At 41.9% G+C, this 144,179-nt stretch overlaps 3 protein-coding genes across 10 annotated transcripts in view; 1 reads left to right on the top strand and 2 right to left on the bottom strand.

Annotated features, from left to right (window-relative positions):
* The first annotated feature begins 19,825 nt into the window (after positions 1-19,825).
* c18h3orf14 (chromosome 18 C3orf14 homolog) lies at positions 19,826-45,260 on the top strand. Of its 3 annotated transcripts, none has more exons than XM_033036635.1 (5): positions 19,826-20,091; positions 21,307-21,436; positions 22,549-22,672; positions 24,653-24,727; positions 45,127-45,260. In XM_033036635.1, exons 2-5 carry the CDS (start codon positions 21,387-21,389, stop codon positions 45,133-45,135), a joined length of 258 nt encoding a protein of 85 aa, XP_032892526.1. In that variant the 5' UTR covers positions 19,826-20,091; positions 21,307-21,386; the 3' UTR covers positions 45,136-45,260. The 3 variants fall into 3 exon arrangements, with proteins under 3 accessions (XP_032892526.1, XP_032892524.1, XP_032892525.1); XM_033036633.1 differs by lacking the exon at positions 45,127-45,260 and adding an exon at positions 24,873-25,230; XM_033036634.1 differs by lacking the exon at positions 45,127-45,260 and adding an exon at positions 24,873-25,230 and having other exon boundaries at positions 19,826-20,041.
* A 4,745-nt stretch (positions 45,261-50,005) lies between these two features.
* Positions 50,006-53,279, bottom strand: fezf2 (FEZ family zinc finger 2). The gene is made up of 4 exons (XM_033036636.1): positions 52,320-53,279; positions 52,036-52,170; positions 51,510-51,642; positions 50,006-50,738 (listed from the first exon to the last, which is right to left on the bottom strand). The coding sequence occupies exons 1-4, from the start codon at positions 53,127-53,129 to the stop codon at positions 50,482-50,484; spliced, it is 1,335 nt and encodes a 444-aa protein (XP_032892527.1). The 5' UTR covers positions 53,130-53,279; the 3' UTR covers positions 50,006-50,481.
* Positions 53,280-81,537: 28,258 nt separating this feature from the next.
* cadps (calcium dependent secretion activator) overlaps positions 81,538-144,179 on the bottom strand; it is a 277,179-nt gene continuing 214,537 nt past the window's right edge. For 4 of the 6 annotated variants that reach the window (XM_033036637.1, XM_033036638.1, XM_033036640.1 and 1 more), the window contains 11 exons: positions 143,161-143,317; positions 140,045-140,186; positions 135,066-135,200; positions 131,771-131,926; positions 131,052-131,199; positions 127,065-127,139; positions 126,353-126,436; positions 125,047-125,079; positions 117,832-117,939; positions 88,017-88,121; positions 81,538-82,860 (listed from right to left, as the gene is read on the bottom strand). In XM_033036637.1, the coding sequence (XP_032892528.1) occupies positions 82,681-82,860; positions 88,017-88,121; positions 117,832-117,939; positions 125,047-125,079; positions 126,353-126,436; positions 127,065-127,139; positions 131,052-131,199; positions 131,771-131,926; positions 135,066-135,200; positions 140,045-140,186; positions 143,161-143,317 (1,323 nt within the window). In that variant the 3' untranslated portion in view covers positions 81,538-82,680. The remainder of the gene's footprint in view (positions 82,861-88,016; positions 88,122-117,831; positions 117,940-125,046; positions 125,080-126,352; positions 126,437-127,064; positions 127,140-131,051; positions 131,200-131,770; positions 131,927-135,065; positions 135,201-140,044; positions 140,187-143,160; positions 143,318-144,179) is intronic. The other 2 variants (XM_033036642.1, XM_033036643.1) reach the window with 1 other exon arrangement.

A 144,179-nucleotide genomic window follows, 5' to 3' on the forward strand; every position in this document is an offset into this window, starting at 1 on the left:
CTGCTGATTGATTAGTAAGACCTCTTAAATTGTATGCTTGTCTCTGATGTTGTACTCGCCTTTAGAACTAGTGAACTTGCATCCAGCTATTCTGTGACTCTGGAACAGTAGTTGATTTCCTTACCAATTTTGAGAGTGATTTAGAAACATAGAAAAATAGGTGCAGGAGTAGGCTATTCGGCCCATCGAGCTTTCAATATGGTCATGGCTGATCATCTAAAATCAGTACCCCGTTCCCACTTTTTCCCCATATCCCTTAATTCCTTTAGCCCTATTGTTGTCCATTACATCACTGTATCTATGTAAGCTCAAGGAGCAGAATTAGGCCATTCAGCCCATCAAGTCTACTCCGCCATTCAATCATGGCTGATCTATCTCTCTCTCCTAAACCCATTCTGATGCCTTCTCCCCATAACCCCTGACACCCTACTAAACAATAATCTATCTATCTCTACCTTTAAAAGATCCAAAACAATATGAATGAATGAACTGCTATTGTTTGTTTTTAGTGTGTGTGTGTGTGTGTGTGTGTGTGTGTGTGTGTGTGTGTACTTACACACTGAACTATTTTTTCTCTCTCGTTTATTTTATTGTTTACAGTGTACTGTGTTTACATATTCTGTTGTGCTGCAGCAAGTAAGCATTTCATTGCTCTATCTGGGACATATGACAATAAAACACTCTTGACATATAGAACATAAGAATTAGAGAGAATTATACACTAAGAATGGCCAAATGAAGAATGAAGTCTCTTTCTAATCAGATGTGAGGATTCGATTGTGAAGCTATGCCAAATGCTATACTTATTTAGTGCTTGTGGTGAGATCTTGCAGCAGATAAGTAGTATCATTTTAAGTATGTAAAATAAAAAATTGTCACTTGAACAATTCATTTTTCAGGATTAGCAACAACAGGTTATTTTACATTCTTTTGGAATAAAATGGGTGTTATTGGGTCTAATGATGCATATCACATGCATTTGTGGGAAAGTGAATACGTTAAGTTAAATATAATCCGATATTTTGAATGATGTTTCTTTTGACATTGCATTTTCTAAATGTCATGTATTTGTTACCAGGACCGAGAGCACACTCAAGTAAAACGTGTGTGTTGAGGTTGTTGGTATCTAAGGTGTTTACTGAAACGCATCTAACAATACAGCCCACTGTCTCCACCTCTTCCATTCTTCTTCCCGCCCCCCCATCCCCTCATTGGTCTGAAGAAGGGTCTCGACTCGAAACACCACCCATTCTTTTGCTCCATAGATGCTGCCTCACCCGCTGAGTTTCTCCAGCATTTTTGTATCTACCTTTGATTGTTCCAGCATCTGCAGTTCCTTCGTAAAAATACTATAAATGCTTTTGAATAATTTCCAGCCTTTTCATTACTGTTCATGATTTTTTTCTGCTGGTTTCGTTTCTCATTAAAGAAAATGAAAATACTTATTTTAATGCCAGTTTATGTATAACAGCAGGATCCTTTTCAGTTTGAACAGCAAGGACTGGGTGATCAAAATGTCATGCATTACTTTGATGTGCATTAATTAAAACATGTGCCTTAAGGCTTTGTGAAAGTATGAAGAATGAGATTTCCTTTAATCATAATTTTGATGTATATTGGTTTATTGACACAAAACAACCAACAGCGTGATTTTTTATCCAAAAGTGCAATAATGCTATATTATGTTTCCCACAGGAACATCTCTATACAAAAGATAAAGAAGAATGCCAGTTGGTAGATACCAAACAGATCATTCTTAATCTTGGCTAACTACATCTATCGATTTGCACTAAGAAATCCATCCATAAAAGTGTACATATGTCCATATACAATTGCAGCAATACTTGCGATTACTGCAATTCGTTAGGACTTTCAACACCAATTTATGTGGTCAGCTTCAAACAGATATGTACTATGTTAAATCTAATAACCATTTTCAGTTGCCTTTAATTTTTATAATTGCTGTTCAATTCAGACTTCCCTAGAAGTCATCAACCAAATAAACCAATCGACTAGCTACTGATGTGTAAAAGCCAATCATTATTTGCTTCGATAAGAGAGCTAACACGCTTCCCCTTGAACGTTCAATATTATAGACTGGCAAAACTCCCAAGAATGCCCTAATGCACTAACTTTAGGTGATAATTCACACTCTGCATAAATTGGAAAGATTTACACATTTCTTATTCTACAGCATGTTTGTAACAATTAGTACTGGATTTCAGGTGACATTTTTAATTCTCCAGGCAGGTATAATGATACTTGGGTCAGGAAAGCATGCTATTGATGAGTAAGAATTTCCTCGTGAGGTTTGGTGGCTATATTGAACACAGCACCCTGGTTGTGCATAGATGTGAGGAGGTACTGCCACTCACCAGACTAATCAGGCAGTAGAATACTGACATATTGAAGCAGCACTTCTGATATCTCAATAAAAGTGGAGGTTCTCTGCATTGCAGCCCAGCTAACATTTAGAAGATGTGCCAATGGCACAATGCTCCATATTTCAGTATTGCAAATAATTCATTAATGTAAAGCCCCCAGAGGACGAAGGCTCCTAATTGGCTTCAGGGAAAAATGAAAAGCAGATAAATACTAAATAGGGTGGAGAGTAAAAACCTGATGCCAGTTATAAAAGCCGTTGGGTAAGTACAGGATGTCAAGTTTAAACAAGCAAGATGCTCATTAACATTACCTCTCAAGTGAAACTGGTGCAGCAACTAGGAGTGGTGCTTGAAGAAAGTATTGCCTCAGAATTGGATTAAATAGTGCTGATTGTTTTAACATGATGCAATTGAAAAAGGATTTAACCACACAAAAATTGATTGTGCAGCAATTTCCTAGTTGAATTATGGTAGATCAGCATATGTTGGACCATTGCTGGGAACTTGCACCATATTGTGCAAATTGAACTAGAATATTGTGCCTGTTCCTTCTCCCCCACCATAGGTCAACGGCCTCCTCCAATGCTCAGCACATAAAAGTGAGCAGTGCCAATGTTTGACTTGAATTTTGATAATGTGGTACAACAACCAAAGTATTCTTCATTCAACAACATCTACATCAATCCAGCACACCCTTTTGTGTGCACTGAAGACTATAGGCAGATTACTTTCTATGGTTACGTTGTAGAGGAGGAGGAGTGACAATTCAAACATTTTCAAATTAGATGGGGACATAGCTTTAGGATTTAAAGAGCAAAAAATGGATGGGTCAATGCACAGATGCCCGCAATGATTTTCAAGTAAACTTTTTCAAAGCCAAATGAAAAACTCAATGATAGAAACACAAGCTCTGAAATATTACTTTATGATTGTTTAACGATTTCTTTACAAAGAATAATCTGAAATCTTTAACTGGAGAAGATTCATCGTACTCTGGCCTAATCTTACATTTATCAATAGGATGGGAACAATTTATTTTAGAAAACCATTCTAAATACATACTTTACAAAATTAGCCATGTATTAACTGACGCTCAAAGTAATGAAGATGGCAATGTTGTGCTTCTCTGTAGGGTTCACTCAAGTATATTTCTTTACACAGATATCCTTCAAATTTACACAGTAATTCATAAAACTGATTGATTGATTAAGTGAAGTTATCATAATAGCAAAAATATTTCATTTACATGAAGTAGATATTAAATAAAAAGGTGAATTAAGGTCAGTAACAGCTCATTATGAGCAAACAAAAGAGTTATAATACTCTCTGGTTTAAAAAAAACTATTAAAACAACAAAAGTCAATCCCTGGATGATTCAGCTGCTTAGAGGAGAACCAGCTGTAACAACCTTAACAGGTTAAAACTTGCTCTGTGGAGTTAAAAGTTATGAAGGGGAAGGTCATCCACCATAAAGTTCCTCGTCAGATTCCAATGATTTTTGTTGGAAATGGTCTTTGTCAGCATGGGGCCAACTGGTCATAATCTTCACTGCAGTCGAATAGATTGCTCATGTTCACACTATGGAGAACTTATGTGCAAAAATGGCTAGATGAGTAAGATTTCAAAACAAGTGTAAAAAGCCACATGACCGGAGGATAAAAGGAAAGAAATAAAGAAAACAACTTACTAAAACCATTGGGGAGAATGGAGAAATATTATTTTTATTCTATGTATGAGTAAATCCCACAATTAATCAGATATTTTTGTTGTTGAAAAGTCAAAAGAAAGTATATACAGTATTACCAAATACTTGGAAAATGCAAATAAATGTAACTGAAGATAGACACAAAAAGCTGGAGTAACTCAGCGGGACAGGCAGCATCTTTGGAGAGATGGAATGGGTGACGTTTCAGGTGATGTTTCAACCCGAAACCTCACCCATTCCTTCTCTCCAGAGATGCTGCCTATCCCGCTGAGTTACTCCAGTTTTTTGTGTCTATCTTTGGTTTAAACCAGCATCTGCAGTTTCGACCTACACTTCCTACATTAAGGTTCTGCAGGGAGGAAATAAATTAATGGCAATAAAATCTATTTTTCACTGTCATTATTCAGAAGGAGTACGTTGGTTACGGCAGCAGAAGCCTCTGCTCATCTTTGAGTCAACCTCTTGCTACCAACTAAAACTACCTGACATATTTGGTATCATTATTTTGAAATGCTTATCTCCTATATTTATTGAGGCATCAGCCTGGCATCTGCTAGGTAAATCGCATGGTTGTACTATTTATGATTATCATTAAAATTAAATGGCTACATTAATCACTTTATTATATTTATTACTGATACGCTATTTTTCTGCTGTTTGATCATTAAAATTTAAAAGGACTGACATAAAAACAAAAAATACTAGAAACACTCAACAGGTCAAGCAGCATCTGTGGAAACAGAAACAGGTTAATGTTTCAGATTAAAGATGCTTTATCAAATCTGGAAAATTGGCAACCCTGAGCTTCCATTTGACTCACTTTAATTTGCAATTGCAATCCCATTTTACCTTAAATGTCAGCCATGCTCTGCACAGTTTCATGAAGTCCATCGTAAATTTGAGAAACAGCGCCTCTTCCATCTGGACATATCGAATTCAGGTATTCACTTTCAGTGTTAATAACAGAACTGACCATGGTTGTCCATCAACTCTGTCTCTCCTTATAGATGATCCACTGGCCATTTCCAAAATTCTGCTTTTGATTTCAGTTCTCTCAAACGCTTCTGACTTGGATTTTAACAAGTCCCTTTCATTTCCCCCGAAAACCAGGCTCATTAACCAACAAAATAACTGTCTTCCAAATAACGTATCTAGGTATGTTGCAAAGCCTACCTGAAGCGTCCTTGAAAATCTTCCGTTGCGGGTGTGCGCGATTTTGGCGCCGTTTAGAGGGGGCGGGTTTAAAACGCGATTTTCTCTAAGCTGTTCCAATCGAAAATGTTCAGCCTAGTTAATTATTAACGAAAAATCGCTGGAAGACCCCGTCGCAAAAGCTATTATTAGGTTTAAAGGCCTTGAATAATAGTTATAGTAGTTTAAAAATCAATCTTTAAACCCGCGACCGTCAGCAACCGCAGAGTCTCATAAAGCAAATAGCAGAAGTTAGGTTGTATATTTTTACATTAAAAAGGGCTTCTAAAGATCCCTTTATACAAAGTTTACTATTGCGAGTAGCTCAATTTGGGCCCATTATATCGCGCAGTATTTTTCTCGGCATTTGGGGCACAAATCTACCGCAATGTGAACGTTCTAAACCAGCGCGTTCCACAGGGACCCACTGGAAAGCTGATTTAAATGGGCATTTATTTACAGCAATTAAACACTAAATTCCTTCCATTTGGCCTATAAATTAATGTAAATGAGATTTAAAAATCATGTTTTATTGTGAATTATTTGTGAATATTATTTGGACATTTAGGCTATTTAAAAATGTTAATCATTTATTAAGAAATGGATAGATGTTTAGATCTAGTAATTGAAGTCTGAAATTAGCTACAATTAGGTAACTAACTAATTATATGCTTTAATTTCAGGTCATCCAAGTAAGATTATTTTATATTTGTTTCAGAATGCTTCAATCTATGATAACTGAAAATTTCATTCAGTTCTCTTAATTTTTAAGAAAGTTATGGGCTTTTGACTGTTCACGATCACAGCTTTTTTGTTATGTCCATAGAAAATCAATAGGGAACAAGATGCTCATTTCCCAGTATGAAAATGGCCATAACTTTTTAAATACTTGAGATATGAAAGTGAATTAGGTGTCAAATTAAACTTATTTTTATGCTTTATCTGATGGGATAAATTACAGACTTGATTTTTAAAATCTCAAAATTTTGTAACATTGCTAACGTATCTCCAAAGCAACCATGGCAACACTCTATCAGAGATACTCTCTTTTTATTTTATCCATCCCTTCCTCGTCCTTTCGCTTTCCCAGTTTTAATTCACCAAAATGTTACCTTTCACTTTCCACAGATGCTGCATGATCCACTGAGCATTTTCAGCATTTATGTTATCATTTCAGGTTTCTAAATCTGCAGATTTTTTAATTTTCAATTACTATGAACGAGTTTGCCACTGCTTTTGATAAACATAATTTTATATAATTAACAAAAAAAAACACTCTAGGGATCATGACTCACAGTTTCCATATATTTGAACTAAGGAAACAAAGTGCTGGAGTAACTCAGCAGGTCAGGCAGCTTTTCTGGATAGGGGACATTTCAGGTCATATCTCCAGGTATGTGATTATACATTAATTCAACAATGTCTTGAAACAGAATTTTAACTGATTTCCCAAAAGCCAATTTTCCTGAAACTACATCCACTGAACCCTGACTTTGTTGCCAATGCAAATAGACTATTCTTACTAACTCTTCCGTTTTACCTCCATTTACTGCTCACACCAAAACACAACATACATCCAAATACGACTATTACAACTCCCATTAACCATCAAATATTCTTTCATGAAGTGGGCTTGAAGGAATGTTTAAAAAGCGGAAAGTGGGACCGAGATTTAGAGGATATAAGGTACAGAATGTAATGGAGAGAATTCCAGAGCTTGTGAACTTAGCAACCAGAATCAAGGCAGCTGCTGATGGAATGGTGAAAATATGGAAGCATAATTGGAAGGCCGAAGAGGTCTCAGAGGATTGTGAAGCTGGATGTGGTTACAGAGATAGCATAGCACAAGACCAGGGTGGAAGTTGAATATATTAATGAGAATTTAAATATTGAGGCTTGCTGAACGGGGAACCAATGTTAATCAGCAAGGAAAGGCACAGGCTGAATAGAATCCGTTGCAATTTAGGATTAAGATTTTTGGATGAGCTCCTGTTTAATATGGAAAGCAGGGCAGGTGCATCATTGGAATAATCAAATATAGAACAGTCATACATGAGGGCTTTAATGGCTGATGAGCTGAAACGTGTATGGAGATGGGAAATGTTATAGAGGTGAATGAAGACAGACTTTGTAACAAAAAGAATATGGGGCTGGAAGTTTAGAGAGTCAAATAGGATGTCAAGCTTGCAAATAGTTTAGATAATCATTTTCTTGATGATTTCAGATTATGTGAATTTTTCATAGTCATCCCCACAAATTCATAAAGGTGTTGCTCTGAAAATATCATGTAAGAGTAATTTATATATAGCTAAAAAACAATGGAATCATGTTCCATGGAAGCATAAAACAAGCAAAATCAAAATGACAATGCACTTTCCTAATTCCTTTTTCCACATCATTCTTTTACTTCTGTGCCAAATGTTAAAACAATCCCTTCTAATTCATCTAATTGAGATGCATAATCAAAATATGTTAAACTGAGAAAATTTCACCAGCAGATAAATTTCCATTTAATCTATCACTAATTTAAATTTCATCACTTTTATTCCAAATTCTAACCCGCAGAATTAATTTTGCAGACAAGTCCTGGCAGTACAGGGTTATGTAAAATACTTGTTTTGTTAATTAAAAGGGGAAAAATTCCAATGAGTGGTAGAAATACAAAATTGTAGGTACTCGAGGAGTTCATGTGCATAAAAAACTGTTAAACAAATACTTTAAATTGTACACCACTGCAAGAAATTACAGAGTAATATGAGCAAATGAAACTTTCAATGAAGTGCGTCTTTTCTTGTCAATTTTTTTTAAGGAATATGTAACCTATTTAAATTAACGATGAGTGACAATATTAGCTGTTGACAAATTTGAAGAAATGTCCAGACCCGAAACATCACCCATTCTTTTTCTCCAGAGATGCTGTCTGATCCGCTGAGTTACTCCAGCACTTTTTGTCTATCCATAGTTGCTTTTGGTGGCCATGAGTTACTTTCAGAGAGAAAACAATATATTCCCACATCAACTAGTCAAGATTTGACAATATCTTTGCTACCTTACTCGGTTTAATCATTTTTTTCCTAAATAAACGTTTTTTGCTTTAGTCGATTAATAAGCAGAGTTTTAAACTGAAGGAACATGAGGGAACAATAACTTTTTCCACTTCAGCTTCCATATTTCAGTTTACAAACGTACCGAAAAAACCTTAGTTGCTGGAGTTTCTCCAGCATTTTAATCTATCTTAGTAACAAACCATGTTCCTGTACTGCCATCTGCTGGTCTGTCATTGACAATCAAAGAAATACAGAAAATACACACGTGCAAATGTCACACATTGACTGCTGCATTGTGAGGACAATTGCTGACATAGCTATTCAGATTAGGTAGACTGTGATAACCACACAAATATGACACTGGTGCTGCCAAATTGGAAAGCAAATTTCTAGTTCATGCCGTCCATTAACCTTGCAACAATGGACACAAAGCGAGCAGTAGGAAGGGTACCTCACCTACCCAACGTACCATTTAAAATCAACTGTGGATATTAGTTGTCTGTTGATTTCTACTGGTTGTTGGTATAACTTATCAAAAACTGAGTGGTTCTAATAGTGATTAAATCTGTTAGTCTACAGTAAGGCATGTTTGTATCTAATTCAAGGTTTCTATACATCTAGTTGCTCATAGATCCGTGGACATTTGTTTGCTTTTCCCCTTGTTAAAGAATAAGCAGAATGCATGAAGAACAAAGCAACATGCTAGACAAGGAAGGTGTGATGGGATTGATGCTCCCTCAGCATGAGGCCACATCCATCCATGATTTTAGATATAATTTAGATATAATAGATAGATAGATATAATTTAATTGCCACACAACCAAGGTCGGTGGAATTTGGGTTGCCAGCAGCGGTACAGTAATAAAGAACACAACCACAATAAAAGTTTTACACAAACATCCACCACAGCATTCATCACTGTGGTGGAAGGCACAGAGCTTGGCCAGTCCTCCTCCATTTTCCCCCGTGGTCGGGACCTCCACCCTCCACAGCCGTTGCTGCGGGCGTCCAGATGGTAAGGGACAAAGTCAAAGTCAAGGTGAGTCCAGGATCGGCTCTTCCCAATCAGGTAGCATTTCTCCGAGTTGAACCACAGTATCAAACAGCACCACCACAACTCAGTGTTGTACAAGGACTACTTTGGCAATCTTGGTTGGCACAGATGAGTTGGGCTAGAGACCCTATTTCCATGTGTAAGAACGAACTGTAGATGCTGGTTTACACTGAAGATAGACACAAAATGCTGGAGTAAATCGGCGGGTCAGGCAGCATCTCTGGAGAAAAAGAATAGGTGACTTTTTGGGTCGAGACCCATCATCAGACACCTGATGACACAGAGTCTGATGAAGGGTCTTGACTTGAAATGTGACCTATTTCTTTTCTCCAGAAATACTGCCTGACCCGCTGTGTTACTCCAGCATCCCCTATCAACCCTGTATCCATGCTGTGTGATTTTATGACTACTGCTCGACCCCAATTACTTTTGTGAATACAATGAGAAGGTAACATCGTCTTCTACAAAGATCAGTTCATTACTATCTAACTCCTCCTTCCCCAAGGTCTCCAAAGCAGCATTGGAAAACCATAGAGCCTTTGATCTCTGTTGTTGCAGAATATTTATACGTTAATGCACCATGTTTCAAGGTATAGAAATGCTTAATGCTGGAACATGGATCATGGATCAGTTGCCTCATGTTCAAAATGTACAAAACACCAATGTTTACAGCGGCTTTGTTAGTTTGTGATGGTAAAGGACAGTGGTGATTATTTATCACTAAAATATCACATGTCCCACGTTTAACTGTCATTGTAGAATTGGATTGGAGCAATATGCTGACCATGACCAGGTATGACAGAAATCTCAGCATATGTCACAGACCTTTAGTGCAAATTGACATATTCATAAAAAATGAACAATATCATGGCAATTTAAAGTAATATTTTGAGAGCAAAGGTAATGTAACTGAGATTTGGCCAGAGCCGTATTCCACACTGATGCCAAAGTTCATTCAGTGAAATAAAAAAAGTGTAGATGCTAGAAATCTCAAATGAAAACAGAAAGTGCTGGAGATACACAGCAGAACATGCCTCATTTGTGAGAAGAGAAAGAGTTAACCCTTTCATCTGAACGATTAACTGGTTCTGTTCCATAGATGCAGCTGAGTATTTTCTGTTTTTACTCATTCAATGAGCAATGAGGTCCCAGTTTAAGAATAAGGGATATGTCATTTAGGACTGAGATGCGGAAAATACCTTTTCACCCAAAGAGTTGTGAATCTGGGGAATTCTCTGCCACAGAAGGCAGTGGAGGCCAATTCACTGGATGTTTTCAAGAGAGTTAGATTTAGCTCTTAGGGCTAACGGAATCAAGGGATATGGGGAAAAAGCAGGAATGGGGCATTGATTTTGGATGATCAGCCATGACGGGTTCGAGGGGCAGAATGGCCTATTCCTGCACCTATTTTCTATGTTTCTATGTAACTGGGATTGTAGAAACTGGGATTGTAATGGCAGTACATCGGGAAGTAGGATTTCCAATCTCATGTACATTCCGGAAGTGGCGGCGCTGTGATACAGCTGCGGCTCGCCTGCAGTCTGTCTGTTTTTACTTTTTGTGTTGTTTTTTTTGTCTAGTTTAGTAATTTTTTTGGTTATTAGGTGGTGTTATGTGTGTGGGGGGGAGGGTGAAACAGAGCTTTCTGTCTCTCCCTTGGGGGGAATGCGACTTTTTTGTCATATCCCCCTTCTCTTCCCCCGTCTGCGCTGAGGCCTAATGGCGGAGCTGGCGGCCTCCAACCTGCGACCGACCTCGAGGGTCCGGAGGTAGAGCCAGCCAGGACTCACCAACGCGAGGCTGGCCGACTTCGAGCTGTGGCGACGTCCGGGTAGCGGCACGACTCGGCGCCCCGGTGAGGGCGGACGGCGCGGGGCTGAGACACTCTCGTGTGAACGGCACGGCTACCGGCTGGAAGGCGCTCCCGTGTGAGCAGCCCGGTGCGGGGCTGAGACGCTGCCGTGTGGGTGGCCTGGCTATCGGCTGGAAGGCGCTCCGGTGAGGGCGGACCGGCTCCCGGCTGGAAGGTGCTCCCGTGGGGGCAGCCCGGTGCGGGGCTGAGACGCTGCCTTGTGGGCGGCCCGGTGCGGGGCGGAGACGGTGCTCCGGCGGCTGAGGTGGCGGCGACCTGGATCCGGGGCTCGGCCGCGGGCCAGTGGAGGACAATGTCGGGAGCTCGCAGGTCACAGGCTGGTGCCTGTTTTCCGGAGCACCCGTTGCAACAGCTGCGGGCAGCTTCGACCACCCCCGGGCCGCGGAGCTTGAACCGCGGGACTGATACCATCGCCCGGTGGGGTATCGCCTCGGCGCAGAGGGAGAAGAGGAGGGAAGAGACAGTAACTCTAAGACTTTTGCCTCCATCACAGTGAGGAGGTGTTTGGTGAACTCACTGTGGTGGATGTTAATTTGTGTTTATTGTGTTTTGTTATTATTACATGTATGGCTGCAGGCAACAGCATTTCGTTCAGACCGAAAGGTCTGAATGACAAATAAAGGATTCAATTCAATTCAATTCAATACACAGACCTTCTCTGTGGATTGTCACCTTGTTGTGGTGGAGAAGCTTGTGTGGTCCTGAGATCCTGAGAGCGATGCCGTCTGGAGCTATGCTCCTGGTAGGGCCACCCATGGTGGTAAGGTCAAGGGGGAGGACTCTGACAAAGAGCAATACAACCAAGACCTCAACGGTGGAACAGGCGGAGGACGATGGCTGACCTTAGTGGAGCATCGCAACGGCTGGGAAGGCTGCAGCAGAAAAGGGTCTCCGGTCGTCTTGGACTCCATGCCACTGGATCCTGACCCAGATCTGTCAAGGACCGTGTGGTGGCTGTCTGTGCACCAGTCTCCCGACGTTAAACAAAGTCACGCACAGGCGTCCTCCAACCCTGGAGAGACCCATGGTCAACTATAACCGAAGAGGGCCTAAGAAGACACAGATAGTGGAGAAAAGGCGTTTGTTAACAATAGTGCATTAACATATTAATTAATACAGTTACAGACTGTTCAATAAGATGTCTGTACATCTTGCAAGTCTAGCCAGGTTGACAGAAAACAGCATCAAATTGAAAACATAGTCAGTCGAGGCTCAACAGATGTTCCAGTAAGTGACATACAAAGTGTAACTCAATTAACAAATACTTGGCTTTGTATAAAAAACTGTGGAATGTAACCAACTTATATGAGGTGAACTAGTGGAGACCACGCAGACAACATTGAAAGAATGCTTTTTGGATAGTCACTTCAAAGCCACACTTTGCAGCATCTCTGGAGAAAATGAATGGGTGACGTTTCAGATCTTCTTCTTCTTCACACTAGTTATTGATAAGGGAAACAAGAGATATAGACGGTGATGTAGAGAGATAAAGAACAAATGAATGAAAGATATGCAAAAAAATAACGATGATAAAGGAAAGGCCATTGTTAGCTGTTTGTTGGGTGAAAATAAGAAGCTGGTGTGACATGGGTGGGGAGGGATGGAGAGCGAGGGATTGCCGGGGTAACTTGAAGTTAGAGAAATCAATTTCATACCAATGGGCTGTGAACTGCCCAAGCGAAATATGAGATGCTGTCCCTCCAATTTGCATTTAGCCTCACTCTGATAATGGAGGAGACCTAGGACAGAGAGGTAAGTGTGGGAATGGGAAGGTGAATTAAAGTGTTTAGCAACCGGAAGATCAGGTAGGTCCAGGCAGACTGAATGAAGGTGTTCAGCGAAATGATCGCTTGAACAACAGATACAATCACCCAGTCTATGTTTGGTCTCGCTGATGTATAAGAGTCCACATTTTGAACAATCTGCCACAGTAGGTGAGGTTGGCGGAGGTGCAAGTAAACCTGAAAGGACTGTCAGGGTCCCTGGACAGAGGCGAGGAAGGAGGTATAGGGACAGGTGTGAGGTGATTGATGGTGGAGAGTTGATTTTACGATTAGAATCCTGGACCGTGTTTACATTGGGCAAAATAATATCAGGATTATCAGGAAGAAGAAAGGAAGCGGAGACAGTGGGATGTGGGAGAGCTGGGAATAGGAGGGGAAGGAGGGAGGAAGCAAGGACTACCTGAAATTGGAGAAGTCAATGTTCATACCGCCGGGGTGTAAACTGCCCAAGCGAAATATGAGGTGCTGCTCCTCCAATTTGTGGTGGGACTCACTCTGGCCATGGAAGAGGCCCAGGACAGAAAGGTCGGATACGGAATGGGATGGAGAGTTGAAGTGCTGAGCCACCGGGAGATCGGGTCGGTTAATGCGAATTGTGCGGAGGTGTTGTCCAACCCCTTAAGAATTTTTAATAGAAACTTACAAAATTCTTAAGGGGTTGGACAGGCTAGATGCAGGAAGATTATTCCCGATGTTGGGGAAGTCCAGAACTAGGGGTCACAGTTTAAGGATAAGAGGGAAGTCTTTTAGGACCGAGATGATAAAACCATTTTTTACACAGAGAGTGGTGAATTTGTGGAATTCTCTGCCACAGAAGGTAGTTGAGGCCAGTTCATTGGCTATATTTAAGAGGGAGTTAGATGTGGCCCTGGTGGCTAAAGGGATCAGGGGGTATGGAGAGAAGGCAGGGATGGGATACTGAGTTGGATGATCAGCCATGATCATATCGAATGGCGGTGCAGGCTCGAAGGGCCAAATGGCCTACTCCTGCACCTATTTTCTATGTTTCTATGTTGGGCGAAACAATCGCCAAGCCTGCACTTGGTCTCACCGAGGTAGAGCAGTTGACACCTGGAGCAATAGATGAGGTTGGAGGAGGTGCAGGTGAACCTTTGCCTCACCTGGAAAGACTGATTGGGTCTTTGGATGGAAGGGAAAGTTTCAGGAGAGGGGGTGGTTTGGGTGGGAAGGGACAAATTGACCAGGGAGTTACAGAGGGAGTGGTCTCTGCGGAAAGCTGAAAGGGGAGGAGATGGGAAGATGTGGCCAGTGGTGGGATCCCGTTGGAAGTGGCGAAAATGTCAGAGGATTATCTGTTGTATGTGACGGCTGGTAGGGTGGAAGGTGAGAACAAGGGGGACACTGTCCTTGTTAGGAGTGGGGGGCATGGGGAGTGAGAGCGGAGCTACGGGATATAGAAGAGACCCTGGTGAGAGAGGGGAACCCCCGTTTGTTAAAGAATGAGGACATCTCCGATGCCCTGGTTTGGAACACCTCATCCTGGGTGCAGATGCAGCACAGACAGAGGAATTGGGAGCAGGGCATACAGGAAGCAGGGTGGGAAGAAGTGCAGTCCAGATAGCCATGGGAGTCAGTGGGTTTATAATAGATGTCGGTCAGTAGTCCGTTACCTGCGATGGAGATGGTGAGGTCAAGAAACGGTAGGGATATGTCAGAAATTGTCCCGGTGAATTTGAGTGCTGGATGGAAGTTAGTGGTGAAATGGATGAAGGCAGTGAGTTCTGCATGGGTGCAGGAGGTAGCACCAATGCAGTTGTCAATGTAGCAGAGGTAGAGTTCGGGGATAGGGCCACGGTATGCCTCGAACAAGGATTGTTCAATGTACCCTACAAAGAGGCAGGCATAGCTGGGGCCAATGCGCGTGCCCATAGCTACGCCTTGGATTTGGAGGAAATGGGAGGAGTCAAAGGAAATGTTGTTGAGGGTCAGGACCAGCTCTGCTAGGTGGAGAAGAGTATCGGTAGACGGGGATTGGTTGGTTCTGCGGTCGATGAAGAAACGGAGTGCTTTAAGACTCTCCTGGTGGGGGTTGGAGGTGTAGAGTGACTGGACATCCATGGTGAAGATGAGCGAATGGGGGCCTGGAAAACAGAAGTCATGGAGGAGACAAAGAGCATGTGAGGTGTCTTGGACATAGGTAGGGAGGGATTTGACCAGAGGGGAATAAGATGGAGTCGAGGTATGTGGAAATGAGTTCGGTGGGACAAGGCAACGCAGAAACAATGAATGGGTCTGCCAGGATTTGTGGATTTCGGGGAGAATGTAAAATTGGACTGTGCGGGGCTGTGGAACACTGAGGTTGGAGGCTTGGGAGGGCAGGGCACCGGAAGTGATGAAGCCAGTGATAGTGTTTGCCAGTGGAGTGGGGGGGGGGGGGGGGGGGGGGGGGTGGTGTAGTGGCCTATTTCTGCTCCTTATTCACAGGTTGGTATGACAAGTGTGAGAAAGGGATGCAGACAACAAAAAAGCTTTGTTTCAAAAATCTCTATGTAGATTATCTAGCTACATGAATACGTTGTGTTCTTATCTTTGAGAAGAATTCTCTGCCACAAAATCAAATTCACTGGATGTATTCAAGAGAGTGTTAGATATAGCTCCTTGGGCCAACGAATCAAGGGATATGGGGAGAAAGCAGGAACGGGGTACTGATTTTGGATGATCAGCCATGATCATATTGAATGGCGGTGCTGGCTCGAAGGGCGGAATGATCCTGCACCTATTTTCTATGTTTCTATGTTTAAGATATCGCTATCCTGTTGGTGATGAAATCCACGTGGCATTCTCGTTTCATCGTTACATACTCGTAATATTGTAACATGCTCGTAACATTGTAACCATGTTACGAAGAAAGGGACCGACTCAAACAAGTGGCGGAAGGAATTTAACGATTCTATTGGTTACGTGTTCGGTCTTTCAAACTAGGCTCGTGAACACGACACAACACAATTAACTTCTGTGGAAAGACACAAAAAGCCAGGGTAAATCTGTCTTCTACGGTTTAAACCAGCATCTGCAGTTCCTTCCTACACAATAACTTCTGTGGACTCTGTATTTGGTTGCACGACGGACTGTGCTTTTTGCACTAGTATTATGGTTATTCATTTATTGTTTTTTTATAATTATATTTATCTGTGTGCATTGCTCGTTAAGAATTTCACTGTTTCGTTGTCGGTACATATGACAATTAAACGCACTTGACTCTGTACACGCAGTGCCCTACTGCCTTTGCAAACACATTGAAGCTGCCAAGCTAAAACGTTCCAAAGTAGAAAGTATACTGAATATGAAGAGAACACGTTACTGTATATGGAAAAAATCAGAGATGGCAAACTTACTCAGGTGGCAAAAGTCCTGCAAGTTTTCCAGGTTGAGCAACTTTAGCAGCGTACAGAGCGGAGACCGAATCACGGGGTGCAGACCCGCCCACATCAATGAAACCTCAGCTCCAGGCTAAATTCGAAGCCCCCACGGCACGTTTATTTCCATCAAATACCGAGAAACGTCGGGCAAAGTTTCCAGATTAGGTAAACGGAAGGAACTGCAGATGCTGGTGAATACACAAAAGAACACACAATACTGGAGTACCTCCGCGGGTCAGGCAGCATCTCTGGAGAACATGAATAGGTGATGATTCGAATCGGGACCCTGCTTCAGACTGGTCAGTTTCTGGAAGGGAGAATTATCAAATTCCACCATCTAATCTCAACCAGATTTGAAGTTTTAAGTAGAATCCAAAGTGCTGGAGTAACTCAGCGGATCGGTAAGCATCTCTGGCGGACGCCGATAGATCCCCAATCCTTTCCACGGCACCTCATATTTCGCTTGGGCAGCTTACACCCCAGTTCTCTAACTTCAAGAAACCATTGCCTTCCCTCTCTCTCCACTCCCAACCCATCTCTCTCCACTCCCAACCCATCTCTCTCCACTCCCAACCCATCTCTCTCCCTCCCTCCCTCCCGGTTCTCCGACCAGATATACTGCCAACGACCGTCCCGTTTTCACGTCTTCACACTTCCCTATTAACGGATTGGACAGGCTATATGCACGAAACATGTTCCCGATGTTTGGGGGGTCAGAACCAGGGGCCACAGTTTAAGAATGTGGGGTAGGCCATTTAGAACTGAGTTGAGGAAAAAACATTTTCACGCAGAGAGTTGTGAATCTGTGGAATTCTCTGCCTCAGAAGGCAGTGGAGGCCGATTCACTGGATGTTTTCAAGACAGAGTTAGATTTAGCTCTTACTTAGGGCTAACGGAATCAAGGGATATGGAGGGGGGGGGGACAGGAATGGGGTCCTGATTTTGGATTATCAGCCAGGAATTCTCTGCCTCAGAAGGCAGTGGAGGCCGATTCACTGTATGCATTCAAAAGAGAGTTAGATTGAGCTCTCAGGACTAGGGTACTGATTGTAGCAATGTTACAAAATTTTGAGATTTTAAAAATCAAGTCTGTAATTTATCCCATCAGATAAAGCATAAAAATAAGTTTAATTTGACACCTAATTCACTTTCATATCTCAAGTATTTAAAAAGTTATGGCCATTTTCATACTGGGAAATGAGCATCTTGTTCCCTATTGATTTTCTATGGACATAACAAAAAAGCTGTGATCGTGAACAGTCAAAAGCCCATAACTTTCTTAAAAATTAAGAGAACTGAATGAAATTTTCAGTTATCATAGATTGAAGCATTCTGAAACAAATATAAAATAATCTTACTTGGATGACCTGAAATTAAAGCATATAATTAGTTAGTTACCTAATTGTAGCTAATTTCAGACTTCAATTACTAGATCTAAACATCTATCCATTTCTTAATAAATGATTAACATTTTTAAATAGCCTAAATGTCCAAATAATATTCACAAATAATTCACAATAAAACATGATTTTTAAATCTCATTTACATTAATTTATAGGCCAAATGGAAGGAATTTAGTGTTTAATTGCTGTAAATAAATGCCCATTTAAATCAGCTTTCCAGTGGGTCCCTGTGGAACGCGCTGGTTTAGAACGTTCACATTGCGGTAGATTTGTGCCTCAAATGCCGAGAAAAATACTGCGCGATATAATGGGCCCAAATTGAGCTACTCGCAATATTAAACTTAGTATAAATGGATCTTTAGAAGCCCTTTTTAATGTAAAAATATACAACCTAACTTCTGCTATTTGCTTTATGAGACCCTGCGGTTGCTGGCGGTCGCGGGTTTAGAGATTGATTTTTAAACTACTATAACTAGGTATGTTGCAAAGCCTACCTGAAGCGTCGTTGAAGATCTGCTGCTGAGGGTGTGCGCGATTTTGGCGCCGTTTAGAGGGGGCGGGTTTAAAACGCGATTTTCTCTAAGCTGTTCCAATCGAAAATGTTCAGCCTAGTTAATTATTAACGAAAAATCGCTGGAAGACCCCGTGGCAAAAGCTATTATTAGGTTTAAAGGCCTTGAATAATAGTTATAGTAGTTTAAAAATCAATCTCTAAACCCGCGACCGCCAGCAACCGCAGGGTCTCATAAAGCAAATAGCAGAAGTTAGGTTGTATATTTTTACATTAAAAAGGGCTTCTAAAGATCCCTTTATACTAAGTTTAATATTGCGAGTAGCTCAATTTGGGCCCATTATATCGCGCAGTAATTTTCTGGGCATTTGGGGCACAAATCTACCGCAATGTGAACGTTCTAAACCAGCGCGTTCCACAGGGACCCACTGGAAAGCTGATTTAAATGGGCATTTATTTACAGCAATTAAACACTAAATTCCTTCCATTTGGCCTATAAATTAATGTAAATGAGATTTAAAAATCATGTTTTATTGTGAATTATTTGTGAATATTATTTGGACATTTAGGCTATTTAAAAATGTTAATCATTTATTAAGAAATGGATAGATGTTTAGATCTAGTAATTGAAGTCTGAAATTAGCTACAATTAGGTAACTAACTAATTATATGCTTTAATTTCAGGTCATCCAAGTAAGATTATTTTATATTTGTTTCAGAATGCTTCAATCTATGATAACTGAAAATTTCATTCAGTTCTCTTAATTTTTAAGAAAGTTATGGGCTTTTGACTGTTCACGATCACAGCTTTTTTGTTATGTCCATAGAAAATCAATAGGGAACAAGATGCTCATTTCCCAGTATGAAAATGGCCATAACTTTTTAAATACTTGAGATATGAAAGTGAATTAGGTGTCAAATTAAACTTATTTTTATGCTTTATCTGATGGGATAAATTACAGACTTGATTTTTAAAATCTCAAAATTTTGTAACATTGCTACTATAACTATTATTCAAGGCCTTTAAACCTAATAATAGCTTTTGCGACGGGGTCTTCCAGCGATTTTTCGTTAATAATTAACTAGGCTGAACATTTTCGATTGGAACAGCTTAGAGAAAATCGCGTTTTAAACCCGCCCCCTCTAAACGGCGCCAAAATCGCGCACACCCTCAGCAGCAGATCTTCAACGACGCTTCAGGTAGGCTTTGCAACATACCTACTGATTGTGGATGATCAGCCATGATCACATTGAATGACCTACTCCTGCACCTTCTATGTGTTTATGTATCTATCTACCTCGCACTCCCCTGACATCAGTCTGAAGAAGGGTCTCGGCCCATTCCTTCTCTCCACACAGACGCTCGCTGTAGGATCTTCGGTCTGACCCGCCGATAGACCATGTTGTGTCTCTCTCTTCAGTTTAAAGGCACCGCTCTTCTTACTCGCTCCCCGGTCCCCAGGGCGGTTGCCACGGCAACGGTTGCCCTTCCGGTCCCAGCGTTCCCCGCGGCGGGGCGCTGGTCTCCGTGGCAACGTGGCCTAGCGGCCTGCGCCTCCCCTCAGCCCGCCGCAAGACGGCAATAGAACCCCGCAGATAAACTCACCTCGTTGCCACCGATTGCCCCTTGTGGAGCGCGTACGAAACACGCGGAGGTGGAGAGTCCCGAGCCGAGGGTGGTGGGTCTATGGAACGAGCTGCCAGAGGAGGTAGAACTTGAGGCAGAAACTTTAACAGCACTTAAAGGACATTTGGATGGGTACGTGGATAGGAAAGGTTGAGAGATAGAGATATGGGCCAAATGTGTAGGCAAAAGGTGCACTAGTGTAGATGGCTCACCTTGGTCAGCATGGACAAATTGGGCCGAATGGCCTGTTTCTGTGCTGCATGGTTCAATGTTTTTTTAATGTAATGTTGCCCCTTGTCTGGACCTTGAGTCCGTAATAAAGTTTATAAATAAATAAATGAAACCTATCCATGTTCCCCCACAGACGCTGCCACTGCGAAATTTGTGTCTTTTTATTGTAAACCAGCTTCTGTAGCTCCTTCTGTCTCCATTTTTCTGGAGGTTTATTCATTAATTGATACAGCATAGATACAGACTTTTCAACTCACCGTGTCTTCGCCGACCATTGATCACCAGTTCACACTAGTTATTTCTATGTTATCCCACTCCCTAGACACAGCAATTTACAGGGGCCAATTAACTTGTAAACCCGCATGTATTTGGGATGTGGGAAGAAACTGGAGTACCTGGAGGAAACATACACGGTCGTAGGGAGGTACATAAAAATGCTGGAGAAACTCAGCGGGTGCAGCAGCATTTATGGAGCGAAGGAAATAGGCAACGTTTCAGGCCAAAACCCTTCTTCAGACTGATGGGGGGAGAATGTGCACACTCCACACACCAAAGGTCAGGATCGAACCTGGGGTCTTTGATGCAGTACAACAGTTGCTCTACCAGCTGCGCCACTGTTCTTAAGTTCTTGGCGCAGAATTAGGCAATTTGGCCCATCTATCCTGCCATTCAATCATAGCTAATCTATGTTTCCCTCTCAACCCCACTCTCCTACCTGCCTCCCATAACCCTGACACCCTTAAGGCCCTGTCCCACGATGCGAGTTTACCCAAGAGCTCTCCCGAGTTTTTAAAAAAAAATCAAATTTGTTGTAAGTACGTAGCGGGTACGTCAGAGCTCGGCGATGTCTCCTAGCGGCTTGTAATGCTAACGGCAGGTACTCTGGAAACGCGGAAACTCGTGAAGTTTTTTCAACAGTGAAAATTTTTCAAGAGTAAAAAAATTCTCGTGATGAAGTACCACAAGTTTGATTTTTTTTAAACTCGGGAGAGCTTTTGGGTAAACTCGCAACGTGGGAAAGGGGCTTTACTAATACATGACTACACTTTTCTGCCTCTGGTTTATTTTCGACCCATAAACTATGCCTTTGTGTTTTTATTTCCTTTACATCAATAGGTGTTCATTGACACTTGGTTGGCTCAGGCTGCGATCATTAAGGAGCTGGAACACCTGCACTACAGTGAAACCGAATAGAAATGTCTTACTTAGCATATGAAGTTGAACTGAGCAAACGTCATGAGAAAATGTAAGTGAATAAAAATGTAGACACAAGGAACTGCAATTGCAGGCATACAAAGAAAAGACACAAAGTGCTGCAGTACGTCAGCAGTTCAGCAGTATCTGTAAAGGATGTGGATAGGTGACATTTTGAGTCCACACATCACTTTCCAGACTTTGTCCCACCCCATACCTCTCTTCCAGCATTTTCCATCCCCATCAGTCTGAAGAAGGGTCCCAATTTGAATCGTCACCTATCCATGTTCTCCAGAGATGTGCTGGGTTACTCCAGCACTTTGTGTCCTTCTTTATTATGCCGTGTTGAACAATTGAGAACAAGACTTTAATTTTGGAATATGACCATGCTATATTTCCACTGTAGTATAAATATAATTTAGATCGCCATTCTCATAACAAAACTAAAACAGCAGTATCGACGTGAGTTTAGAGTTGCAACTGTACTGAATTGGTGAGTAAAACAACCCATAAAATTAAGCGTTCCCATTACAATTTTCTCTCAGATGCTCAGTTATGTGGCAAAAACTAGTCCTCTTGTCAGTTCCCACTAGGAGGTATCATTGAGCTGACTATCAGATTTGTGGGTGGAGTTTCAATCCTTCCTGGCCAAGAAGGATTCCTTAACACAATTCCTTAACAAAATCCTAAACTCAAAGCATTAACCTATTCTCTTGAGATATTTTGAACTAATATGTTGGGTACAATTGACCTCTGGCATTGACCTTTGTTCACAATAACGCTAGCTCTGAATGCAGAGATTGGCTTTGTTTTCTATCCTTTTACTTAAAGACGCACAATTAAAATACACTAACTTTCACTAACAGTGTTGGATTGCTAGTTGATCGCTAAGACAGGGTTGAATAAGACATAATTGAAAGGGACTTGCTTGAAAACCTTGCCTGAAACAGTTTGCCTAAGTTGTACATTTAGCCAAAGTTCTACTGGGCTTGTGGTGGCTGAGCTGGAGATTATTTTTCAAAACTGTGTGTAAATATTTAAATTGTATGGTGAAGTAGGGGCTGTTGGCTGAGAGCCTTTTTCTTTCCAATCTTTTTTATTTCTTGTAACATTTTATTTGACAAATGCATGAAATCGGTGTCATTTTGCATTTGTTCCCTCTAGATTAGGTCAAAGAACTGCATTGCTTCAGCAAATGGAAGAGCAGCTTGAAAGTCAGACAAAGAAGAAAAAATTGCGAGCAGTAAAGTTTGAGTCGGCAAATGAGAGAAATGCGTTACTTTTAAAAGTAAGTTCTATTTAGTTTAGTTTCGAATAGTTTAAAGATACAGTGCGGAAGCAGGCTCTTCGGCCCACCGAGTCTGCGCCGACCAGCGACCCCCGCATATTAACATTCTACACACACTAGGGACACATTTTACATTTACCCAGCCAATTTACCTACATATCTGTGTGTCTTTGGAGTGTGGGAGGAAACCGAAGATCTCGAGAAAACTCACGCGGTCACGGGGAGAACATACAAACTCCGTACAGACAGCACGCGTAGTCGGGATCGAACCCGGGTCTCCAGCCCTGTAAGGCAGCAACTCTAGCACTGCGCCATCGTGTTGCCCTAGGCTGAGATTTATTTTTGCCTATCATTAAAAATTGGTCTAAAATCAGATCTGCTTATTCTGTCATTTTTTGTTAATCAGACTGTAAATAAAAATATAAATTTTCAGAAAAACTATTGTAATGTGCATACTAATTAAATTGCTAGTCATTAGCTCTGACCACTGGTACAGTTCGGTTAGTATTTACTGATAGTTCTATCACATGTTCTGCATCTTTAGAATTTAATATATAACAACTTTTGCCATTACTTAGTTTTCCTTAAACTGTGGAAAGTATAGTAGAAATCTGTTTTCCTCTATGCCAGTAAATTAAAGTTAACTTCCTACATCTACTATATCAACACTATATCTCATTCCTACTTAGATTAAAATAATGCGATTCCTAATTGGAAGGAATTGGACATTTATAATATAATTGATATAATCAAATTAATTAAGAAAAAAACGGAGGTGTGACCCTCAAGTCATGACGAAACACAAAAAGAAAAACAAAGCTTTGTCCTCAGACCTGATCAAGTGTATCTTAGCATTCTGTGAGAATCTAGAGGAGAAGTTGTGGTTAAGCAATTTGGTCACCATTGACAAGTTTAGACCAGAGGGCCTGTTTCCATGCAATATTGCTCTATGACTTTTGTGATTGATGAATAAAGTTTAAGCTCATTACAAAAATAGCATAGGTTAGGAAAATTCATGTTTTATGCAAGGGTTTATTTATATAACCTATCGAAAAATATGCTGCAAAAGTAGAATACATTATAATTATAACCTTGGGAAAAAATCTTATTAAAGGAGTTTAAGTCAAATATTAAAATTGTCAAGTGGCCAAGTAGTTAGTTCTTGCACAGATACATAGATGCACTGGGTTGAGCAGTTGCTATACTGTTAATGTTTTTTTAATCCATAGCGTCCAGTCTGGAGAAGGGTCCAGACCCCAAACGTCACCCATCCATTTTCTCCAGGGATGCTGACTGACCCGCTGAGTTACTTCAGCATTTTGTCTCTATTTTTGTATAAACCAGCATCTGCAGTTCCTTTTAATTACATTAAGAATTTAAGTGTCTTGTTTCTGATTTTTGTTGTTGTGATTTATAATAAATAACTTGACCAGGTGCGGACCCATTGGGCCCAGTCCCCCAAGGCAATATTCCACCACAGACCCATAGCCCCCAACTGCTCAGGCGCAGCTGAGGGGGTCCCGTTGTGACGCCAGAGATCCCTGTTGTGATGCGAGTCACGGCAACTCCCCCCCAACTGCGCCTCGCCATCCCTCTTCCTATCCCTATCCTCCATCCCCCAGCACCCCTTTCCCCTTATCTTCACCCTCCCTTTTCTTTCCCCTCTCATCCACCGCTCCCCCACCCTCTCACCTCTCCCTCCCAATCCTTTCCCCTACCCTGTCCCTCCATAACTCCTCTCCCCTCCCTACCCCCATCCTCTCCCTCTATCCCCCTGCTCTCCCACTCCACGCCTCCCTCCTCTCCCAAATCAAATTGAAAACAAAAATCGGAGTGCTATCATGTACCGTTTTGGCGGGGTTTCGGGATCTCACGCACGCATACAAACAAGATGAGAGTTTTAGTAATATAATAATATAATAAAGATAGATCACATTTTTATTTACTGAATATTTTCTCCTTAAAATGTTTTATTTTGAGGATTTGGAAGCAGCCGAAGACAGCTTAAGAGTTGGACTACATACGCAACTACATCCAACTGTTATCGCCCTTGAGGTACATGCCCACTTACTGTTTATAATTTTATCAGCTTTTCCTTTTGTTTGTCCAGAATTTGTAATAGAGTCATACGGCCTGGCAAAATATAATTGACTCGAATAAGTTTGTTTTTTATTTGCAAACTTGTAACTCTTTAATGCAGACCAAATATTGGGCATCCATCGAAGAACAACTTCCTAAATGGGAACAGTTTTTACTGGGGCGAACAAGAAATCCGGTTGAAGAAAGGAGTTCAAGGCCCAAAAAAACGCAGAACCAGTTACTTCAAGACAATGATACTTATAAAAATACTAATTCACAGTCTCCAACATCAACGTTCAAGACGCCACCACGATGTCCTCGTTCAGGAAAACAAAAATGAATGAATGATCTTAAAAAATGATTGCTGATACAGAAATACTTTTTATCACAGATGCTACTGGTATCTCAATGGGTCAATTGATAATTGCTCATTTTCTAAGCTTCCCCCCAGTCTAGTTTCAGTAAAAACACTGAATCAAGCACTTGAAACAACTAAATTTTATTTTAACAAAAGCGCGTCACTGTTCAAGCCCTCTAGGCCTCGCTCAGACAGAGACACTCCAGAAGTTCACACAGTCCCAAGCGCTCTCCCAGAAGATCCACGCTGAACCTAGTGGTAGCGGACTTTTATATGTCCTAGGATCTCGAGGGGCCGAACCACATGGGGGTGGTCTCTTAACAACCCAATTAGAGATATCGATTAACCCCATACCTAACAGACATTCACCTAACCCAATAATACAACAGCTCAATACATTGTATTCAAACCAGCCTTCATAAGGAACTTAGAAATATTTATCCTGATCTGCAGGAAATCCAGACAAGGCTCAATACCTCATCCAATCAACACTCGGCAAAGTCAAACTCTGCAAAATTATTTACAATTATTTACAAGGTGTATGTCTGGTTTGCAGCCATCCAATCCATTCTATGCATTTTTCACCTAATTGACAGGGTTGGCAGATGTTCTTATTCTTTGCTTGCAAATTGTATCTAAGCTCTAGACACACTGGCACCTCTTCGCAGCTTGTCCCAGCTCTGCAGAGAGCAATTCCAAATTGACCAAATCTCCGAGCAGCCCTGAAGCTTTTACCCCATTTTGAAGTCCTAGCCTCTCCAAGTTAGCCAGGATTAACAAGATCATTTTCACTTTATTTGGGTGGTGCAGTGGTAGAGTTGCTGCCGTACTGTTCCAGAGACCCGGGTTCGATCCTGGCTACGGATGCTGTCTGTACAGTGTTTGTACGTTTTTCCCTGTGACCGCGTGGGTTTTCTCCACGTGCTCCGGTTTCCAAAAGTCTGTAGCCTCATTTTGCTCTGGTATTTTAATTCATTCACATGTTTAAACTGTAAGATTTTATTATTAATGTTTTATGTGTCATTCTTAATTGTTGCTGTATGTCGTGTTGTTACTTGTGAGTGGTGCACCAAGGCAAATTCCTTGTATGTGTACATACTTGGCCAATAAACTTATTGATTAATTCATCGGGTGATTGATGGCCACTCAAGAATGACAACATTTTAGCTTTGAAAAACTCCTTTGTTGCTTTAGCAGTATGTTTGGGATCATTTTCTTGCTGTACAATGAACCGCTAGCCAATGAGTTTTGAGGCATTTGTTTGAACTTGAGCAGATAGGATGTGGCTACACACTTCAGAATTTATTATGCTACTACCATCAGTAGTTGTATCATCAATAAAGATAAGTGAACCAGTACCTTCAGCAGCCATACATGCCCAAGCCATAACACCACCGTGTTTCACAGATAAGGTGGTATGCTTTGGATCTTGGGCAGTTCCTTCTCTCCTCCATACTTTACACTTGCCATCACCATATAACAACCATATAACAATTACAGCACGGAAACAGGCCATCTCGGCCCTACAAGTCCGCGCCGAACAATTTTTTTCCCTTAGTCCCACCTGCCTGCACTCATACCATAACCCTCCATTCCCTTCTCATCCATATGCCTATCCAATTTATTCTTAAATGATACCAACGAACCTGCCGCCACCACTTCCACTGGAAGCTCATTCCACACCGCTACCACTCTCTGAGTAAAGAAGTTCCCCCTCATGTTACCCCTAAACTTCTGTCCCTTAATTCTGAAGTCATGTCCTCTGGTTTGAATCTTCCCTATTCTCAAAGGGAAAAGCTTGATCACATCAACTCTGTCTATCCCTCTCATCATTTTAAAGACCTCTATCAAGTCCCCCCTTAACCTTCTGCGCTCCAGAGAATAAAGACCTAACTTATATCACTTTGATATAAATTAATCTCTGTCTCATCTGTCCACAAGACCTTTTTTTTCAGAACTGTGGTTGTTCCTTTAAGTACTTCTTGGCAAACTGTATAACCTATTTTTGCATCTTGGAGTGTAGCCTCTGTATTTCTGTTCATGAAGTCTTCTGCGGACAGTGGTCATTGACAAATCCACACCTGACTCCTGAAGAGTGTTTCTGATCTGTCGGACAGATGTTTGGGTTGTTTTCTTTATTATAGAGAGAATTCTTCTGCCATCAGCTGTGGAGGTCTTCCTTGGCCTGCAAGTCCCTTTGCGATTAGTAAGCTCACCAGTGCTCTCTTTCTTCTTAATGATGTTCCAAACAGTTGATTTTGGTAAGCCTAAGGTTTGGCTGATGTCTCTAATAGTTTTATTCTTGTTTCTCAGTCTCATAATGGCTTCTTTGACTTTCATTGGCACAACTTTGGGCCTCATGTTGTTAAACAGCAATAAAAGATTCCATAGGTGATGGAAAGACTGGAGGAAAGACGAGGTGCTGAGAGCTCGCTTGTAGCTGCATTAAGGAGGCATTTAAACACACCTGAGCAATTACAAACACCTGTGAAGCCATGTGTCCCAAACATTATGGTGCCATGAAATGGGGGACTATGCATAAACACAGCTGTAATTTCCACATGGTGAAACCAAAATGTATAAAAAATTCTTTGAAAATTAAAAAATATTTGAAAATTTATTAAATTCTGACAATGTGCACTTTAACCACATGTGACTTTTTTTCTATTACAAATCTCAAATTGTGGAGTACAGAGGCAAATAAATAAATGATGGATCTTTGTCCCAAACATTATGCAGGGCACTGTATATCGATTGTTAGTAAACTTCCTGCTGGTTTAAAAACTTTTTTTTTGTGTGGTTTCATATCATTCGTGAAGACGTTGAATAATGCAAAAGATAAAGTAAACCAAGTGCATCTACAGAGAAAGTACAGTTCTTTTAAAGTGCAAGGGCCACAACAAGGTAGATTGGAAGATTGAATTTGTCCCTAGCACAGAAGTGGTCCATTCAAGAATCTGATAACAGCAGGGAAAAATCTGTTCTTGAATCTGGTGATGCCTGCTTTGAAACTGGTATCTTGATGATAAATGTTTCTTTGTAGTTATTTCTAATTTTCAGAGTAGTAATGAGCTGGAGAATATGACACTAATTAAAGGGCTGTTTTGTCATAAGTCTACTTTCAACTATTTGAATAAAGTTGTGCCAGATTAAAATTTCAACAATTTTGTTTTGATGCCAAAGGTATGTGGGTGGAAGGGGGAGGTGGAATTTATATTTGGTCCCACTGGTTTGTAGAAGATTTTTTAAAGTTTGCAATTATACAAATGATTTGGATGGAAACCTGAAACATAACTTAATCTCAGAAAAACAGTTTCAAAGCAATTTGAACAGATTCCCAATTGTGCTGAAAACAGAAGCTGCACTCTTACATCTGAACCAAATACTGAAATAATGCCCAGGAAAAGTTACTTTGCAAGTTATTTTCTTTTGGTATGAATTTATTCAGGACCTGGTCACCAGTATCAGTATCAGTATCAGTATTTCTTTAATATCATTTCACTAAGTACTCGCATACACAGAGGAAACGAAAAGACGTTGCTCAATCGGTTTCCATTCAGTGTAAAAATAAAAACAAAAAGGATAATACATAGAGCTTTAAAAACAAATTAAAATTACCATTTTTAAAAAGAAAAGTAGGCCTAAAAATTAACAATATAATAAAAACAGTCATTCTGATCGACAGTGGCTTCACAGTGGCTTTACTTTGACAGGTGCCTAACTGTCAAAGTATGGGCGCGGTTGGATGTGTGGATGAGCGATATTTGGGGAGGGGACAAAGTCCGTTAATCAGTCTTATTGCCTGTGGGAAGAAGCTGAGGAGCATCCTGCTGGTTTTGCAGCTGATGCTCCTGTACCTCTTCCCAGATGGCAGAATGGAAAAGATGTGATGTGATGGGTGGTAGGGGTCCTGGATGATGGAGATGGCTCTACTGATGTTCCTCTTCTTGTATATCTCCAGCAGGAAAGGGAGTGGGGCACCGATAATCCTGCTGGCGGTCTTCACTATCCTGTTTAGTTGATATTGTTCGTAAGCCTTGCAGCTCCCGAACCAGGAAGTGATGCCGTAGGTTATTATGCTTTTAATTGTGCCCCTATAGAAGGTTCTTAGATGGGCAGTGGGGAGACCTGCTTTCCGTAGTCTCCGGAGAGGGTGGCGTCGCTGTTGGGCTCTTTTGACCACTGCTGTGGTGTTGGTCATAGAGGTCAGGTCATCCGACAGGTGGAGTCCTAGGAACTTCACACTGCTGACCCTCTCCACAGCAGCTCCATCAATATACAGCGGTGTATGGTGTTGTTTTCCCGCCCTCCTGAAGTCGACCACCATCTCCTTATTTTTTTCCACATTAAGAGTGAGGTTGTGGGATCTGCACCATCCTGTGAGCAGCTCCACCTCCATCCTGTACGCCGACTCATTATTGTCGCTGATGAGACCCACCACTGTTGTGTCATCAGCGAACTTGTTGATATAGTTGTTATTGAGTCCAGCAGTACAATCATGTGTAAGCAGACTAAAAAGCAGGGGGCTTAGGACACAGCCTTGGGGTGAGCCAGTGCTCACGGCGATGGTTTTTGATGTCCGACTGCCCACCCTGACTGTCTGCTGCCGTTGTGATAGAAAGTTAAGGACCCAGTTACAAGTGCCAGTATCCACCCCTAACAGCTTCAGCTTCTCCACCAGCTGCTGTGGGATGATTGTATTAAAAGCGGAGCTGAAGTCTATAAAGAGTATCCTGGCATAAGTATTTAGTCTATAAGTCTATAAAGAGGATCCTGGCACCAGTCAAAACCAACATTTATTACCGAAGATAGACACAAAACGCTGGAGTAACTCTGCGGGTCAGGCAGCATCTCTGGAAAGAAGGAACAGGTGACGTTTCGGGACGAGACGGGTCGAGATGCGTAAGCGTGAGACAAATCCAGTTTAGTGAAGACTTGCTCCGCTAGGTTCTGGGTACAGATCTTGCGGGGTTGGTAACGGATATTGTTCGTCATCAACGGCTTGGTTGATTGTGACTTTGTAGTCACCGCATAGTCGAACAGTTTTGTCGGCCTTGGGTACGGCCACAATTGCCTTTGCCCAGTTACTCTGGTCTGTCTTCACGAGTACTCCATTCCGCTCTAACTTGTCGAGTTCTTCCTACACTTGTTGCTTTGGTGCATATGGTATAGGTCTTGGTCGACAATAGACAGGTCTCACATTTTGCTGAAGTCGAATGTGTGCAGAATACCCTGTTATTCCCGTGTAACTGTCAGCAAAAATGTTTGCATGTTTGCTTATGACGCTTTCAAGACGTGATTTGGACACATCGACGCTGAAAATGTTCTTCCAGTCTAACTCTATTCTACTCAGCCAATCCTTTCCAAGGAGGGTTGGTTTATTTCTGTAGCTGGCCACTATAATGGGCAGTGTTACTAACTGACCATTATGCTGAACTTTACAGTCCACGTCTCCAAAACTTCGCCCGAGTAGTTTCTCAGCTTGACCTTACTCTCAAACAATGGTATCTGTAGGAACTTTGTTTTGTACAGGTCTCTGCTCATGATCGAACACTCTGCTGCCGTGTCAATACACATATCGATTAACTGTTCATTTATCATTAGTTTAGTTCGAAAGTCCCTACCTTGGCTGGTTGTAGGCTTATCGATGTTGGTTCCATAAATGGTGTACCAAGTTCCTTTCCATCTGGATTCATCTCCAAGTTATGAACTCCTTTCTGGTGTTGTTGCTTGTTTCCCGCAGATTGTTGGTTTCCTGTTTTAAGCTTGGCTTGACATGCTGAGGCGATATGGCCTTTCTTCTGGCAGTTATAGCACTTGGCCATTTTGAACTGAAAAAATTGGGATGAGTGATTACTAGAACCAGGATGTTTAGGCACTAAACAACTGAAATAGGCAGGCAAAAGGCATAATAAAATTACAAAAAAGGCACGAAAAAGGCATTTATTGACAAAAAAGGAATAAAAAGGCATTTGTTTCCACCACCGTACGGTTTAAATGATAATATAAAGGTCTATACTACATTAAATGACCAAAGTTGCCTGGTTGCACGTATTTACTAGAATTTTTTTTCCGAATTATCTGGTGTTAAACTATGCCGTCTGTCAGACAGAATATGCTTCAGTTGTGAAAAACTTCTTTCTACCTCAGCTGAGGTCACTGGTGCATACCCGAAACAAGCTACAGACTCTATATTCAAGTCGATATCTTGTGCATTACGACTTTCTTTGAGAAGTTTAGCTATGTTTTCTATTTCTTCAAGATCTTTGTTAGCTAAAATCACTCCCTCACATTTTCCTTGTATGTCTTCACCTGCATGGCCAGGAACTTTACAAATATCGTCAGTTACTTTGTTGAAAACCTGCAAGTTATTCACTAATGTTTCGCCACGTTTCTCATGGGAAACATAGAAACATAGAAAATAGGTGCAGGAGGAGGCCATTCGGCCCTTTCGAGTCAGCACTGCCATTCATTCTGATCATGGCTGATCGTCCCCAATCAATAACCTGTGCCTGCCTTCTCCCCATATCCCTTGATTCCACTAGCCCCTCTTTTGTCTTTTGCCTTTGTGTGCGCAAGGAGATTCATGAGTGTGCCGTACACTTCAGGACCGATCTCCGTGAGCAGAATCGCTTTCATGCGTTCGCAAATGGCTTTATTTGTTTCAGTCACCATCTCTCCTTCACCACTAATCTCCATTATGTTGTTTGCCATGAAAAACATGTTCACCCTCTCCATAGAGGAGCTGAACGGCTCTCTACTCTTGTCAAAAGTGCCAAGGTTTCCGATGTAGCCCGTGGACGCTGCCATCGTGTCGTTCTCTTTTTTTTTTAAAGTCCGTTCAAAAACCCTGATTTCCTGGTGTAACAATTCACCAAAAACTTAGCTGTACAAAGGCTATTCAACTTGAGGAATCTGACAAAAAAAAATCTTATACAATCCCAAGGACGGCATCTTGCCACGTAGACACAACATAGAGATAGCCTGACAAACTCTCGCCGATTTGTCCAGCTGCTGTTTTAAACTACAGTCCCCTGCATAGAAGGATCTGCGGCCTATCGTGCCCAGCTCGCAAACAACTGCGACACAACTCCGTATTTACTGTTTAAAATGTTAAACAATACTGTGTGTTGCAAAACACTCCTGCACTGTATTTAAAGGATGAGTTCACAAACTCTATCCCATCCTCGTGCCTATTTTGTTATATTCCGGACGGCAGAATGAATAACAACTTACACGCACGTTGCCTGGATCACGAGAGAGAGATTTATTACCCAACATTCCCTGCTTATATACAACACCAACTCATTAACATATACATGAATATGTATGAATAATTTACAACAATAAAACACTCTTGATTCTATGAACCTGACAATGCTGGACCCGCAATGCTCGGTCGTCTGTTTGACAACAATGCTGGGCCTGCAATGCTCGGACTTCTGTTTGACAACAAGCGCAGTTTGTTTTAAAACAGTTGGGCACAGTTTACACTGTTCAGGTATTAATAAATTACAGAATAAATGTACAGGTGCATCAATTTCAGTCTAGATGGTAGAGCTGCTGCCTCAGCACCAGAGACCCAGGTTCGATCCTGACTGGTGCTGTCTGTGTGGAGTTTGCATGTTCTCTTCTTGATGTGTGGATTTTCTCTCACATTCCAAAGACGTGCGGGTTTGTAGGTCAACTGGCCTCTTTAAATTGCCCCTCGTGTGTAGGGAGTGGATGTGAAAGTGGGTTAACATAGATAGTGGCATTGCCGCTTGGTGGGAAAAGACTGCACACAGCTTCTTTAGTTTTGACACTGTTGCTAAATGTGTGTTGGTAAATCAATCCCCAAGTTGTGCTTATCTCAGCACATTTTGATCTAATGAATTCAAGGGGAGTTAATGTGAACAGGTGAGTGTAGCTCGCAGTTGATATTCACACACCTGTTTTACAATTGTGATTAAAGCCTAATTAGTTCCTGATTATGCCTAATTACGGTAGGGGATCAAGGTGCACTAACGTGCAAAAATATTATATGTAGCATCCTTGGTTTTAAAAAATGGGTTAATATAGAAACAAGTTGAAGAACAGAAAGGTTGTTAAAGCATGAATTTCTTTTAAAAATGTTTAAAATGTTCTTTGAAATATTTTTTAAATGTCTCTTTTGATTGAAAAGGTGATTAATATTTCTGGAACTTAAACTGAATTAAAAATATTAAAACATTGTATTGTTTGATTGAGGAGGTTGATCAGTATTTCTGGAAATATAAAATTGAATTTTAAACTTTTAAAATATAAAAAACATATATTAAATTCTGGACCTGACATTCCACTTGAGTTCAGATTAGGACGAAACATCAAATACAAAAAAATCATAAAATTGACTGAGAGATGTGGTAAACAGCCTTTTGAGCGAGGTAGATTTTGCAAATCATTCCCCATGGTGCAGCAATTTGCAATTCACAGGATACGTGTGCTGATATTGCAATGGACAATTTTCATCTTAATAATGAAGAAAGTCATTGAACTGAGTTTTATTTTAGCATCAAATCCTCAACCAGTGTCTTTAAAAAGTTTTATCTGGTTTCAAATAGCAAAATTGATCCCCGCGTACCCAATCTTTAAATCAAATTTTATGTTTAAATAAAGACATCAATTATAAAATCTTTTCAGAAATGTTCTTGGTTATCAATAAAAAACTAATTTAAAGTGGAAGGTCATAATTAATTATATAAATAGTGGATGGTTAATCTCTCTGTTTCTTTATCATTTTAATGTATAGCAAAAAATTACAGACTCTTACAATACTGTATTTTCAGCATCTGCAGTTCCTTCGTACCTATACTGTATTTTATATTTCTGTTTATTTTACTCACTAGGGGTCACTATGGGACGACAAATGTCTGTTCATAATGACCCCCTGTCAATTAAAAGATTAATTTAATCTGATCTTCAAGGATTTAAAAATGTATCTTGGAACTGAGTGATTGTATCACTGTATTTACAGATTTATGCATTTGAATTGACTCATAATGATGAGAGCCATTGAACTGAGTGTTATTTTAGCTTTTCATTCTAGACCAGTATCTTTAAACAATTTTGTCTAGTAGCTTACAATAGCAGATAACAAAATTGAATTCCCTGTACCCATTTGAACACTTGTAAACCTCACTGGGGTAACGATAACAGTACATAAGCCTAGATTGGGTTTGGATAGAACTAATACTGTTAACATGTGAAGATGCAGTTAGGATAGAATGAATACTGTTTGAGAGATTATAGAACATTTCTGCTTCATACAAGCTAAAATTAATCACAATAGTGGATGCTGGAATATTATTTTGCTATGAATTGCACTAAATTAAAATAAAATTGACATGTGGTACCGAGGTCAATGGTGAAATTTAAAAAGCCCAGCTGATTGTGATGTTGTTCGTGAGTTTGTAGTTTGCTCCATGCAAGTAAACAAAAAATAATTGAAAACAGAACCAGAGTCGAAAAGACTTTAGGCTGCAAGACAGAGGGAATAGCCTACCTATTCGGTGGCATAGGTGAATCAACAAACTAAGATACAGTGAGAAAATATGTTTGGATGTGATTCCCAAATACATTACAGTATCTGAGGGAACAATCGTTGTCCAGTAAGAACATCAGTCGGTTTTGTGGATAATAGATACACAATCCATTTATAGAATGCACTCCAACTATCTCTGCACAACCCAGCCCCCCATTCACACGATGGCGTTAACAGAGGATAAAATGGCAGGCTTTTGCTGCATCATTCTGGAAATCGCTCTCTGTCAGAATGAGGTGCCTGGAGATGCTTTCCAACAGACAACAGAGATCAGATCACATTATCGACTGATTCACCAGGGTGCTACGGAAGTTGCATGAACCTCACAGCATAAACAGAATATATTCAGCAATGATAAATACGACAGTATATCCATTTTATCCAAACAGATCAGATCTACCATACATAGATACAATCGGTTCAAACTCAAGTACAATCGATAGAGAAAAGATACAGAGTGCTGAATATTGTTCTTGGCATTGTAGCGCTTCTGTTCCTTAGACAAAGTCCAATGTCTGTAATAGGGTAAAGGTAAATCGGACAGTGCCCTAGTTTATAGAAGCACCATTCAGCGGCCTGATAACATTAGGGGAAGAAGCTGTCCCTGAGTATGGTGGTGCACACTTTCAAGCTTCTGTACCTCCGCCGTGCGAGCAAGGAGAAGAAGGAATAACCGGGGAGGGACACATCTGAGGCAGCGTGAAGTGTAGATGGATCTGCTTAATAATGGTCAATCTGCTTTGTCTCTCCACACATGATATTGATGTCATCACCAGGAATGAGACATGCTGTACCAACTAAGGTCAGGTCAAGGTGGTACCCATTCCCATGGAAAGATAAATCAGAAGATAGTTTCCAGTTATCGAGAAAAGGCCAGTTTGGTGTCTCAGCAACTTCCCTATGGGTTGTGAATGCCTCGCATCCCTCCAACTCACTCCGATGTTGAATCCACATATAACGACGATCAGAGCATCTCTCTCAACCCTGCAAGGATGAAAACATAGAGGAATTCTACCCGAATGTTGAACAATCCTCGAAATCTTGTTGCTTCAGTTTAGTCTAGTTTAGTTTATGGTCACATGTACTGAGGTACAGTGAAAAGCTTTTGTTGTGTGCTAACCAGTCAGCGGAAAGACTATGCATGATTACAATTAAGCCATCTACATTGTACATGATAAAGGGAATAATTAGTGCAAGAAAAAGTCACGATTAAAGATACTCGAGTGTCTCCAGTGAGGTAGAGTGTAGCTCAGGACCTTTTTGGGGCTTCCGCAACGGCGACTTCACCCGCCTGAGTTGCGGGGTTGAAGAGTACCTGGAGCGGGGCCTTACATCGCCCGGCGCGGCTTGGAATGGCTGTGGGACTTTGCTAGCGCACGCCGGGGGCTCCAACAACAAGACCCGGAGCGCGGCCTTGCATCACCCGGCGCGGCGTAAATGGCCGCGGGACAATTACCATCGCCCACCGGGGGCTTTGACTCTGACATCGGGAGGGGAATGGGGAGTGCAGGGGAGAGATAAGTCTTTGCCTTCCATCACAGCGAGGAGGAGATGCGCTGTGATGGATGTTTGTATAAATTGTGTTGTGTCTTGGTTCTTTCTTGTGTGTATGACTGCAGAAACAACATTTCGTTTGAACCTCAATGGGGTTCAAATGACAAATAAATTGTATTGTATTGTATTGACCGCTCTCTAATTGTTGATAGTGTGGTTCAGATGCCTGATAAAGGACAGAGGAGAATTATACAGTGGTGGAGCCATGCTAAACCTGTATCAACCCTTGGTTGGACCACACTTGTAGAACTACACATTGCCCTGGCTGCCCAATTATTTGTTTTTTTAATTAGATATGGAGGTGCTGGAGATGGTGCAGAGAAGTTTTACTGTAAAACTATGATAATCCAATTCAGAAATCCTGAATGTCCAGTGTCTCTAGCTCATTCCTTGGTAACCCAAAGTGCAAAGTGGGATCTGTGACCAGAGCCAAGGTCACTGGTGCTGCTGGAAACAGGATCTAGACTTTGACTGGTGGTGGTACTGAGGCAAGGATTGACATCCAGAACACCAGGGGACAGAAACGTGGAAGGTTTGCCAGCATCTAGACTGCTTATCTATTACCAGTCTCCTAAGAGTTCCAGATTGTCAGAGGTTTACTACACAATATGATACTGGAACTGTAAGCGTATACGTATAATGAACAGACGGTGTCCATTTCTCTTGTGAAAAGAAAGGCAGAGTATGAAGGGTGTTTAATTATCATATGCACTGACAATAGAACAATGAAATTTTTATTTTTAGCAGCATAACTGGCATGTAAACACATTGCATATAGATATATAGTATAAACAAAATTCAATAAACCAATAATGCCAATACCAATGCAAAAAACCCAACGTCTTATAGAACCTTATAGAAACATATAAAATTATAAAAGGACTGGACAAGCTAGATGCAGGAAAAATGTTCCCAATGTTGGGCGAGTCCAGAACCAGGGGTCACAGTCTTAGAATAAAGGGAAGGCCATTTAAGACTGAGGTAAGAAAAAACTTTTTCACGCAGAGTGTTGTGAATTTATGGAATTCCCTGCCACAGAGGGCAGTGGAAGCCAAGTCACTGGATGGATTTAAGAGAGAGTTAGATAGAGCTCTAGGGGCTAGTGGAATCAAAGGATAGGGGGAGAAAGCATGCATTGGTTATTGATTGGGGACGATCAGCAATGATCACAATGAATGGCGGTGCTGGCTCAAAGGGCCGAATGGCCTCCTCCTGCACCTATTTTCTGTTTTCTATGTCTATAGTGCAACCAAAGACAAACCATCAAAGTTCATAGTTGAGTTTAGTATTGTGTAACTTTGATGGTTGTTGGGAAGAAGCTATTCTTGAACCTATAGAGGTTATTTAAAGGATGGAATGCTTTCATTGGTTAAACGCAGAAAGTTTCTGCTCCCGAGGAAGAGTATAACTGGAGGCCATCAATGCAAGAGAGCCACCAGAAACCTCTTTGCCAAAGAGTGTTTCAAAATGCGGAATACACGGCTGCATGAAATGGTTGAAGTCAATGATTAGTGAAGGCTTGTGAATGAGAATGAAATTGAGAATTATGCTGATAGGTGGAACTATGTTGATTTGGAGAAACTGAGAGGAATATAAATAGGGCGGCATGGTGGTGCAGCATTAGAGTTACAGTCTTACAGCGCCAGAGACCCAGGTATGATGCCCGACTACGGGTGCTGTCTGTACGGAGTTTGTACATTCTCCCTGTGACTACCTGGGTTTTTTCTCTGGGTGCTCCGGTTTCCTCCCGCACTCCAAAGACGTACAGTTTTGTAGGTTAATTGTAAAATTGTCCCGAGTGTGTAGGATAGTGTTAGTGTACAGGGTGATTTTTGGTCGGCATGGACTCAGTGGGCCGAAGGGCCTATTTCCCCGTAGTATCTCTAAAAAAAAGTAAAGGAATATAAATACAGATCGGTTTGGTCGATTTGCCTGTTTTCCTTGATAACGTTTTTCCATTGATGATGAAATTCAGAACAGGTGTATATAGTTTTACAGCAGTAAACACAGTGCTGGAGGAACTAAGGAGACCAGGCAGGATCTGTGGAGGGAAATGGACAGACAATGTCTCAAGTCAGGACCCTTCTTCAGACTGAAAACGAAAACCTGCTGAGATCCTGCTGCATTGATTTTTGTGCTAAAGATTCCATTGTGGGCCATCTCGTGCTTCCATTATAATTTTACACTCTCGGGCAAAATATTTAGGAGGTCAATGACTGACTGTTTTACAGTAGCTAGTGAAAAACTAAACGTGTCTACAAAATCTCATTGATTCTCGATCAATTGGACTTTTCACACTATAAATTTATAGAATTTAATTGAAAAAGTGTATCAAAGATATAACATTCAGAATCGTTTTCACAGGATGGAAATAACAAGGACTAGAGGGCAGAGCCTTAAGATGAGAGGGGCAAAGTCTAAAGGAGATTATGTGTGGCAATCTCTATACACAGAGTGGTGAGTGCTTGGAACCCACTGCCAGAGGATGGTGGTGCAGATACGATAGTGGCTGCTAAGAAGATTTGAGATGGACACAAGGATATGCAGAGAATGGAGAGATATGGGTCATGTGCAGGCAGATCAGTTTGTGGCATCTTGTCGGCACAGACTTTGTGGGCCGAAGGACCTGTTCCTCTGCTCTACTGTTCTATGTTCTAAACAACAACAACAAAAAAATCCTTTGGCTGAAGAATCCAGATTGCAGTGGACCAATTTTCCAGGATGAAATCAGGAAGCATTTTTTTGCAAAAGTGAAATTGATATGCAGGGAATGGGGAGGATATGAATAATGTGCGGTCAGTTATAGTATATCTCAGAATAGCATATCTTTCATCATGTTTGATACAGACATTGTGGGCCTGTGAAGTACATTTTTATGTTCTGCATGCTTTATGGATGTTGAGCTGGGATTTGGATCGGTCATGATCAAATTGAATGGCAGAACAGATTTGTTTTTGTTTTCTTCTTCTGTTCCTATGCAGATAGCATAGATTTATGTTTTTGTTTCCTTGTATTCCCCATTTCAATTTTTGATCTGAAATCAGGAAGACCATGCTCCCTTGAAACCAAGTTATTCATAGAGTCTCTGTTAAATTTGGTATTGAGTTGTCCACTTAACAGCTGTTAACTCACTTAGGCTGCAGTGATATAAGCACTTACATAACTGAAACCACTTAATATCAGTCAATGTGAAAGTAGCAGACTGATTTCACAGCTAAGTCTCAAAATGAGCTGGGAATTTGCCAAACAGTACAAAACATATTTCCCTGATTTGGGCCCTGCATCACACTACACATAATTCCAATAAAGTGCGAAATTAATTTAAAACAAAAAAACAAAGTGCGGAGGAACTCGGCAGGTGGGGCAGCGTATGTGGAGTGAATGGACAGGCCACGTTTTGGGTCTTGACCCTTCAGACTGATTGGGATATGATACTTTTTTTGCTCATGTACCGAGGCACAGTGAGATTTGTACACAGTTCAGTACAAGTATACTATACATAAGCACTGAGGTGAGGGGGCATGATTGGCAAGATGGGGGTGGAGTAAGTGACAAAGGCTAGAGGTGTAAAGGAGACAAAGGGATGTCCGATACGGAGACAGAGAGGGGTGAAAGGATTTTTCATAAAAAACAGTTTTAAATGCTGAAGCAAACTTAGAATAAACGGGGCATGGAAGAATTAATAAGAAACGTTTGTGAACTCTAACCAAAAAATCCACTCTATCTGCTTTTATAATACTTGTCTGGAAAAGGGAGCACTACAAATATGCAGTCACCGGTAGCAGGACTATAATCCATTGTCGACACGAACTCGGGGGGCTTCCGGAAAGAGGGTGTGCTGTCATCTACAAAGAATACATTTAAGTTGGAGCTGTGTTCCTCGGGATAATTTGAGAAAGCAATTCTATGGGCAATGAAAACTGGAAATATCTCCCCCTGAAGGCTTTTGGCAGTAGGTCAATAAAACATTGACGTATTCTTAAAGTAAAGATATTGAAGGATATGTATGGATGGCAGGTAGGCAGAGAGGAGAGGCGGAGCAGGCATGATTTCATTCAATGATGGACCAGAATCGAGGGACTGAATGTCCTATATTCCTGAAAAGGACACAAAGTGTTCGAATATTTCCGCGGGACAAGCGGAACACGGATAGGCGACGTTTCGGGTCGGGACCCTTCTCCAGACTTCTACATTCCTATATTGCTAATTTTGCCCTTAGGTTCGTGTCGTCTCATCCCAAATCCCCAAAAACGAAACATTTCGACGCCTCTCTGTTGTGAGAAATTGATTTTTTAGATCTACAATCCTCAGTAAATAATTACAAAGGAAATATATTTAGAGATAATGGACATTAAAACGATATTAGGTTATTGTCTGCAAATATATATGCAACTTTAAATATGTTTTCGTAAACATCTCGTCAATTTCCTGTAGAAGGGACATTTTCGGAACATTTTCATCTCAGTCCCATTAAATGATATTACAATCTGAAATTTTAGCTGTTGAACCGGTTGTTGTTATTTTCTTTAATCTGTAATGTCTGCGCAGTCGCTGCGTTGAAGTCGCACCCTTTCAGCCGAGGTACATTGTTCGGTGGTGCAACAGATCTGAAACCAGCCAATAAATCGCTGGAAATTGAAACTGCATCTCAAGAAGTTTGGTGACTGCTTGTATCAATTTGCTTGGCAAAATATTTAATGTTCTCTGGTGTCGAGATTCCCCGGGGTTTTGTACTTTCTAAAGAATGGTTGGGCAATTTATCCTTTATCTCTAGCATTTTTTTTTTTTAGGAATACATCCAAACGAATTGTCAGATGCTGAAACTCATTAACTTCCCCTTGGCTCTCTCAACGTGTCTGCCGAGAGCATTGTGCCAGCCACCAGCGCTTTCTCCTCTCTAATGCGACGCTTTTTTTTCCCCCTGCTCGTTCGGGGAAACAAATTACTTTCTAAAAGATCGCGAGGGATGTTTTGATGAGAATTTCATTTGTACCGAGTTGGAAGGCCCTGTAGATAACATTTGGTGCACTTAATTGGACTTTTCTTTTTCCTCTTTAAAATCTGAAGCTATTCTACTAATCCCTCATTTGTAATCAATTGTGTTGACTAAACAAAAGTATAGGTCGTTCTTTCTTCCTGTTCCAGACAATCCTTTGTTGAGTTTAAATGCCCTATTATTAAGTGATCCGGGTAGTATAGATGTACTCGATTGTTGACAGTTCATTATTGCCCTTTTGTCCATTTAATCATTCTCTCTGTGTTTTGCATGTGCATGCAATAATGAGCTCCGTTGTCAATTAACATGTTTCTAGGAGCAAAACTGGTTGCTCAGATGTTTTAACAAGAAGCGCAGAGAAAAGGGCAACGTGCTGTCTTGAGGTTGTTTACTTCCCAGCGTTTTCTCAATGCGCTAGATTACTGCCAGTCCTGCCACTGACCCGGGGCTTCCGCGCGGTCCTAGTGCGCCTCAATCTCCACCCAACAAAGAGCAATGAAAAACATGTGCAGGAAGGAACTGCAGATGCTGGTTTACACCGAATACAGGCACAGAATCGTAACATATCGTGAGCGTTTGAGGGCACTGGGCCTGTACTCGCTGGAGTTTAGAAGGATAAAGGGGAGGGGCGGGGGTGGGGGGGCTTGTACACTGTGGAGTTTAGAAGGATGAGAGGGTATCTCATTGAAACATATACGATTGTTAAGGGCTTGGACACGCTAGAGGCAGGAAACATGTTCCTGATGTTGGGGGAGACCAGAGCCAGGGGCCACAGTTTAGAATAAGGAGTAAGCCATTTAGAACGGAGACGAGGAAACACTTTTTCTCACAGAGAGTGGTGAGTCTGTGGAATTCTCTGCCTCAGAGGGTGGTGGAGGCGGGTTCTCTTGATGCTTTCAAGAGAGAGCAAGATAGGGCTCTTAAAAATAGCAGAGTCAGGGGATATGGGGAGAAGGCAGGAACGGGGTACTGATTGGGGATGATCAGACATGATCACATTGAATGGCGGTGCTGGCTCGAAGGGCCGAATGGCCTACTCCTGCACCTATTGTCTATTGTCTATCATTGAAACTTACCGAATACTGAAAGATCTGGATGGAGTGGATGTGCAGATGATGTTTCCACTAGTGGGAGAGTCCAGTTTCAGAGGGTGGTGAATCTGTGGAATTCGTTGCCATAGACGGCTGAGAAGTCAATATATATTTTTAATGCGGTGATTGACAGATTGGTAAGAGTGTCAGGGGTTATGGGGTGAAGGGAGGAGAATGGGGTTGAGAGGGAAAGACCTATCAACCGTGATTGAATGGCGGAGTAGACTAATTCTGCTCCTAGAACTTATGAATTTATAAAAATGCTGCAGTAACTCAGCGGTCAGGCAGCATCCCTGGAGGAAAGAGATAGGTGAACGTTTCGAATCCGGACCCTTCTTCAGACGAAAACATCTTAATTCAACAACCATCTCGAACTTAAAATATATTTTATCTTTTATCCCCAGCCTTTCAGTGCCCCAATCCGAAACGTCACCTATTTAGAGCCCCAACCCGAAACTTCTCCAGAGATGCTGCCCGACCCGTTGAGTTACTCCAGCACTTTGTGTCCTTTCCTTTTAGTAAACCCGCATCTGCGGTTCCTTGCTTATCTGTTTTAAAAGGTCTTTGGCTCCATTTTGATAATATTAACATACCTTTAGATCTGCACTCCTCGTAAAGGTATTTATTTACCTTTCTTGTACATCAGTGGAGCTGCACACTAAATCTCGTTGCACTTACGTGCAATGACAATAAAATATATATTATTATTATTATTATATTATGTTATTCCACTTTTTTTTTTTCTTTTTTTTTTTTTTAGTTATTCCACTTTTAAACATACTATCAATAAACTTGATATTGTCTCCGTTGTTATTGGGGTTTAGAAATGTGAATTTCGTTTGCTGAAAAAGATATTTCTGGTCTAATCTTGATGCAATTCAGCGGAAAGGAACGTTTCTGAATAATATTGACCTTGCCTATTTCAGTTTTGCAAAGAGACTCTAAATCCCCTTCTTTAGTGCACATTTTCGATTGTAACTCGGTGCGCTGTGAGTTTCATTATTTATCTGCATGCGTCTCCTTTTACAAAAGCCTCTGTGATCTGCCAAAATCAATTGGAGATCCATTGCTTTTCTTATTTTTTAGATAAATGGCTCTGTGGCAAAGGTTGACTTCCTATGTCGATATTGGTCGACCATTGTCACTTTCAATATAAAGTTTGTTTTAAAGCCGAAGAAGATAGAACTGGACTGGACAGTTGGACTTTTGCGTGATGCGGGTGGCAGCTCCAGAATATTGTCACATGAAAACAACAATCAGTGATCTTTAGTCGCTAACTCTGAACATGGAACCGGAAACATTATTTTTCAACGTGTCATTCCGTCACAAAAGACACCAATGCATTCCTGGAATGCTAAGAATTTACGTTTATGTTTGTCAGTAGATAATGAACGGGGTTGAGAGGGATAGATCAGCCATGATTAAATGGCGGAGTAGACTTGATGGCCCGAATGACCTAAATCTGCTCCTATAATTTAACATGTTTAAGAAGGAACTGCAGATGCTGGAAAATCGAAGGTAGACAAAAATGCTGGAGAAACTCAGCGGGTGAGGCAGCATCTATGGAGCGAAGGAAATAGGAAACGTTTCGTGCCGAAACGTTGCCTATTTCCTTCGCTCCATAGATGCTGCCTCACCCGCTGAGTTTCTCCAGCATTTTTGTCTACCTATAATTTAATAGTCTGAAGAAGGGTCTCGACCCAAAACGTCACCCATTCCTTCTCTCCAGAGATGGTGCCTGGCCCGCTGAGTTACTCCAGCATTTTATGTATACCTTCGATTTAAACCAGCATCTGCAGTTCTTCCCTACACCTATTATTTATGAATTTATAAAGATCATCTTATCGTCCTAATTTCTACTTCTATGCTTACTTAGTCCGGTCTTTTTATGATTCCGCATCAATGTTGTTGTATTTTAACAACAGAGACAGATTAAATAATCATATCGTGGTATTAAATCTTAGTCATGAAGACATCTTATCCTTGTTTAAGAAGGAACTGCAGATGCTGGAAAATCTAAGGTAGACAAAAGTGCTGGAGAAACTCAGCGGGTGCAGCAGCATCTATGGAGCGAAGGAAACAGGCAACGTTTCGGGCCGAAACCCTTCTTCAGACATATTAACTTGTTCATTGATCATGTGGGTTCACCATTTTAGTTTTACTTTTCATTTGCGAGGTGCTGATAATCTGTGGGAAATGGAATTAACACATGCGGTCTATCAGTGCACATTCTGCACTTTGACCGAGAAAAATAAAACGTGTGCAATACTTTAATGATATTAATAAGTTATTCTTGCAGATATTTCTACCTCAAAAATATGTATGGAGTTTTAACCCAACATTGCTTAAAATCCTCGGCCTCGGAAATTGTTTCCTCAAATATTTTTCCAATATCCCCCTCAATTCGCGGATAATATTCAACTGATATGGAAAAGCATTGATTTTGTTAATCCCAGAAGCTAGCAATTTACTCTTATCATTGTTGTAGGTTTTACCAGCAAGAAAGTTTCACAGCTAGGACATTTATCATCATAGATTGATATTTAGTAGATATAAAATATCCATGGCTTGGCGTTTCGATAATCGTATATAAATGTATAAATAGAATAAATTAAATAATACATAGTGTGTAGGAAGGAACTGCAGATGCTAGTTTACACCGAAGAAGGAATGGGTGACATTTCGGGTCGAGACCATTCTTCAGAATAAGAATTCCCATTCCTTCTCTCCAGAGATGCTGCCTGTCCCGCTGAGTTACTCCAGCATTTTGTGTCTAACTTCAAATTAAATAATACAATTGTTTCCTTCCTGCAGGATTACTAATAACATCCAGACAAACGGATCCAATTCTGATACAAATGAACTGAATAAGATATTAATGGAAAATCAAGCACGTCGTGCTTTGTCCACGACCACATATTCGGATGAATCTGTAATCAATGAAGGAAAACACATTTTAATCCTAAAGACTCCAAGTAAAATATGGATTTAATAAACTCCCACATGTTAATTCTTCGCTTTATGTCTCATTTGATGGAGATTCACAGCGGAACCGTCTGGATTATTTTCTGATGTTACCCTTTAGATTTTGCAAATTCAAATCTATATATTTAATTATAATATCCTTGCAACGTTTCAGCAACAGTAACTTACATTTGACAATTGAAACACGGAAATAGGCGTTTCGACCCAAATCTACCAAGATGCCCCATCCAAGCCAGTCCCATTTGCGCGTATTTGGCCGATACCTCCCTGAACCTTTCTTATATATGTACCTGTCTTGTAAGATTTTGTACCCCTCGGGTTACCATTAAATCTTGCCCCTCCCACTTTAAACCCGTGTCTTCCTGTTCTTAATACTCCCATCCTGGATAAAATATACTACATTCGTAAGGTGTGTATACACTTCTAAATCTATTCCCCTCATAATTTTGTTAACCTGTATAAGATCACCCAAGTCAATTGATACTTTTAAGACAGAGATAGATACATTCTTGATTAGTACGGGTTTCATGGGTTATGAGGAGACGGTAGGAGAATGGGCTTAGGAGGGAGAGATAGATCAGCCATGATTGAATGGTGGAGTAGAATAGATGGGCTGAATGGCCTAATTCTGTTCCTATCACTTATGACCATATGCCCTTATGACCCCCTGCGCTCCAAGAAATAAAGTCCCAACCTCTGCCTATTGCTCAGGCCCTTGAATCCTGGCAACATCCTCGTAAATGGTCTATATGCCCCGTCCAGCTTTGGTTGTGTGTAATGTTCCATTTTATCTGTTGAACATGGGAAACACTTATATAATCTTACGGGTATAGAAACGTGGTTATTACATCAATGGTCATGTACCCAGACATTAGGATTATTGGTCGGAAGAAGGGTCTCCACCCGAATCGTCACCTATTCCTTTTCTCCAGAGATGCTGCCTGACCCCACTGAGTTACTCCAGCTTTTTGTGTCTATCTTTGGATAATTGATCCAGGAATATAAATTGGGGGACTCAACGTTGAATAATTTAAAATAAATAATTTGAAATATAGTTTTAATGTTCATTAATATCACCTGGGGAAGGAAGTATGCTATTTTTGGTTACCTAGTCTGGCACTTTTACCATTCCTGAGTTAATGTGATTGTCTTCTAACTGTCCCCTAAAATGATATAACTCCTCGGTATAGTCCCCCCAGCTCAAGTGACCTTTAGGGATAAATGCTGGTCCCATACAACGATGCCTTCATTTAGATACACGTTGTACTCTTCAAGGAGGGCTCTCGGCGTTGAGTTAAACCAACAGCAAAACAAATAGAGATTTGACGAAATTTACATCGAATGTCTCTCAACTTGGCCAGGAGTTTTGAAAAATAAACTATTATTTGCCGTTCCCAAGAAGGAAATTGGTATGGAGATACAAGGAACTGCAGATGCTGGTTTACAAAAGAAGGACACACAGTGCTGGAGTAACTCAGCGGGTCTGGAGAACATGGATAGGTGACGTTACCGGGCGCAAGACTTCTTTAATGAGCAAATTGTGGGAATCTGCAAAATTATAAATCAGCATGACAATTTGATGAGAATGTCACCGCATTTATAAAACTATTAGACGTGGTTATTTATGAGTTATAGTTTACAAGTGCTAATTGAATGTACAATAATGTACAAAAGATTAGCTGGTGAGGATACCGTATTGTGCAAGTAATGGCTATTAGAATATACGCATGTACATCATGATTGTGCCTGCGTGCTTGGAATGTGGATGGTTGCAGCAATTTGCTTTTGACTTTTTTTGCAGGTTGTTGTCTTTGCAGGTTTCCTCTTGGCTTTAACACCCCAGGAAGCAAAAGTATCTCTCGGTTGCTAATTAAAACGTCGTGTGCCAATCAGTTGCATTTATGAATATGGTACAAGGATGTTTGCAGATAAATCTCGGCATGTTTATTCCTTGCATCCACCCTGGCCTGCTGTGACACGTTTCCCAGTCTACCACGAAATCACTTCCGAATATTAAGATATAAGCACACTTGGTTGAGGGCGATTTAAATTCCTTGAAGTTGGTTATCAGATGTTACATTACATTTAGATGAAAGGCTGCGTTTAATTGTATTAAAGGTGCGATGGGTGTCGTGTTTCTGAATACTAACTTCTGTACCCCTCAAAGAATCATACTCATTTGTGCATGATGCATCCATCGGTCACTTTCAAAAACCTTCGCCAAGCGTCCAATGTATTTGCAACACGGAGTGGGGTGGCATCACACAAGTACAAAGTTAGTTGAGCTCTGACTTTGGAATGTAAATCCCATGAAGTGTTGGCATTTTGTAGAAAGACTTAAAAATACGCACATACGAATAGGCACATGGTCCCTATTCTAGAGATATAACTTTCTTTAGAAATGGTGAAGAATATGAAATGTTCCTCATCATCCATTTGTTGTTGCTTAACAATAGTGAAATAATTTTTGCGGGTGAAAATTATGGGATAAGTGAATGTGGAGTGAAGCTGGAAAGAGCGAGTTGCAAATTGTGGAATGCATGCGGCCCTGCTTTTCCCTTATATCTCTTTATGGCTGTTGTTGTCAACACAGTAATGTTGAAATGCTATTCAACACGTGACAGAGTACGAAGCAAAAGTTAGAGACTATTTACAAATGCAATCGTACCTGTTATTGTTGGCATTCGCGTGGATTGTAGATTCAGATACACGGGGAATAAGTCGTTTCCAGACGTGATAATTGCCAGGATTGTATGAAGAGGTAGAAAGTGGTCAGAGTTTTTACACTTCGGTTATGTAATGAAATGAGCGTTGAAACAATTATTTCAACCTTAGTAATAATTGAGCATGAGAGGGTTTTACTTTGCACTATCAGTGATTCTAATGGTCGATGAAAGCATTGTGGTCACGAAGGATCCTCAAAAGGCAAAGGAGGATTTGCATTTTGTATAATAGCAAATAATTTATAATTGCAATTTCCAACATCACCGCGCAGTAAACTGTAATAGATTAGAGACTTTTGTGTCGAACAAGATTCTTTAATATAATTAGCAAACAGCTTATGTTTCGTTTTTAATTAAAAGAACACATTTCTCCCAAAAGCGAGTGGCGGTGCCGGCACAACCCAATTTACCAGCTTCCAAGATGAACCCACTCAATTAACGATAAAAAGGTGTACATGCAATTCTCTTCAAATTATTGGCCGTTTAATCAGTCCCTGGACAGTTTAACAGTTTAATGTTAACGGTTAATTTAAATTTCACTGAGAAACGCGGAGTGAGCAGCAGACTTGAGCTGAAATCAGAATTTTGTTGGTACACTGTAATAATATTGTTCGTACAGGCGTGGGGAGAATAAATTATCTCGTATTAAAGAGAGAGACATGGGAAATGAGTTTTTGAAAACCCTAAGTACTTTATTATCCACTGTTACAGCAAATTGGCTAATATGGAAATGTCTGCTCCAGGGAGAGCGGGAATGATTATTGTTAGCACAGCTCAAAGCTCACTGTTTCTGCTTGTGGTTTGATCAGTTTCTGTGGATTAAATCCTGGATCGCTCCATTTAGTTATATTCCTTTAAAAAAAATACAGTAAGTTGTTGTGAACAGCAGACCTAAGAGACAAGGTATAAAAACACATAAACCATGCAATGGTAGAGTATGGAAAACACCGTGTTGCATTAAAACTGTAGCAATATAAGATTATCCACCGCGCAAATGGGATAATTGATATAAGATTTGCAGATTTGTAGGAATCTAAATTCTCTCTCATGTTGAATTTTGCTTTATTTCTTGTAAGTGCACATGCCTCGAAAGGTTTCCGTGGTAGAGTTGTCCATTAACAATAAACTCCCTTCAACAATCGTCTCCCGTAGAGCGTATTATTACGCGTATCGTTTTGGCCTAGGAGGTCGCATAAGATGTTAATAGCGCCGCGCACATATTTCACGAGAACCGGTGCAATAGAACTTTGTGAAAAGCACAACATTTAGTTTGGGCGTTTCCATCTCCGCTGCCTAGATCCATAAAACAAGATCTATTCTGCCTCGCTAATTGCACTTTTCACGCACACATTTCCAAAGCTGTTCTTTGCGAGAGGTGTAGATATATATCTTCCTTGCGCCAGGTTCCACGTCCTACTTAAACGATCAAATATGTCTTTTCGAAACTCAAATGAATTTGGTTGACATTTGCAAATTAGGCTCTTATCTCCCTCTTTTAAAAAAAAAGTTAACTTTGCGAGATTCTCACACAATGAGGAGCATCTTGCGACATTTACTTGGACAGCATTGCGTCTGGAGAGAGATCAAATATTGGGAAGGAATACACTGACCAATCTTCACGTTAGAACCGTTGAATTCGACCATCTGCTATGCGTTGAAACGTGTTAACAGCTTCTGTTTCCCTGGCGCAAACACAGTTCCATGTCACTTTCACATCGCTAGCAAAAAGTAAGGAAGCAAAGTGTATCCCGATACTGTCGAATCGTGCTACATTTAGTGGAAACAGCAAGGATGCTTCTCCACGCCCACGTTTAGTGGGGAATCTTGACATTTAAGAATAAAGCTAAGATCACCATGAACATGTTGAATATTATTAAATTTAGTGAAATAGATGTTTGCATTGGATCAACATTTCGCCGATATCATATCCCTTCCTTCATTAGACAAACAGACCACCCTTACTTACAAAAGTCCGCAATTCAAATAAATGCATACTTGGAAACTTAACTTTTATTTTGCAAGTGGACACATTCATTTTTACAACATAATTTAAATTTACAGATATGCAAACGAAGCAACATTCTAACAAATACTTCGAGATTACATATTTACCAATCCACGGTATGTTTCAGATATAAAATGCTACAATACAGAAAAAAAATAATGTGATATGGGACATTTAATTAACATGTATATTTACACCACTATTCATTCTCAATATTATTGGGCCGGGACGTGTTGGCGACGTTCATATTTTTTTTTTGTGAAACAAATTCAAGCCGCTTAAACCTACAAATTCAGCAGGGAAATGGTATCTTATGAATTATCCACTGTTCCATAACCGGCATCTGAAGCAAAGAGCATTGCAGTGCATCGAATAATCTCAGATAGATGGTATTTCAAACTGCAATATACAGAAATGGTTGTCCGCGAAATCAGAATCCGAATCGAAGTCAAAAGACTAACTTATCCCCACTCTTGAGCGCTCGTTCACAGGCGCTATAGTTGAGTTGCCATCGTGTAATTTTCTTATATGCTTCTTCAAGTCAAAGTTCCTACAGAATCCCTTCCCACAAGTGCCGCATGTGAAGGGCTTTTTATCATTGTGGGTATGCATGTGAAATGTCAAATTATAGACCTGGTGGAACGCTTTGTTGCATATATTACATTTGAATTGCTTCTCTCCGCTGTGTGTCAGTTTGTGGTTCTTGTAGTTTCCTGGCGGGAAGGAAGGAATAGAAGTTAGTGAAAGTTAGCCCCTTCTCCGCCCCCACACACCATCCCCTCCCTCCCGCCCGCCGGGTCAGGAGTTCACAATTAAGTTGATTTCAGATGAGGGAATTTCTACGTTAAGACGAAGGGGGAAGCTTCATTAAGCAGTCTCGCGTTAGTGTGAGCGAATGGGAGTCAAAAAGTTGTCAAACTTTATCTCAATCAAATAAAGTCTGCAGAGAACTGTCAGATTAAGAGTTAGGTTGAGGTCAAGATTCTGACCCCCACTCCCACATCCAAATTACGGAGCTGTACATTTAGAAACTTAGTCCCCAAAATGACACGTCTGATTTGAAATAGGTTGGATTCAGAGTAAAACGGCCCCGTCTCGACAAACTGTGAATATAGATTCTTGAGGATAAATAAGATCGCGTCGGATGATTTAAAATTTGAATTTAGGGACGAGGGAATTTTATACCACGTCTCCAACCGGCCAACATTCTCCGTGTCCCACAGAGATATGGATTGTTGCATCGGTAGGATTGCTTATTAAACCTCATTTAATTATTGCTTTACGCTAAAGGGGGGGGGGGGGGGGGGGGGGGGGGGGTTAGCAACACGACCCGTGGGCGCTGTAGTTGGTTAGAAACAAGTCAGCATTTCTGTGAAAATTACACGGTTGTTTTTTGGAGGTATAAAGCCATCGAGGAATTAAATTCAAACGGACAATTAATGAAAATCGCGCAGGAATTAATTGAAATTAACTTGGAAAGGTACCTTTTTGGTGAAATCCTTTCCCACAGAATTCGCAAACAAAAGGTTTGTAACCGGCGTGGATCCGGATGTGTGTGTTGAGAGTGGAGCTCCGGTTAAATGCTTTACCGCATTGGTTACATTTGTGGGGCTTTTCCTGGGAACAAATCACAATAATCATTCGGCGACCGAGAGTCGGACAACTGGAGTTAGGTAGAAATAAACGAAAACTGGTGCCATTTCTCCCAGTGCAATGTAAAACCACACGGCGCTCGCGATTCTGAAGACGCATTCCCAATCTTGTCAAATAACTAAATCAAAGATTGTAACATCTTAAACACTTATCATTTAAAAATAAATTAAAATGAGACGACAGACGATGCTAGCTAGCTAGGGTCATGTAGGTTGTCTAAATATCCTTCATAGACTGATATTCACTTTCCACTGAAACTGCATACCAGGCAAGGCCAGCGGCCGACAAGACAAGCAAATAGTCGTTTGCTGTGTTAAAAAAAAGTGTCAGAAAACGAGAGGAGACGGGAGTACGTACCTGTGTGTGGATTATTTTATGTCTGCACAGGGTACTAGCTTGTCGAAACCCTTTCCCGCAGACTTTACACACAAATGGCCTTGCCCCAGTGTGGACGGGCATGTGGCGCGTCAGGTTATAATGTGCATTAAAAACCTGGGGGGAAAAAAACACAAAGACATTGTGAATGTAGTTTATTTTCCCAACCGCGTCGTGTTTGTCGATCGACCACATTATTCATGCTCACGGTAATCGATCAGCGATGACAGGCTGATTTGGAATAATGTTTCAATTCGCCACCGTACCTTTCCACAAACTTCGCAGGTGAAGTTTTTAGGTTTGCCGTCGCTCGTCGCGTTGCTCAGTTTCTGGTGGTGTTTAATGACATTCTTTTCCACTGGAAAGCTCCCGTTTTCCTTGATCACTTGGTCCAGCTGCCCCGGAATGCGTTCTTTGTGAGGGAATTGCGGGCTCGGGTATTTCTCCGCTGCCAGGCTGGCGAATTTCGCGTTCTCCAGCAGAAGTAGTTTCTGGTGAGCGGAAAGTGAGGCCGGCGGCTGAGTGCCGAGGATATGAGACGGGAAAATGTGGTGGCCGTGCAGTAACTCTGAAGGGTGGTACGTTGCGTCTAGGTAGTTGAAATAATAGAGGGAGCCGTTCGCAGGCATCGCCACCGTTTGGTTGATGACTTGGGGTTTGATCAGCCTGTTTGCAGCCATCACGGAAGGGCCTAAAGTTAGGTCAGTTTTGTAGCACATCCCACAGTTTGATTTACACATAGGCGCTGAAGCACAGAGTGAACCTCTCAGGTTAGACTTCCACACTTCCGAGTAATTCAGGAGAGCCTTCGCTTGCAAGTCATAAGGAAAGGGTTGGATGGGCAGCACGCAAGGCACAGGGGAGCACAATTTCCCAACCTTTTTGCCTTCGGCTTTCTCCAAGCTTTGCCTTTGTTCAGTAGAGCTCCTTGGTTCAGAGTTCTTGGCCATGATTCTCTCGATGGAAAAAGCCAATGCCTTCGGGGTGACTCCATCGCAGGTATTTGGGGAGCTCCCACTCCTGGGTGTTTGCCTGGGACAAGGCACAACGGTCTCCAAGTGACCATAACTCGCCATCCTAGGACTTGTGAGCAGCCGCTGACTACAGCCGCTCTGATCTTACCCTGCATTCCAGAAAAGCCAAGACACACATCAATTTAATAAGCACCTTGCGTTTGGCATGTCACCCATTTACATTCAAATCAACATCTCTCTGAACAATAGCACCAAGGGGCACCAGATTAATGCTCATTAAACTGCACAACCCCCCCCCCCCCCCCCCCCCCCCCCCCCCGCCCGAATTACCAGGACAGCGAAAATCTTTGCTGATAGATTTTAAACGCGACGCTCTAAGCACGGACTACCAGTTTGAGGCTGGAAATTTTCGATTGCTAACTTACTGAGGAGTGATGTGTCAGACATCAGCGTCAATTCCTTAACGGGTTCCACATGTATTAGCAAGAGCGGAGAAGATTATCCGTGGACTGCGTGTGGCTATCCCGTCACATTTTGATAGCACACATGTTCTTCAGTGAGATCACTGTCTGTTGTATTTAGCTGACATCACATGAAGTCACTTAGCAAGGTGACATCCAAATAGCATTAGCCCATTCCAATCTCCCACCAGCACCCACAATGCCGTGGGCGCGGAGGCTGTGGGGGTATGAAAAAAAAATGTTTTAATCTGCCTCAATCTATCGCCCAACCTGTCTGCTTTGCTTGAGGGATTGCGTTTTAAAATAGGCATTCGGTGTAATGCAGTCTCGGTATTAATTATTGAAATAACTTTAAAGAAAGGAAAAAAAAATCCCCCAATCCTTTTTGAACGACAAAATCATTTTGAACCCAGTCTTGCTAAATTCTTTTTGAATGACCAAATTCAGTCTCGTCGCTCGAAATCCGGGTAAGATTTTTAGAAAATACCGCACGGTGGGATAACAAAATATTTTTTTTCCTGATATGAATAACGAACAGGCAGCAAATTAGGCTCCCAAAACAATTGATACATGCATCCGGAATATCATCCCTAAATATTTCCAAATGTAAGTTAAAAATGATAAGGTCAATAGCAAAATCGTGGGTTAGTTTTGTACATCGGTGTATAAATGCCGCCTAGACTTTGAAAGGAAAACAGCGAGTTCCAGATTTTCAATCTTACACTGCATACAACTACAAAAAACAAAGTATTTTATCAGAGGTTATAAAGATGCATTTATTTTCCATTCAGTATTCATTGTGTGCATAGTTGGGGAAAAGTTCATATTCCACCTGTGGCAACGTGAGATTACAATTTTAGAAGCTCTCCGGGACCCGATTAAACGTTCTGCTCCTTCGCCTATTCAGAACAACCCATTTTGCAAAGAGATTCATACTGTTGTGCCCTTGTAAAGCGGCTCTTTTCAATTTTATCCACTAAAGCGCCGCGTGGAACCCGGTTTTGTGTTCTTTTTGTATGTTTAAGAAGAAGGGAAAAAACGCGTTACGATGCGGATTAAGAAGCGAAGAAAAAGCACCGCGCCCGACCAGAGTTAAAAAGCGAGCAATGAAAAGACTGGTTTTTAACAAGCCTTTTTTTTGTAGAAAGTTTCTGGAATTTACTTCCAAAGGCTCTGTGTTCCCTTTACAATGGCGAAGTGCCTGTTCATTTGGGACAGTTTTAATTCTTCTGTTTGCAGACGATTTCACCTGAGAAGCACAACAAGTTATTAACGCAGAAATAGCTGGGACGCCGCTGCAAAGGGGCTACAGAACCGGCAGTGATATTCAAAAGTGATGTTCAAAAGAAATCCACAAACCATCTCCAGACCCTCGCGCTTGTCATCAATCTTAACTGTTTTCATGTTTTTTTTTACACTTTGAAATCTGAATAACGCATTATATTCCTAAATCCCGCTGGTCGTGTGTGCTAATTTTTGATGCATTTTACTGGGTACATTCAGTTAGAGGTACAACGGGATACGACAGATATTGAGAGAGAGAGATATTTTTAATCCAGTTCATCATTGGATCATGTATCCCTGAAATAATTAAAGCAACATTTGAATCCCCAAGGAGCTGAATTATGAAAATAATCACTGAATTATTTGCGCTGCTTCCTGCAAAATATAGATTATATAGTTAGTAAACTCTGAAGGGATTTTTAAAAAAAAGTTATAATAGTGATGTACTGCCGGCTAACTTTTTTTGTAACGAAGAACCAAACCAATTGGACTGAATGGCCAGATCCAGGTGTAAGGGTGGATGACAAGAACGTTTCATTTAAATGTAATGAAACTGTGTGTAATTGCAGAGATGTTGCAGGAAGTCTCGAAGGGTTAATGTGCAACCAGCAACGCTGCCTGACCCCTTTCTCCTTCTGTTGCACTAATTTAAGGGGCGGGTTGTTTGTTCTGTATTAGAATAGTAAATTCCCGCGATGCATGAGACTGCTTCTTGCGAAGAAGATCAGTGGTAAGAGAATGGAAAAGGGACCGCGGGAATCTTCCCAACTAACTGCGGACAACGCTCTAGTCAAAACCACCACATTCTGGACTCTATACTTTTGAAATTCACCTATTTACGTCCCGCGAAAAAAATCCCGCGTCCTCATCTGATTTCCTACAGTTACTTAGATCTTGGTCTTTTAAACTTTACTTTGTGGAATCTACATTAAAAAAAAATTCAACGCAGTGCTGGTGAAATTGAACACAAAAATCTCCCTGCGATTTTCTTTTAGATGTAAAGATTCAAATTGTGAGGGAATGCAGGGATTATAGTTCTTCCACGAGAGACCTGAATCATTCTGGAAATATAGAAGGTTGTTAATTAACAAATGCAGTTATTATTTTTGTATCATACAACCGCTGTGGTAATTATCCTGACAATTGAGAGTTGGAATTAGGTGAATTAGCAAAGAATGAAGTTGCATTGAAGTGTAGGAAGGAACTGCAGATGCAGGTTTACACCGAAGATAGACACGAAATGCGAAGATAGACACGACATGCTTAAGTTGCATTCAAGTAGCGACTTCCATCATCTCAGCTTGGCCCGGAGCGCGTTACATGTAAGGAAGTGTGATCGATGTTTTCATGTAAACAATTGCTTCGCCATAAAAATTCTTATGCCGGGGGACTGGCATGGAGAAAAAAGTGGGATATTTTACCTTCACTTTAAATTCCTGGATTTCTGTCTCGTCAGAGAGATGGAAAAACTCAGCATCGCTTCAAGATACCAAATTAGGTTTACTAACTGTGAGTTCAACTGTGTGAGTCTTCTCACTCATACGATGCTCAGAAGCAAAACTTACACATATAAAGGTGTCGCACTGAAACCTGACTATGTGGATGCAACGATACATTCAAACACGTCTCCCAGTCTGAAGAAAGGTCTCGACCCGAATTCCTTGTCTCCAGTCTGCCCCGCTGAGTTACTCCAGCTTTTTGTGTCTATCTTTGGTTTCAACCAGCATCTGCGGTTCCTTCCTATACAATACTTCCAAGCAGATTGACATTTAGCAACAGGGCCAGGGCATATCTGGTAGGCTCCAAGACTTTAGAAGTCGCCATTAAAATTATCCTAGCCCACACCTGGAGCTCGGTTTCATTTCACACTCCTGAATAATGGTCGGATAATTAATCTCAGTTTTAGATTTGGGCCCCATGACTAATGGACTTTCAACTGAACACTCCACTTTAGCGTAGCCACTAATTAAGTAACTTCAATGCTCGCCATCACCGCAAACGCGATATAATAAGAGTCGTTTCCGCCCTTTACAAAGCTGTTTCCAGCGGATTATGTCAAAATTCAAGTTTCGGATAATCAGCTAAATTCTTACCACCTATTGTGTGAAATGTAAGGTAATAACATGCACAGAATGAAAACACGTTATTTTTTCTTTCTCTGCGTCCACAATTTTTGACTTTTAAGGAACAGTCGCTCATTATCCACTTCATTAACTTTGACTTTTTTTTACTACATACAAAATAATTCAAGTCGTGGTGACGAAAATGAGTTCAGAGAAACACTAGGAAACCCGCGACCTTTTCCTTCAAGACTTTCGCTGCGCTTTGTCAATATTTTCTGCCTTTGGGCTGGCTGTACATGTACATATATATAAGTGTGTGTGTGTGTGTTTACATATATATATATATATATATATATATATATATATGTGTGTGTGTGTGTGTGTTTACATATATATATATATATATATGTGTGTGTGTGTGTGTGTGTGTTACACACATACAGTGTATATATATATATATATATATATATATAAACCACATTTATATATGTCATATGTATATACACATGTCACACACACACACACAAATAAAGCAAAACTGATATGAAATCGATCTCCCGTGATACCAATCAGTAGAAAACAAAATAGTAATGTCACCGTTTGAAACATTTTGCAAGCTTCACCACTCTCGTGGTGCTGATTCTATATTTGTTTACACAGTTTTTAAATATGCATGTCGCCACTCGATATATGAAGGCGGCCTTTCGGGTCTGAAGTTGGATCCCGAGTTAAAACGTCGTCTGCCCATTCCCTCCATGGATGCGGCCTGACCCGCTGAGTTCCTCCAGCACTTTGTGTTTTACTCAAGATTCCAGCATCAGCAGTTTCTTGTGCAAATCCAACATTTCGTGCATTACTCGGTCTAAACTCCCTGTCTCAAATTCAATAATTTCATTATTGCGCCTCTTGTTCTACCTGTTACTGCATCTGCAAATAACACACATTTGTTTCCTTTCTCTGCTGCGTTTTGACTGTAGGTCGTTTTGCAGGAACTTTTGGAAGGGTTCTCTGATTTTCAAACTTGGTAGCACCAATGTTTGGTTTCGTTTCGTTTAGTTTAGAGATACAGCGCGAAGACAGACCCATCGGCCCACCGAGTCCGCACCAACCAGCGATCCCGTACACCAGCGCTATCCAAGGGACAATTTACAAGCTTTACCGAAGCCAATTATCTTACAAACCTATGGAGTGTGGGAGGAAACCGGAGCACCCGGGGAAAACCCACGCAGTCCCAGGGAGAACGTACAAACTCTGTGCAGACAGCACCCGTAGTCAGGATCGAACCCGGGTCTCTGGCGCTGTAAGGTTGCCCGTGTGAGTTTTCTACGCGCATTCTACCGCACAGTGGCGTGTTTGCTGAAGGCGGCTTGATCGATTCGGGGAGCAACAGGTTCCGACACCTTTGGCGTTCTGCAAACATGAGCCCTCTGTTACGTAGCTGCTGCTCGTATTATTATAGAAACATAGAAACATAGATTCAGGTGTGGAGCCATTCTGCCCTTCGAGCCACACCGACATTCAATATGATAATGGCTGATCATCTAAAATCAGTTCCCCGTTCCTGCTTTCCCCCCTTGATTCCGTTAGCCCTAAGAGCTAAATCTAACTCTCTCTTGAAAACATCCAGTGAATTGGCCTCCACTGCCTTCTGTGGCAGAAAATTCCACAGATTCACAACTCTCTGGGTGAAAAATAGAAACATAGAAACATAGAAAATAGGTGCAGGAGTAGGCCATTCGGCCCTTCGAGCCTGCACCGCCATTTAATATGATCATGGCTGATCATCCAACTCAGTATCCTGTACCTGCCTTCTCTCCATACCCCCTGATCCCTTTAGCCACAAGGGCCACACCTAACCCCCTCTTAAATATAGGCAATGAAATACTAATACTAATAATAACACGATCAAGGAACCTGCCCAATTGTTTGACCCTCATCCCCTCACTCAAAACACAATCCGAAATTAAACCTGAGCAAACTCACCGGCGACGGAGTAAAAAAAAGGATCGGATTATAAATAAATACTTTGCATCTTACACAGGCGGTTAAACTCTTCAATGTATCAATCCAGGTATATCTTCCTCATGCGCGCTTAGAGCTTAAAAGTCGCGTCCGACGCTGTATATTTTCAGCAGCGCATGTGTCAATTAGTGAAAGCGTTAAATTGTATTGTGATCAGAAACTAGAGCCATTTCAATGCCGGAAATAGGAGGAAAAAAAATCAGAGAATTAAAGTGTTAACATTGCGCGGGCGCCGAGAATCCTTCAGTAGCTAGATAATCACAAAATAAATCTGGTGTAACTCCAGCTTTTTGTGTCTATCTTCGGTTTAAACAAGCATCTGCAGTTCCTTCCTAAACTCTAAGGCATCTAGTCTGGGCGCTTGTTCGCATTCATTATTGATATTGTTTTGATGAAATAACAAGTCACTGCTTGGTTTCGGCCGTTCTACTGATAGATCTGTACTGATTAAACTGATGGTCAGGGATGGCGAACCACACTGCACGTTAAATATGTGTGTCAATAGTCAGCAGCGGTTAAAGGTATGAAATGTGTTACAGAAATATTAATGTATTTGGTGTGTCCCCCCCCCCCCCCCCCCCATTATAAAAAGTGGTGAGCTTTGCGAAAATCGAGGAGACAGTCTCCTATCTGTTGTGCCGTTTCGGTGCTGCCTGGGACGTACTGGGGTTGTGGGCAAAAGGGGCGACCAGTCTGGTGCCGGGCGGCCGCAGAGCGCTCTTCCCAATGGGATCTGTTGCAGAGGCTGCCGCGCCGCTTCCAGGACCACAGAGCTTCGCACCGAACGATGATCTGCGTTTCACAGCGAAGCTCTAACTAAGTAAGACACAAAAAGCTGGAGTAACTCAGCGGGACAGGCAGCATCTCTGGATAGAAGGAACAGGTGACGTTTCGGGTCGAGACCCTTCGTCCACGCAAGGCAGAGTATTGGTAAAACATATTTAAATATGGCCGGAATAGTGAGGAGAATCTTAGTGATTCCGAGACGCCTCCACCCACTAATTGTTTACAGAATTGTCACAAATCCTTCTTAAAAGAGAGTTATGCCTTTCCTTTTCTAATGTAGAGAACACGAAACACATTCTATTTTAGCGTCACATGGATCGTTTTAGAATTGAAGATGCACACATCTTGGACTGAAGACTTAGGATCGCTGTTCGGGTCTTCGTGTATAGTATGGAAGGTACCGGCTGACAATAACATATCTTTACAAAGGTGACCGCAACAATTGCAATGAAAGTTACTTTTCACTGTAGCTCGGTACACGCGTCAATAATACACTAAACCAAAGTAAAATATGTGCAGGAAGGAACTGCAGGTGCTGGTTTACACCGAAGATAGTCACAAAGTGCTGGAGTAATTCAGCGGGACCGGCAGCATCTCTGGAGAGAAGGAGTGGGTGACGTTTCGGGTCGAGACCTTCCTTCAGACTACCGTTTCCCAGACTTCCCACATTATAATAACCAATTATTTCCAAAAGTCCATTTTATTTCCAAATATTGTGGACAATGTTAACTTTAACCGGCGCTGGGAGAAGCAACTTGTTCAGCGCGCTGCCGGTCGGTCTGATGATGCACATTCTCCAACCCTGCATTTGGACAATTCTCAAAGGGAGCGAAGAACGAGGGCGAGAGAACACTCTAGGACGCCCACCCGCGACTTAAAGTAGCGCCAAGAAGCAGAGGGGGTTGGAGTAAAAAACGGGGGCGAGTGGTAAGATTCTCATTCTCCAATAATTCCAGTGTCGGTTTACAGGAAGGCAGCGAGCTCTTCCATAAACCCAAAGGTGTTTCATGCAAGTACACCAGCAAAGAGACTCTAAATCCACTAATGATGTTATTCTAGTCCCTGAAATCTGATCTGATGTAAAGTGTTGTCTAATTAAAGTGTTGGTACTGACAGGATAGAACACTGAAGGGCTGACGCGAAAACTTGATGATCTGAATTTCACAACAAAGCTATAAGTAACACGTGCTATCTATCGTGAGGTCAAATCTCAACAGAAGTTTACATCTTCTGATTCAATTATGAAAAATCATCTGGCATAATTAATATGTTGACCTAAAACTGTTACATTAACTTCGAGTTTCAGATTTTTTTTAAACTGCACATGGTTCGATATAATTCATGCAACTATAGTTTCAGCATTAAGTCTGAAAAAGGGTCTCGATCCGAATCGTCATTCATTCCTTCTCTCCAGAGATGTTGCCTGTCCCGCTGAGTTACTCCAGCATTTTGTGTCTAATCCAGTTATTAGACTGTTTCCCCAAATCTATAGTTAGTTGTGGTTTTCAAGTTAAGGACTGTAGAAGCTGCTTGCGTTTGAAATGGAACATAATGTTATTCTGTAGGCGAGTATGGGTACAAAAAAATATATTTTATGGTTGATTTTTCTCATGTAATATAGTGGTATGGCTTTGTCTCTGGAGTATGTGTATACAAAGTATTCATTGAACAGTTTATCGGCAGTGGGAGGAAGGCTGGGATTTTAGTGAAGATAGACACAAAGTGCTGGAGTAACTCAACAGGTCAGGCAGCATCTCCAAAGAAAAGGAATAGGTGGCATTTCTGGTCGAGACCCTTCTCCGGGATGGAGTGTAACTGGATGGTTTGAATCAACCACAGCTGATGATTTATTTCATCTCAAAGTATTAATTGTGGAGAGCATCATGATCTCATACAAATAACCTTGAGAATTCAAAGTAACTTTTCCAGCATATTGACCTTCATCAGTATATGATCGGTATTGAATATAGAAGTATAGTTGTGAGGTCATGTTGCAGTTATCTAAGACGTTGGCAAGGCCACATTTAGAGTATTGTGTTCAGTATGGGGCACCATGTTACAGTAAAGATGTTGTCAAGCTGGAAGGGGTACAGAGATGATTTCCCAGGATGTTGCCTGGATATGAGGGTCTGAGCTACAGGGAGAGGTTGAGCAGCCTAAGAATCTATTCCTTGGAGTGCAGGAGGATGAAGGGCGATCTTATAGAGGTGTACAAAATCATGAGAGGAATAGATCGGATAAACACACAGAGTCTCTTGCCCAGAGTTGGGCAATCAAGAACCACAGGACATAAAATTAATTCTTAATTCAGGTCCCAGATTTAATAGGAACCTGCGAGGTCACTTTTTTATACAAAGGGTGGTGGGTGTATGGAACAAGCTGCCAGAGGAGGTAGTTGAGGCAGGTACTATCGCAACATTTAAGAAGCATTTAGACAGGTACATGGATAGGATAGGTTTTGAGGGATATGGGCCAAACACAGGCAGGTGGGACATGCAGGTTGGACGTTGGTCGTTGTGGGCAAGTTGGGCTAAAGGGCCTGTATCCAATCTGCGTGACTCTATAACTATCTATGACTAATTTATTGCAAGTGAACAAAAAGTGAAACAGGTTAAAATATTCACCCAATATATGGACCAATTTCTTGTCAATCTGTATAAACAGTGATACTGTGCAAACAATATTTAAAAACAAACCCTTTTTTTAATGCTTTCCATTTAGAAATAGATACTATTGTTTCGAGGAGATGAACAAGCGCGTGGAACATACTGTTATGGGGGGGGGGGGGGGGCAGTGGAAAGAGATCGGATATTGGCATTTGAGAGGCTTTTAGTTGACACATGGATATGCAAGGATCTGAGGGATATGGAACATGTGCAGGCAGAGGAAATTAGTTTAACTTGGCATCATCATCAGCACGGACATTGTGGGCCGAAGGGCCTGTTCCTGTGCTGTACTGTTCTATGTGTAGGAAAGAACAAAGAACTATGTGTAGGCGAGAACAAGCGCAGGCTCGGCGATGTTTTCGCTGAACACCTCCGCTCAGTCCGCCTTAACCTACTTGATCTCCTGGTTGCTCAGCACTTTAACTCCCTCTCCCATTCCCAATCTGACCTTTCTGTCCTGGGCCTCCTCCATTGTCAGAATGAGGCCCAGCACAAATTGGAGGAACAGCACCTCATATTTCACTTGGGTAGTTTACACCCCAGCGGTATGAACATTGACTTCTCTAACTTCAAATAGCCCTTGCTTTCCCCCTCTCTCCATCCCCTCCCCCTTCCCAGTTCCCCCATCAGTCTTACTGTCTCCGACTACATTTTGTCTCTGTCCCGCCCACTCCCCTGACATCAGTCTGAAGAACGGTCTCGACCCAAAACGTTGCTCATTCCTTCTCTCCAGAGATGCTGCCTGTCCCGCTGAGTTACTCCAGCATTGTGCGTCTACCTGTACTGTTCTATGTTCTATTGACTGATTTGGAGTGATGCGGTAATTTATTAACACAAGGGCTGCTCAGTGGCGCAGCTGGTAGAGCCGCTACTTCAAAGTGACAGAGACCCAGATTTGATCCTGACCTCGGGTGCTGTCTGTGTGGAGTTTGCACATTTTCCCTATGGCTGCATGGATTTCCTGCAGATTCTCTAGTTTCCACCCACATCCCAAAGGCATGCAGGGTTGTAGGTTAATTGACCTCTGTAAAATTTCTCCCAGTGTCGGGAATGGATGCAAAAGTGATTGTTAACATAGAACCAGTGTGAATGGGTGATCAAAGTTGAGCAGGTATTCGATGGGCCAAAGGGCTGTTTTCTTCCTGTATCTCTAGAGCTCAACGTGAGAGTAATAATAATATGCAAAAAAATCTGGAATCATGTATTCAAAATTGTCATTTAATTTATAGCTAAATGGATATCAATATGTCATGTGTCAATTAGTATTGTCCTCTGCCTTAAAGGAAGTTAAGCTGATGGAATTCCCAAATACCCAGATAATGATAATAAGTAAATATTTTAACATGTGATTTAAATGGTTGCTGACCAGTGCTGGCAAATATATGTAAAGTGGGAAGACCTCTATTCAGGTCTGAGATGTGACTGGCAAATGACATACACAATGTACAGGAGTCCGGCTCTGACCATTGTCAGTGCGAGAGGGTCTAACTATTTAGCAGCAAAGTATTATGGACTTTAAATTTACTACCATCGCCATGAACCTGGAGCTGAACTGCATCAGCCAAATACTCATTAAAAGATCTGGGTATTTTATAGCATTTGACTCATGCTCAGCTTTTTGCCATCTGTGCAGGTACTGGTTTATACCAAAGGTAGACACCAAATGCTGGAGTAACTCAGCAGGTCAGGCAACATCTCTGGAGAAAAGGAATAGGTAACGTTTCGGGTCGTAATTCTTCTTCAGATGGTGTGCATCTACCTGATCTATTCCTCTCATGATTTTATACACCTCTATAAGATCACCCTTCATCCTCCTGCGCCTAGTCAATTTTCTGTCTGTGTGACTCTGTGACTGTCTAAAGTTGGCGATCTAGTCACGAGCACATTGCTGGGGTGGAAGATTGCAACCTTCACGTGGTCCGCCCTGTTTCGACGAATGCAGTCAACCTGGTGTGCACAATCAAATAAGATCAAATAGAACAAGTTGTCCTACAGCTTTAGGCTGTGCACGCCATATGCAAGAAGACGAAGAACACATTGCTGTTGAGAGAGATGGCAGTGCACAAAATGATCGTTCTACTCAAAACATTACAAACACAGCAAAAGTTCATTGCTGACTGTAAAACACTTTGGCAGGTTTTGCAAGGAGTGTGAATGGCAACTGCATCCTCTTCGTAAATGCAAACTTAAATTGCTAACATTTGCTGTCGATGTAAAGAACTGCAGATGCTGAAATTATGAGCTAAACACTCAATGGGTCAGGCAGCAATGGTGGAGGGAATGGACAGGCGACGTTTCAGGTTTGGACCCTTCTTTGAACTGATTGTCGTAGGGTGGAAGAGAGCTGGAAAAGAGACGTGGGGTGGGACAAGGCCTGGCAAGTGATAGGTGGGCACCTTCAGTCTGAGAAAATATCGACCCGAAATATCACCCATTCCTTCTCTCTAGAGATGCTGCCCGGCCCGCTGAGTTACTCCAGCTATTTGTGTCTATCTTTGGTTTAAACCAGCATCTGCAATTCCTTCCTACACAAGTGATAGGTGGATACAGGTTGCATTGCAGGGTGCATTGGCAGATGGGTAGAGTAAGGATAGAGAAAAGGATATCAGATAAGGAGTGAAATATAAAGCCTGAGGTGGGTGGGGGGATGGTGCAGGCGGTTTATACCATTGGGCTGTAAACTGCCCAATCTTAACAGATGCTACACTGACTAAGATGGACTGACTAACAGTTTATTTAAAGGTATCAGTTCATCGTGCAAAATACTGCAAAAGGCAGTTTTCACTCAACGACTACAATTAGTTCAGAGATACAGTATGGATGCAGGCCCTTCGGCAATTTAAAGAGGACAATTAACCCGTAAGGGTTGACTGGAGGAAACCCCATGAGGTCACAGGGGAGAAGGAAAAGGAGATGGTGTAAACTCCACGCAGACAGCACCCGAGGTCAGGATCGAACCCAGGACTCTGGCTCTAACGCTGCGCCACTCTGCCGCCCAATAAGGTCAGTGATCAGTTAGTGCAGCTTGTCTCTATTTAGGTATATTTTCTCTGCACTTCCCAGCCTGCAGCAGGGCCAGTTTAGTCTCCACCAAAGATCTTATAGCACAGCAGAAACGACGTAATGAGAGGCAAGGTTTGATGTGCATCTTTGGAATTGGATTCTGTGCGAAGGGGTGTGTGTGTGTGTTTATGTGTTCAATAACATCTGTAATTAAGGGGTGATTTGTGTAAATTGAATAATGAACACATTTGTTTTAATGCACTCGGGTAAAAAGTGTGTTGGAAGCTTGTTTTAATGGGACACATTTTGCTGTATGTATAAATTAATTGCTCACGATCAATTACCATTACAAGAGACACGCTACAGATGGCGTTTTGTTAAGTTTCTGTTTACAATAACATCGAACAGTTTCTTGAGGGGGCTCGTTGTTAACTGGTTGCTTTACTGAAAAAAAAGTCACCAGACAGTTACCAGTTTATATTTATATAACGGGAAGGGAAAGTCTAATGGGGATTGCACAACAGATTAGCGGGTTGCTGTAGATTTCTTCAAATCATTTGCCTCTACCAACACGTTTGACCCTGTTACCTTAATGCTGCAATATACATCTCGAATTACCGATGGCGAAACCACATGGATATAGGGTTGCGTACGAATAAAATGGATAAATATATATATTTGTAGGGAGGACAGTACATACACCACACCATTTAGTTAGCGGGAGAGAATATCGGTATGTATCAAGACTCACAATGGAGGATATTTAGGGGCGGTGATTTTCCTATCACAACCCAATCTTCAATAGGAACAAACCCCCCACAGACTATGGTCGAGTGAAAGAGATTTGCTGGATGAACCAGCTCAGATCGTGATAATTTAATCTTCTCTCCCATTAATCTGTCGTGAGACTTGCTCCTCAGGCACCGTCTCATTTGGGCAAGGGTGGTGTGGGAAATTAAAGATTTTGCATTTTCTACATCAGCCCCATGAAAAAAATAGTCTCCAGGATTATTGATTAAGAATAAAACACGTGATAAAGAGACCACAAAAATACACCAAATTAGTGAGTAACTCCTAAATAAGACAACATGTGATTGACATACCAGCAATAATTTAAATTCACAGTTTTGTCTTCAGAAAACCACGTATACATTTGCTATCTCTCACATATTCTTAAATCTATTCCACACAATGCACAATACTTACTTCCCATCCTGTGGCTTAAGTAAATAGCATTGGCTTATTGGAGCCCAATGGACACAATTTATCACATCGATACTTTAATACTACACTACATCAATACTTTAATATAGTGCATCATTGAACGATGCACTTTTGTGCAAGTTTTAATTATAAGATCAAAATATTCTAAGTTTTTAAGGACTTTGGATATAAAGATGTATCATCGCCCAACATCTATTGATCAAATTGCATTTTGTTCATTACTTGAAATCGCCAAATTCAATCAATAACATTGCAATTTAAATATATTATGTGTTCCATCACAGGTTGTTGTGAGTCATATTCCATTGTGTGTACAGTTTCCAATATCGGCACAATATTAATAAAGTTATATACATAAAATCGCAAAGAGTAATTTACCATATTCTTTTATCTATATATACATTTGATTTGGGTTTATTGTGACTCAGTTAATCTTTTGATCTATGCACTCTATATTTTAATCTTGGACTAACTTCTGTTCAAGATGTTTCTGCATTTGACCTCAAATGATTTTAATCAGACTAAGGAAATCCACCACCAGATTGTATTTCATCTTGAAATTCATTTTTGCAATCTCCAGTCAGAAATGTCCAATTTGCAGTATCTTTAATCCATAGATTTATTTTAATCCAAACTTATTAGTTTGACAGAATACATCTCTGGACAAGACAAGAAAAAGATTCTACAACATAAAAAGTTAAAGGTTAGTTGAATTTTCTAGAAGATATTACAATATTTGAGTGCTTTCATTTTCGATGATTATTCGCCGATATAAATCTGAAGTGTCTCTGCTGTCTTGCAATGAACCCAGGAAACAAAGAACTCTCTCAATAACATGCCTTTTTTTTTACAGTTGTTTATTTTTTGTGGAAGTTATTATGGGTTGAGAATTTGGAAGCCACATGCAGTCGAAAAGTGTACATTTTCAGTCAACGATAAAATTAATTGAGCAGAATAGTACGTTTGCGGAACTCAAAGGATCAGGCAGCATCTGTGGAGGAAATGGTCAGACAACATGTCGGCTCGGGACCTTTCTTCAGACTCCAATATTCCAGCATCTGCACTTCTTTGCATCAACCAAATAAATGGACCTCATAGGAATTATGGCCTCTGTCTCTTATTGTGTTTTCATATTTTCTATTTAGTTTTGTGAGCATGAAATCTAAGAAAAACTCTTTAGGTGATGTTTTGGGTCAGGACCTCTTTACAGAAGTCCCTTTGTTTCAAGAGAAAGGAACAGCTATGCATGACTGGGAATATACACTTCTTTTTAATTAATTTGGTTTATATAAATGTTTTGATGCTTTCATTTTTATTATTGATGTACCGGTAATTATATTTGATTATTTTGATTGTATTTTTAACTTTTCTCGATTCCCGAAGAGTAGTAGAATAAAGAACCGTAGGGCAGAGGTTTAAGGTAAGAGGGGAAAGATTTAATACGAACTCGAGGGGTAATTTCTTCACACAGGTGGGTATATTGAATGAGATGCCATGGGAGGTAGTTGAGGCAGGTACAGTATTTAAAAGGCACTTGGACAGGTACATGGATAGGAAAGGTTTAGAGGTGTATGGGCCAAACACGGGCAGGTGGGACTAGTGTAGGTGGGGCATCTTGGTCGGTATGAGCAAGATGGGCCGAAGGGCCTGTTTCCACATAGTATGACTCTTTTCCTCAATGAGTCTAGGACCAGAGACATTCGGAGTCAAAGATTTTAGCAGGTATGACAGATGCTAAGCATCTGGTTTAGTTTAGTTTAGAGATTCAGCATGGAAACATGCCCTTCAGGCCACCGAGTAGATGCTAACCTGTACACATTATCTATGCACTAGGGACAATTTACAGAAGCCAATGAACCTATAAACCTGCACGCCTTTGGAGTGTGGGAGGAAACCGGATCACCCGGAGAAAATCCGTGCGATAGGGAGAATGTACAAACTCTGGTCAGCTCCCATAGTCAGGATCGAACCGTGGTCTCTGGCACTGTAAGTCAGCAACTCTAGAGTTGTGCCATTCTGCTGCCCAAATCCGGAGGTTTAGTTCCAGTGAATTCCCAGTATCTAGGACAAGAAATTGAGAAAGTGTGGAGGTAGGTGTTCTTAAATTCTGACACATATCTTAAAAATATCTACAATAATTACATTTGGCACTTGTGGTTCTTGGAAGAGTTTTTCTGTTAATGCAAATTCTATTTATGTCAATGTGCCTCTCTGTGTTTTTCTCCTTGTCTCTCAGATGGCAATAATTATAATGGCTAAATACAGATGACAATCTGGTGATAAATAGTAGCTATGCTTGCTTATAAAATTAATTCATTCACTCTTAGTAAAGAAATCAAATGAGAAATAAAATTCTTCTGCCAATTATTCTCACTTTTAATTACTTTGCGCTCTGTTTCATTGCATCTCTCTACCCAGCTTACATTTATCAATAATTAGAATATTTCTAAGGATAAAATATTAATCTTGGTAATTAAAATTTGCTTATTTTTCTTTTTAAAGCAAGTCCATTTACACTATAGTTTCTTTAGTCATGCAGACTAAGCTGGAAAGGGCGCAGAGAAGACTTACGAGGATGTTGCCAGGACTTGAGTGCCTTAACTATAGGGAGAGGCTGGACAGGCTAGGACTTTACTCCTTAGAACACAGGAGGCTGAAGGGTAATCTTATAGAGATGTATAACATCATGAGGGGGATAGAGGGTGAATGCACGGAGTCTTTTACCCAGAGTAGAAGAATGAAGAGCCAGAGGACATAGGTTTAAGGTGACAATAGACAATAAACAATAGGTGCAAGAGTAGGCCATTCGGCCCTTTGAGCCAGCACCGTCATTCAATGTGATCGTGGCTGATCATCCACAATCAGTACCCCGTTCCTGCCTTCTCGCCATATCCCCTGACTCCGCTATCTTTAAGAGCCCTATCTAGCTCTCTCTTGAAAGTATCCAGAGAACCGGCCTCCACTGAGGCAGAGAATTCCAGACTCACAACTCTGTGTGAAAAAATGTTTCCTCGTCTCCGTTCTAAATGGTTTATCCCTTTTTCTTAAACTGTGAGAGTAGAAAGATTTAATAGCATTCTCAGGGGCAACTTTTTCACACAGAGGGTGGCGGGTATATGGAAAGAGCCGGCAGAGGAAGTCGTTGAGGTAGGTACTATAACAACATTTAAAAGATATTTGGACAGATATATGGAAGAGATTTAGAGGGATATGGGCCAAATATGGGCAGGTGGGACATCTTGCAAAGCGTCAAAGTGCCTGTTTCCATGCTGTATGACTCTATGACTCGATAGTTTTAAAATTATAAAATGCCATATGTGAAAATGCACACCTCCAGATTCAGGGACAGTTTCTTCCCAGCTGTTATCAGGCAACTAACTCATCCTACCACAACCAGAGAGCAGTCCTGAACTGCTATCTACCTCATTGGTGACCCTTAGACCTTGTTCGGTACAACCTCACCCTATTACTGCAATTTTTGGGCTACCAATGTTAGATTCTATCCATCTGTCCCGTTCCGCCTATCGGCTGATTGCTTTTACCACATTAATTGCCAGAAGATCTATTTTATTTAAATGGAAAGATTCCAATCCTCCGACCACACTCCATTGGTACTCTGAAACAATATCATGTTTAAATTTAGAAAAAAAAAATTAGGAGTGACATTGTTGAACCCTTGGTTAAATTTGATAGGACTCGGGGAAGATTTATTCAACATTTTCATACGACATAAACTGTCCCCTCTCCAACTGTTATAATAAAAACATTTACTGGTATACGGTGGAACGGACTTGACGACAAACAAGGACTTAAATTGTTGAAACTCTTTGCCAAATTTTTAAATATTGTTTATATCCATGTTTTGTTTAGGAATGTTGAGAAAAAGATGAGACTTGAGTTTTGGATAGTCAATTGGAAATGGTCACTTGATTAAAAAAATAATGTTTTTCCATTTTCTAATATTGATATGAAGAGAAGATTAGTTTAGCTTAGCATCATGTTCAGCATGGGCACTATGAGCCGAAGAGCTTGTGCTGTTCTATTTAGAAACAAACAACTGCAGGTGCTAGTTAAGAAAAAGGACACAAAGTGCTGGAGTAACTCAGTGGGTCAGGTAGCACCTCTGGAGAATGTGAATAGGTGACATTTTGGTTTGGGACCATTCTACAGTCTGAGAAAGAGTCCCCACCTATCTACTTTCTCCAGGGCTGCTGTCTGACCCACTGAATGACTCCAGCACTTTCTGTCTGTACTGTGGCAAATGTTCAATGGGAAAGTAGGTAACTGCACTTGCAGACAAGAAATACATTTTAGAATCTCATCTAACTGATGGAAAATGTACTTGAGCAGAGTAGAGGGACTTGGATGCCCAAGTATACAATTCACACAAAACTTGGGCATTTATTTTTTTTTAAATTCAAAAGGGCAGTGAATGTTGGTTTTAATCTCAGGGTTGCTTCAATACTGGAGGAGGAGATGACTTTTCACGACTTCAGAGAATTTAACAGATGACAAATCCACAGGTCCATGATTTTTGAGCAACTGATGGTCCGGCACCTCCGTTAATCTGGACAAAATTACGAGAGCCCGCTTGAAATCTCCCCCCCCCCCCCCCCATCGGAAGTCCCCCAGAAATGCTGGAGCCTACACAGCTTTCTCGGCCATATCCAGGCCGCGCCTGCCGCCACCTCAGCCGACCCACGTCCGTGGGCCACGACCATTGACTCCTCCGATCCTCACCTCTTCACCAGCCGCCAGCAGGTCGGGAGCCGTCAACTCACCCGGATCCCAGGCCCAGTTCCAGACCGAGAGTCTGAAGACGGGTCCCGACCCAAAACGTCACCTAGTCATGTTCTCCGGAGATGCTGTCTGCCCCGCTGAGTTACTGCAGCACTCTGTGTATACAATACTATTTTACTCGGCTACTGTGGGCAATCGACAATCCTCACCACATCTATGGTCTGTTATAACGAGGGTTTGCTGTGGCATGAATCTTTATGACTGACATATAAAACATTTTTATTAGGTAAGGGTATGAAGTGGATCAGTGGCAGGAAAACTGAGTTGCAATATGAATTGTATCTGATCAAACTAAATTAGGGAATTGCTTAAACAGATGATTAGCCTACACCTATTGTTAAGTTTTTCCGTTGCTATGCTTGGATCTCCAAGCAAAATGATTGTGAAATTCAGATTGGGTTTCTATTTGGCTGACGAAAGAGTATCTGCTTACGTGGCACTTAGTGAACAGAGAATTCAGGTGCAGGCTGCTGAGAATCCAGCCTTAGCCAAGATTCCACCATGCAGAGTCATAGATTAATACAGCATGGAAACAGGCCCTTCGGCTGAAGAATGGTCTCGACCCGAAATGTCACCCATTCTTTCTCTCCAGAGATGCTGCCTCACCCACTGAGTATCTCCAGCATTTTTGTCTACCTTCAATTTTTCCAGCATCTGTAGATCGGATCGGCAGACTAAAGGGCCTGTCCCACTGTATGAGGTAATTCAAGAGCTCTCCCGAGTTTAAAAAAAAATCAAGCTCGTGGTAGGTACGTAGAATGTCCCGTAGCGGCTCGTAATGCTAACGGCAGGTACTCGGGAAACGCGGAAACTCGTGAAGTTTTTTCAGCACTGTGAAAACTGTCCACGAGATCCCAGAGTACCTACGAACGGCTATTACCGTAATTCTCCAAGTTCGAATCAGGGGAAACCCGGGAGAACTCTTGAATTACCTCGTACAGTGGGACAGGCCCTGGAATGGTCTCGACCTGAAACGTCACCTATTCCTTTATAACTGTAACATGACTGTCCCAGTTGCACGTACCTACTGCCTTACCCGCCAGCCTTTGCAAGCTTGCCGCCTGGATATAAAACCCACAATGTCTATGGCAAAGACAGTGCCTTTGTACCTTGAGCTAACCCAGGCTGCAGTGTTTGAGCTTCAGCGAGGTATGGAGGCGAATGTTCTGGGTAAGTGGTTGTGAGACGCAAATGATAGGATCTGTGTCAGATGAAAACAGTTTTAGACGTTCTATGCAAGAAGCATGGCCTTTAATTGATTGATTGAAAGATGCAGCATGGAAACTGGCCCTTCGGCCCACCATGACCATGATGGCCATCATTCACCTGTGCTCACTAATCTGATGTTATCCCACTTTCCATCTTGTGAAGAAAGGCCTCAACCCGAAACGTCACCCATTCCTTCTCTCCAGAGATGCTGCCTGACCCGCTGAATACTCCAGCATTTTTGTGTCTACATTCAATTTAAACCAGCATCTGCAGTTCTTTCCTATTGTAATGTGATATTGTTTTGTGACGAATTCAGTGCATACAAAAACAAGCTGAGCTGGGCACAGGACCCCATGGACACATAGGGTGGAATATAATTAAATTAAGTTTATAGCCACGGCAGTTGTCATTTTAATTGCTGTGATGTACAAGATCGCAACCGGTAAAGATATCCAATTTATACTTTTTGTGTCTCAGTTCCTTCCTCTTAACTGGTGGTGAATCTGTGGAACTCATTGTTAGATAGCCGTGGAGGCCAAGTCAATGGAAGGTGGAGATTGACAAATTATTGATCAGTACGGGTGTCAGGGATTATGAAGAGGTGGCAGGAGAATGCAGTTGAGAGGGAACGATGGATCACCCATGATTGAATGGCGGGGTCGATTGGATGGGCCGATTGGCTTAATTCTGCTCCTATAACTTATATTTAGTTTAGTTTAGAGATACAGCGTAGAAACAGGCCCTTCAGCCCACCGAGCCCACACCAACCAGCGATCCCCGCACATTAACACTTTCCTACACACAGGGTCAATTTACACATACCAAGCCAATTAACTGACAAACCTGTACGTCTGTGGAGTGTGGGAGGAAACCGAACATCTCAGAGAAAACCCACGCAGGTCACGGGGAGAACGTACAAACTCCGTACAGACAGCACCCGTAGTCTGGATCGAACCCGGGCCTCCGGCGCTGCAAGTGCTGTAATGCAGCAACTCTACCGCAGCACCATGAACTCTACCGCAGCCCATGAACTGAAATATGTTCCTTTCTTTTGATTTGAGAAATTCTTACTTAAAGAAAATCCTGCACTCGGTATCTTCCCCTTTGCTCGAGTTATTGCACTTGAGTTTGGCTCGATTGTGTTTTTGTGTGGTATTATTGGATTGACAGGATTGCATGCAAAATAAAGCTTTTCAGTTTACCTCCAAACACGTGTCAGTAATAAACCTAAACCTTATTTATGGTTCTCAAAGCCTTGTGGTTTCTGGTATTGTGCACTTCTTAAAGTTGTACCCTTATTATGTTTAAGAGAAGCCCACAGGTCTCATATAACATCTCTCTCTAAATGGTGTGGTGTCACCAGATCACCAATTGCGTGGTTGTCCTGGTTGTGTGGAAGTCCAGGTTCTGAATTTAGTTAGACAATAACTTTTCACCTTTGTAATTAGGCTTTACATCTAGTTCAGTCTGTTGGGGAAAGGTATCTCATTATCTGTTGTTTCTATTAACGTAACATAAAATACATTTATGCACTCTGAGTCTCCGTTTCATATACATGCTATGGGGAAAAAACTTGCTTGAACAATGTTGTCTGTAATCTGAAAACCTAGCACCAACATCTGTTGCACAGAAATTAACAAAAAATATATGCTAAAAGGTACTGTGTACCCATACAAAGTGCATGAGTTACTACCAACAAGTTCCATAATTTACTGTGTAGGAAGGAACTGCTGGTTGCACCGAAGATAGACACAAAATGCTGGAGTAACTCAGAGGGACAGGCAGCATCTCTGAAGAGAAGGAATGGGTGGCATTTTAGGTCAGATGAAGGGTCTCGATCCGAACCGTCACCCATTCCTTCTCTCCAGAGATGCCGCCTGTCCTGCTGAGTTACTCCAGCACATTGTGTCTATCTTCCATAATTTACTGTCCAGGTAAAGTTGTCCTCCATAATTTCCTCCCAGATATGTTAGTCATCATATAGATACACACATGGATATGGATCATGTGCAGTCAGACAAAGATTTTACTTCGGAGTCACGTGAGTGATTCCGTGAAGAGCCCGCTCAGCACGCACGCGCGGCATTACGTTTCAGCAGGCAACAGCGGCAGGCGGGAGTCAGGTGCTCCCGCTACAAGCCTGAAAGAGGAAGCTTTAGGTAAGTACTTACCTTCCGTTTAACCAGCGACTCGCGTCTGTTTGTTGCTCCAGGTGGAGCAAAACAGCAGATGCAAGCGGCCCCCGTTGGACTCCAGGGAAGGAGCGTTCCGTTCGCGGAAGGGGGAGAGACGCCACCAGGACCGCACACGCTGCGGTCCACGGACAGGGAGCTGCGCCGGTGCCAGTCCAGATGCAAGCGGCCCCCCTTGGACTCTGGGGAAGGAGTGTTCCATTCGCGGAAGGGGGAGAGACGGCACAGGACCGCACACGCTGCGGTCCACAGACAGAGCTGCGCCGGTTTCCAGTCCAGAGGCACAGCGAGAGTCAGTCGCTCCCGCTACAGTTTAAGGAACAAAACTTTCCAAGAAACCTGTCCCCAGCTCGGCTCCAGCAGACAGGCGTCTCATCAGTGGGGTACAGAGGGCGGTAGGACCACCAACCCGGCGCTCCGCCATCCCCGACACCGAGCCGAGCCCAGTTCCGCTAGCGCCTGTGCAGCGGACTGGATGTCAAGACATCCGGCCGGTGGTATCCGATTCGTCGGACGGGGACGTCTCACCGCCCGCTTAGGGCAGAGACAGCCGCCTGAGCCGCATGGAGCGGCTCGTGGAGCATAAGCTCCATCGAGACTTGCAGGAGCAGTTTCGCAGAGGGAGTTCAGGCACTCCCTCCACAGTGCCTCGTGCACTGGCCATTGCTTTCTCCTCATCCGAGGACAGCTTTGGCGACCAGAGCTGGGCTGGTCAAGAAGAGGGGCACTGGCTGAACAACATCGGGAGTATGCTTTGAGGTACAGGAACAGGAAGAGCTGCTGGGTGTGGCCGCTACGTGGTTTCACCACGAGCAAGATGGCTTTCAGTCTTAACTGATGGCCAGCCTACTACCTGTCTTTTCCAAATAACCTCTCCAAGACAGGTAGCCATGAGGCGTTAGTTTCATCACGCCTCCCCTAAATTGCATTTACTCAAAGTGCCCGCCATTATTGGGGGATACATTGAGCAGCGCATTTAACCCAAATATCTCAAAATTGCATTTGATACCCTGACGTCGGCTATCCATGTCCACCTGCTCATTCCAGAAGGGCAGGGTAGTATGGCAAAACACCTGACCCTACTGTTCAACTTCTCAAGGGAAGTCACAAACCTGCCCTCAATCTATGAAATTAAAAGGACTATGAGAACGCCGACCTCACAACCACAGATCCTGCTACCTGGCACTTACCAAACCAGTCCTAAAAAACTGGATGAAGTGTTCAAACTATTCGGCACAAGAGGGCAGAATCTGGAATGAGCCCCACACTAAACCAGACAGCAGTACCTCTACGCATCCACCAGGGGCGTCTACCTCATGGTACTGGTGAAAGCTCGGGGCCTGCATGCCAATCCTGTAAGCCTTTTAGGCCAGGGCCCACAGCAGGCCCCATGGAAAATGCGCCACCCCCCCAACAAACATCGTCCCTACAAGAACAAGGAACCAGAAACCGAAGAAAACAACAATGAAGACAGATAAGTATGGTTCCTACCATCACATAAAGGTGAAGGGTTGTACTAACAAGGGGTGGGTGAATCACGCCTGGTTAGGAAGCTATCACTCTTGGTAGTTATATACCAAAAAATATATACAAGGTGAATAGAATTAATATCTTGCCACCAATTCAGCAAGCACCCCAAGGGGTCTACCCTCCCACGATGGTGAATGTCGCACCATCATTGATTAACCACTTGAGTATTTCACCAGGTATACCCACTTATGGGATTGTAACTTCTACCATGGATCCAAGGATACTTTATGGTAGACATCGACCTTGAAGATGCATACTATTCAGTACCTTCTCATATAAGTTTTGGATATACCACAATTACCTGGATGGGGTAACCATGATGAGCATTGCCATTTTCATTCACTGCACATCTCTCGTGGGTATGTGACAAATAAACTTGATTTGAGTATTGAATTGGCATTTAAGTCGAAGCTATTCCAGAATCAACCAGCCCTGACGCTTAAGAAACATTCCGTCATGGCATGTCTATATATTAACGACAGACTATCCTTGGATATAGCTTATTAGCTGCTTTAGCTACTAACTTATTTAGCGGGCTCTGTCATATATCCAGATATTTACGTCGACCATCCACAACATTGTCTATCTGGTATTCATTAAGACTATCAGTTATGGTAACATTTAACCACCAATCAACTACGTGGCAAAGTAATTGGGATAGTAGCAGCTCTACCAGCTACTGAACATTGTACCTTCCTATGAGCTGAGATACTAGTGTTCAAACTATCTCCATACCTGTAATATGGGGGCAAATGGACTAATCTGGAGTGTTATCATGGAATTTATCAGCATAGGAAGGATTATGGTTGTACACTTCCACCTGTTTTGAGTAACATCTTATGTGTCCTGATGAGTTACTAAGCTTGTAATACTTAGTGCCAATGCGAATTGACTTAAACGTGTTATATATTAAATTACTTACTTCTAGTGAAGCATTTGCTCAGTAATGCACCATTTTGCATGTTCGTTTATAAATTAACAACATCACAGTGGTGGCATATACCAAACCACTTGGGCGTAGAACATCGATATTAGGTGACAATTTATTAACAATTGGTAACCGTATGTCGTCAAACATGTTTGACCATCAGTAACTTACCTATCAGGTGAGCTAAATGCTGTAAACAAACATTTAAACCAAAAATATTTGCTGAAATTACTCAGCAATATGGACACCAGATATCGATTTCCTTATATTCAATTTAATCGCCACGTACTAACCTACGCCGCATGAAACCAATCTCAAGGCAGCGGCGATGGATACATTCCCGCGTATTGAGGGGTGGGGGGGAATCTAATCTCTATGTTCTCCCTTCCTTCTCCCTCTTCAATAGGTACTACGGCTTCATCAGTCGGGTACTACGCAAATTACAGTGGACTAAGTCCACAGGCATGGTTCCCAGTGGTCCTCGACATGGTCATTAAAAGAATTGCAGAATTGGGAAGACCACTGCTGTGCTTGGATCAGCAGCACTATCAACATGATGACAGCATTCCGTCGCATATCCTAGGGTACATACCTGAGGAACATCAAGAAATGGGACACTGTTCCAAAACAGGGACTACACATTCAACTACAACAATAAATTGTACTAGAGTTCCTGGCAGGTCTTCACCACAATGAAGGAAATGTTCTGTCAGCCTACTCAACTTGGGCACCACGACAACAGGGTAAAGGGTACCACTCACTGGTGATCAGATACAGGAGAGGTATATTCAATCCATTCCCCAGAAATAGGTACACCCAAATTGAGATGTCAGTGAAATCCTGACATACCTTAGGGGATGATCACCAGCCAGGTCACTCACCCTGGAACAGCCTACCCTGAAGATGGACATGCTGGTGGCCTTACCTCAACATAAAGAGCCAGTTCTCCCATCTACTGCGATTGGACAACATGGTTATAACACCAGATAGTGTCACATTTCCCATTCAAGGGCTGGCCAAACAGAACAGACCAGGAACATCAGGTCCAGTCATGAAATTCCGGGCATACCCACCTGAACCACGTTTTATGTGTCATGACCCACTTAGAGATCTACATCGACACAATAAGGAATACCGAGGGAGAGGAAAAAGCCTTATGGGTCAGCCACAAGAAACCTCATGGTCGGGTGACGAGCTAAACTATCTCTAGTGGCTCAAGCAGGTACTGGGAGTTGCTGGAGTAAATACCAACGTGTATAAATCTTATTCCACCAGGACAGCTTCCACGTCAGTAACTAAGAGGATGGACGAGCCTATGGACCACATCCTGGCTACAGCAGGGTGGTCTAGGGAGTATATGTTCCAAACTTTTATAACAAACCACTGACAGAACCTGTATCGTTTGCAGAAAAAGAATCTGCAAAATATATATAATTTAAGCCCGGAGGAGCATTTGGTCTTGTTGTTGTTAATAACACCATTATTGTTTTTACAAACAGATTCATGGTTGATTACGATAACATACTTCCTCCCTCGAATGACTTCGGCAACGAGTGAAGTATGAACTGTTACATGGTTTGAAATCACAGAGCTTTGAAGTCTTCACGGAATCACTCACGTGACTCCGAAGTAAAATAGTAAGATTAAACGAGAACTTACCAGTTTGAAGTTTGATCTGTATTTTATGAGGAGTTACGATGAGGGATTACGTGCCCTCCGCTCCCACCCTCAATAATATGGGTCAAACTGATAAACTGATGTCTCCTTGTCTTTACTATGTTTACTTCAATAACTGTGTCTATCTGTGATTCCACACCGCTGCTTTGAAGCATGCCACGCATGCGTGCTGAGCGGGCTCTTCACGTAATCCCTCATCGTAACTCCTCATAAAATACAGATCAAACTTCAAACTGGTAAGTTCTCGTTTAATCTTACAATTTTAGCAGCACAATCAGCACAAACATTGTGGGCTGAAGTGCCTGTTCCTGTGCTATACTATTTTGCGTTCAGTAATTTTATGATTTCCCACATCATCCTTGTCTATCTTGTCAAACGGTTTAACAGTCTTCTATGATCTTCGCGATCTCCAACAGATAAGTTCATGTTATCGGAGCAAAATGAGGCCATCAAGTCTACTCCACCATTCAATCATGGCTGATCTATTGTTCCTTGTCAACCCCATTCTTGTGCCTTCTCTCCATAACCCATGACACCCTTAAGAGCCTGCCCCACTTGGGCGTCATTTGCGCATAATTTATGCGACATCATTTACGCGTCACGACGCATGCGTCGTGCTGCGCATGTGATGCACGCATGGTGCGAATTACGCATGCATGGTGCGTGATGACGCACGGTCGGTGCGGTGCCCCAGGATTTTGGTATGTACAAAATCTTCGCGACCCTTTTGCGTGATGTGCAAATCTTCGCACGCCATTTGCGTGATGCGCAAATGATGCCCAAGTGGGACAGGCCCTTTACCAATTAAGAATCTGTCAAACTGCGCCTTAACATACCCATTGACGTGGCCTCCACAGCCATCTATGGCAATGAATTCCACAGATTCACCACCCACTGACTAAAGATCAACATTCTTTTCTATTTTATAGAGAATTCATTGCTTTTAATGGTTCATTCTGTTGGCGATCTCACATAGTGTAGACTCTGTGATGATATGGAAAGCATGTTAACTATAAAGGGCTACTCTTGGACGTAGCTAACTGATAGTTACTGTGTCACGGGATGCAAATATTGTGCTCAACAACTTCCCGCGAGGGAAAGTTTAACGTCTTGGATAATCATTAGAGATTATGTCGTCCATGAAAACATGGATATTTTAACATCCTAATTTTACGTTTTAATCTTTTGTTTTACTATTCACAACTGCAGAACTTTTCCACTTAGAAGCACATAAGCTATTTTTCATTCTAAAGATAGATACAAAATGCCGCAGTAACTCAGCGGGACAGGCAGCATCTCTGAAGCGAAAGGAATGGGTGACGTTTTGGGTCGAGACCCTTCTCTACACGCCCAAGACTTTGGTCATTCTTTGCTCCACAGTTCCCCTGCTCGTACCAAGATGAGGAAAAAATTGAAAATTAGTGGTTGTGTAATTATAACTAAATGTAAGGAACAACTTGATCGTGTGTGTACAACAGAAGTGTGACAAAATGTGTGTGCTTTTGTTCTGAATGGCACTTAACAGTGTGGTTGTAAGGATGAATTGGCATGGTAGATTCTTCACTTGATCACTTCGGTGAAGGGATCACAGGAACCTAGATACAGCCTAGGTCTTCACCACTTTTTTTCGGAGGTGTGTTTGTGCGCCATTTCTGCCCGCATTATGTTAGTAAGTGGCACAGAAAAATAATAATTCCAGTAACCTTCACTACATTGAAACCCCAAACAACTGCAGATTTTAACAAGTATACACCAACAATATTCTTTAATCTCACTTTAGTTATCACACATGTTGCAATTCATAGATGGTTCTATAGAGCATTGACAGCCTTGCCATCATCAGAATCTATAATGTTTATTACTAGCTGCAATAAACCAGTGTTGTCAGCGCATTAACCTTTGTCGACATTGCACATATTTGCAGGTAGTAATGTTCCAACACTGTGATACCGCTGGGTATACTGTGCATTGGCTTCCACTATGCAAAGTGTGCAGTCTATTGATGACTTCCCGTAATTTTGGGCTGTGTTAATATTGAGTGAAACAGAACAAGTGATTATCATGTTGGTATAGTGGGTCTTGGGTGCAAATACACTGCGACGCTCCAAAATAATGCCATTCACCGGCTTTAGGCAGTGTCCGCACAGACCTTTCACTTCTACCTGATGTTATTTCTAAAGTAAGAATTAGGAAGCTGCTTGTCATGGATCCTTTTACACATGATAGCAGTAAGCCGGTTTAATTCTCATGGAAATTAATTATTTCTCCTGCTTCCTGGTGTATTGAATTTAGTTTAGTTTCGAGATACAACATGGAGGGAGGCCCTTCGGTCCACCGAGTCCACTCCCTATGCACCAGGGGAAATTTACAGAAGGCCAATTAACCGCAAACCCGCACGTCTTTGGGACGTAGGAGGAAACGGGGGGGGGGGGAACCCACGCAGTCACGGGGAGAATGTGCAAACTCCGCATAGACAGCATCCGAGGTCAGGATCAAACCCGGGTCTCTCGTGCTGTGAGGCAGCAGCTCTACTGGCTGCTACTGTGTTGACCCTGACGGTTTCCAATGTTATCAAATTCAACTGCCCGATGATACCCACTTTTCGGATAGCAAATTTCATTCCGAAATTGTGCATTCGAGAAAAAAAAAAGAATGTGTTCGGACATTGTGATGGTACAGTATAGCATATTTATAACATGATTTAAAAAGCATGGGTGACTTACGTTTGTACAATTTACTAAGAATCCACAGTTTTCCATGGTACAGCTGTGGGCTTAAGGCCAAAGCAAGATGGTTTTTCCATCACCAGCTACTTCACACAGAGACCAAGAGCTTTGGGAGGAAGAAGTGATGCCTTTATCATGCAGCTACTTTTCCAAATGCATTATACAGCTTTATATTTACAAGAAACCAACTGTGAAACATAACGTGTCAAACTTTGTGGAAAATATCAGAGGTTACTCAAATGAATCATTTGAAAAGAAATGTTTTAAGTGGGGAGTGTATAAATTCCGCCATGGCTTAAAATAAAAAAGGCAGATGGATAAGTGGAGTATATTTTGGGCACGTTTCATTAGGATTATTTGAATATACATCACAGAATATGATCTTCCATTAAATAAAACTGAGTGCTTTTAATTTGGGCATAAATATACCACTTCCATAACATCCCACAAGAAACATATCTCAATTAATAAATATCAAAAGATATTTGTCGTAACGTTTTTTTCCGCATACATTGAAAGCATTCAAGGAAGAGGAAATTAAGAAGGAAATGCACGAGAATGAAAAGAGGAAATTAAACAAAAATGCAATTAGGGTTATTAATAAAACCTTTAGATTGCACAAATACAAGGGGCATTTTCTTTTTATTTTAAAAGCAGTTGGCAGCCAGTAAAGAAATATAAATAAATAAATAAAATTACCGTACTCACTCATCTTCACAACATCTTACCATCAAGATATATATATATACATTACATTGATGAAGCGCCAAATAGGTTCTGCATTTTAACAGGGACACATTTAGCAATATTCCTACATATCTCACGTAACGTTATCAAACAATGGTTACGCCATATTGCTCATGAACATATAGAAATTAATTTAGAAATCAATGGTTCAAATAAGTGCTAGTTTTTTTTTCACACAGCTAAACTTTCAACCTTGTTGATAAGGATATTTTCCCCCATATCCGTTATGAGTAGTTGAAATATAAGATCCTATTGTGGCTAAGTGGATAACAGAGTGGTACATGCATTTGTTACCAGGCCTTGTCAAAATTCAGCCTCTAAATCTAAACTGTGATCTAATCTTCATCCTCGTCTTCCTCATCGCTGTCCTTCATTGTAATTCCTTGAAGACCACCGCCTTCAGACACAGATGCCGTGGCTTCTTCCATAGTCAGCCTGTTCCGAACTGTTTCGTACGTCTTGCTGTTCAAGGTTGAATCAAGGACACCTTGCAGCCGGAAGTCTCGATACGCCTTCTACAAGTGTCCAAAAATATAGTCCAATTCAATTCAACTCAACTCGATGGATATGCAGTATTATAAATAGCACAATATAGTAACAGTCGCAAAACACTGCTTAAAAATGATTCAACATTAACTGTTTGGAAGGATTCCAAATATTTATCGAGAAGTGAGTACAGGAAAATTACAAAAGATTCTCGAATTAATGGGAAGGAAAGTTCGAGAAGGGATAAAAGAGTAAGGTCAGGGCCAATTGCGAGCGGTGCGAGAGGGGACGTGAATGTGGGGGTCAAAGTGTTGTATATAAATGCGCAAAGTATAAGAAATAAAGTGGACGAGCTTGAGGCTCAGTTAGAAATTGGCAAGTATGATGTTGTGGGAATTACAGACACATGGCTGCAAGAGGGCCAGGGCTGAAAACTGAATATCCAAGGGTATACCTCTCATCGAAAAGACAGACAGGTGGGCAGAGGGGCTGGGGTAGCTCTGTTGGTGAGGAATGAAATTCAGTCCCTTGCAAGGGGTGACATTGAAACAAGAGATGTGGAGTCAGTATGGATATAACTAAGGGATTGTAAGGGTAAAAAGATCATAATGGGACTTATCTACAGGCCCCCAAACAGTTGCCTGGACAAGTTGAATCAGGTGTTAAAATTAGCATGTAGCAAAAGTAATGGTGTGGTTGTTATGGGAGATTTTAACATGCAGATAGACTGGGAAAATCAGGTTGGTACTGGACCCCAAGAAAGGGACTTTGTAGAGTGCCTTTGTGATGGATTCTTAGAGCAGCTTGTATTGGAGCTGACCAGGGAGAAGGCAATTCTGGATTTAGTGTTATGTAATTAACCGGATTTGATAAAGGAACTTGAGGTTAATGAGCCATTAGGAGGTAGTGACCATAATATGATCAGGTTTAATCTACAATTGGAGAGGGAGAAGGGTAGATTGGAGGTGTCAGTGTTACAATTACATTGAATAAAGGGGACTATGGAGGCATGAGGGAGGAGCTGGCCAAAGTTGACTGGAAAGATACCCTAGCAGGGATGACAGTGGAACAACAATAGCAGGTATTTCTAAGAATAATACAGAAGGTGCAGGATCAGTTCATTCCCAGGAGGAAGAAGGATTCCAAGGGGAGTAAGAGGCGACCGTGGCTGGCAAGGGACATCAGGGACAGTATAAAAATAAAAGTACAACATAGTAAAGATGAGCAGGAAGCAAGAGGGTAGGGTAATGTTTAAAGAGCAACAGAAGATAACCAAAAAGACAATACGGGGAGAAATGATGAGGTACGAAGGTAAACTAGCAAAGAATATAAAGGAGGATAGTAAAAGCTTCTTTAGTATGTGAAGAGGAAAAAATTAGTTAAGACCAAAGTTGGAGCCTTGAAGAGTGAAAAAGGTGAATTTATTATGGGGAACAAGGAAATGGCGATGAGTTGAACAGGTATTTTGGATCCGTCTTCACTAAGGAGGACATAAACTATCTTCCTGATATAGTAGTGGCCAGAGGATCTGGGGTGACGGAGGAACTGAAGGAAATCACATTAGGCAGGAAATGGTGTTGGGTAGACTGATGGGACTGAACGCTGATAAATCCCCAGGGCTTGATGGTCTGCATCCCAGGGTACTTAAGGAAGTGGCTCTAGAAATCATGGACGCATTGGTGATAATTTTCCAATGTTCTATAGACTCAGGATCAGTTCCTGTGGATTGGAGGGTAGCTAATGTTATCCTACTTTTTAAGAAAGGCGAGAGAGAGAAAACAGGGAATTATGGGCCATTTAGCCTGACATCGGTGGTGGGGAAGATGCTGGAGTCAATTATAAAAGATGAAATAGCCGCACATTTGGATAGCAGTAACAGGATCGGTCCGAGTCAGCATTGACTTACGAAGGGGAAATCATGCTTGTCTAATCTTCTGGAATTTTTTGAGGATGTAACTAGGAAAATGGACAAGGGAGAGCTAGTGGATGTTGTGTACCTGGACTTTCAGAAAGCATTTGATAAGGTCCCACATAGGAGATTAGTGGGCAAAAGTAGGGCACATGGTATTGGGGGTAGAGTGCTGACATGGATAGAGAAGTGGTTGGCTGACAGGAAACAAAGGGTAGGGTTTAACGGGTCCCTTTCAGAATGGCAGGCAGTAACTAGTGGGGTACCACAAGGCTCGGTGCTGGGACCGCAGCTATTTACAATATACATCAATGATTTGGATGAAGGGATTCAAAGTAACATTAGCAAATTTGCAGATGACATAAAGCTGGGTGGCAGTGTGAACTGTGAGGAGGATGCTATGAGAATGCGGGGTGACTTGGACAGGTTGGGGGAGTGGGCAGATGCATGGCAGATGATGTTTAATGCGGATAAATGTGAGGTTATCCACTTTGGTATCAAAAACAGGAAGGCATATTACAATCTAAATGGCGTCAAGTTGGGAAAAGGGGAAGTACAACAGGATCTGGGGTCCTTGTCCATCAGTCTATGAAAGTAAGCATGCAGGTACAGCAGGCAGTGAAGAAAGCGAATGGCATGTTGGTCTTTACAACAAGAATCGAGTATGGGAGCAAAGAGGTCCTTCTGCAGTTGTACAGGGCCCTAGTGAGACCACACCTGGAGTATTGTGTGCAGTTTTGGTCCCCTAATTTGAGGAAGGATATTCTTGCTATTGAGGGAGTGCAGCATAGGTTTACAAGGTTAATTCCACGGATGGCGGGACTGTCATATGCTGAGAGAATGGAGCGGCTGGGCTTGTACACTCTGGAGTTTAGAAGGATGAGAGGGATTCTTATTGAAACATATAAGATTGGTAAGGGTTTGAACACGCTAGAGGCAGGAAACATGTTCCCGATGTTGGGGGAGTCCAGAACCAGGGGCCACAGTTTAAGAATAAAGGGTAAGCCATTTAGAACGGAGACGAGGAAATTCTTTTTCTCACAGAGAGTTGTGAGTCTGTGGAATTCTTTGTCTCGGAGGGCGGTGGAGGTTGGTTCTCTGGATACTTTCAAGAGAGAGCTAGATATGGCTCTTAAAGTCAGGGGATACGGGGAGAAGGCAGGAACGGGGTACTGATTGGGGATGATCAACCATGATCACATTGAATAGTGGTGCTGGCTCGAAGGGCCGAATGGCCTACTCCTGCACCTAGTGTCTATTGTCTATTGTCTAATTTTGGACACTTTACAGCAATTTTTTAAGGTAATGTCGCAGTTTAATATTTAAGTTAATACGCATCAGAAAAAAATGTTAAAAAGAAACAATTAATTTGCTTGCCGATATGTGCACGGTGATTCATATTTTTCACTGGGTGGAAAATATGTCAGTATCTTAACTGTAGATGTCTGGATTGTGACTAAAGTTAAGTATTAAGTACTGTCTCTGCTTCAATACAAATTGAATGCAAACTCAAGTGTTTGTGGGACCAGGGATGATAGAGGGAGTATCCCTGTTCCCAACGGTGGCACTTCCTTACAGCGCCAGAGGCCCGAGTTCGATCCTGATCATGGGTGCTGTCTGTACGGAGTTTGTACGTTCTGCGTGGTTTTTATTCCCCCAAGATCTTCGGTTTCCTTCCCAACTCCAAAGACGTACAGGTTTGTAGGTTAATTGGCTTGGTATAAATGTAAAATTGTCCCTAGTGTGTGTAGGGTAGTGTTAGTGTGCGGTGATTGTTGGTCGGTGTGGACTCGGTGGGCCAAAGGGCCTGTTTGGCTGTATCTCTATACTAAACAAGATATTTTATCAATTGTGCTTTCAGATAGGCACATGGATATGCACAGGGAGGGATATGGATCATGTACAGGCAGAGATTAGTTTGACGTGACATCATGTTGGCACGGACATTGTGGGCTGAAGGGCCTGTTCTTGTGCTCTGCTGTTCTATGTGTAGGAAGGAACTGTAGGTGCTGGTTTATACTGAAGATAGACACAAAATGCACGAGCAACTCTGTGGGACAGGCAGCATCTCTGGGGAAAAAGGATGGGCAATGTTTTGGGTTGGGACATCTTCTTCAGATTGAAAGTAGAAGTGGGGGAGGAGGTAAATAAAATGGAGGGGAGAACAGGCCAGAACAAGTCAGGGCGGGCAACTGATGGTCTCAGGTGACAGGAGTTCCATGTTCTACAAGAAACAGAAGCAGGCGTGAGTCTGCTCCACAACTGAATAAGATTGTGGCTGATTAATGTACACTTTACCACCTAATTCTCCATTGATTGCCTCGGTGTTCCAAATTCACCCATCTCAGCCATGAGTATAGTCAGAGGTAATGGGGAGAAGGCAGGAGAATGGGGTTGAGAGAGAAAGATAGATGATCGAATGGTGGAGTAGACTTGATGGGCTGAATGGCCTAATTCTGCTCATTTCATTTATGATCTTGTGAGCTCTCTGAGAGAGAGATAATCTACAGATTTATAATCACTGAACAAAAACGTTTCTCCACCACTTAGTTGTAAATATTTTAACTTCGTCTGGAGACTCAACCCCCCAAAAAGCCCCCGGAGGAATTTCATATGAAGGCATTTTTTTAAATGATCTTAATCTGTATCAAATTAATTTCTACACGTGTGAAGAAGGTGAAATATTATGTGGATATGAGAGAAATAGGAGGAGAGCAAAATCAAATGAAAAGAAGGTGGACATTTTTCACATTTGGAAAGTTAGAGATATAACACTTTTCACAACTTCATACACTCCCATGCACTTTTATTCAAATTAAGGACCACTTTGGTGCAGTTGTAGGATTATGGCAGCCAATTTGTGCACAAATAGATTTGCATATCATGGGAACAGGCCCTTTGGCACAACTTGTCTGTGTTGACCTAGATGTCTATCTTTGCTAGTTTCCCAGGTTATTGAAATGGTGGTTCTCTGATTGCAAAGATCAGATTCTTGCTACATTGACCAAAAGGACATTTTCCTACCAAGCTTGCTTCCAAGATGGCGCCCAACCCGGGTGACTATTTGCGCGCTAGCCACAGAAGCAGATCTACAGCCACACATTACAATCGCCCCACACTCTTAAATCTCCATTCCCTTATCATGTGTCTATACACTGTAAATGGCTCGATTGTAATTATGTATTGTCTTTCTGCTGACTGGATAGCACGCAACAAAAAGCTGTTCGCTGTACCTCGGTACACGTGGCAACACACTAAGCCGTGACTGAACTGTACCTTGACGAGCCGGATGAGGATTTTCAGCTGGTAGATGTGGAGTTGCAGGTCCATGCGATCTGTGAGCCAGGTGCAGACAACGTTCATGGAACTCGTGTACCATTGCTGGAAAAAAAGGCAACATTCTCCAGCATCAGAATTGAAGTGGGCGAGAGAGATAGCGTTGAGACAAATGTTCAGTGTTAGGATTGTGCGGTGGGCAGTGGCAAAGAGATGCCATCCAGACTTGGCATTATCACCCACCAATCCATCAAATGACAGAACTTGAGTTGTAACCGAGCTTTGGCACAGACCGCTGTATAATTTATGCATTATTGTTGCCCAAAGAGAGATTCAGCTGTTCCAAACACACAAACAATTCCAGTGCTACTTTGAAAGAACTTGTGTTAGTCTGTAACCTCATGACATCTCAGTTTTTCCACAATCATTAAGCACTTTTAGTATGCAATCATAGTTATAATATAGGACTATGAAAAAGCCATGAAAAAAAAAGTGTATGTATATATATATATTTTTTTCACACACACACACACACACACACACACACACACACACACACACACATATATATATATATATATACACACACACTCATACACATTTATATATACACACTCAAATATATATGTATTATACATGTGTATATATGTGTGCATGTATACGCACTTACATTCATAGTATGTGGGGGTATACACACACACACACACACACACACACACATATATATATACACACACACATAGATAAAAAATAAGTCGATATCAACAGTCCCCACAAACAACAATAATAAAATGATCAATGAATTCCACTTTAAAGTGATGTGGTTGATGTGGAGAGATAACTACAAGAATTACTCATTCAATTGTCCTGCCTCAGTTTAAACCAGTTATTTACCTGCAAATCTCAATGAAAATAGGGGAAAAAAATAATTCCTTCACAATCAGAGTGTGCATACAGAGATTGTAATCAACATTTGTATTCCACCTACTCCTTGATTTGGTTGCACGCTTTGCTGTCTTTTCATCTCTGGTTCCATTTTTTGTAGATCTTTGCCTCCCCGACCTTTCACCTCCCTTTCCACCTCTTTGCCCCCATCTAAGTCCATCTGCCAACCAACACCTTCTTACCTGGGTCCATCTACCACTTGCCACTTCTTGCCCTATCTTTTCCCCTCCAGTTCGCTTTGCTTTGTCTATCTCTCCTCAACTCCCTCAGTCTTGATGATGGGCCCTGTTCCCAAAATGTCGACTGTCCATTTCCACCCACATGTTATTCAATCTGCTGTGTTCCCCCAGCAGGTTCTTTGTTGCTTGGTATCCCACATTTCTGCAAGAAGGTCCTTTGCATTATTTTACTGCTTCTCTCTCATCACAGGTTAGGGGTGGCACGGTGGCGCAATGGTAGAGTTGCTGCCTTACGGCGCTAGAGACCCAGGTTCAATCCTGACGACGGATGCTGTCTGTACGGACTTTGTACATTCTCCCTGTGACCACGTGGGTTTTCTTCAGGTGCTCCGATTTCCTCCCACACTCCAGGGATGTACAGGTTTGTAGGTTAATTGGTTTGGGTGAAACTGTAAATGGTGTGTCAGATAGTGTTGGTGTACGGGGATCGCTAATTGGCACGGACTCGATGGGCCGAAGGGCCTGTTTCCATGCTCTGTCTCTAAACAAAAATAAACGCGAAGATTCTATGTTTAATGCCTGCTTTTGCGTGAAGACGAGCGATCTCGGCTGAGCAAGTGGTGGGAGTTTCGGCAGTGGGCCTCATTATCCTTTCCCTCTTCTTCTCCATCCAATGTTGCCGGAATCGGTGGAACCTCAACAATCAGAAACTATTTCAGTTGTCCATCTTCTAAGTTCAGCTACCACCACTATGCAGCTTGTGGGTTCAAAATGAGGAAAAGCACTCTGGTGCAGTTAGAAGCAGCACAACAGGTCAACTAAAATAGAGGTTTTGGAAATCAAAATGATCTAATGCAGTGATTTGTTTTTTGCAGTGATCTGCTTACATTTCTTCCCCCCTGGTTGTTGCTCATATTTACTTCTCTTTCAATTTATAGACAGGTAATTGACATTCACCCAGTGCTTAAAAACACGACTGATATCTGAAACAAACACTTCTCAATTTTATAAAACCACGATTTCACCATGTACAATATTATTGAGTCACAGCCAGAGGAACGATTAATGCAGTCAACTGGTTTCGGGTTAGGAAAAATTCAAAATCAAGCTTGCCATTCTTTTGAATAAAATAACCATTTTTTTCTGCAATAGTGAAGCTCATAATGTAATTTGCCTTGAGTTAGCAAAGAAATCTACAACATTAACTGGTCCTCAAACAAAGCCAGACAATTGATCGGGAATATTTTCGCAGTTCCCTTATCGCCGTTGAAATGGACTGAAGGTGCCAAAATTGGGCTCTCAAAGTTCAACAAGCCCACATTGCGGTTTACTTTCTATTAATGTTCATTCATTCCTGAATCATTCTGTTCTTGAAGCTTTGTAACATTAGGCAAATATCAAATATCCTTGAATCCTCTGTCAACCGTATGATTTGAAGTGCCGTATTTTACTAGATTTATCAGAAGTTTAGGAAAATGTAGTCACAGCATTATAAATGTAAACAAGACAGTTGACATCCAGAACTCTCAAATGCAAAATTAGGATTGAAAGCCTGTTCTGGGACTTCTTCCCAAAGTCGGGTCAGGTGTGTTTTGGACTGACCACCCGTCTCTTCATCTTGTGGCAACAGTCCCATCCTACTCTGACCTAGTACTCATGTGCTGTCTGGCAATTATCTATGTCTGTATAGAAGTAGACACTTAAGAAGTAGACACTTATTTCCAGTGGTTCCTTGGAGAAAGTATAGCAGAAACAAGGAGTGGGACAAGGAAGGGTGAGGGAAGTGGCAGGGGAATGTTGACAGGTGGGGTAGAGGGATCCTAAACTCTAAGGGGTGAAAAGAATTGAAGAATACAATGACGTAGAGAAATAGACACAAAACGCTGGAGTAACTCAGTGGGACAGGCAGCTACACCATGGTGTGGAGAAATGAACTGGGATGATAGTTTTTAAGAGAGAGTTAGATTTAGCTCTTAGGTATAACGGAATCAAGGGATATGGGGAGAAAGCAGGAATTTGGTTGATCAGCCATGATCATATTGAATGACGGTGCTGGCTCGAAGGGCCGACCGAATAGCCTACTCCTGCACCTATTTTCAATGTTTCTATGATAGGAGGCTCTTGTGGCATATAAATGCCAGCATTGAACAGACATGGCAGAATTCAAAAGACATGGCAGAATTCTGACATTTGGCCCATCAAGTCTGCTCTGCCTTTCAATCGTGGCTGATCTATTTTTCCCTCTCAACCCCATTCTCCTGCCTTTTTTCCGTAACCTTTGACTAATCAAAAACTAATCAAAAACCTATCACTATCCGCTTAAAAAATATCCATTGATTTGCTCTCCATAGCCATCTGTGGCAATCAATTGCACAGATTCACCATCCTCTGGCTAAAGAAATTCCTCCTCGTCTCCATTCTAAAGTTATGACCTTTTATTCTGAGGCTGTGCACTCTGGTCCTAGACTCACCCACTTCTGGAAAAATCCTCTTCACATCCACTCCATCCAGGCCTTTCATTGTTTTTAGGTTTTACTACTGTTCATGTTCATGCTGTACATGCCACTCATTTATCATGTGCCAGAGACTACACGCTACAAAATCCAAAGCAGAGAATCCATTCCATCAAATTGTGTTAAAGATACTGCAACTCCCACTCCTGCACCAATCCACCATCTATTCTCGTCAAACTGCCATTAATTGCACCTTTGATAAGGAAAGCGTGTTTACTCAGTGTAAGGAAACAATACAGAAACCCACAGTGGGGAAACAGGAAATACTCCTGGCAATCTTAGCAGCACCAACCAAGGCACTTGCATCACATGACTGAATTAGCTGGCATAGCGTTCCCTGTTAAAAGGGAAATGAAATAATATAACAACATTCCACATTATAGACACCTGCACTGACCCTGACTAACCTATCCAATTTGATTTCACAGGCAGGTTGAGTTCTGGGCTGGACTGCTATGACTTTGTGTCAAAGTTGAATTAGGGACTTCATGTTAAGCTTCTCATACACAGTTTAGGTTAAAAACACTGTACGTGGTACAGAAGTGTGAAGACGCACACCTCCAGATTCAAGGGCAGTTTCTTCCCAGCTGTTATCAGGCAACTGAACCATCCTATCGCCAACTAGAGAGCAGTCCTGATCTACCCACCTACCTCATTGGAGACCTTTGGACTATCTTTAATCCGACTTTATTTCATCTTGCACTAAATGTTATTTCCTTTATCCTGTGTCTCTACGCTGTGAACAGCATGAATGTAATCATGTCAAGTCACTCTGCTGGCTGGATAGCACGCAACAAAAATGTTTTTCAGTATACCATGGTTCACCTGACAATAAATGAAACTAAACTAACTAAACAAACCCAAACTATGAAAATGGTTGGGACGAACACAGTAGGAAACAATCCACGGTGACTTTAATCACCTATCAGACAATGTGGTCAAGTGATTTTTTATTGTGAAAGACTGGTTTGTGATTACCTGAAACTGTGAAGAAACTATTAGCAGCTCAAAAAAATAATCAACTGGTTTCTGTAAAGTTGTCCCATAAAGGATGCGTCTGACCAATGCAATGAAGAATGGAGTTATTGAATTAAAAGTTAATTTATATTGAAATATTTTCCTTGCACTACCATTCTAATATGCAATAAAACAAAACTAACAAGTATCCTATATATATATATATACTTTTATTTTACATATTCAGAGATCAAAATGAGGTAGATGATAGCTCAGAACCTATGATGTTTTATATAAACCAGTTTTCACTCTTTACTGAAGACTATATGTATATATATGTATATATACATATGTATATATATATGTGTATATGTGTGTGTGTGTGTATATATATATGTGTGTGTGTGTGTGTATATATATATAGTCTTCAGTAAAGAGTGAAAACTGGTTTATATAAAACATCATAGGTTCTGATATATATATACACAGATACACATATATATATATACATATGTATATATATATGTGTAATATGTGTGTGTGTGTGTATATACTGTATATATATATATAGTCTTCAGTAAAGAGTGAAAACTGGTTTATCTAAAACATCATAGGTTCTGAGCTATCATCTACCTCATTTTGATCTCTGAATATGTAAAATAAAAGTCGATTTGAATAAATCTGCAAGCAGCATACTGATTATGGCATTCGTTTGTGAAAATGAGGAGAAGGAAGCACTGGGTTCCTGTGTTCTCAGGGAACTGGTGTTATTACACTTACACAGCAACATCTGCAACCTTGTTCTGCAGCCAGACTTGAAAGGCTGCCTGACCTCCTGATTCAGCCGTGCCTGCTCTCTGCCATCAACCTTGAGTTCACACTCATATTTTACATGTTACAGGAAGCCGCAACTCACTCCAGGGGTGCTGCAAACATAATGCATCGAGCCAGATGCAGCGGCACAGCTTAATGCACCTGAAGGAGTTCTGCTTCTTATTCACAACGTACGATGCCGGTGACTCTAGGTCACCGCGGCTTTTTTTTACACAGTCTCAAAGAAGGGGACTAAATAGCGAGAATTGTACCCGAGCTGAATTCTTAGAGGGGAAGTGGAGGGATTACAAGCAACCTGTGACTCTGCCTCTTTCTGCCTTTTGCAAGTGATTGTGTGTGTGTGTGCATGCTACAGAACAGATTGGGGCTGGTATAAAGGCTTGGGACTGTACTAGAGCACCCCGCTGGGCCCCAGCTGTGCTTGCAATTAGCAGGAGGCATGAAATGATTGTTATTGTGGTGGCTGACAGCAATGTGAAGTGACAAGTTTTGTGGAGGGGGGGGGGGGGAGTTGCTCCAGTGTGGAGGTACTGCTTTTTTTTTTTGCAAAACTATTTAAAAAGTGAGGGTAAAGAAATGCGGTCTCGTCAATGGTATCCTGTGTTGGTTGATCACATGGATTTATCACTGTGAGGGCTATATATGGCTCACTTTTTGTCCTCCCCTCTCTGTCTCTCTCTCGGAGGGTTTTCATGAGTTGAGGCTTTTCATTGCACTATTCAGCAGCAAACCTGGCCGTTTGCCTCAAATTAGCAAGAGGCCTGTAGTTAACGGATGGAGATTAGGCTTAGAAAATGACACAGCAGGTGCCTGTGGAGAAGATTTCGGGGGTTGAGAAGTCTTTAAATCTGACTACATCACATTATATACTTCCGACAAAAGAACATAGTAATCCTACCTGCTTGCTTTAACCACTGTTGTTTGTCTATTATTACATGCTTTTTTGCTCATCAGAGGAAAACTATTGGCAATACTGCTCAATTACCATAGAAACCCACACCAGTGACCCTTGGTTTCAGAACTTTCTTATCCAGCTGAAGGCAATCCGAGCAGTTCAAATCTACTTAAAACTGTGATAAATAATGCACCAGCAAAGGCCAGGGCCGGTTTAATTTTTTCTCACTCAGCCCAGAGATTTGCATTGGATAGCTGAATGGGGCATCTTGAGATAATCTCCAGAACCAAGGTGTCGGAGAAATGGTGAAGGATTCAAACCCCCTGTAATTGCCTCATTGACAAAGTGCAAGCAGCTTTACAGCAGAATAAGGGGGTTACAAATAAAAAAATTGTTCGAAAGACAGCATTCTAAATTGGGAACCGTTTGATGGCTGGCTCAGGCTGAAGCAGGCTGCTTCGTCTGCGATATCAAAGCGAGCGATTTTTGCTGAAGTATTTCAACAAGGCAGCATTGTATACACAATCCCAAGCCCTAAATAAATAAAGCACACCATGCATCCATCTACTGGGGTTATTTGCCACGTATGTGCGAAGTTTAAAAAAAGGACGGTGCAAAGGGGACTGAAGAATGGTCTGGACCCGAAACGTCACCCGTTCCAGCATTTTGTGTCTACCTTCGTGCAAAAGGGAGCACGCAACAAAAGCTTTTCACTGTACCTCGCTACACGTGACAATAAACTAAACTGAACTGAACTGACTCGTTCAGAAGTGCAGTTTTGCGTTACCAGACGGATGAGAAGGGCAAAATGTGCTCGATATGAATTGGGGCCTTTTGGGAATTCTCAGTGATTAATTTAATTGTTACAGTGACTCAAACGTGAAGATGTTTCTTTTGAAAGACTTTTTTTTGTGGGTTTAAAAACTGCTTTTTTTCTCTGCATTTGCTCGTGGTAGTTTTTGTGAAAATGCTGCTATTTTCAGTGTTTTCACACACAGCGATGCAGTGCCAATCAGGCTCTCTGAAGTGCCATTGTGAAAGGTGATTTACTGCACACGAGGCAAATGCATTTTTAAAATAGTTTCTGCAGGAACTCAATGTGCAAATATAAAGTGGGTAGGGAGGAGAGGGAGAGAGGGGGGTAGAGGGAGAGAGGGGGAGAGGGGGAGATAGGAAGAGGGGGAGAGAGGAAGAGGGGCGAGAGGGAGGGAGGGGAAGAGGGAGGGGGGCGGAGAGGGAGGGAGGGGGGGAGAGGGAGGGAGGGGGAAGAGGGAGGGAGGGGGAGAGAGAGGAAGGGAGGGTGGGGAGGGGGGGGGGGCGAGAGGGAGGGGAGGAGGGGAGAGGGAGGGGGAGAGAGAGAGGGGGAGAGGAAGGGGAGGGCAATCTCTCTTATTTCATCTGCATCAAATACACAATTTTTAAAATTGCCAGCTAGTACTCTAAACATATTAACTACTTGATCATTTCTCAATTACATTTTAAATGTAAAATACTTTCTCCACTGATTTCAGCTGAGTGCCAGTGTTGTCTCCAAAGTCACATTTTGTATCATTATTCCATTGCAATATTCCTTACAAGGCACAAACACAACCAAAACAACAGGCTTAAAACACACTGGATTGTTAACTGGGCTCTCTGATGGAACAACCCAAAGCCAGGTTCCCGTAGTAACATTTGAAATCAAACTCGATAAAACTCAAATTGCCTCTCCTAAAAATAATCGGGAGGTGTGCATATTCCGCACAAATTTAAAAAAATGTGATCATTGCATGAGGTCTGACATTATTCACCTACATCATCCTAATGTTTCCCCCTTTTGCAACTTAACATATTTATAATTGGAAATATTTTTCCGGCTGTATACTTGGTTAAATATCAGAAATAAATCCTAGCAAACAAATAGTCTAAACATTATTAGTATTGTTGAAGCAATGCAATGTAAGGAGGCGTTTAAAACTAGTAGCAAGAAAACACACAAAAATGTATATAGTTTTGTATTAAGGTTTAAGACAGAAGTAAAACTTTCCCCCAAAAACTTGTCTGAGGGGCAGAACTTCAATGAAGCATGTGTAGTGTCAGTCTCCACAGCAAATGAAATTAAATAAGGGGACCAAGCACTCAAGATTCACACTGTGCATCTTAATAGAAAAAACCTCCTAAGTTGAATAGCTTGCCTTTTGGGACCAATTTGTCTCTTTTCACTCTTTATTTCTCCCTTTATACTGACAGATGCACAAAGGCGGAACCGCACTGCGCAGCTCATCTACATGCACCAGGAGCAGCTGTCACTTTTGTCGAGCAAGTTAATCAAACAAATGCCACCATATCCTGCTTTGTACGAGGGGAAAAAAAACCTCCACACACACACACACACTATGGGGATACACACTGTACGCACAGAGCAGTCCATTGCCGAGCGGAGCCCTTGTTTCTTAAAATAAATCGCTGTCAGATGAATCTTTTCTTCTTTCCAGCAGGTATTATGAAACAAACACATTCAATATGATAGTTGAATTTTAAAGACTGTGTCTCCTTGGACTCATTTCCCTGCGCCAGACTGTTTGGTGATGAAGATAGCCATGCTTACTGACATTAGCTGATTTCTTTGAGAAAGAAACAATGAAACTCATTGTGCACGCTCTTCAACCTACTCCAATTCAAAATTGAGGTTTGTCGGCTACCTGGCAAAAGATTTGCTAATTAAATGGGAACTTAATTCTGCACAAAGCTAAATCCTTTATTAAATAGGTGTATCACAACAGAATGCGCTTGGATAGAGTGTCGCGGACACATTTTGAAAGCTCTCACCCTATTTATATTATTGGATCTGGATCAATTTTCATTTGAGAACATAAAAAAATAACAGGAGTTAGTCATATGCTTCCTTTAGCCCACTTTGTTCTTCAGTAAGATTATGGTGATCCCACACCTCGAGTTCTTTAGAGACGTGAGGAACTGCAGATGCTGGTTTATTTAAAAAAACACACACACAAAATGCTGGACTAACTCAGCGGGTCAGGCAGCATCTCTGGAGAACATGGATAGGTGACGTTCCGGGTTGGAACTTGAGTTCTCCTCCTGTCACAATCTCATGTTGCTTAATTTTCTCTGTAACCTAAAACCTATCAAACTCTCTCTCGATTATACTCAATGGCTGGGATCTGTAGTTGTATGAAGACCTCCAAAGGGAAGACACAAGGAACTGCAGATGCAGGAAGTTGAGAAAATTGCAAAGTACTGGAGGAACTCAGCAGGTCAGGCAGCGCCTGGGGTGGGAATGGATAGGTGACATTTCGGGTCAGGAACCTTCTTCAGACTCAAATACCTGACCCAAAATATTGCCTTCCATTCCCTCCGCAGAAGCCTGATCCACTGGTGCATCTCGGACTTTGTGTTCCCTTCCAAATAAATAAAGGTCCACCTTATCTCGGTCCTAAATAGCTGGCATGTTCTCCCTCATCCTCATCCTGCAATCCCCCAGTTGATGAAGTGACTTGCAAGCATCAACCCACCTTTTACAATGAGTTTGTGGGACCACAAGGTCAGTGTAAGTAACAGACAGCATTGTTGGGCCAACCATCACCTCACTGATCCAGTGATGTTGCCAGGGCAACAGGTCCTTTGAAGCCAAGATAAGACTATATTTTTTAACTTTGGCATGGTGGTGCAGCTGTAGAGTTGCTGCCTTACAGTGCCAGAGACCCTGACATCGGTGGTGGGGAAGATGCTGGAGTCAATTATAAAAGATGAAATAGTGGCACAGTTGGATAGCAGCAACAGGATCGGTCCGAGTCAGCATGGGTTTACGAAGGGGATATCATGTGTGATTAATCATCTGGAATTTTTTGAGGATGTAACCAGGAAAATGGACAAGGGAGAGAGAACCAGTAGATGTAGTGTACCTGGACTTTCAGAAAGCATTTGATAAGGTCCCACATAGGAGATTAGTGGGCAAAATTCGAGCACGTGGTATTGGGGGTAGGGTGCTGACATGGATAGAAATTGGTTGGCAGACAGGAAACAAAGAGTGGGGATTAACGGGTCCCTTTCAGAATGGCAGACAGTGACTCGTGGGGTACCGCAAGGCTCGGTGCTGGGTGCTGTCATATGTATAGAATTGTATACTCTGGAATTTACAATATACATTAATGATTTAGATGAGGGGATTAAAAGTAACATTAGTAAATTTGCAGATGACACAAAGCTGGGTGGCAGTGTGAACTGTGAAGAGGATGCTATGAGGATGCAGGGTGCCTTGGACAGGTTGGGTGAGTTGGCAGATGCAGTTTAATGTTGATAAATGTGAGGTTATCCACTTTGGTGGCAAAAACAGGAAGGTAGATTATTATCTAAATGGCGTCGTTGGGAAAAGGGGAAGTACAACGGGATCTGGGGGTCCTTGTTCATCAGTCAATGAAAGCAAGCATGCAGGTACAGCAGGCAGTGAAGAAAACGAATGGAATTTTGGCCTTCATAACAAGAGGAGTTGAGTATAAGAGCAAATAAGTCCTTCTGCAGTTGCACAGGGCCCTAGTGAGACCAGACCTGGAGTATTGTCTGCAGTTTTGGTCCCCTAATTTGAGGAAGGATGTTCTTGCTATTGAGGGAGTACATCGTAGGTTCACAAGGTTAGTTCCCGGGATGGCGGGACTGTCATATGTTGATAGAATGGAGCGGCTGCGCTTGTGTACTCTGGAATTAAAAAGGATGAGAGGATATCTTATTGCAACATATAAGATTATTAAGGGTTTGGACATGCTAGAAGCAGGAAACATGTTCCCTATGTTGGGGGAGTCCAGAACTAGGGGCCACAGTTTAAGAATAAGGAGTAAGCCATTTAGAACAGAGATGAGGAAAAACTTTTTCACACAGGGAGTTATGAGTCTGTGGAATTCTCTGCCTCAGAGGGTGGTGGAGGCCGGTTCTCTGGATGCTTTCAAGAGAGAGCTAGACAGAGCTCTTAAAGATCGCGGAGTCAAGGGATATGGGGAAAAGGCAGGAACGGGGTACTGATTGGGGATGATCAGCCATGATCACATTGAATGGTGGTGCTGGCTCGAGGGGCCGAATGGCCTACTCCTGCACCTATTGTCTATCGTCCCCATGACCACGTGGGTTTTCTCCGAGATCTTCGGTTTCCTCCCACACTCCAATGACGCACAGGTTGTAGGTTAATGGCTTGGTATAAATGTAAATTGTCCCTAGTGTGTGTAGGATAGTGTTGGTGTGCGGGGATGGCTGGTCGGCATGGACTCTGTGGGCCGAAGGGCCTGTTTCTGTGCTGTAAGGCTAAACTAAACTTGATATGAAAGCTCCAAGATGGCGCTGGAAAGATGGTGACTCTTGGTGTACTACCTCAGAAGAAACCTACTTGTGTTTTAACACTACAGCCATTGCTCTCTTTCACTTATGTACGGTTGTGCTTATGGTCAACCTTACGGTTGGGCAGAGTAATAATTTTACTGGATTGTATGTAAAAAAAAACAAAAGTATTTCGCTGTGTCCAAGTACATGTGACAATAAACTAGTACTAAAAAAATGTCCATGTGCATTAAGCCCCTGTCCCACTGTACGAGGTAATTCACGAGTTCTCCCGAGTTTTCCCCTGATTCGAACTCGGAGAATGTCCGTAGCGGGTCCGTAGGAGTTCGTAGATGTCTCGTAGCGGCTCGTACGAGTAAAAAGTAACAATTTTTTTCATCACGAGTATTTTTTTACTCGTGGACATTTTTTTACATGGATGAAAAAATGGCACGAGTTCACTGGATGTCCTGAGTACCTACCGTGAGCATTACGAGCCGCTACGAGACATCCACAAACTCCAACGGACCCGCTACGGACATTCTCCGAGTTAGAATCAGGGGAAAACTCGGGAGAACTTGTGAATTACCTCGTACAGTGGGACAGGGGCTTTAACAGTCTGGAAAATTGATAAAATGTTCGTTTTGGCCAAGAAGTGATACCTTATAGTGTGGCATTTTAAGAAATGTCACACTACTGCTTGCAATTGTGTAAAAGAAGCTTATCAGCAATCAATTTGTTGTGCATATTGGAAGGGATTTAATTTTTGTTTTAGATTAGTTTTTAAGTTTTAGAGAAACAGAATGGAAACTGGCCCTTCGGCCCATCGCGTCCACGCTGACCATCAATCGATTACCCGTTCGCACTAGTTTTATGTTATCCCACGTTCTCATCCATTCCCTACACATCAAGCACAATTTTACAGAGGCCAATTAACCTGCAAACGCGCATGAAGTTGGGATGTGGGAGGAAGCAGGAGCACCCGGAGTTTAGAAGGATGATGGGGGTTCTTGTAGAAACATATAACATTATAAAAGGACTGGACAAGCTAGATGCAGAAAAAATGTTCCCAATGTTGGGCGAGTCCAGAACCAGGGGCCACAGTCTTAGAATAAAGGGGAGGTCATTTAAGACTGAGGTGAGAAAATACTTTTTCACCCAGAGAGTTGTGAATTTGTGGAATTCCCTGCCACAGAGGGCAGTGGAGGCCAAATCACTGGATGGATTTAAGAGAGAGTTAGATAGAGCTCTAGGGGCTAGTGGAATCAAGGGATATGGGGAGAAGGCAGGCACGGGTTATTGATAGGGGACGATCAGCCATGATCGCAATGAATGGCGGTGCTGGCTCGAAGAGCCATTGGCCTCCTCCTGCACCTATTTTTTATGTTTCTACGTAACGTGAAGAACTTGCAAAGTCTAAATTGGCCTCTGTAAAAATTATCCCTAATTTTAAAGTGGAATAACATAGTACTAATGCCAATGGATGATCGATGGTCGGGGTGGACTCGGTGGCCCAAAGGTGTAGTAAAGGCCAGACTGAAGGGTATTCTGAAGAGGAGTCTCAATCGAAACTTTGTTTATTCCTTTTCTCCACTCCAGAGATGCTGCCCTGACCAGATGAGTTACTCCAGTATTTTGTGTCTATCTTCGGTGGACCAAAGGGCCTGTTTCCTTGCTATACCTCTAAAATAAACTCCACAGCGCCTGATGTTAGGATCGAACCGGGGTCTCTGGCGCTCTGAGGCAACGGCTGTATCACTGTGCCACCCAGTTGACATTCTTGATGGTTCAATTTCCAGCCTTACATGGAAAAAAAAGCCTTTCCTACTGAAACGCCCATGAACTGAGAACGAGCAGGGTTCATGAAATCATAAGTGCTAGGAGCAGAATTGGACCATTCGGTCCATCAGTTACTCTGCCATTCAATCATGGCTGATCTAACTCGCCCTCCGAACCCCATTCTCCTGCCTTCTCCCCATAACCCCTGACACCCGTATTAATCAGGAATCTATCTATCTCTGCCTTAAAGGGAGGAGAATAAAACCTATTCCTTGGCGCAGTGGCATTCAACTCCACACCATTTACAACATTTGCTGCTTACAAGAGCTCCGCTCATTCAAGAGAGCCTTTAGTGACTTGGCAGAGGGAACAAGCGGTGAATCACAGATCACTGGCACAGGGTCAGAGTCAAGCTGAAGTAGGCTGGCTGCTGGTGAGAGTAGAATATTTTATCTTCACACAATCTTATCGCAAGGCACAGCCACAGAAGGTTTCAAGGACAAAGATATTCTTGATATTTCTGATTTACAACTCAGAGGGGCATGGAATTTTTTCTGGGTTTCACCAGTAATATTGGGTGTCAGTATCCTTCACTTTGCAAGAACAAATCTTACAATTTGACTGCACAATTTATACATGCCTGACTCCATGAGGAACCTGCCTGTCGTAACAGTGGAAAATGAGCATTCAAATGCTGTGTGCTTTTTTCCCACAGTGACTACACCAGAGTGTTTTTGTACCTCTTCTATTAATAAAAACTGCATGAAGGCAACGTGCGTAGTGGGAATGATATTTTAAGAAATGCCACACGACACACTCAATTGTGTCTGCTTTCTCAGTTGGAACCTGCTTCCAGTGTTCATGTTAATGTATGCTGCTGAATGCTCAAATTAGGTGTCTGTTGTTGACTTGATAGAAATATACCAGCCAATTTTATAAATCCACAATCCTGGCAGGAATTTTATTCCAACCTAGGGTATATACACTGGGAAATTGATGGATGGAGACCTATGAGGATGTTTGTCACTAACAGGTAAAATATTGTAGATCAAGGGACTGCAGATGCAACGGGTACAAACTGGAAATTTATAGATAGAGATTTGGGAAGGATATTTGTTCCTGCTATCAAGCAACTGAACCATCCTCTCACCAACTAGAGAGCATCCCTGACCTCCCATCTACCTCATTGGAGATCTTCAAACTATTTTTAATCGGACCTTATCTTGCGCTAAATATGAATCCCTTTATCCTGTATCTGTACACTGTGGATGAATTGATTATAACCAAGTCTAGTCTTTTTGCTGACTGGATAGCATGCAACAAAAAGCTTTGCACTGTATCTCGGTACTCATGATAATAATAAACTAAACTGCGAACAGGTGAAATATTGTAGGCACAAGGAACTGCAGACGCTGATTTACAAAAGAAAAATATACAATGTGCCAGAGGAAGGCAGTGGGTCAGGCAGCATCTGTGGAGGGAATGGACAGGTGTCCTCCTGCGGTTTGCATATTGCTCAGGATTCCAGCATCTGCAGGTCTTTCTCTCTCTTCTTGGCACAGTTAGTGGGTCAGCCAGCATCTGTGGCAATGAGAGGTGCCATACTTCCAGGTGTTTAAGAAGTGAATCATCCCTGTTCACTTCCAATCAAGGGTGTGCAGGGACTCCTGATGCGCTGGAGTTGTGCATTGGGGCCCTTTGATGGGACTTATTGTAGTGGGAGGGGGAGAAAGCTGGAAAAGGGAGGTTGGCTTGGACAGAGACAAGTGATAGGTGGATAAAGGTGGGGATGGAGGGTTGATCAGCAGGTGGGCAAATATTCCTAGTACTTATAATTGGCTTTCATCTTCAACATTGAGTTTAGCAATTTCAGATAATTACACAATTTCACAGATGTAAATGATCAGTGAAGCTTTTTAGTGTTACACTTCATTAAACCCGTGCTGCTAATGTAGGCAAACTCAAGACTCTTAAGCTGCCTCTGTATCTACATGATCTACATTAAACACAGGTACCACTGTGCAAGTCTGTAGGTTCCCCCATCAATGTGGTCAGTGTGTTGCAATTTGGGCGTTGTATGTGTGGAGTTTGCACGTTATTTCTATAACCACGTGGGTTTCCTCCAGGTGCTCCGGTTTCCTTCCACGTCCCAATGGAAAAAGAACACTGGGTTTTGTAGGTTGATCATCCTCCGTAAGTCGCCCCTTGTGTGTAGGGAAAGGATGCACGTGGGATAATATAGAACAGGGGCGCTCGATGAGTTCCCCCAGCACTTTGTTTTTTGCTCAAGATTCCAGCATCTGCAGTCTGTTGTGTCTCTGCTAAAAGTTTGACGTCTGCATGCAAAATTGTTGGTTCAGACTTTGCTGAGATTTGCCATTTGCTTCCATGCGTACCTGCCAGCTTCTCTCAACACAAGTCCTGGCAAGTTTCCGGACTCCTACATGAGTGCCGAACCCTGAACGAACTGGCTGATATTTTCCAGGATTTGCATTGCAGAATCTGCCAGGTTAGAAGTGGGCTGAGATCCATGAGCCCATTCATTTAAATGGGAATTGTAGGGCTGGGGGAGTGGAGAAGAAGGTAAGATGCTTATACTCCGAGTTCCTAGTTTCGCAAGTGTTTTTAGTTTATATATTTTCTAATTTTTTATCAATGTTAACTTATTTTCAATAAGTTTGGAAGCATTTTTTTTTAAATGGACAGATGGTAAAGAATACTGTGAGGCTTTATTATCTGTCCAGTGTTTTCTGCGGAGTCGTGAGGCAGGGCTGGTTCTGGACAATATATCCCCTCGCACTGCCATCTGATTACATTGTCTTAGCTCCAGTGGACATAGAGAGCTACTTCCATCACCCCGAGTTTAGTTTAGGGATACATTGCGTAAACAGGCCCTTCAGGTCACCGGGTCCACGACAACCAGCACACTAACACTATCCTGCACACACCAGGGACCATTTACAATTAAACCAAGCCAATTTTTGGAGTTTGTGTGGAAACCGGAGCATCCGGTGAAAATCCACTCAGGACACGGGGAGATTGTGCAAACTCCATACAGAAAGCACCTGTAGACGGGATCGAACCCGGGCACCCGGCGGTGTAATGGGTCCGCCCCACTTAGGCGATTTTTCAGGTGACTGCCGTCGACTGTCAAAACGCCGGCAGTCGCTAGAAAATCTGGCGACTGGAATGGCGCTGTCAGAGTGGAACACACACACACATCGCTTCCTTCACCAGCTCGTTATGCAGGCGGGGGACGGGGCAAGCGGGGGGAGCGCTGTCTGAGTGAAATTCGCACGGTGCAAAGCCAATGTGATACAGACACGCACCACGATGAACGCTGAAATTAAGATGATGAAAGCACAGTGTACGGGATGGGTCACTTAAGTCCTTTAAAAGGGGGGGGTGGGGTGGAAGAGGGGGGTTGAAGGAGTGGTGACAACTTTTAAGAAGCCAGAGATACACGGCTGTGAAGCTCGGCGGACATTAACATTACCGGTCGGTTATCCTTGGTTCTGAAAACTACTGCTTACGTTATTTTCCCCAATGAACCAATGAAATTCACCGGTCTGCACCGGCGACAACCTACGAGAACCTTTGACAACCTTCGACCTCCTGCAGATCCACTACCACTACACCTACGGCACGTGAATTCGCGCTACTGTCCAAGGCTAAGTTTTCAACATGCTGAAAAATTTGCGGCGACCATAATGAGGCCGCGACTAGTCCCCAGAATGCGGGAACTCCTCACGACCATGAAGGCGACTCCCCGGCAACCACCCGTGAACATGTGTCACCCACATAGTCTCCTGCAGTCACCTAAAAAGTCACCTAAGTGGGACAGGCCCGTAAGGCAGCAACTCTACCGCTGCTCCACTGTGCCAACCCTACCTACTCCTACCTTCAGAAGCCTGAAATCTATGACCACCAGGTTCAGGAATAGCTTCTTCCCACCAACCATCAGGCTCTTGGACACTACTGTACTAACCTCGACTATGAACTTTTAAGGGCTGCCTTTAAGTTTAGTATAATGCCATGTGTACTGAGGAACAGTGAAAAGCTTTCTAGTGTGCTATCCAGTTGGCGGAAAGACTATACATAATTACAATCAGGCCATGATAGTGTACAAATACATGCTAAAGGGAATAATATTCAGTGCAAGGTAAAGTCTGTTTAAAGATAGTCAGAGGGTCTCCAGGGTCCGAGTTATGCAGCATGGAAATAGGTCCGAGTTATAGAGTTACACAGCATGGAAATAAGCCCAACCTGCTCATGCTGACCAAGATGCCCCATCTACACTCGTCCCACCTACATGCTTTTGGCCCATATCCCTCCAATATTTTCCCATATTCCATGTATTTTGGTTGAACTGATGCCTTTTGAGTCTTTTTGCACTAGTATTGGGGTTATTAATTGATTGAATTTATTTAATTTATTACATATTATCTGTATGTTTTGTGTTTACACACCAGTTATACCGCTGCATGTAAGAATTTCATTGTTCTGCAGTTGGTACCTATGATGCTTTAACATTCTTGATTCCCTTGGCCTTTCCATTCGCACGATCAAGTATAGGGCAGCACAGAGGTGGAGCCGCTGCCTCAACAGCGCTAAAGACAGCGGTTCGATCCTGACCTCTGGTGCTGAATGTGTGGAGTTTGCACGTTCTCCCTGTGACTGTGTGTGTGTGTGTGTGTGTGTGTGTGTGTGTGTGTGTGTGTGTGTGTGTGTGTGTGTGTGTGCGTGTGTGTGTGTGTGTGTGTGTGTGTGATGCTTTCCAAATCTCAAAGACATGCTGGATTGTCGGTTAATTGTCCTCTATAAAGTTGTCCCTAGTATGTAGCGAGTGCATGCAAAAGTGGGATAATGTAGAATGGGATGGTCGACTCGGAAAGCCATATGATCTTTGTTAAAGAAATATGATTTATTAATAAAGGATCACAGGATTTAACACTGCTGGAATACAGATATTTGAACTAAGTTCTATTGAGTTAGATTCTTGAAGCAAGGGGAAAGTTAAAGTTTAGTTATAAAAGAAAAACTCCCTCTGAGTTCCCTTTGCAATGGAGGTGAAGGAAGAAAGACATATGGGGTGAAATCATACAGGGTGTGCCACGTGTTGTGTTAATTGTTGGTGATGAATACAAATTTATCCTCTTTGAATGTGAAAGCCAGGATATATTTTAGAATCTTGGTGCGGAGCTAAAGTTGGAGAGTTATGTCCTGTGAGAGATAATACCCACCGCTCCACACCATATTTCCCATCTAAAAATAGAATAGAAGGAATGGAGTGAAGAAAAGGATTGTTGAACAGAAAGGATGAGTAGGGGACCGAGAAGGCAAAGAGGAGTGAAACGGATAGGGAACGGCAGGCCGGCACGTTGGCGCGGCTGGTGGAGCTGTTGCCACACCGTGCCAGAGACCCGGGTTTGATCCTGAACTTGGGTGCTGCCTGTGTGGAGTTTGCATTTTTCTCCCGGTGACCGCGTGGGTTTCCTCTGGGTGCACTGGTTTCAAGTTCAAGTTCAAGTTTGCGTTTATTGTCACTTAACCAACTTTGGTACCGTGAAATTTGAGTTGCCATATTAAGTGAAAAATCGTTCCTACTTGCGTTTCTCGGAAGGTTTAAAAAAAAAATCGCAGGACAATTTAATCGCTGGAATAAAATAAAATAGCAACTTCTAACGTCGTCAACGGGACGGATCTCACGTAGGGGTCAAAACATAAGGTAAGTCGTATATTTTACATATAAACTTGCTTCTTAGGATGACTTTAATCAAAATTTCCTTGGCGAAAATGTGATTATGGCCCCATATGAACTGGCAGTGTTTTTCCTGCCGATATGGGGTTCAAATTCACTGCAACCGCAACGTTCCAATCAATCGCGTTCCACAAAAACCCACTCGCAAGATGATTTAATCGGCCATTAATTTACGGGAATTAAACATTAAATTCCTTCCATTTGGCCTATAAATTCATGACAATGAGATTTAGAAATCATGTTATATTGTGAATTCTTGTGTGAATGTTATTTGGACACTTAGGCTATTTAAAAATGTTAATCTTTTCTTAAGAAATGGATAGATGTTTAGGTCTAGTAATTGAATTTTGTAATTAGCTACAATTAGGTAACTAACTAATTATATGCCTTAATTTCAGGTTATCCAAGTAAGATTGTTTCATATTTGTTTCAGAATGCTTCATCCTATAATAACTGAACATTTATTTCAGTTCTCTTAATTTTTAAGAAAGTTATGGGCTTTTGACTGTCTTCAATCACAGCTTTTGTGTTAAGTCAATGGAAAAGCAATAGGGAACAAGATGCTAATTTCCGAGTGTGAAAATTTTGTAACATTGCTACCGAATGGCCTACTCCTGCACCTATTGTCTATTGTCTATAACGCTGACAAGGAATTTAACAACTCAAAGTTATTTAATGTCATTAAAATTGGCAGAATTAAAAATAGAAACATTTGTTGAAACAGATTCGGAAAGACGTGGAAGTTTTGGAGAGGGTGCAAAAGAGATTTACCAGAATGCTGCCGGGATTAGAGGGTATTACTACAAGGAGAGGTCAGACAAAGTTGGATTGTTTTATCTGGAGCGTCGGAGGCTGAGGGGAGATCTGAAAGAAGTCTTAAAAGGTACGAGAGGCATAGATAAGGATAAAAGGTCATAACCTTTTTCTCAGGGAGGAAGTGTCAAAGACTAGAGGCTGTAGTTTTAATGTGGGTGGGGAAAATTCTAAAGGAGATGTGTGGGGCAAGTTATTTTTTACACAGAGTGGGTGGGTTTGTAGTACGGGCTGCCAGGGGAGGGAAATATGATAGGGGTATTTAAGAGGCTTTTAGATATGGACACAGATATGCGGAGAACAGAGGGATGTGGATCACACACAGGCAGAGATGATTAGTTTAACTTGGCATCATAATTGGTGTGGATATTATGGGCTGAAGGGCCTGTTCTGTGAAATGAGGAATCATGAGTCGTTATCAATTTGGTTTTCAATTAAAAAAAAATTCTAAAAGAATCTCTGGACTTGACAATGACGTATATCATTATCAAACAGTCTGCCGATATTTATCGAGAGGCTTTACACCTAAATGTGGTCCATGGGTGTTGATGTTGATGGTTTCAAGGTTAAATTGTCTTAAGAAGTATGAAAATAATAGAGATAGATACAAAATGCTGGCGTAACTCAGCGGAACAGGTAGCATCTCTGGATGGAAGGAATGGGTGACGATTCGGGTCGAGGCCAGTCTTCAGACTGAGGGTCAGGGGAGTGGGTGACACGGAGTTATGGAAGGGTAAGGTGTGAAAATGAGAGATCAAAGGGGATGCGGATCAGGGAAAAGGTAGAATAGATCATTGTTAGCTGGGGGAAGGTGACAACGAGGTATATAAAGATAACATTTACAAGCTACTATAAAAAAATTCAAAGCAATGACTTAATTCATATGCATTAGCGGTCAATGGAGGTAAAATTGTATTTCTGTCGTGTATGCATATTGATATTATTTCAGTTGTTGACACTTTGGCAATGAGCCTAATCACCCTGTGATTAAATACTTACTAAACCAATGGGACCTACAATATCTAGTAACGGTTAAGGTCAAGGCATATGCAGGGACAAAATCAATGGCCATCTAATCCCCCAAAGGCAGATTAAGTGCATAATTGACCTATCTAATCCGTGTATCATCTCCAGTCAAATTTGAGAATCTGTCTGTTGCAAACTGGCACCTTGCCTGCAAGAAAACTATCTTGCAGATCATAGCAGCGAATCTGATGAAAGCTAAAGAGATGGCTTTTGATCTGTAATCAAGGAGGCTGCTAGATTTAAGCAGATGAGGTTCAGTTTAGCCCAGCTGTTTAGATCCTTATCTCTACACAGGCTGTTCTAGTGACTACATGAGGCAAAAATAAATTAATTTTTGTATTACCTCGATAGCCTTAAAATCTTTCTAATATGATCTGACCCGTTTCAGATTACTGTTTTGTAGAGCCTTACCACAATATATTCCAATATTCCCTTTTGCTTCTTTATGAAATGAAAATCCATTGTCTGCCTAAGATGTGTCATTTAACGGAGCATTGTTTTGTGTGATTTCCCAAATCAAGAATGTTTCTTTTAATCTAAATATGGAACAAAAGAAAATGATACATTCAACATCGGTATCCCTGGTTGATGACTTACTGTTAAAATAAACTGAGCACAATTTAGATTGAAGAAAATATAGAGTTTGTGCCCATTCACAGTATTTGTGCCAGTGTAACATTTCTCTTTGGTGTCTATGGTGTTAATGAAATTTATTGGAATCTTGCAAAATAGGACCTTGTGGCCCATCTAGTCATTCGTAAAAATGGACACAAAGTGTTGCAGTAACTCAGCGGGTCAGGCAGCATCTCGGAGTCTGACAAGAGTTCCGACCTGAAACGTCACCAGAAACATGCGACTAGAAACAAGGGCGGCACGGTGGCGCAGCGGTAGAGTTGCTGTCTTACAGCGCCAGAGACCCGGGTTCGATCCTGACCTCGGCTGCTGTCTGCACGGAGTTTGTATGTTTGTACGTTCTTCCCGTGAACCTGTGTGGGTTTTCTTCGGGAGCTCCGGTTTCTTCCCACACTCGAAAGACGTACTGCTTTACAGGCTGATTGGCTTGGTAAAATTGTAACTCGTTCCTAGTGTGTGTAAGATTTTGTTAGTGTGCAGGGATAGCTGGTCAGCGTGGACTCAGTGGGCCGAAGGGCCTGTTTCCACGCTGTATCTCTAAACTAAACTAAATCACCTATCCTTTTTTACCAGAGATGCTGCCTGACCAGCTGAGTTACTCCATCACTTTGTGTCTCCCTTCATATCCATGTACCTACCCATACGTCTCTTAAATGACACCATCGTATCTGAATTCTGCCATTTAACCTATCTATCTAACTTCAGACCAGAGATTTAGATGTCAACATTTCCATTTTGTGGGAGATAAAAGAAAATGTCACTCACCCTGGTGGGAAAGAATTAGTTGCCTCTTCCGTGTGAAGTACCGTGAACTTTCCAATATGAGGTGCTGAAGTTGCAGCATCAGTAGATGATGATCTGGCGACTGGTAGTTGTGGGCAAAGAACTATTCTCTTTCCTTGATCGGTTCCAATCCTCAAATGTTATGTTTTGCCAGGCGAAGTGGAGAGTGATTTGGTGGAGTTGGATTCTTTTAACCAAATCAATTGGAGATTTACGTTAAAGAATCGACACAGGGCTGTGTGACCAGATCCATTAAAAGAGACAGGGCATTCCAGATGGACAATTTTTAATGTGGTTCAGTTTAGTTTTGGTTTGGAGACACAGCATGGAACAGGCCCTTCGGCCCGAAGAGTTCATCGATCACCTATTCACACTAGTTCTATGTTATCCCACTTTGCCCCTCCTCACCTTAAGGCTATGCCCCCTAGGCTTCAACATTTCCACCCTGGGGAAAAGGTTCTCACTCTCAACCCTATCTATGCCTCTGATAATTTTTTTATATGTTGTCAGGCCTTCCCTCAGCTTCCGACACTATAGAATCAATCCAAGTTTGTGCAAACTCTCCTTACAGCTAATGCCCTCTAATCCAGGCAACATTCTGGTAAACCTCTTCTGCGCCCACTCCAAAGCCTCCACATCCTTGCTGACTCAGGCAAACATTGAAGCCTGCTGCACACACCACAAACATTCTCCAGCAAAGACCACAGTTTAGGGCCTGTCTGCTACGTACAAAATCTCAGGGAATAATGGGGAGGGGGGGAATTGAACTTGTGGATATAATGTAAATATTCTAGGCAATGACATGTTGATACAGTAGAAGGCATGCAAAGATACCAAATTATGTTTGTAAATTTATGAATAAAGCGTTTTTGGATGGAAGAATCCGTCAAGGGGCGGCATGGTGGCACAGTGGTAGAGTTGCTGCCGTACAGTGCCAGTGACCCAGGTTCAATCCTGACTACGGGAGCTGTCTGTACGGAGTTTTTTCATTCTCCCTGTGACTGTGTGGGTTTTCTCCGGGTGTTCCGGTTTCCTCCCACACTCCAAAGACCTACAGGTTTGTAGATTAATTGGCTTCGGTAAAAATAGTAAATTGTCCCTCGTGTGCAGGATAATGTTAAGCCCCTGTCCCACTTAGGAGACCTAAACAGCAACCTCTGGTGACCTTGCCCGCCACCCAAAAAAAAATCAAGGTCGAGGTGACCTTCAACCTCCTACCACCTCCCACGCATATGTTGAAAACCTTCCTCGACTATGAAGAAAACCGGCTTCGATTAGACCTGCGACTAAAAAATTATCGATTTTTAAAACGGCAACCTATTTTTTGTCGAGGCCGGTTTTAATCATGATGAAAAAATAGCAGCAACCTAGATGAAGCCTCGACCACGCGGAAACCACTTTCGACCATTAGGGAGAGTGACCAAAACCGCCGGCGACCTCATGAAAACCTTGGGTGGCGTGCAAGGTCACCAGAGGTTGCTGTTTAGGTCTCCTAAGTGGGACAGGGGCTTTAGTGTGCGGGGTGATGAATGGTTTGCGAGGGCCATAGGGTCTGTTTCTACACTATATCTCTAAAGTCCAAATGTCTAAGTGTTCTGCAAATTGGACAAATACATTTTATGGAATATTGACGTACAAACTTTGGAAGACATTATTTGACATTGCTTCCTACATATTGATCCTTTCTGATGCCTCTGTATATATATGTGACAATAACATAAAGTGCATCACAAATCATTTCCAGCTAAATTACTGCAATGTGTTTCTAATGTTACCAGTTACTTGTTATGTAATGTGAACATATAGAACACAGAAAGTCCCAGATACAGGCCAAGAACAAACCTTTCGGCCCACAATGTCTGTGCCGAACATGATGCCAAGATAAACTAATCACCTCCGCCTGCATGAGATCCATATCCTTCCCTTCCCTGCATATCCACTTGCCTATCTAAAAGCCTCTTAAATGCCACTATTGTACCTGACTCCACCTCCATCCCTGGCAGCGCGTTCCAGGCACTTATTGCCATTGGTGTGAATAAATATTTCCTGCACATCTCCTTTAAACTTTGCCCCTCTCACCTTAAAGCCATAAATTCTTTCCACACAAACAAAACTTGTGAAAGGGCATGATAATAATAATTACATTGTCAGATCTCGAAGGGTTAATGGCCTGGTCAATATTGCTGCATTAATGGAAAAGTTAATGCACTTAGTTCAGTTTCTATAGCTAAAATTTCAGACAATTGAATTTTGCCACAAATTGTAAAGAAACACTAAGATTTTCGAAGGAAATAAATCCGTATCATTTTGTACTTCTCATGCAATTCAAACCAAACACAAGTACAACGCAAATCACATTCAGGACACAATCCTCTATAACTGGAAAAGAAACTAGTATATGGAGAGTTTTAAATGGAACTCTACGTACAAATCTGATCCTATAACAATTATTTAACAAAGTTGTCATACTTACGGACATCACGGGTGTAATTATGCCACATGTCTCTTCCCACTTACATTATTTTTCAGCCAACAAACTGCACACTAAACTGAACTACCGTCAAACACAATAATAAGTTGTATTTTACAGCTTTTCGTTTCAAACCTGTTGCATAATGGAAGCTCTTTCAAAGTGTAATCTAAGATAAACGCTTTAGGTTTGTCGCAAGGTTAAGTAATTCTGCAAGAAGGAAGTGGCAAATTCTAGGAACAGCTTTAAAATAAAATGATTGATGCAAATATTTGTAATGAGTTCACTGCTTGTGCTTAAATATTAGAGGTTCTTGGGTTCTGTGCTCATCAGTGGACCTCATGCCGCCATAAGGTTTAAATAACAGAATTGTTACTTGTGGGCGGAGCACCAAGGGAAATTCCTTGTATGTGAATACTGGGCCAATAAATTTACTTACTTACTTACTTACGTCAGTATCCAATGAAATTATTTTGGTATCTGTTTCTTGCTACAAGCTCTTGATGGAAGCAGTATTATGCTCCTTGGCTTGAAGAGATTTTATCAGAGCTTCTTCTCAATTCCGATCCAAAGTACGTTCTAATCCGCAGACTGGTGTTGGATTAGGAAGCTATCTGCTTAAGTATTCAAATGCTCACATTAACAGTGTCAAATCAGATGGGATACAAAATTGACAGCTAACCCAAACCAGCATGTTTACCACTTGTGAGAAAAGGTTAAATTATCTTGCTGTATTTGCATGCCTGAAAATTCCTACATGCCTTGCAATTCAACCTTGAACTCTGGACATTCACTCAAATGATTCTTCCAAAACGCTGGATGGACTTACATCTCCAATTTCAGATCGCGTTACCCCAAACAGGTTATACAACGTAAATTAAAGATGTAGGCTGTCGATTGATTCAGTCAAACTCCGATTAATATTCTATATGTTCGTATAAAATACTGCTTCAAATGAATGTATATGTACACATAATCTGTGGTGCACTTCAACAATATGTTCAATACTATCTGCTGCTTTCCAAAACAGTAAAAGAACTGTCCTATTTCTAAAGCAAATTGAAATCAATAAGTGGTTTCTACCACTCTAAATACAATGTCATAAAGAAATTGAGATGCGATAATATTCCAAAATTGACTTAGTCGCCTAATTTCCTTCTCAAAGGAGATTAAAATAAAGAACATGGAAAGTAATATTAGAATCCACATAATCTCCTGAAAGTACGGATATCTGAACAGCCCGATGCAGCAAAATTATATCCAATAACGTAACACTGTATACTTGGGAATTGTTTCTGCTCATGTGCATTTATATAAAAAGTCGTGGCATGATTAAATGAATTTATGAATTCCAAATTAAAATTTAAGTTCTCAAAGGATTTACCCCAACCATTTTTAAGTAGTTGACAATTTAAAACATGGAGTATTAATAAAGTAAATAACTAAGGTAAACTCTGAAAGTGGCAGGGAATGGAGAACAGTAATAACAATGAAGGAAAAAGAACTGGGAATCTGTAATAACTTAACGATTCCAGAACTCGGTCACAGTTCCTACCTGGTTGGTTTTTAATGAGCAGTGTAACTAGAGGTAGTTCGGTATCATTCTGACTGATAATTCTTACTAACATTCAATGTACTAACTTCATCAGTGACATTCACAAATGAAGTGATTCTCGTAACTGTTACTGTATGATATGTGGGCGGAGCACCAAGGCAAATTCCTTGTATGTGAATACTTGGCCAATAAACTTACTTACTTACTTACTTATATTGCGGTAAGGAACTCTATGTAGGTCACTGTTCCCAAACCACTATTACCTTCGTTAAACTTGCTTCAAGATGACAGAATGTGTCAGGATTCACATTGGTACTTTGTCCAATTTATTTCAATTGTAGGTATAGTTTTAGCATAATTTCACTCAACTTGGAATATAAGCAAGGACAATTTAATCATAACCTGAAACCAGTTGATGTTTGTTAAACACTTGAGCTATGTGCAGGAAACAGTATTCTGGCAATACGATGGAAACTGGAAAAAAAAGTTATTATCAGTTGCTACTTAACACAAATTTATATTTAAAAATAATATACTATTATTTTGCTTGCATATATCCATATTGAACTGCAAGAAAAGAATAAAGCTTCCTTCAGCTTTGCTCCCAATTGGAAAGATTTACGATTGATATTTTCAATTGGTCAGATACCATCTTCAAAGAGAAATATTTTGAAGAAATTTTTTATTTTGTTAATAAACCTTCATTTGATTTTCATGCAATGAAGGTTTGTATCTTCATTAAAATGTATGCAAGCAAATAGAGTGCATCAAAATGTTGCACACAAATAATTTATTTGGACATTTATAACAGTTCGACAGTAATCCAAAACACAATAGATGACTGGGGACAACAATTAGTGCTACCCTCTTAAAAACGATGATCTAGATTTGCCACCATTCAGCATTATTTGCTGGTTGTAGACCAAAATACTTAATTTATTTTGGTGGCACATCAACCGAGATACAATGGGTAGCAATTGTCCTGATTGCCCTTGGATTAAGGTATTCTGAAGTCTAAGCCAAGCGTATGGGAATGTGGTGAAAATCTCTCATTGAGATTCCTGAACTTGGTTGGAGACTATGGAGGCACAAGGAATTGCAATGCTGGAATCTGGTGCAAAAAAACCCCATAAACTGCTGGAAGAATTCAACAGCTCCAGCAGCATCTGTGGAAGCAAAGGGATGGTTGATATTTTGTGTCGAGGCAACAGTCCTGTGTTCTTCCAACAGTTTATTACTTTGCTCAATTGCAGTGTAAGCATTTATCTCTCAAAGGAACTCAAAAAATGCTGTTCCATTATCCCTGTCTTTGAGTTTTACCTGTTCTCCTACACATCATCGCCTCTCAGCAGGGAGGATGGTAAAGTGATTAGGATCAGCCCTGCCCCGCAGAAGCTAAACCTTTTTCACACTGAGACGCTGTGCCAATGGTGGAATTAATGGATAAGTATGTGACTGAGGACCGCCCAGCTGGCTGGCAACTGGTAAATGGTAAGGACTCAACGGGGTGCGGGGAATGGACAGAACAAAGTTAAAAAATGTTTTTTTAAAGATGCAATCAGGAAGTTTATTGCAACACAATTGAGGAAAACGACATACCATCGAGACATTAGACAGAATCAGCCAACGTAACAATTGACTCATCAATGAATTCTTTGGCCATCAGTTTCGCTTGTCAACCAAAACTGGCAACTTCCACACTCCAAAGGTCATAGAATACGAGTCATTTGGTTGGTTTGATCTTGTCTTCAATGTCTACCAAATGGATGATCTTTCCCCCATTTCTTACAACCTTTTCAGTCCCCTGTTAGACATCCATGCATAGAGCATTGAGTGTTCCTGGCGCGCTTTATGCATGTATGAAACTATCTAGTCGATGCGGGCCATGATAGTAGATGCACACAGAAAGATTATTCGACTGAAAATCGTGCCACTTGATACAATGTGACAAAACACTGGATACGAGAGATAAGTTTCATTTCAATTTATCAGAAACTGGATGAAAGGGGAAAGATGGAAAGTGATCAGAGAAGAACAAAGGATAGGAAGGAAGGAGTTTTGTCAACCGAAACAAGACATCTGACAGAGTCTTATGAAAGCATATGAGCAAGATTAACAGAATGACACACTACCAGAATACAGAGCCCTCAATTAAATATCTTTTTTTTTACAAAACAATGCCACTTGCACGAGAAACTGAAATAAATTAAAACATTTTAGCTTACAACTTTAAAAATACAACACAATACTTTGGTGGAAAGTCCACTTGTCAAAAAGATTTCCTTTAAATCTACACTTGGCTAAAATCTCACCAAATACATCAAAAACGAATAGAAAAGGGTTATAAAAATAAATTAAAATCTATTGTAAACATTGCAAATACAAAATAAAAGAAAGCTTTGCTGTACCAAGCAGTACAATGGACAAAACATCTAAACATCCCACAACTATTCTAACTCAACACCAGAATGCAGTGAATTTCACGAATACATCTGTCAGTGCTGTTGCAAGTATGACAGAGCAAACACAGTTTACAAATTCCCAATGTTAAAAAAAAAAAGAAGATATTTTTGACATTTACTGCATGGAAGTGTCTATCGTGAGAGTTCATGGCAAACAAGAAGTTTCCATTCTAGGGATCCATTACGGTATTCTACATGTTTTCTACAAAAAGTGTATATTTCCTTGTGGGTACCTAATAGTTTCAGAGACAATATAAGTAGCAACTATTTTTTTTAGATCCTGTGTGGAGTGTGAAGAATACTGTTCAAAACCTCTTGCAAAAGGTGCTCTGAAAGGGGTGGCACGTTGGCGCAGCGGTGGAGTTGCTGCCTTACAGCGCCAGAAACCTGGGTTCGCTCCTGACTACGGACGCTGTCTGCACATTCTCCCTGTGATCACGTGGGTTTTGTCAGGGTGCTGCGATTCCCTCTCACACTCCAAAGACGTACAGGTTTGTAGATCAATTGGCTTTGGTATATTAAAAAATATATAAATTACCCCCTGGTGTGTAGGATGGATAGTGCTAGTGCGTGGGTGATCGCTGGTCGGCGTGGACTCGGTGGGCCGAAGGGCCTGTTTCTCTAAAATCTAAATGTCTATAAACTTGAGCTAACAAAACCCGTTTGTGAGAAAGCACTGTGACGGGAGTCACATGCAGACAGACCGGGAGTTGATGCAACATATATAGTAGATTACAGTACAGAGTCAGAACAGAGAGCGGCAGAGAGGTGCCTGAATCAGAGGAACAGAAAAGATCTGAACAGCCATTGAATTTCTCTCAAAATGTGACTTATCCCTCTTTCTTTCGTATTGTCACATTTTGGGTGGTCTCCTCCCTGACCAGCAAGGAGGAGAAGGCATTTACTTACATCAAATAATCTTTCTATATACATCTCCTCATTGACCTTGTCACGCAGGATATCCTGACTCTGGCGCATAAAGGTCACGTAAGCATCTGCCAAATCCATCCCAGGTTTCTGAAAAGAAAACAAGAGATATAAAGTCGCATGAGATGACACGCATTTGTTTAAAAAAATCGCAAAACTCTTCCCACATCAGCTAAACAGGCCACAGTTTTAACAAAATGCAAATGAGGATTGGCATGTTGCAAAAGCAAAGGCTTTTAACACTATAATTACTTAATTTGACACAAGATTGCATCCAGCTAATTGACCTCAAAGAAATTAGAATCTATAATTATTTCTCAATCACAAAAAAAAATATTTTGATGTTCTAGCTAATTTCTTCTGTATATGAATATATATATATCTATCATGTCTGTTTCTCTTTGTTTTTGTACCTTTTTAATATAAAGTGAGCATTTTTGTAAATGGCATTTTCCCCAATTAACCAAATGGTCTAAATAAGTCCTTATCCACATTCTCTGAGATTCTGGTTTACATAGAACCATAGAAAATAGGTGCAGGAGTAGGCCATTCGGCCCTTCCAGCCAGCACCGCCATTCAATATGATCATGGGCGATCATCCAGAATCAGTACCCTGTTCCTGCTTTCTCCCCATATCCCTTGATTCCATTAGCCCCAAGAGCTATATCTAACTCTCTCTTGAATACATCCAGTGAATTGGCTCCACTGCCTACTGTGGCAGAGAATTCCACAGATTCACAACTCTCCGGCTGAAAAAGTTTTTCCTCATCTCAGTCCTAAATGGCGTACCCCTTATTCTTAAACTATGACCCCTCGGTTCTGGACTCCCCCAACATGGGGACCATTTTTCCTGCATCTAGCTTGTCCAATCGATTGAATTTTATATGTTTCTATAAGATCCCCTCTAATCCTAAATTCCAGTGAATATAAGCCCAGTCGATTCATTACTGCAATAACTTCTCTGGAACACTAGAGGTTGCGGGGATTAGTGTAGATGGGGCATCTTGGTCAGCATAGGCAAGTTGGGCCAAAGGGCAGTTTCCATGTTGTATAACTTTGCTATTTAATCAAATGCTATTTAAGAGATACCACATGAAGCTGTTGCTTGACTAGTCAATGGGTCAGGTCTCCTGAGCAACACACAAAGTGCTGGAGGAACTCAGCCGGTCAGGCAGCATCTGTGGAGGGAACGGCTACGCAACGTTGCGGGTCGGCCTCCTAATTCTGCCTCTCTTCTCTAAATATGACTGAGTCCATCTTTACAAAATTTACTCTGCTGGGTATGTCTTTGTCACGTGTAGATCTGATTTCTAGGTCTGTCAGGTTATTTGTCTAATTCAATTATTTGGCATGGCAATTTGGTACAATAATATGCCTTGCTACGTTGGGATGGATTACTCCCATATAAGGGTTATATACTGGTGTCGTATAAATGTGAGAACAGATAATGACCTACAAGATTTTAGTGAACCAGAGAAATGTATATAACCAACGGGTAGACTCATAATTAAAATTTCCAATGCTATCTTTCTATTATAGAAAAAAGTAATTAACCAAATTTAAATTCCCAGTTGCCATGGTGATATTTGGCAGGTGTCTGGATTCCAGTCTACTGATAGAATATTTTGGTGACAAGGTGGCCTTGGCAGTAGAGTTACTGCCTAACAGTGCCAGAGACCCCGGTTCAATCCTGACTACGGATGCTGTCTGCATGGAGTTTATACATTGTCCGACTATTATACATGACTTGCGTGGGGTTTTTTCCAGCACTACAAAGACGTACAGGTTTTGGAGGTTAATTGGCTTGGTCTAAGTGTAAACTGTCCCTAGTGTTTGTATAGGATAGTGTTAATGTGCGGGGATAGCTGGTTGGTGTCGACTCGGTGGGCCGAAAGGCCTGTTTCCGCACAGTGTCTCTAAAACTAAAAACTTTCTTGGTGAACATATTATTGCCCAGTTGTCATCTTTCATTTTATACCAGACAGCTATATTCACAAAGTAAAACAGCTTGGCCTTTATTATTAAGCATTTGCTGCCTGAAATCTCACAAGCGGCTATTTGAATGGTTCTGATTGTTTCTATGGTGAACTACTTCCAGAGGATAATCTGTCTGTTCAGGGATGAGATTCTACAGGAGATTGCTCCTCAGGGCTGCGCCTCTATCCACACGAAAGCTGAGAACCAAGTGTTTCACGATTCGGGACAAGTGACGGGATTTTTACACTAAAGACACTGATTGAAAGGAAGATAATAACTCCCGAGATATTCTGAGCTGGAGAAGGTTTCTAATAATATTTGCCGTGCTGTAGGAAGTGTAGCATCTTCAGGAAGAGGTGTCTGAACAGCTCTCTCAATTTATTTGCAAGATCACAACACGTTTACGCAGGTGCCAATTATCCTGGCCTTTCCCTGCAGGTAGCGTCCCATTTTCCGAGATAGAAGTCCGATAACAGTCAGAGAAAATGAAACATAATCAAATTACTTTGTTCACGAAGATAGACACAAAATGCTGGAGTAACTCAGCGGGACAGGCAGCATCTCTGGAGAGAAGGAATGGGTGACGCTTCGGGTCGAGACCCTTCTGTGTTTTCACACCCTACCCTTCCGTATCTCTATGCCCCCCCATCTCCCCTGAGTCTGAAGAAGGGTCTCGACCCAAATCGTCATCCATTCCTTCTCTCTCCAGAGATGCTGCCTGTCCCGCTGAGTTACTCCAGCATTTTGTGTCTATCTTCAGTGCAAACCAGATCTGCAGTTCCTTCCGACACACTTTGTTCACGATGCCTGATAAACTCTGAGGTGGGGAGATTGGGGCCGAAGGGCTTGTGTTTGTCTGGGCTTTAGGGGCTTGGTGAGATGTCAGTGAGCTAAGGAAATAAAATCAAAGGAGGGAGAGAGATAGATCAGCCATGATTGAATGGCAGAGTAGACATGATGGGCCGAATGTCCTTATTCTACTCCTATCACTTATGACCTTATGAGTTCCTGCCTTACAGCGTCAGAGACCCAGGTTCGATCCTGACCTCGGGTGCTGTCTGTACGGAGTTTGCATGTTCTTCCTGTGACTGCGAGGGTTTCCGCTGGGTGCTCCAGTTTCCCTAGCGCGTACCACAGAACTAATGTACCGGTGAGTGTGGTTGGGGCGGTCTTGGTGGGCCGAAGGGCGTATTTCCACACTATGTCTCTAAACTAAAACTAAAGGCCAGACAGCACTTGTGTGAAACACAGAACCATGCAGCTGAAATGTTCACTCTTTCCACAGCAGTCAGTGAAGCAGCAATCACTGAAGCATTAGAAGTGGTTTATTAGTTGTGTGGATCATGCTAGCTTCTGAATGACTCTGATTAGGGTCACATTTTGGGTAATGGAAACTTTGGACTTACCAATGGAAGGCCATTGGGCAGGGCAGATAAAAGATCCGATCTGAGTGATATTTCATTAACAATTAAATTGTTAGCAAACAAGGGCAGCACAGTGGCGCAGCTGTTAGAGCCGCTGCCTCATCGAGTTTTCCCGAAACCCCGGGTTTGATCCTGACGTTGGGTGTTGTCCGTGTGGAGTTTGCACGTTCGCCCTGTGACCGCGTGGGTTTCCGCCCACATCCCAAAGACGTGCGGGTTTGTAGGATAATTGGCCTCTGCAAAATTGCCCCTAGTGTTGAGGGAGCGTGGAATAACATAGAACTAGTGTGGACGGGCGATCGATGGTCGGCGTGGGCACGGTGGGCTGAAGGGCCTGGTTTTGCATGCTGTGTCTCTAAACTAAGCAGTCAAAACAGGTTAAAACAAGCTAAAAAAGGGACTTAAATCTTCAAGAAGTGCAGATTCCACAATGCAGTATTTTTATGGTTAGTGGTTGTCGGTGAATGCTAATTATCAGTTTGCCAATATTTGACACACCTGATATTGAGTTGGGTTGAATAATAACATCTACAGTAACCCAATTAAAATGAAAGGGCTGCTGTAAGCATGTGAGGGGTGGAGGAGGTGGGGAGGGGGGGGTGGAATCTGAGCCCATGCACATTATATGGTGTACAACCCACACCTCATTACACAGAGCGAATAGAGCTCGGCTCCAAAGGTTAATAGGATTCTTTGTATTTATAATTCACTTTTATTTGGTATGACTGAAATCGAAACATTAATTGTCGTTTGCTTCTGACAATAAACAGTTCAGGCCGCACACCTTTATCGAGAAGAGAAAATCAGCTCTCACCTTTTTTCCCCCTTATGCAGAAAATGTCACCTTCGACGCCACCAGTACTTTACATTAAAACAAAGTAATCATCTAAGCTCATCATTAGGCTGCGCTACAAGACTGTTTCAAGGTACTGATATTAGCATGCCTTCTGTTTACATCTGAAGAATACACTGGTATGGCTTTGCTGTGAATTGGATTTTCTAATAAGAGAGATCTAAGACCACAGGGTACCCATTCTTCAGAATATTTGATTGTCAGTCACCAGAAATTGTGGTTTGTTAACGCTACAGTTTTGTTTGCAGGGTGCTAATGAGTGGCCTTTAGCGAGGAGACACAAAAAGTCTGCCGATGTTGGGATGTAAAAGAGTAAAGAAACTGCTGGAGGAATTCAAAGATAGACACAACGTGACAATAGACAATAGGCGCAGGAATACTCCATTTGGCCCTTTGAGCCAGCACAACCATTCAAGTGATCATGGCTGATCTGCCTGACCCGCTGGAGTAACTCAGCGGGTCAGGCAGCATCTCGGGAGAAAAAGGATGGGTAACGTTTCGAGTCAAGACCATTCTTCAGACTGATACTTAATCAGTTGAAAAGTTTAATAAATCTTCAATTTTGTTCTCAGATGGTTTCATCATAAAGGATAATAAAGGTTTAATGGGATAAAGAGAGAAAGGAAGGGTGACGTTTCAGGTCAGGACCCTTCTTCAGGGAGATGCTGACTGACCCGCTGTGAAACTCCAGCATTTTGTGTTTATTCTTGCAGCAATTACTGTGCCATCACACCCTGTACAGATACTCAAACAAAAATAAAGACACAATTCCAGAGGCTGCAGATCGGTCCCGATCCGAAATGTCACCATCCTTGTTCTCCAGAGATGCAGCCTGACCTGCTGAGTTGCTCCAGTACTTTGTATCTATCTTTGGTATAAACCAGCGATGCGGTTCTTTGTTTCCACATGCTGGTGGAATATTGGACTATCCATGATCAGACTTTGCTGGTTTTACCTTGTGCTAAATGTTATTCCCATATCATGTATCTATGCATTGTAAAGGCTCTATTATAAATCATGTATTGTCTTTCTGCTGACAAAGGCTTTTCACTATAACTTGGTACACGTGACAATGAACTAGACTGAACTGAATGGAGTCAGATCGGGGGGGAGAGGGATGTGCTGTAAGACTCTAGGACTTTAAATCAATCAGCAATAAATGCAAACAGTGCATGAAGCCATGTAGTTCTAGTGATACATGCTCCGCATCAGTATGGGGGACCAGGACTACTTGTGTCACCAATTGTACACAAACTAGGATTAAATTGGCACCTAATACATTTGATACAGGCGAGATGTAAAATGCTGGAGTAACTCCAGCGCGGGTGTGGCACGTTGGCACAGCGGTAGAGTTGCTGCCCTACAGCGCCAGAGATCCGGGTTCGATCTTGAATACGGATGCTGTCTGTACAGAGATCGTACCTTCGCCCTGTGACCTGCGTGGTTTTCTCCGGGATCTCCGGTTTTCCTCCCACACTCCAAATGCTTGCTGGTTTGTAGGTTAATTGTCTTGGTATTTTTCTAGTGTAAGTGTGCGGGGATCGCTTGTCGGCGCACTCGGTGGGCTGAAGGGCCTGTTTCCGCGCTGTATCTCTGCACAGAATTAAACTAAACTAAACTCAGCTGGTCCGGCAATATCCCTGGAGAACTTGGATAGGTGACATTTCGAGTCGAGACCCTTCTTCAAACCGATATTTAATCAGTTGAAAAGTTCAACAAACCTTCCATTTTTTTCTCAAAATACTTTCACCACAAAGGATAGGGAAGGTTTAATGGGATATGGGCCAAATGAGGCCAGTTGGAACTAAAGCAGATGAGGCATCCTGGTTAGCATGGAATATTTAGGCCGAAGAGCCTATGACTCTTTGACTGCAGCAAAATTGAAGGCAAAATTGCACCATTGACTGCTCCAATGAATCAAGTAGAAAACGTACAGGATTTTACCACTGGGTAATAATCACATGGCCTTTTAGAATACTTTTTTAAGGAATGATGAGTGAACTTGAATGAGGATTGTCCTAGTCACCCACTGTTACTTTGCCAGAGGAGCTAATTAAATCCTAGAGCAAGCGGCTGGCATTTCCTTCCCTTTTCCCAGGGGCATTGAAGCAATTTCTAACACTCATCGTACATGATAGAACTATAAATACACTGCAGCAAAAATGGTAACAGTTACTTGGGAATAATCAGAAGGATTCAATACTCGACCAAATTAGGTCAGTAAGAAACTTCAGTTTGATTCTCATTAGCTAACAGGAGATTACTGTAGTTGAAAAAACATTGGGTACTCTAGTCCTAAAAGCTAGCAAATATAAACTGCTATTGGCAATAAATGAATAATATTCTGTACTCAGAATCTTTTCCTTTGCTCTACCTATTATACTTGGGTTTGGCTTGAATGAATTTATGTATAGTATCTGATTTGATTGGAATACATTCAAAACAAAGCTTTTCGATGTACATCGATACACAACTTCATGTTCTATGAGCAGAATTAAGTTCCATTCGGCCCATCAAGTCTACTCCGCCATTCATTCGTGGCTGATCTATCTTTCCCTCTCAACTCCATTCTCCTGCCTTCTCTCCATAACCCCTGACACCCTTATGCCCCTGTCCCACTTAGGAAACCTGAACGGAAACCTCTGGAGACTTTGCGCCCCACCCAAGATTTTTGTGTGCGGTTCCCGGAGGTTTTTGTCAGTCTCCCTACCTGCTTCCACTGCCTGCAACCTCCGGCAACCACCTGCAACCTCCGGGAACCGCACTGCTGACTTTCATATATTAATGGCCTCCTGTTTTGGACTCCCTCACAAGCGGAAACATCTTTACTTTCTGAGTTCAACCATTTTAATCTAAATTTATTTCATCTTATTTCGGAAATGTAACCTGCATGCCAACAGAAAAGTTGATACAGACGTTGATAGTTGATAGAGGTACACTTACAGGCACGTCCACATACTTGGAGGCTGCTTTCACCTTCAAAACAAAAGAAAGAAGGAGATGTCAAGTAGAATCCTTGACGTAAATCCACAGATCGCATTAACGTACGTATATTTACAATGTGCAAAAGAAGCACAATGCCTTGAACTGTGCCTCATAAGGCAGGTATATCTCCACTTTTTTCCCCTTTTTCCCCCCTTTTTTTTCTTCTCCTCTCTTACATCTTTATTCACTTTGGCTACACTACTTTGGGGTCCTATCTTTGCACCTCTCACCCTTTCTCCCTCTTGTTCTTTCTCTTTTCTTTTCCCTTATTGGCAAATCAGAAAACAATTTATTTATTTATTTATCTATTTATTTATTTATTTAATTCTTTATTTCGAGCAGAATAAAAGAATGTTAAAATTGAAGCTGTACAATAACTGTATAATTTTATATGCCTATTGTTTTATTCTTGTACAATTGCTTCTAATAAAAAATTAACAATAAACAAAAACTGCGCCTCATAAAATGACTATGACTGTGCCTCATAAAATGAGTAGAACCTCAGATCAATAAATTGATTGATTGATGTGTTTATACTTTATTATCACATGTGACGTGTCACAGTGAGATGCTTTGTTTTGCACACCATACACAAGGTCGCCACGTATAGGGCACCGACACAGTGACTAAGTTACAAAGTGTTCAATAACCCCAGGTTTTGGTCTTGCGAGATAGTTACACATTAGGAATGAAGAAAACTCCGATGCAAATGTCACAAATGTTTTTCCTCATCTCAGTCCTAAATGGCCAACCCTTATTCCTCTGGTGGTGGACTCCCCCAACATCGGGAACATTTTTCCTGCATGTTAACAAGCTGTAATGATGCTATTACAGAATTGACACAAACAAGCTGTAACGATGAGCTGTTTTCACATATGGAAGATTGATGCAAGATGCTGGAGTAACTCAGCGAGTCAGGCAGCATCTCTGTAGAAAAATGATGGATGACGTTTCAGAATGAAGAAGAGTTCCGACCCAAAACATCACCTCTTCCTTTTCTCCAGAGATGCTGCCTGACCCACTGAGTAACTCCAGCATTTTGTGTCTACTTTGGGTTTAAACCAGCATCTGCTGTTCCTGCCTACACATCTTCACATATGGACCTGTGTCAACAGGTGTTGACCAGAGTTCCCAAGTAAGCAACATGCCATGTATAGCAAATTTGAATGAAAACAGAGAATATCTTTACGTTATATTTCCGAATGGACAGAGCGCCAACGTTCATCTTCAAACACGTAAAACAAAATAAAGACGTTTCTCTTACAGTGAATGACAGAAAGGATGAGAAGAGAGTCCCTTCATCGTATCTGGATAGTTTGGACAGCACTCCTTCCAAAATAGTAACAAACTAATGGGAGAAAATGATTAAAGTCAAATGACGTCACATGCACTTAAAACTTTAACGGTTCTTTCTGATCTGAAAATAGATGACTGTTAGCACAAAAAGGCACAAGCTGAAAAATTTAAACTTTAACCCATCCCTTATTTTATTCCAGAACTCTTCATTCGAATGACTGAACTGAAAGGACCCGTCTTGTGCTTTATATAGTCCAGTCTACTGCGATTTTTGCTGCTTATTGAACCACAAATGTTCATATAAATATACATGACCAGTATGATGTACTCAGTTAAGTTAGTGAATTTTCTCTCCATCAATTCAATGGAATTCAAAAGACAAATAGGTCTCCCAACAATGTGATTTTTTAAAATATATGGAAGTCTCCAAAAAGTTCATTAGTACATTTATATCAGTAAAGCATTTGACATACGTTTAATAATTCAACAAATGATTCAATAATTTGTACAATAATAATATGAATTAATAATTTGACATACATTTAATAATGCTAATGCCAACAGATTATTTAAATAATCACACCCTTTAAAAACCACAGATGAAACCATCCTTGTCAAAAGGGTGTTCTTCAATAAGAGGTCAGATTTCTAAACCATGGGCATTACATCCTTCACTGTACCTTTGCAACCAAGAGTGTGATAATTTCTTTGACAGTTTCTTCAATCAACTCATCAATTTTAGAATGGTATTGCCGCTGAAAAAGAAACAGAGGAGTGCATGGGCAAAATGCGATATTAAACAAACTGATGCAGACAGGGCCTGAACAAGTCTTCACCAGATTCAGGGATAGTATCTTCCCAAATGTTATCAGGCAACTGAACCATCCTACCGTAACCAGAGAGCAGTGCTGAACTACTATCTACCTCTTTGGTGACCCTCGGACTATCGTTGATCGGACTTTGCTGGCTTTACCTTGCACTAAACGTTATTCCCTCATCATGTACATGTACACTGTAAATGGCTCGATTATAATCACATATTGTCTTTCTGCTAACTGGATAGCACGTAGCAAAAGCTTTTCACTGTACCTCGGTACACGTGACAATAAACTAAACTGTATGTACAAAGACATGCACAATTTGAAGGAAGGCTGCACAGTGGCGCAGCGGTAGAGTTGCCACCTTACTGCGTCAGAGACCCGGGTTTGATCCTGACTACGGGTGCTGTCTGTACGGCGTTTGCACGTTCTCCCTGTAGCCGCTTGGGCTTTCGTCGGATGCTCCGGTTTCCTCCCACACTCCAAAGATGTATTGGTTTGTCGGTTAATTGGCTTTGGTAACATTGTAAATTGTCCCTAGTGGCTAGGATAGTGCTAGTGTATGGGGTGATCGTTGGTCGGTGAGGACTCGATGGGCTGAATGGCCTGTCTCCGCACTGTATCTCTCAAGTCTAAAGTCCCGACCTGAAATGTTATATATCCATGTATTCCAGAGATGTTGCAGGACCCGTTGAGTTATTCCAGAGCATTATGTCGTGTGTTGTACATGTGGGCCTTGTGTCTAAAAAATGTGCTCCTTTATCTAGTTCTGTCCGAAATCATTTGTTTCGTATTCCAATATTTTGGTGGTGGTGGTGGGGGGAGGGGGCATCATATACGATAAAACATAAGAGGAATTTGTGTGTATTGTTGATGAATGTTGCTCTTAGAATGTAGAACATAGAATATTCATGACCTTTGACCCACAATGTCTGTCATCCTTTTGTCTCCTTTTCACCTCTACCTTATGTCATATATTTGTGGGCGGCACGTTGGCGTAGTGTAGAGTTGCTGCCTTACAGAGCTTACAGCGCCAGAGACCAGGGTTTGATCCTGGCTACAGGTACTTGTCTGTATGGAGTTTGTACGTTTTCCCCGTGACCTGCATGGGTTTCCTCCCACACTCCAAAGACGTGCAGGTTTGTAGGTTAATTGGTTTGGTATCAATGTAAAAATCGTCCCCAGTGTGTGTAGGATAGTGTTAATGTGCGGGGATCGCTGGTCGGTGCAGACCCGGCGGGCCACAAGGCCTGTTTCTGTGCTGTATCTCGAAACTAAACCTACTCTGCTGATCCGACCACATTTACCTCTCTTTTCCAGCTTTCTCCTCCTTACTCCACCAGCCTGAAGATGGGTCCCAGGACAGGGTTGCATTTATGAGACAAGGCCGGCATTAAACCATGCCCTGTTTGTCTAAATGTGTATGGCCATTACCACACAGAAGTAGAACGGCATAGCGAGATTGTACAGAGAAACAGGTCTCAGATGTGCAGTGTTGTTTAACAAGAGCACAACCTGAACATGCAGTAGCTAATGAGTTCAGATGAGAGATGCAACTGACAGAATCATTAAAGTACAGGCACATACAGTATGTCACGGAGAATATGATCTGAAAACAATTGAGATGTTGCTAATCTTCTGAAGAGATCTACTGTAAGTTAAACTCAGTGGAACATAGAACAATACAATTGGAATCATTCAGTGGTGGGGAAATTTGTTAGCATGCAGAAAACATCCACAAAGTCAATAGACAATAGACAATAGATGCAGGAGCAGGAGTAGGCCATTTGGCCCTTCGAGCCAGCACCGCCATTCAATGTGATCATGGCTGATCATCCCCAATCAGTACCCCGTTCCTGCCTTCTCCCCATATCCCCATGACTCCGCTATCTTTAAGAGCCCTATCTAGCTCTCTCTTGAAAGCATCCAAAGAACCTGCCTCCACCGCCCTCTGAGGCAGAGAATTCCACAGACTCACCACTCTCTATGAGAGAAAGTGTTTCCTCGTCTCCGTTCTAAATGGCTTACTCCTTATTCTTAAACTGTGGCCCCTGGTTCTGGACTCCCTAAACATCAGGACCATGTTTCCTGCCTCTAGTGTGTCCAAGCCCTTAACAATCTTATATGTCAATGCATAAACTTAATACATAATTGATTCTAACAACAGTGTATGGAGAGTATATAGAAAATAGAAAATACTGGTTTTAAGGAAGAGAATTAAATGACAAGATGCCTACATATATATGTATTATAAATAATTATTCTGAATGTGCACTGACTCAACATACAATGTAACTACACTATGCACCAGACTAAATTTAACTAGGATTAGAAATTTCAGTTGTACCATTAGGAATAACAAGATTTTAAAGATATCAGAGTCAGGGGATATGGGGAGAAGGCAGGAATGGGGTACTGATTGGAGACGATCAGCCATGATCACATTGAATGGTGGTGCTAGCTCAAAGGGCCGAATGGCCTACTCCTACTCCTATTATCTATTGTCTATTAATAAGAAACTTCTCAGAAAAACTAACAGGCAGAACAACTAAACAAATGTGTAATTTAAGAAATGACGGGAGGACAACTATAAATCGTGGTGTAGCTGGTAAAGTGCCTAACGGTGCCAGAGAGCCCAGTTTGATCCTGACCTTGGGTGCTGTCTGTGTGAAGTTTGCATGTTCTCCCGGTGACCGTCAGGTGCTCTGGTTTCCTCCCACATCCCAAAGACGCCCGAGTTTGCTGGTTAATTGTCCACTAAAATTGCCCCCTAGTGAGTAGTGAGCGGGTGGGATAACATAGAACTCGTGTGAGTGGGTGATCGGTGGTCAGCGTGGATTCAGTGGGCTGAAGGTTTTGTAGGTTAATACAGGAAGGATGTGGAGGCTTTTGAAAGGGTACGGGGGATGTTTACTAGAATGATGCCTGGATTAGCGGATATTCACCACAGGGAGAGGTTGGACAGACTTGGATTGTTTTCTCTGGAGGGTCAGAGGCTGAGGGGAGGCCTGATAGAAGTATATAAAATTAGGAGAGGCATAGACAGGGTAGTCAGAACCTTTTCCCCAGGGTGCAAATGTCAAAGACCAGTGGGCAGAGCTTTAAAGTGAGGGGGGTAACATTTAAAGGGGATGTACGGAGCAAGCATTTTATTACCCAGAAGATGGTGCATGATTGAACAATGGAACTAAGGTGGTGGTGGTGAGAGATATGATAGTGGCATTTAAAAGGCTTTTAGATTGGTCTTGGATATGCAGGGAATGGAGAGATACAGATCACGTGCAGGCAACGGAATCAAGGGATATGGGGAGAAAGCAGGAATGGGATACTGATTTTGGATGAGCAGCCATGATCATATTGAATGGCGGTGCTTGCTCGAAGGGCCAAAAGGGCCACTCCTGCACCTATTTTCTATGTTTCTATGAGATTAGTTCAACTTGGCTACATGTTCGACGTAGATATTCTGGGTTCTGTTCCTGTGCCCTACTGTTCTATGTACCTATGCCAGAGGCTTTCGACAGAGTTGCTGGTGGGAGACTGTTTCTTTCAGCAATAGGAAAGGCAATCTAATCTGTAAAGTCTAAATCTCTGCAGATATTTATTAATAAGCACACATCTATCTTTGAACCACTGCAGCACAGATTAAGTAGTGAAGGGTTAATGTAGGTTGGTTTAATAGTTGGTGCTTTGTTCAACGTATTATGCACAAAATGGATCATCTTTGTTACCAGTATAAATATTTTGATTCGAACATCATAATTATGTAATGAATTACAGCAGCTAAATCTGATTTCTATTGTAAGCCGCTCATATAGAACTACTAATTTTCATGAAAAAGTGTTAACTTACTTCCTGGCCCACTTCCATGCTGCAAAGCTTTGTGGACTGTGCCTTGGCATCGACCATCACGTTGAACATGGTGCATATTGACTGTGGGACACGGAAATCTGTTGACCTGCTTGTCTTCTGCAGCTTGGCTTCAAATGCAATCCTCGTCCTACCAGAGCGGGGCGGGGGGTGGGTGGGGGGGGAGAAAGGATTGTTTTAAAATCACAAACACTCAAATGGTGTTGGGGGCACATTGCCAGTGACAAGCAATAAGATTCTACTTTTTAATTAAAACATAAGTATTCTTCGTATCAAACCGTCATTGCTTCATAGAATGATTGCAAAATACTTTGAAACATGGCCCCTTCTATTCCCCTGTGCATTTCTCTGCTGTCTGCAATATTCAACTTACTGCGACGTGCGGTTTCTAGAGGTGGAGGAAGTTTGTGAAACTCTGGGGTCACATTTCAAACCACTTGTCTAACTCTGTCACCAGTTAGCATTCCCATGTAATATCTAATTAAGATTACGTTTGTAAGTGATCGTAATACAGAATTGTGGACAGCGGATGATTGACGTGCTGTGACAAGCTCGTCGCTGTAATACAACAGGGTTCCATTATATCTAAATTGGCAATCATTAACGATAATTAAATCTTATAGATAATCACTAAATAGGGATTATGTTCTCACACAAATACTTGTTGGGCTTGTCTTTAATCCTTCCATAGAAAGCCTAACCTTTTAACGCATGATTCAATCATATCGCTAGACATGAGCTTCAGCCTTTGCTCCAGGTGCTTGGCAAATTCCTCCTCTGGCCAGTGCAGATCTCTTATAAAGGTCTGCAGGGCGTCCAGTTTCCAGAACAGATCTTCTGAGGTACCTGAGCCATTGCTGCAAAGAAAGCAAGGATGTTAAAACCACTCTCCGCCACCCGCCAGCCATCAAAGAAGCTGCAATCAATGCCTGGGGTGTACAGCAGTCAATAAACAAGGGGGGAATATTGGGTGTAAGGTCTCCATAGTCATAGCTCTGGATTTTTTTTTATCATACACCTTAAAGGCTTGTTGTCTCATGTTGTGTAACAGTTAACAATCGAAAAGGACGGCAAAGGAAAAAGTTTTCAAAGTTACCAGAGAACAAGTACGTTTAAAAAAAAAAAAAAAAAAAAAAGTGTATGGTAAAAGGTAACCTGGAATTACAACCATTAGTGGTCGTTTTACGTTGAGATTTCATGCACGGATCAAAACATGTCTCTCAAAAACTCGAGTCGGGATCAGGTGGTTTTGTGGTAAGTAGTGGTCGGCGAGGCTTGGCGGTTCTCTTCACCCCGTGCCAACAGCTGTCTTATTTTGGGCGACCAGGGCTAAATAATTTTGAGATAATCAAATAACGCTCCTCCACAGAAAATCCCAAGCAGCACGGGAATAGGTCGGCGGGTCGTGACCGGCGCCATTTGATGAACTAATCCCGTGCGATTCAGAATTTTAGCAGCTTGGCTTCACTGTGAGATTCGAAACACATTTTCTTGCCTCATGAAATTCATCCTCGCAAACCACTAATGCCAACACTGCACTTTTTTTTTTTAAGATGTTGTACACACCATGCATTACCATTACTGCTGGCATCATCTGCAGAAACAACATATGGCAGCGTGCGTTTCCAATGTGATGGATGCCAGCTGCACTGTAGTAATGATTACTTCAGAGCGTGGAGAAAGCTACCGTGGGATGAGACCATACCCCAGCATGCCAAGGTAACCCTCACCTTGCGCGAACTCTGTGGTGACACGAACATATTCCTAAGAGAGTTCATTTTTTTTTGGGGGTGGGTGGGGGTGCGAACCCTTATCAGTTGTCTACAGAGATCACAGTTAAAGTAATTCATCTATTGCACAAAAGGGAGAGGGTTGCAAATATTGCATGAAAGGAGGTTGGAAGTAATCCAGTTCCCTTGGAAAGATATAGAATCAAGCATCTTATAAGTCAACTTAATTTTGACGAAAATTATCCATGTCACAACAAAGTGCTTTCTGCAAGCACACTGAAGAATAATGCCATTACTTCCGGAGAACCAAGAACACAACCACTCAACCAGGCATTATGAGCTGTGCATCTATAGCCTGATTTATTTGCGTATTATTGCATGCCCATCCTCAATATAACAATCCTTGGGTGAGCCAAGAATTGTGCACGTTATAATGAGTTTGTACATTATAAAGGATATCTCGTAACATGCTACAAAGTGCATCACATTTAAATAGCAGGTCAACATCCAACGTTGGCTACGTTAAGAGGATGGGGCAGGCCGTGATAAGATTTTGTTGTGGTTGTTGACTTAGCTCTCCGATAATGGTTGATCCATATCTTTCCAAACTATCACACGGCATGCAACAAAGGAAAATGGAAAATCATTTCTGCATTCCATTTTCATATGTTTCCTAATCTAGTCTTCCATATAGTCAACCTGGCATGAAAAAAAAATTTTTTCTTCTTGAATTTGGAATGTTTCCCACTTTGCAAGGTTGTATGTCGTGCTTTCAGTAATTTGAATGCATTTAAACCTGTTAAGTATGCATGTAGTTAACAACTTTGCACGTTACATTGTTAAAATATTTCCTTTTAAATAATTCAAATTATGGGGTTTACAAAAATTCAAGTGATCAGATACTTCTTGAAAGCAAAATTAAAACATTTTTTTTGCTTTGTAATTGGATTGTTAGTTCCTATGATACAGTAGTGTTACTGGCTGCCATATACTGGTTTGCTTAAATCATTGGGTAACAAAGTCAGACTCAAAATGCTGGAGTAACTCAGCGGGTCAGGCAGCATCTCTGGAGCAAGGGAATAGGTGACTTATTGGGTCGAGGCCCTTCATCAGAATGAGAGTCAGGGAAGAGGGAAACTAGAGGTATGAAAAGATACGGAACCAGCACCGATAACACAAGAAAGGTGGAGCCCACAATGGTCCATTGTTGGTTGCAGAAGAGGTGATAACGAAGGGATACAAACAGTGACAGTAGAAGGTTGACCAAAGTGGGGGAGGGGCACAGAGAGAGGGAATATAAGGGCTACTTGAAATTAGAGAACTCAATATTCATGCCGCTGGGTTGTAAAATATGAGGTGCTGTTCCTCCAATTTACAAGTGGCCTCATTCTGATAGTGGAGGAGGCCCAGAACAGAAAGGTCAGTGTGGGAATGGGACACAAAGTCATCTCTATATCTCAAATGAACGGATGATTCTGTCTTACGTTTAAATACAAATATCATTAAAACATTGGTAAGCATCATCGATGACATGTTACACACTGAGTAAGAAGGTGTACATATTATAACAAACTATGGAAATGAAAGTGACATTCAATATTGGCTAGATAGGTATCTCTGAATTATTTAGTTATGGACCATAAGGCTCTAAAATATTATTGTGTCCAAAAATTCAGGGAAAATGTGCTGGGTTCACAATATAATGAAAATATATTCATGAATGAGGAGAGGACTTGCTTTTTCTAAAAGAAGATACAGTGGAAACAGGTCCTTCGGCCCACTGAGTCACACAACCATTCGCATTAGTTCCAAGCTAACCACTTTTCTCATCCACTTACTTCACAGGTAGGGCAATTTTATAGAGGGCCAATTAACCTACAAACCTGCCCTTCTTTGGGATATGGCAGGAAACTGGAGTACCCAGAGGTTACCCACGCGGTCACAGGGAGAACGTGCAAACTCCACACAGGCAGCACCCGAGGTCAGGATCGAACCCGGGTCTATGGCGATTATTTGATTAGTTGAGGCAACAAACGTATTTTTTAGTTACTTCCTTTACTAAATTTAAAATAGATGTCTTCAACGAAAGCTAATTGGATATCTGCTTTGATATTTTCTTACCGAAGCGTGGAGAATGACTTTATCGTCATATGCACCGAAATGGAAATAATGACATTTCAGATTACGATCATACAGCTATGAAGTGCAAATTCATGCCAGGTTGCCTTAGGTGACAAATCAGACCTAACGTGTATTCAATACACACTCTGCATCGTATATAGTAGCGATCCAGGACGAAGCAGAAAAACTAGGCATTGGTGGGAGGTTAACTGGAAGATTTGGTACTTTAGGGAGATTCACATTTGGTAGATTCACATTGGGCAGATTACTCGTTAAACTCCTGTGGAAGAAAAAGACAGAAAGAAAACACCATAACAGTGACAATGTAGATGTGGATGTGGAAGCAAGTGACACCTCTAAATTAATTCACACAACTATCAAAAAATTCACAGCAAATAAAAAAAATTGTTTCAAAACAAATTCCATTGATCAAGAACATGTCCATGACCTAAGAGCTTGCTGTGGTTTTTCTGAGTGCTGTAACAGCAAGAGTTAAGCAAAGTTGGAAATAATAATAAGATAACGGGCATCTTGAAGCAAATAAATTGATTATTGACAAACAAAAATAAAATGCTTGTGGCATGAAATATGTTATTACATTTATATTATCAGTAAATTAAAATCATCCTTTTGTTCATTAACAAAACCTCTTAACTTGCAGCAATATTTTTGTGAGTCAGTTAAATGCCATTATTCTTTGTATAATATTTTAAAATTGAACTTCAGAATTAAATTTTGACATCAATATATTGGTCTTTTCCAAAACGCAGACCGCTTGGCGAAATAAAAGTTGCATATGCAAGCAGCAATGTAGACAAATTCGCAAACATTCCTCTATGAACAGGTCTGAACTGACTTTTAGACTTTGGAGGTACAGCATGGAAACAGGCCCTTCGGCCCACCGAGTCGACACTGACCAGAGACCACCCCCGTACACTGGTTCTGTACTAGACACTAGGGACAATTTACAGAAGCCTACAAACATGTACATCTTTTGGAGTGTGGGAGGAAACCAGCACACCTGGAGAAAACCCACGTGGTCACAGGTAGAAGGTACAAAGCCCATACAGACAGCAGCCAAGGTCAGGATTGAACCCGTGCCTCCTGTGGCCCTGTAGGTTTTCTTTGTGAGCTCTGGTTTCCTCCCACACTCCAAAAACATACAGGTTTGTAGGCTAATTAGCTTTGGAAAAAGTGTAACTTGCCCCGAGTGTGTAGGATGGTGCTAGTGAATGGGGGTGATCGCTGGTCGGCGCGGAGGTGGACCGACGGGCCTGTTTCCGTGCTGTATATCTGAAGTCTAAAGTAAAATCTAATGTTTTCTTCACATTAAAAAGTCATAAATAAGTATCTACTTTCTTAAGATAGACACTACATGCTGGAATAACTCAGCGGGCCAGGCAGCATCTCTGGAGTAAAAGGAACAGGTGACGTTTCGGGTTGGAACCCTCCTGCAGACTGATTCCAGTCTGAAGAAGGGTTCCGACCCGAAACATCTCCTGTTCCTTTTCTCCACCTGGTCCACTGAGTTGCTCCGCCACTTTGTAGAAACCAGCATCTGCAGTCCCTTCCTACACATTTTAACCGGCTTGCTTAAGTTGAACAGCAGTGGAAAATAGTGTGGCGTGGGGTTTTTAAATGGGGACGTTTGCCTGTGACATACACCTGCCACAGCCAGTCTGGCTGCAGCCACTGACATATTATTTGCATTAAATTTGCATCCTTATGCCCTCTTCAGGCACAGAGAGGGACAGACAGCAGAGAGAACAGAAGTTGTTTGTGTGCAGCAGCACTCGGAAGCAAATGGGAAAAAAAAAAGATCAGTATCCATCTTTCCTCTGCACTACTGCCATTTTTGAGATACTATTTGGCACTATGGTAGAAATGAGCAGGGCCCCAATGGTCCTTTAAACGGGCAAAAAGCGTTTGGCTTTCACATAAACTTGACAGTATTGCTCTAAACACTGGGTCTACAAACTGCTAACATACACCAGGTTGTCAAGGAACGTAAAGGCAGAGAACTATATGTCAAGCCTTGCTGGGGTCTCCAATGCTCAGCCATGAAATGAGAAAATATACAAATAAAATTACAAATATATTTGTACGCAGAGATACCACAAATATTCGTGCCACATATTTATTATTTTTAATTGGAAGACGCAGCACGGAAACAGGCCCTTCGACCCACCGAGTCCATGCCAACCATCGATCACCCCTTAACACCAGTTATATGTTAGCCTACTTTCTCATCCACTCCCTACACACTAAGAGTAATGTACAGAGGCCATTTAAACTACAAACCCGCACGTCTTTGGGATGTGGGAGGAAACCGGAGGACCTGGAGGAAACCCGCACAGTCACAAAGAGAACGTGCATACTCCACACAGACAGCACCCGAGATGTTGGACAGGCGGCAGAGGTGCTTTATCAGAAAGATACTGCACCTGGATTAGAGGGTAACAGCACCAAGGAGATGTTGGGCAGATTGTTTTCTCTGGAACGCCAGAGGTTTAGGGGAGACCCGATAGAATTATGTAAAATTATGAGTGGCATAGATAGAGTAGACAGTCAGAACCTCTTCTCCAAGGTGGAAATGTCAAAGACTAGAGGATTTAGCTTTAAGGTGAGAGGGACAAAGTTTAAGGGATGGTTCAATTATACTTTATTGTCACATGTACGTAAGGAGAGTGGAATATTTATTTTGTGCGGGGCAAATTATTTTTTAACACAGTGGGTGGTGTGTAAGAAACATGGAAACATAGAAAATAGGTGCAGGAGGAGGCCATTCGGCCCTTCGAGCCAGCACCGTCCCCCATCAATAACCCGTGTCTGCCTTCTCCCCATATCCCTTTACTCCACTAGCCCCAAGAGCTCTATCTAACTCTCTCTTAAATCCATCCAGTGACTTGGCCTCCACTGCCCTCTGTGGCAGGGAATTCGTGGAACATGCAACCGGGGGTGGTGGTGGAGGCAGATACGATAGTGGCGCTCAAGAGACTTGTAGATAGGCACATGGATATGCAGGGAATGGAGGGATCTGGATCACGCGCGGGCAGATGAAATTGGTTTGTCTTAGTACAGATATTGTGGGCTGAAGGGCCTGCTCTTGTGCTGTGCAGAGACACAAAATACTGGAGTTAACTCAGGAGCATCTCTGGAGATAAAGAGCAGGTGACGTTTCGGGTGGGAACCCTTCCTCAGACTGTGCTGTACTGTTCTCTATTCTATGAAACCTATGTTGAGCGAAACCTGTGGCAGTCAGATGGAAGTGAACTAAACCAATGACCTTCCCACCTGCTGTCAGCTATGATCCACCCTCCTCTCATTCTTAAAACTCAATGGGGGACTTTAGTTACAGACAGAAGGCAAATTGGTCAGAGTTTTGCTGGGCTTGGTTGCAAAGGCTCTGCCTGTGAAGCTCATTTTACAGCAGCGTGTGAATAAGTGGACCACAGCAAGAAACTGGTCAAAGACCTGAATGGAACACACCTGCCATTCAACACATTGTACAGAGTTGGTGGAATGTTAAACCACATATAATGTGGTCCAGGAACTACTGCTTAGTTTTGCATTGAAAAAAAAATCATTGTCTCGTTTCCCATTGCTAGATTCCACATACAATGATTATTCTTGGATATCTGATCCAAATAGTTGCTGTTGGGGTGAGAGCATGGATAATGATTTGTGGTTGGGGAGGGATTGTAGTCGTGGGTGGCTCACCACTGGAACCTTTCTTTCTGCACCCAAAGTGTAAACTATCTCTAATTTCTCATTTACATCGCAATACAATTCAATGATAATGCATTGAACTTAATTGTATTTACGAAGTACAGATTTAAAACTTGGTCAGGCAAGCAGGGTGTAGGGTAAATACAGGAGCACTCCAAAGGTGATTGTATCTTTACCTTTTGTGATAACGTCTGCATTTTACCTTCAAATTTCACCTTCGCTTCAGTTCAACTTTATTTCATTTGACTAGTAAGCAGTCAGCTTTTTTAGTTTAATTTAGAGGATGGAAACAGGCCCTTCAGCCCACGCCGACCATTGATCACCCGTTCACACTAGTTCTATATTATCCCACTTTCTCACCTACTCCCCACATACTTAGGGCAATTTTGCAGAGGACAATTAACCTACAAAACCCGCACGTCTTCGGGAATGTGGGAGGAAACTGGAGGCCCCGGAGGAAACACAGGCGGTCACAGGGACGACGTGCAAACTCCACACAGACAGCATCCAAGGTGAGGATCAAATCTGGGTCTCTGCCGCTGTGAGGTAGCAGCTCTTCCAGCTGCACCACTGTGTTGCCCATAAATTTATTTTTCTTTAAAATAATTCCATAATATATTTAACAGGATATTTAACGAAAGGTGAATTTCAATTGTCAAACTTTCCACTATGAAAATTTGGATTCCTACTACAATGTAGATATCAGAAATGTATGATAGTAAATTATACTGTGCAGTATGGGTTTTGATTGAGTTTGTATTTGAATATATTTCTCAGTCTAAACATGATAGTTTTGCACTTTTTGTCAACAAAGTTTCATAAAGTGAGAGGGACGTCAGTTAACTGCAAGTTTATTTAGTCCAAGTAAATGTTCCCGAGAGTATCGAAACAGATAAAACATGACTATCTAGACTATTACGGCAAACACGGTACATTTCTAGTTATACATCCTGAAGTTTTTCTTTAAGTTGAATGCTGGAAGTTAATTTTAGTTTAGTTTAGTTAGGAGATACAGTGCAGAAACAGTGATCCCCACACATTAGCACCATCCTACACACTAGGGACAATTTACAATTTTACTGAAGCCAATTAACCTACAACCCTGTACGTCTTTCGAGTGTGGGAGGAAACGGTAGCACCCGGTGAAAAACCCACGCAGGTCGCGGGGAGAATGTACGTACTCGGAACAGTCAGCACCCGTAGACAGGATCGGACCCGGGTCTCTGTCGCTGTAAGGAAGCAATTCTACCGCTGCACCACCTTATTTTGCATCTTACAATTCACTGTACAGATTCTGCTGTAAAATGTGGCACCTTGGTTCTAAATTTGGTCACCGTGTGTCAATCTACAGCCAGCAGCATTCAACTCAAAATATATGAAAAGAGGTGTCCTTACTTTACAGGCTCCCACGATTCCCGATCAAAGCCCCTGTGAATCGACTGTGCAATCGATGACTCCATCAGGTCGACATATCTAACCACAAGAGGAGCGAAGACATCTTGAAGGTGTTTGTGGAATTTTCCATTCAACAGGTTGTCTGAAATTGGGAATTAAGATTTATAAAGCTGTATTAATGGGAACACAGAAAGATTTGCAACACAGTCAAACCAATCAGTCTCTGCCACTCAATTAGGTCTTTGGTAATCTGTTCCTGGAATCTATTTTCCTGTTGTTGCTCCATTCATCTTTATCCTCATGTTTGATTAAAATCTACCAACACGTTTCACTGTCCAAATGCCGTAGCCACTAAGGGTAGGGGGACTTCACTACTCGACGAACCTTTGTTCAAGGAAGTGCTTTCTAATTCTCTCCTCTAGCTTCAGTGTTAAGATTATTCCTGATTTCACTGAAAATAAATAATTTCTCTACGTATTTACTAAGTTACATCCTTTGAAGTTCAGAGGTTAAGGGGTAACCTGATAGATGTACAGTAAACCCCTCATATTTTACCGGCCTCTTTATAAAGGATTTTGGTTATAGCGGACTGACCCACCAATCTCCACCGCCAGGCTGGGCTGCCGATACCACTCCGGCGCATGCTGCCTCCCCAGCCGTTTCTGCCGCCGTCACCACAACCTTTACCTGCACTCCAGCCGCCCACAGGCCGTGACCATTGACTCCGCCAAACCTCACCTGTCCCCCGGCCATCAACTCACCTGGATTCCAGGTCAGTTCCATACCAAAAGTCTGATGAAGACTTTGGACCCAAAACGTCAGCTTTCCATGTTCTCCAGAGATGCTGTCTGACCCACTGAGCTACTCCAGCACTTTGTGTCCTTGTGTGTATTAACCAGTAAATGTGGATGTTGGTTCTGCTCCCTTATAGTGGACAATCCACAATTACAGACTCTACCCCCCTCCCCTCCCCATGGTCCGTTATAACGAGGGTTTACTGTACATAGAGTTATGCGAGGCATAGATAGGGTAGAAAGTCAGAACCTTTTTTCCCCAGGGTGGAAATGTCAAAGACTAGAGGGCAGAGCATTAAGACTAGAGGGCAGAGCATTAAGGCGAGAGAGGCAAAGGGGTGTGCGCGGGGCAAGTTTTGTTTTACAGAGAGTGGTGGGCACCTGAAACACACTGCCAAGGTGGGGGGGGGGGGGGGGGGGGGGGGGGGAGGCAGATATGATAGTGGCATTTAAGGGGCTTTTAGATAGGCACATGGATGTGCAGGGAATGGAGGGATGTGGATCTGTGCAGACAGAGGAACATAGTTTAATTTGTCCGGCGTGGACATTGTGAGCTGGAGCACCTGTTCCTGTGCTGTACAGTTGTTACCTGTTAAGCCACTTGATCAGATCACCACTCAACTCTCGGTACTCAAAGGTATACAAATCAAGTTTATACAACTTGTTAATATTTAACTCCATTAAACTTTGACGTACGTCTGCTGAATGTGTGATGGATTTCTTTCATGGCCAGTTGATAACATTCAACTGCCCGTCAGAAACCAGCACCACCGTCTGTCTCGCTTATGTTTTCAACGATTTAATAATGATATTAGGTAATAGCTCTCGGAAACTGAAAGATTTACTGGTTTTCCTAAACAAAGCAGCATTTTTGCAAGCCTTTAAAGAAGCATTTTTACCAGTGGACAGGTGTGGCACGGTGCTGGCAGGAAGACTGCTGCACCTGGTTCCATGTCAGAATGTAAGACAATCGCTTGCCTCTTTAGTGTTGCCTCAACTGAAGATAAACTAAAGATGGGATATTCTGCTTCAGCTCTTTCAGGCTCAACTTCCCCAAGCCATCTAAACGATGCATGAGGCTCCCTAAAGGACCTACTTTGGGTGTCCATCTCGAAACGGTCCAGCCCACACCAAGTTGGATGTTGGTTGTTGGTCAGCCAAGGGAAGGCGAAGGTTGGCGGCAGTCTGGGGCTCGCCTGAATCTGGCATCGCTCATAACAACTGGAATGGTAGGGCTGAAGATGTCCTGGTTGGGTTGCTCCTAGGCCCGGTCAAGCTGGACATCCACGAGTCACAGCGTCAGGCAGAAGAGCTGGCTGCCTGACCTTTTTCCGGAGTTACGCCTGTGTCCGGGTGGTTTTAGAGAGGGACTATGCGCTGTCTACTGGCATCCTGGGGGATTCCTGGAACCGCTGGGTGGTGGAATGCCACCGTAATAAGGAGGGTGATAAAGTTGTTTTAAGAGTGTAACATTTAAGAATATTTGTTTAGATAATTGGGTGATTTTGTATTATGGTGGTGGTTTTGTTTGGTAATGTTTTATATTGTATATATTATTCAATTATTCAATGCAATAAGTGATTCAATTTATTTTTGTTTAATTAAAAAAAAACTGGACTGGACTCGGAAAATGGCAGCAAATCATGGCGCCTCTTGCATGCGAGCTCAGTAGACTATTTCTATACAATTGCTAATCGGGAGTGGTAAGGTGATACTCTACTGGACTGTTTGTAAGGAAATAAATTCACTTTGCACATGTGGGAATAACGCACAATTGAACATTTTGTAGTCTCCAAAGCGGCAGAATTGCCATGTCTATCACAGCACAGAAATAGGCTCTTTTGGCCCAACTTGTCCACGCCGACCAAGTTGCCCCATCTAAGCTAGTCTCATTTGCCTGCATTTGACCCATATCCCTCTGAACCGTTCCTATCCATGTACCTATCCAAGTGTCTTTTCAATGCTGTGATAGTACCTGCCTCAACTACCTGCTCTGGTAGCTTGTTCCATACACCCACCACCCTCCGAAAGAAAGATTAGCCTTTGGGGTTCCTATTAAATCTTGCTCCTCTCACCTTAAACCTATGTGCTCTGGAACCTATGTTCTTGATTCCCCTGCCCTGGGTAATAGACTCCCTGCATTCATCCTCTCCTCTTATTGTGTCAACTAATGGTTCTCCCCGATACTCCCAAACACATTGGCACACGGCGCTCAGTGCAACGTTATCAATGTGGACTCCATTACAACGAAAGTTAAGAACTAGTCAATAAAATATAAATGGAACAGTGTGCAAAGGTTCTTGATAAAACATGAATACATACAATCACTCCTCAGGAAGTCATTGAGCAGCTGAAACAATGGAAAGCTGTCCCAGGTGTCCGGTGCTTGCGTCTCCAATACACTGTCCATGTCGACGGCAAAGAGCGAGAGGAAGGTCTCGGCATGTTCAACCATCAAGTCAGACCACCAGGCAAAAGCCTTTGAAACATGGAGCCAGATAGAGGGAGAGAGAGAGAGAGAATAGAAACAATGCAAATAAAATGTCTCAGATACTTTACAGTTATATGGAATTTGGATCAGGCTTAACTCTAAAGGGTAGGTGCTCATATTATGGAACCAACGGAGTTATTGTAAAGAAACAAGCATCCTGAATGCGTCTGAGAGAGGGAAGTATTCTTCATCCAATTCATTCGGATTGAGAAGTTGTCAATTCAGTCAATCTTCCCAAAGTTTGTACAATGTAGAATCTTAGATGTATTTGTGCTTTGTGCAGGGTTTTCCCGTTGTTCACTTAACAATAACTCACCGACGTCATGCTATTTTCCAGCTTACTACAAGACAATGCTTCGTTGGGTACATTGGCTAGTTTTAGGTTGCACTCCAAAGACTCATGCAGCCGGGACTTGTGCATGCTTTCCAACAATTTGGAGGGAAGTTTCCCCATGGTTTTCAGAGTGTTTTACATTCACATCTTGTGGTGACTGAGATGTGAATGTGTTGAAAATGCATGCATGTTTGTTCTGTTATCTGTTGCTGGCTATCAACATGCAACATAGGTGGTGCCACAATGGGATTTTTGTACAATGACACTGAGGCATCTACAATATCGGGAGGCACACAATTTTACTGAGCCTCTCAAATTTTATTTGTGCGATAATATATAGTTCCCTTTATTGGAGATTTTTTTTTTTTTAATGTGTGTTTTCCAGGTCTGATATTATTCCAACCAATTCAATACTTTCAATCTGGCAAAATTTCAAATTAAATCTGCTTTTTAAAAAGATTATAGAACACGGAATGATTTTTTGGGGGTACATTTCCCCTGTTTCTGGCGCTGTTG

Source organism: Amblyraja radiata, chromosome 18 (assembly GCF_010909765.2).
Source record: "Amblyraja radiata isolate CabotCenter1 chromosome 18, sAmbRad1.1.pri, whole genome shotgun sequence".
Taxonomy (NCBI): domain Eukaryota; kingdom Metazoa; phylum Chordata; class Chondrichthyes; order Rajiformes; family Rajidae; genus Amblyraja; species Amblyraja radiata.

What these genes read in the sequence shown, in the direction of transcription:
- fezf2 (XM_033036636.1), bottom strand. Translation starts at nt 53,129, where the DNA reads ATGGCGAGTTATGGTCACTTGGAGACCGTTGTGCCTTGTCCCAGGCAA. An exon ending in CCTGCGAAGTTTGTGGAAAG is followed by an intron (nt 52,171 to 52,319) that starts GTACGGTGGCGA and finishes TTTTCCCCCCAG; the next exon opens with GTTTTTAATGCACATTATAA. An exon ending in GAAAGGATTTCACCAAAAAG is followed by an intron (nt 50,739 to 51,509) that starts GTACCTTTCCAA and finishes CCTTCCCGCCAG; the next exon opens with GAAACTACAAGAACCACAAA.
- c18h3orf14 (XM_033036633.1), top strand. Translation starts at nt 21,387, where the DNA reads ATGTCTTACTTAGCATATGAAGTTGAACTGAGCAAACGTCATGAGAAA. An exon ending in AGCAAACGTCATGAGAAAAT is followed by an intron (nt 21,437 to 22,548) that starts GTAAGTGAATAA and finishes TGTTCCCTCTAG; the next exon opens with ATTAGGTCAAAGAACTGCAT. An exon ending in GAAATGCGTTACTTTTAAAA is followed by an intron (nt 22,673 to 24,652) that starts GTAAGTTCTATT and finishes TTTTATTTTGAG; the next exon opens with GATTTGGAAGCAGCCGAAGA.